This window comes from Thermobia domestica, chromosome 1 (assembly GCF_964235325.1).
Source record: "Thermobia domestica chromosome 1, izTheDome1.hap1.1, whole genome shotgun sequence".
Taxonomy (NCBI): Eukaryota; Metazoa; Arthropoda; class Insecta; order Zygentoma; family Lepismatidae; genus Thermobia; species Thermobia domestica.
Genome location: NC_137454.1, coordinates 92,655,260 through 92,778,688, shown reverse-complemented (window position 1 = coordinate 92,778,688; position 123,429 = coordinate 92,655,260). Strand labels below are relative to the sequence as shown.

Sequence of the window (123,429 nt, the reverse complement as noted above, 5' to 3'; positions counted from 1 at the left end):
TAGAAAAGCAAACTCTTATCTTGTTTGGATTTGCATGCGATGGTCTTCGAAAATTTGTTGCTTTTTGTCAGTTTTTCACTTACTGCACGTAGTACAAAATACACTTGCACAAAAACAAATACACGCATATGATACAACCTTAGTTGATATGTAATATTGAGTTTACACTTCACAGAAAATCTGTTTTCAGATCTAGGAGTCCCAGTACTTCTCTTTAGTGTTGTACACTTCGAAGCACTTTCCCACGTAAAGTTCAACTTTATATATCAGACAATAAACCAGGGATGCAAATAAGCAACAAAAGTTTACTCGCCCAAGAAAAAAGTTACTAGCTCACATCACATAATAAAAATAATTTACTTAACTTCCGTATGATATTAAATACTCGCCCGCACCGATGAACCACATGCCCCAGGCGGGTGGTTATTTGCATCCCTGCAATAAGCAATAATGTTTATTAAAAACTTCCTTTCACCGTGCGGATGCTACGCGCTTTGCATCTTCTTTGTCCTACTCTGTTAGAATTTGCAGATATTGGGGGGAAACTCTCTATGGGTAATGGCCCCTTGCTACCAACCTTCTACCGGGTGAAGGTCTCTGTACTTCAATGCCTGCTAAGTGCAGCAGTTTATCTGCTACATTCGCATAAAAAGTTCGAAGTGCGATATGTTTTCCTGCTTTCTTCCTGTACAGTATATGAGCATTGACATGTGTGATAAGTCAAACAGCATCTTCCACCACTTGACAGACATACTAATAGCTCTTGCATAGTTGATTAGTAAAAATCGCGTAAAGCTGGCTTCCGTACAAGGCATATGTGAATAATTAGTGTAAAAAGTTCCTTGTTTTCAATTGAAGTAACACGATTAAGATTTTTGTTTTAGTATTTTTTTTCTTTTTCTCAGTCTGCTGTTTTGCGTATTGATTCATTTCTTTTACTACTATTCCCGGCGGGAGCTCATGTAGTTTGGATTCCACGTTAATCAGTAGGTCCACGTCTCATATAGCCTCGCTGCTGAACAGGACGTTAAACTCAAAATCAACTAAACTTTTCTTTTTACTATAAAACTTCATCGGTAAAAACAGCTGAAACATTTTATATGCGGAATACTCTGTAAGCCCAGCATTTTGATCAATTCCCGGGACACGACTAAACAGGAGTTTTGCATTTACTTGAATTTTATCGCTCCAAGCTACATCAGAATCTGCCTTTGAATAGGAACGACGCGTTTTTTTCTCTCCCGGCGCAGCCTCAGGTTTACTTGAAACAGAGTTACTATCTTGTTCACTCCCGGATACGCCACTGAGCACAGAATAATCAATGTCATTACTATTAATTACTAACTCATAACCGTCTGAGTCGGAGTTATTCATCAGTTCTGCAATTTCATCATCGCTAAACATTTTGCCTCTTCTTTTTGTAATACCGCCGCTCGTAAAGGAAGATCCATATTTTCTTTTCAATCAAAAAGCACGAGATATACTCAGGAAAATATAAATGCCCATTCGTTCGTCTCATTGCAATGAACCCATATGATGTGAGTGCGTGTGTAAGTTTTTGACGCCTACGAACCGAAGGGAAGTGTTGAAGACGTAATCAGTGCGACGTGATTAGACGCAAATACAGTCCTCGTCACCTACCAATTGCTTTGTTTTCTTTCCTTGAAAGAAAAGGACCCATTCTGTGTTACTGTACATTCGGCAGGGAATTGATCGCAGAACTTGGGTGAACACGTGATTGCCAAGGCTACAATACATTTCTTTTTAACGTTTAACATGTTCGTAAGCTGGAAAGTGTGTATACTAATAGATCTTGAGGTAAAAATGGAGCCATTGTTAATAAGTATTCAGGAGGATAGCAGGAGCAGCGATGAGTCAACAAAGCCATGACGAAAGTGAATGAAGTAAATAGATTAAGAGACGAGTTTTTGAATGTGTTACTTCAACGTTTTATTTCGATTACATTGAGATGTGTACACTCATGTTCAAAATTATTGTCGCATATCTATAACTGTCTTCTTGTAAGAATATAATTTGATAATGATTTTGCAGGGTACTTTTAATACTGATACTACATGTAGAGTCGGGAAATGTATGTTTGTGGTAAATTACATAGGAAAAGAACTCTAAATACGAAAATTAGCACGAGTAAAACAAAATGTTGCTAAATGGACAAGAAAATTTTATTTTCGTTTTATTGTTCTTATTTACTGCTCTTTTGACATGAAATGTGCCACATACATGTCTTTGCCTATTATCCACATACTAACATTATAAGAAATACCAGGCGAAATCGTTATCAAATTATATTCCTACAATAACATATTTATAGACATGCGACAATAATTTTGGACATGAGTGTACATGCATTATTATTATTTTTATTATGTTGTGAAAGGTTATAATAAATACTTTTCCTAATACACTCTTATGAAGTAGGCTTCGCGCTATAAGATTCCTGAACGCGACAACACTGCACGACAGCGTTGCCGCACTTCCAATTACTGTATGCTGTTTGTTCATATAAGCGCGGGGAATTTAAAGATTAGGCTGCAACATAGCTCACCGCTTAACGCAGAGAATATGTTGAAGTAAACATTTTTTTTAAAAAAATAAATACTCTACCAACTAAACTCTTTTTTGTTAATAGTTCCAAATATTTGGAAAACTAGACTTTCAAATTTTCGAACAGTGTTTTGTACGTTTCTCTACCTACCATGGTAAAAGAAATCAGAGCGTCGTACATTTGTTTTAATTACACAAAAAGTATCAAGTGATGAAAATTGAACTTTTCAAAACTTACAGTTAATGGATGCATCTACATATTGTACACAGGAAATTATTTCACGTGATCTCTTTTCTGAGATATAGTCCTATAAACATTGATCTACCAAAAAATACGCACTTTTTCATTATTTTTTATTTTTTTCTCACTACATAGTACAAAGAAAATTTTTATGTTTTAAGTATTGAAAAGACAACATTCCAGCAATTCCAACGAGGTACGCTAATGCAATATAAGTTTTGACTGGACGTCACGGCAGCACCGCGAAGTCAGGGGCCTATCTTTATGAAATGGATAGTAGCCCTGGCGATGTTCGGAAGAAAGAACCAGCTATCATTCGAATCAACAGGCATTTGTGTGTTCCATAATAACGTCTAATATTTATCCAGTTTTCATGAAACTTGGTGGGTGTTTTCCTCAAACCTTAGGAAGTAAGTCTATTGTTCGGAATTGAAATCCGTCTAGAACACTAGATAAAATAACACTATGTTGCAATTTGAACGTAAGTTTTCCAGTACAACTTCCTTAAAATTTATTTGACTTTGACGTAATATGGTTTATAGTATCTTTAGGCTTCCCAATCACACCCATTGCCTGAGGGTGAAATGGACCAGGATGAGGATACATTCATCAGTTTCATCATATAAATTAACATTTTAAATTTTTAACTCATTTAAAATTCGTAAAATGTATTCGATTTTGATGCAATACCGAACACTTCCTTTGAGGCTTCCCAATCATCTTAACTGCTTGAAGTTGAAATTAGTGAATAAAGACGGGTTAAATTACCTCCCCTCTTCAATCTAAGAAAAAAGTGTCTTCCATGATAAATTCCGTAAAGATTATCCTTGTTTCAAACTTAGAACTTATTCCTGTTGTTAGGGGTTGAATTAGTCTCAGGTAAGAGTTAACTTACTCCATCTTTAAAAGCGACCCAGCTCACGCCAAGTGAGCTTTGTGGTGGACAAACACTGATGCGCGGGTTTTCTTCAGTTTCCTTCATTCCACCGTTTCATTCATTTCCCATTATCACCGTCTCCTTTAGTCTAGCCGCCATAATCGTGGGACATAAAACTTAAGGGACATAAATTTCATTCCATTTTCATTAAGCGTAGCGTATGCTTTCTTCGAAGTTTCCCAATGGAGCCTTTTATAAATTTCTATTTTTCTGAAAGATTGGGTGTATTATTTAAGTCATGTCCGCATTGTTCGAAGTTGAAATTAAATCCGAGGCAAGTGGGCATCTTGAATAATAATAATAATAATAATAATAATAATAATAGAAAGCTTACCGGCAGTTTTCCTGGAATTACATGATTTTCATTAAAGATTGCGCATTACCTATTCTTAGTCTGATGATTTGCAATGGGGACTATGGCAGTTGAAATCAGTCACGAAGAAATGGGTTCCGAACTTGAAAAATATGTACAAATACAACCTTTCGTAGAAATTACGTGTTGATATAAAATGTGGTGTATTTTCTGTGAAGAATTCCAATATGACCTATTACTTCAAGTTGAAATTAGTCACAAGGAAGTCGTTAGACGTTGACACTACCATCATTTGTTAGTGTAACAATCGGTGTAATTGCTTGATCGATTCGAGGAGCAATGCTAATAGTTCAAAGTTAATCTGCGGCGTTGCCATAGTGAAATTTTGATTCCCCATAGGGGCTGCAGGAGATCCCGGAGAGTATATCATTATATGTATACAATGTTAAAATGAACCCTAATGATAAAATGATATGCGAACTCTATTAGCGCAATACACACTAGGACAGCCTAAAGTTTTGTCTTAAGGTTATTGAGAGAAGTAACGGAAATAAAATTACATGATAATACATTGAACAGACAAGAGGGTTTGAAATTAAGCTAAATCTGAAGACAGGGTTCCCACGCAACTGGCAAAAAAAAAAAAATCCAGGGATATCACATAAAAATTCCACGGTATTTCTGACAAAATATACCTATTCTGAAGTTATAATATGCAGTTCAGCAGAATATCATTACTTTACTGTTAATCTTTAGACCAACACATCGCTATGGCAGATTAACTGAGTTTCAACATCATCTCCTTTTCACTTAGTTCCTTCACCACACTTTTCACTTCCTCTTCTTTTTGTTTTGCAGATCTTCTCATGTTGTTTGATTTTGCAATGAAAGTCAGACTGCCGCACTGTTCCGCTTTTTCGGCGTATTTGTCAGCAGATTTCTGTAGTTCATCTATGTCATCTTGTAACCGTTTCTTTTTGTTCTTCAGCTCTTGAACAGCATCAGCAACTTCTCTATACAGGAAAGCATCAACACTTTCTTTGCCTGAAATATGATCGAATTCCTTATATACACCGTTGTTTGGAAAAACAACAGCATCAAGAAAATCTCTGTACTCCTTCAGCATATCATCACAAGAAGACATTCCACCCTCAATTCTATTAAGTCTGTCAATGTCTTTAATAAGCTCGTCATCATTTTCTGACATCTCGGCTTATCTGTTCCCATTAATTTGGGATTCAGTCATTGTATGGCACGTGATAGTGGGTATTTGATAGGTGACTTTTCCAATATCTTTTTTGCAATGTAGACAAGAAAAGACCTGCATTGAATCTTGAATTCTAGCACACGTTTTTCACTGATGGCCTTGCTAGTCAGTAACTGATCAAGCTCATGCTGAGCTACAAATCCAACATCAATGTAATTGGATGAGTGTAATTTGCAGAATCTTGTATGTCTAATTTCAGTAGCTGTGGAATATTACCAATGCTTTCAACTTTGTTATTCAGAATAAATCTTCTTATTATATTTCGCACTAAATTATAAAGGTCATCACAGAGGAAAGGAATTATTGGCTTGTCCACCTGATACACTGTCAAGAAATTGTCGATGTCCTTTGTGACTTGATGTTGTCAGTGGATCCTGAAAGTAGAACTTGATGGTTTTAAAAGAAACTGAGTTCGGGGTATTTGACGTTTTACTGCATTCATCAATAAATAATTTTAACTCTTCCTGCATCTGTAGTACTCTCTCGGCAACGGGCAAATTTTCTACCCAACGGTGCCCACAGTGTTTCAGTGGGAACACATGTGAGCCAGTCATTTTCATGTAATCCTCTCTTCTAGCAGGGAAATCTTGAAAAAAACTGTGCAAACTACTGAAAACTTCCAACAAATGCCACCCTGTTTTGTTCATTCCTTCTTTTACAGAATTATGTACAATGTGGAACCCACAGCTTCCCACATTTAACAAATGCACTCCGGAAGTCTGTAGCAACTGTTCCTGCAACAAACGATGAAACTTCCAATTGACATTCCATGGATACCTGAAGAACTTTGTTTAGGTTCAGTCTTTCAACACAGTTCCGGAAATCTTCCAGCATCACTTCAGCAGTAGAATGTCCCATGAATGCTGAACCATAATACCGGGTTACCACCTATAAGTGAAAAAAGTAAGTTTAAGTGCATTTGTTGTACAGAAATTACACTATCTGACCAAAGCACTGTTTTTATTAAGTAAAAATAATAAAAACAGTGCTTTGGTCAGATAGTGTATTTCTATCGTATACAGAGGTTGTTTCCGATCTATGGTGACGAAATGAAACACCCTGTGCAGCACCACCAAGCTGGAAGAGAAGGAAATTACCAGTCGTGTGGCCACCTTGGACTGTGTGTGACAGATGTGGTAAGTGCATATCTGGACGAATGCCGCCGTAAATAAGTGCTTTTTGGGAGGTCTACATAACTGTCCTTTCCAACGTAAACACTGCGTGCCAGCCTCTTAGAGTGGAAACTTCGCTGAAGGGCAATTGCCAAGATGCAGGGCCACCAAATAGAGCACTCTCGATAATGGCGACATGGTTTCTCTTAAGATTAGTGTAGCTTCAAATCGTCACCATAGATTGGAAACAACCTCTGTATTTCGTAATCACTGATATGATAACTCACAATATCAAGTATTAATATAAATCTTACTCAAAACAGAGAAATGTGATTTTCGTCATATTGAATACTTCATTTCACTTCTTTTATTTTAAAATCTTGGCATGAGACTAGTAATCCGGAACTTTGACTAAAACAAAGTTCTGATATCCGTGCAACTAATCCCTCCAATCTCAATCAAAACCAATCTTCCCCAACTTCGGTACGACCTTAGTTATACCTCCATATGTTTCTGTTAGAGCTCAGAACATTAAGTATAAGTGTCATGAGTCTAAAGTGCCTCTGCAATTAGTTCCTTTGCTTAATTATGATCACAAATAACTAAGTCGCAATTAATAATATGGCATACTGTGTCTGTACCACTTCTTTAGCATCGTAACCAAATAACGGTGATTTCCACTATAACCAAAGCTGTATAAGTTGAGGAGATAATCTTAAGTATTACTTTTTAAAGTGTCAAAAATGGCGAATATTTCGCAGATGTGAGCCAAAAGTATGCCTAATCTAGATTAAGTAAAGCTAGTTTAGTTACTTTTAGAAATAGTCTACACATCATTACACTTAGAATGATGCGAATATTTAACAACAAATTGGTTCTTGTATTTAAAACTAACACTAAAATTTTCAGTAACATCTACTTACCTTGTTAATATCCCAAATGCGAACGTGGATATAAATCTGTTTCATAGCTGTCGTTGAGTTCAAAGTTTCATCAAAAAGCAGAACGTACCTTGGCTGCGCAGACACGTAATCTTGAAGGAGAATTTTGAAATATGGCGCCAAACCAAACACACTTAAATATGAACACTTAGTTTCACCACATGAAAACTTTTTGGCCACATCATTGGCGGGGAACATAGAGGTAAAAAAAAACTCGAAATGTTTTGACAAGAATTGTACGAGTAATGCGATGTCACGACTTTCATTGCCCAAAGTACTTAAGCTCGCAAACAATCGTTGCGTGTCACCTGAATGGTTGGTGATGCACTGGTGGATGGCAAATCGGCTTTACTAACTTCTTTCCGTTCATTACCTACAGTAGTTTTCGGCTGAAAAAAATTCTGCACTGTGCCGTTTCGGTTGTTTGTCAAAGCCAAATGTTTCTTTACCCCTTCATGACTTCGAATGGCAGCCTCACCCATGTTGCAAACACCGAACACTTTTGAGCAAAGCACACATTTTGCACTGTACCTGTCCAGACCCACAGTCAGCCACTCTTTATATTATTTTTTCTTCAGCCAAGTTTTACTGAACGTGGATTTGCCTTTGGCATTTTTTTTTTTTTGGGGGGGGGGGCTAATCGTTAAGTAAAATAACAAGAAAAGTATCGCTATTATTCAACCACATGAACAAAGCACAATCTATCAAACGAAGATCGCCAGTGAACTAACTGGACATTTCTCTTTCCTTCCTTCCTTCGTAATGGATATTGCTCTGAAGGCGGTAGCACGCCTTTGAGTAGTTTACACGAGCGGTTGAGGAACCGTAAACGCATAGTATACACAATGTTCAGTCTAATGCACTCTCGCTTTTATACAATGTCATTGCAGATTACGATGTAACGTTGCCTAGTTGTTACTTCGACTACACAAAAAGATCAAAAACATGATACGAGAAGCAAAATAGTAATGTTTTTAAATCAATACACTAAGCACAGGAATCTCTAATGAACACATCTCTCCACAGAGCGGAAATGTATTACACCGAACATGGTGTATACTGTGCGTTTCCGTTTACTCAGTCGCCTTAGAATGCGGCACTGAGAGGGAGATGTCCTAGGTCTCGCAATTATTTCTCAGGACTGCTTTCGTTCGCATTCTATTGCATGTAATTGCAACTAGTTAGGAAATTGAAAAAACTTCCACTTTTCCAGGATTTTTCCAGGACTGTAAAGAAATCCAAGGATATTCCAGGACATTCCAGGGTAATTTCAATTTCCAGGATTTTCCAGGGGCGTGGGAACCCTGTGAAGATGTTTATGTTAATAATACTATAATACTAATATTTTAAATTTGAATGAAACTATAAATTGTAACAATATTTGATAGTTTTATTTTAAAATGTAAAATGATGAAATATGTTACAACAATTTATAACAATTCCCTGAATTAACAGAACACTGATGATGAACGCAATCAGTGCGTTTGATACATAAGTTAAAATAAAACACGGATGAAATACCTAAAATGAAGCTGTTTAAGCAAATTGCAAGCCTGTCTTAAAAAAAAAAAAAAAAAATGCTTAACTCACGAATTGTCACATTTAGCTGTTTTACAAATACCCAAAATCTACTTTCCAATCCGAAAGATTAAATATACACTGGGTTCAAACCAATTAAACAAAAGCTTAATTAACACACGCTATTAAAATGTTTAGTTTCTTTCTGCTCACACCTGGAGTAAAAATGGTTAGAAACTTGCCCAACTGACAACACGGGTATGAAAAATGTTTTAAGCATTGAACAAAGTTAAATAGTGTTAATAGGGAAACAGAAAATGGAAGGAAAGAAGCTGCTTTTTAGTGTAAATTGAGCAGAGATGATGATATTACTGTATTTATTTATTTACTCTATTTATTTATTTATTTATTTATGACTTCTTTTACGTGGCGAAGTTAAGGCTCTGCAGCCTTCTCTGAGCACTTAACCACGTGCATACATTTAAAAAAAAAAAAACACCAATATATAGAAAATATTAACAATTACAAAATAAAATTATTGAACCACATAAAAAGAAGAATATAATAAGTAAAAAAAATAGTTAAACACTTCAAAAACAAAAACTGAAAATAATATACAATATAGGAAACAAAAATAACACGGAGAAACTTAAAATGCATAAATCATATAGCGGTACCAGAACTATGAATATATAAGCTGTATAAATTAACATAGGTTACCTATTCGTTGTGTGTTCATATGTGGGTTATTAATAATCTCGTAAAACAAAGATGACTCATGAGCTACCAGTATCCTTATCTTTACTTAAGAGAAGGGAATTTACAGATTTTTTAAATTTGGCAACTGTGGAAACGTTGTGTATTAATTGAGGTAAACTGTTCCAGAGGCGTGTAGTACTTACTGTGAAGGATTTTGAGCATGAATCAGAATTTTGACTGGGTATGGAGAGTAAGAAATTATCTTGTGATCTTGTGCTTCTAGTATGAAAGTCTGATAAATATAAAAATCTACGGGCAAGATACGATGGTTCTGACGTAGTAAGTATTTTGTACAATAGGGTAAGATTATGTAAATTTCTTCTTCCAACTAACGTCAGCCATGACAGTTTTTTATAAAAGGATGTGAGATGTTCCCTGTAAGTTATATTGAAAATAAATCTAACGCATGCATTTTGCACTCTTTGATTGATTTTCTGTTAGATCAGAATAGACTGAGTCGCAATAGTCAAGATGTGGAAACACCAGTACCTTGACAAGTTTGATCTTCAGAGATATTGGTAAGAAATTTCTTAGTCGATTTAACGTATGCAGGGCACCAAATGCTCTCTTACAAACTCCATTTATTTGATCTGACCAGGAGAGATTTTGATTTAGTATGACTCCTAAATTTTTGACAGTTGTGGAGAATGGAATAACAGTATTGGACAATTTTATATTCGGGAGCTGATAGATATCAATAGAAGAGAGATTTCTTGGAGAGCCAATTAAGATGCACTGCGATTTTGTTGCATTTAATTTTAACCCATGAGCCGTAGACCAGTCGCTGATTTTATTTATTTATTTTTTCAATCGCATTATTAATATCTTGTGGGGGAAAAGAAGCATATAACTGAAAATCATCAGCGTAAATATGGTATTTACAATAGGTGAGAATTTTAGGGAGATCATTAATGTAAAGGGCAAAGAGAAGGGGACCTAGTACGCTACCCTGCGGCACTCCACTGTTGATACAATGCCATGTCGATATGTGATCCTGATTGATCACTACTCTTTGTTTACGTTCGTGAAGGTAAGAATGAAACCATTTAACCACTGGTTCAGAAAAATTAAACAATAATGATAATTTCTGAAGTAATATATCAAAATCAATCGTTTGAAATGCTTTACTATAGTCAAGTAGAGTCAGAAGCGTTAGTTTTCTATTATCAATAGCCCATCTTATATCCTCAGTTACGTTTACTAGTGCAGTGCATGTGCTGTGATTACTTCGAAAACCAGATTGAAATGTATCCAATAAATTATTTGTTGTTAAGTATTCCCGAATTTGATCATTTACAATATATTCAAAAACTTTTGAAAGCACGGGAAGGACACTGATAGGACGATAGTCTGCGATATTGTCAGCGTTGTTCTTTTTTGGAAGTGGGCGGACCTTAGCGAGTTTCCATACTGTGGGAAAAGTACCTGTGGCAAGAGAGTAATTAAATATGTCAGTGATAGGATTAAGTACATGCGGTAGGATTTTCCTGATCATGCTTATTGAAATATCATCTGTACCAGTGGCTTGAGATTTAATTCTTTGGATCGCTTTAAATACATGTGCAGGCTGTACGTGAGAAAACGAGAACAGAGAGTTAATTTCAGAAGCTACAATATTATTCATTGTTTGCAGTTTCATGGAGGCTGGTATCATACGGCTTTGACAGAAAAAAAGTGTTCAATTCATCTGGCGTATAGTTAACTGCGTTCTTGGCTATGTTTCTCCCAACACCTAATACTTTTAGCCGTTTCCAAAGAACTGCTCCATTATTTTCAAATTCAAGTATTTCATAGGCAAAGCGCCGTTTTGCCTTCCTTACTTCTTGAGTGCAACGGTTTCTTAATATTCTATAGTTTTCAAATTTTGTATTGGCACTTATTGTGCTATCACTGGAAGGATCACTATTTTTCACATGTCTCCTGTATGCTCTATAAGCTTTATCTCTCCGCGCCATTAACGAACGTAATTCATCGGTTAACCATGGTGATGGAGGTCGCGAAACGCGTTTCTTAACTACAGGGGCGTGTCTATCATACAAATTTATTATTAAAGAATTTAGAGTATTTACCTGCTCGTCAACTGTAGGGAGGCAGTTTATTGAGTGCCACGGCAAGCAGGCAGCGTCGATGTTCAGGTCTACTTCATTCATGTATCTAAAGTCTCTGTATGATGTGAATTTAGTTTTATATTGCGGAACTCGAAGTTTGTAGGATATATATATAACATATCATGGTACGAGATGCCGGGTGTGTGGATTTGACCGTGGCTAATTACGTGTTCTTCCTTGGATACCAGTATCACATCTATCCATGATTCTGAGGTCCTTATGTGATGGGTTGGACCAAGAGGACAGATAGCAAGGTTAAGGCCCGAGATCGTATCCCGATATTGCAAGACTTCGTCTTTCGTTGTTAAAAGATCCCAATTTGTATCACCCATTATTATGGAATGCTGGTAATTGGGTAAGTGTTTTGCAATATCGTCAACAAAGTTTATGAAAGATGTACGGGGGGGACGATACACAACACTCAAAAGCAATGTCTGGTGACCTACAGTGACTTCGAGTATAATATATTCTGAACTACTGTTATATACACCAGCTGACTGAGACAGAAGTTTGACCTGGAAGTTATTTCGTAAGTATATTGCCACACCCCCGCCGCGTTTACCCTTTCTATTGTTTGTAAAGAGATGGAAACCTGATAAATGAACGAGGTTGTTTGAGAGGGAATCCTGTAGCCAAGACTCAGAAATAAGTACTGCATGCACATGTTTAAAAGAGGATACAATGCTTTCAGGTTTCTAGGTATTGATGTAGCCTACTGTAATTTTATTAGCATCTTCAACAGATTAGTATATACGTACTGCAGTTTAAATAAAATACAGGAAATTAAATAACTGCAAAAAAAAAAAAGTAATATATGTAATATAGGGTTGATCGAGTAGTCAAATACTTTATTTTCCATCTAGATTACAACGCTCATTTAGAATATTCTGCATAGTTCTACTGTAGCTTTATCTAGCGAAGAGTGTCTTATGTGTGAGGAGTTACCCTAAATCAGTGGTTTACAATGTGAAGGGCGAATCCCACTGCAGAGACTTAACAAGCAATTACGTCATATACACTTAAAAACACATGAGCTTTCAATACATCAAATGAAGGTAAGGGAAGAAGAAGAAAGAAAAAAAAAGGAATGGCCATGTGTGTGCTTTAACGGATACTTTGTCCTATCTGTTTGTGACTCTTGGTACTATTTGACTGTATATGCCATGCATGCGTAGATGTAGAAATATCCATGTAAAAAGGGGCAAAATTTGACTAACCCTATTCAATTTATACGTGGTTTTCAATATTAAAACAGTTTTCTCGAAAATGTAGTTTTGTGACGCTCTTTCTTTTTTCCCCCCCTTACCTTTCAAATCAGGTTCAGGCGCAAAAGACATGTGCAACAGTAAGCTAATACGAGATTCAGCACGTACAATAGTAAGCAAATAGGAAGACTCACAGTCAAAGTTTGTAGCGCTTCCAAGGGGATGCCAAATAAAAGTGGCAGGAAACCTGGGTTCTCAAAAAAACTACACAGCAACAAATATATATAGAACAATATTTTATTTCGTGTTAAATACATTGCGTATACACAGAAAACAAAAAGTTAGGAAGAGTATTTATTTTTTTTTTTCTTTTCGTTATGAAAACACATTTTTCAAATATGTGTTCTTAAAATTGTGACAAATTACGTTCTGTCAATAAACAATCAACTTGTCTGATTATCACATGGTGTTTTCTTGAGAAGTAAAAATATTGCACAAAGTATATGAGAAAACAATGCTAAATCTTAAAAAACACTTTCAATATTATTTAACAAAAATATAAACTTTCATCACAAAAGCACAAATAAAGTGTCCCACATTATTGTTCTGCTTTACTGGTATATAACTGTTTAGTATAATTGGTATAAAATATGCTTTCCTATATACAAACATTTCTCTTTCTATACATACATATATATCCAAAGAATAAATGAGTTGTTCGTTCTTGAAAACAGTGAATGTGATATCGAAACCTAATCGATGACGGAAGCAAAACACCTATTAATAAGAATTATTAGGCTTCCATTGCGCAGTCATTTTTCACATTTTAAGGGCGCATTGAAACAGACTGACACGCGGCTATTGAATAACAAACAGTTAGTAATAAACCAAGATCTCTAGTTTTATGCTACATCTATGCTTTCCTTACTGTAGTAGTTGCAAAATATTTAACTTTAGTGGCGCCGCACCCTCTCTCTCCGCAGATGGAAACCAAAATATACCTAATATGACTTACGTAATGATTCTCACTTAAATTGAAGGTAAATTATCTTTGATTTCTAAGCTATAGCCATCACCAGTAGTAGGAACAAATCTGACTAGAGGCTGATATATCCTATCCGTTTAGACACGTAGCAATGCACTTGATTGGTTGTTTGCATTCTTATACACGCTACATACTCAGCAGATACCATAAATTACGCCTAAAGCACCCCTAAGAAAAGTGGAAAGGGGGGAAAACAGAACTACTATAACATCACAAGTATTCTTCAAAAATATCATTGTCCTTTTCCATTCGATACATCTTTCTCCCACTTCGCCCATTTCTTCCTCCTACCGAAGATGAATGCAATGAAGCAGTCAAAAATAATATAGCTTTTACATAGGCTTCTGATTTACAGGGTCATTAAAATGCGTATACTTATTTTGGTCTACTAACTCTCAGCGCCTGTCATGAAAATGCAGATGAAAACCCGTTTATTCTACATTTGTAAGTCTACACATGTCGTTACCCAAAGTAAATTCTGAACCAAAAGATTCGCATGTTGCCAAATTCTGCTAATTATTATAAATATTATCGTAATCACACAAACAATCTGCAGATATAATCCATCACCTTGAATATATACCATATATATATATATATATATATATATATATATATATATATATATATATATATATATATATACTAATTTTCGATTTAAAAAATTTTACAACCATGTTATTTACATTATATTGTGTTAATTTATACACATTCACATTCCTAATTTTTAGTAATTTAGAGATGATACTTTGGATGTATGTGCTACAGTCAAAAATTCTACATTCACTCTTAAAACATTTTACGAATAAAACTTAACTAATCTAATATTTTGTCATGTATGCTGACAAATTTGACCCGCTGCTTTTTTTTTTTTTTTCCTAATTTGATACAAACTGCTTCTGAACTACAAGTTGGCACAATTCAAAATCTTTACAAATACCATTTTCATTCTGCAACAGAAAAATATCTAGAACTGTACTCTACAGTTTGTCTAAAATTAGTAATTCAGCTTATAATGCTCACGATTATATACAATAATGTATATACATAATTGCCACCCTTCATAACTTACCAAAGCATAAATTATTACTCGTTTATTTTGCAAGACTACTATCAAGTTTGTACAAGGATACCTACAGTTTTTACCATGGTAATAATAATAACGAGTATCTATATGCCGTTTTGGCACAAGTTTAACTGAATCTGAACACAATAATACGTGTTAAATATAATTGTGATTTGCACTAAATTATTCAGACAGCTCACACTTTACACTACATGTAATAAAATTAATGTAAACTTAGTATTATGTGTCCGAGAAACAAATCGAAAACCGTAGCTTCTTTAATTCCTCTTAATGAAGTCACAAATACCTTCTACTTATTTAAACCCAACTGCAAATGGTGTGTTGTATACATTTTCTTATATAGCTTGATCACTCATTATTGCTAAACTCGAATCAAGAAACGTCATTTGAAAACATATGCTAAGCTATTTTTATGTCACACAACTCGAATCAAGAAACGTCATTTGAAAACATAAATGCTAAGCTATTTTTATGTCACACATTTGCTAATCTTGCAAATTTCGAACTACCATTTATTAGCTAGTTCTATCGTACGTACACAATATTTTAAAATATTTTTTCTCAGTAATTTCTGAAATCGAAATCACGGAAATTCATGATAGCAAGGAAGAAACACACGTTATATATAGAGTTGCGATAATTCTAAATATCGGACTTGGATTCAGAAAACAGCGAACGATATATAGAAAATGAAAGATTAATTATTTAATATGCTGTCGAAGTATTTGATATATGATTATTTCACGGAAATGGGTTATCGATATGTAAATGTGAATATTGTTCATCTGTGCCTGAATTGATGAATTACATGTATAAGGACACTATAGAAACTGTGAGAAGTTACGTTGTTTATATATGTATGTTTCCGAATATTGTATAATTGTTGATTCCTCAGTTCTTTGTTCCTTCATACGAACAAAAATAAATTATAACTTACGAGCACTTAACAGAATACGAAACGAAAATGTGTGTGTAATTTACGAAGACGAACGTCACAATGGATCCAATCGCTGAACCTGCTTGTGTAATGGCTCCACACCAGAATAACGCTCGTCTTCCTTCCAAACGGAAAATAGACGCTATTGAGACTTTGGCATAGGAAAATATTCCAACGAACAGAATCCATGACAAAACCTATTTAAAAAATAAAAAAAAATATAATTTTACAATAAGTTTTAAGCTTACACAATACATAATTTTATATAAGTATAGTTGTTAGCATAGTATAGTAGCATTATTAACAATAGTTTTAATATGTAACGTACTACATTTGTTCTCTATAAGTAATATAAGTTTAATATAAGTAACGCTAACTACATTTGTTCTCTTAGCAAAACAGAAGTGTAGCTTGCAAGATGACACAAAATTAGTATAAAGTTTAAGCTATAGATGGTAGTTGGATTGATGTCACCTCGGTGGAAAAAAGTTCAACGTAAAACATAATATTAACAATAAAATGTATTAGTACTGCCTACTGAGAAAAGGGAACGAGGTGTAGTTACCGTTTTGTGAGTTAAACAAGCTCACAGAAGAAATGGTCTGGACCGCAGCAGCAGCGTCAGATGATGTCAGTTCTTTGAAAGAATTCGTTCATACCTTAATAAATCTTGTAGTTTTTCATCTGTAACTGCTGAAACACCAGTATTATCAGAAGCATAGAGAAGGCGATTTGGAATGACTCAAAGATCTATCTGCGAACACTGACACAAAAACTTAAGGTTTCGTACGGCACAGTATACGATATTGTGCATCTTTCGCGCAGTCAGTGTGCACTTGATAGCTAAGAACCTCACAGACTAACAAAAAGACCAAAGGGCGTGGTGACATTCTTGAACCATTTGTTGCGTTGCGCACACGAAAATGAGTCTTTGAAGAGTAGAGTGATGGATGATATATACCATATGTTTTTCTACTTTCCCGAAACAAACTGCAAATGATGATAATGATATGCAAATATCCCTACTTACAAGAAATTTAGCTAATGCTATTCAAAAGTTCTTACTGACTGCATTCTGGGATATGTGAGACATCCTTCTTTAGTTTCGTTCGCTTGGGACCACTGACTGCAACCACGCACTAACACTAATACAGTTGAGTTGTGCCCTTCGGGAGAGAAAAAAAATCCGCAAACATTCTTCAAACGGAACTGGTTCAGGACAACGCTCACTCACTACGATGAAATATCAAGCGTTTCGGTTCTTTCGCGTTAAAAAAATAAGTAGAGTATTGTTTTTTTTTTTTTTTTTTTTTTTTTTTTTTTTTTTTTAAAGTATGCATTACTTTTCGCATTTTAATGATACAACATTAAGTATGCATTTTAATGATACGACATATAATACAGAAGAAAATGAAGCTAATCCACAACTTCCCAAAACATTCAGTTCACACGAAATTTTACTAGAAGCCGACATATTTTTAGGTACCTGTACAGGTTTTAAAGCTTTTTTCATGTAAGATTTAATTATACGAGGGCTGGAAAGAAAAAAGTGGCAACACTGTCCCATCCCCGCACAGGGAATTTTGAGCGAGCTGCAGTTGGCGACTTGTAGCGGGTGGTGGCGCTAGTGTAGGCGCGGCAGTGATCGTAGTGAAGTGTGTTGAATGCAGGTTGGCAAAGCACATCGCTCTAAAGGTGATGTTTTCCAAGTTAGAACAACGTCCATGGATAAAGATCGAAGTGGCCCGTGGTAAAAACGCCACGGAATGTCACTCCGGAATACGTGAAGCATGCGGGAATGACGCATTGCCGTATCGGACTGTGCGATGTTGGGTAGCAGCGTTTCGTGCAGGACGTGGCAGTGTGCAACAGGAACCAGGTGGAGGAAGCCATGTGGTCGACAACCGAGTCATTGAATTGATGCAATCGTTGCTGCATGTGGACAGGAGATGGACTGCGAGGAAATTGGCGAACGAGATAGGAACATCCCATACTACAGTGTTGAATGTGTTGCACAATGTCCTTGGGTACCGAAAAATTGCATCCCGGTGGGTACCGCACCACCTTACAGACGTTCAGAAATGGCTGAGATATGCCCTCGCAGGTGATCATTTGGCACGGTACAGACGGGAAGGTCGCACGTTCCTGAACAGGATTATCGCACTTGACGAGACATGGGCGCGCTCGTATGAGCCAGAACTGAAGCGCCAATCAAATGAATGGCGCCACCCATCATCTCCCCGACCCAAGAAGCTGCGTCAGGAACCTGGGAATGGGAAGGTAATGCTCATAGTGGCATACGATGTACAGGGTGTCATTTCACGGCATGCAGTTCCTCCGAACCAGACCGTTAATGCAGTGTACTACCGCAGGTTTCTGGAAAAACATCTTCGTCCTGTACTCCGCAGGAAACGACCGAACTTCATCAGGGATCCACCCATTGTTTTGCATGACAATGCCCGTTGTCACAACGCAGGTGTTGTGAGGGACCTGTTTGCACGATGGGGGCGGGAGGTTCTAGAGCACCCACCCTATTCACCGGACATGAGTCCATGTGACTCATCTGTTCCCTTTGATGAAAGAACCACTGCGAGGGATGTGTTTCCGTAGCAGAGATGCCATACTTCGAGATATAGGGCGCTCTCTTGCAGACATCAACAAAGAGGGCACCGCTGTTGGTATCCTGCGATTTCCCCACATCTGGCAACGGGTGCAACATGCTGCAGGGGATTACATTGAAGGCCTGTAGAGGTTTCATGATTGTCCAATAAAGAGTTCGTGAATGATTTGTCTGTTGTCACTTTTTTCTTTCCAGCCCTCGTACTATCAGTATGGAGCTGTTAACTGCTTGTTCTTCGTGCCTTTGTATCCTGAAAATGAACACAAGTTTCCTAGAAATATCAGTACTATGATGCCATTTCTCGAAAATTGAAGTAATAAACTTATTTTTTTCGAGGTTTATTGTTTATTTCTAAAACAAAAATGAAGCAAAAGTTATACACGTCTTGCCTAAGTTTCTGTTCAGTCAGCAATAAAAGTGTTCTTACTCAGAATACTGTGCAGTCATTACCGAACATGGACAACCGCCCATACAATTTCTTTAATCAATTTCTCGCTTGCTAAAAAGATGCTCAATAACTGAACTACCAGTAATATAACTTCTCAGTGATTACTATTTTTTATATATATATAGTTAAATCTCTGGAAGGTTGCCCAAAACGATCTGCATTTCTAACAGCAGCCGATGAATGTATACTTGGGAGAACTGACCAATCCGAACATTAAGACTTCGATGTTTCCCGTCGTCTCCCGGGTACCAAGAAGCAAATTACTGTCATGCATTATTGTGATACTACAAAACACCAGTAGCTTATTTAATTCTTCATAATATTGAAAAGGCTAAAGTAATCCTAGTGGATTAATCTCAGGATCATTAGCGACGTGTTCAGAACAACAAACAGTCAAATGTATGTAATCGTATTTAATTTTCTTTCTATTCACATTGAAAGATAAATTTTATATTTTTGTTATGATATGCACATAATTAAAGTAACGGTTAATGAACTAACCAACCCTAGGATTATTCTTCGACGGTTAAGTTTTTTTCTGATGACATTTGATAAAAAATGAGAAAATTTCATTATGACGTAGTTCTTTATTGATATTATACGAAACTATTACGTAATTCCGAAATCTCGTGATTAAAAGCTTGTAGGTCCTAGCTTGGTTGGTTGATTTGGAATTTAGCATTTCATTCAAACCTAAGTTATATAACACGTAGACCTACAACTTAACATGGGATCCGAGCATGAGCTCCCATTGGGAATCGAACCAAGGGCTCCGACGCCAAAGGCAGGTACGATAACCGTATAGTCACAAGAGTTTTTATAGGGATTTCAGATCTGCAGAAAGTGAGATTGCGGGATCCTATTCCTTAGTGACGACTCTTAATATTTCAAAGCCAATAAAATAGGCAGACTACATTTTATTGAGATGCGAGCCACATAGAGATGCCTACATATGATTCTACTCTGAGTACTCAGTCGTTTTAAATGTATCCTCCTCATCATTTGACAGGCTTCTATACTTCAAGAGGGTAAAAAAGTTTACCGTTGGGTGTGAAGCTATAGATGGACCGCATTTAATATTATACACGTCTAAACTTGCACTGGGCTACTTGAAATCTTTCTACTTGCTCATGCACTTTCTTTTCACTCATGTAGTTTGCAACATATTGCAGACTTCTACCAAGTAGGAATAAATGAAGTCTTTACAGCTCGGACTTCGAACCCAATTTATTTTCTCTTTGTGTGTCGAAATACAGAAGTTTGACAAACAACAAAGAGAGTGCATTAAAACGACGGATCACTATGTAGGAAAACAGTACCCACCATACAGACATGTATGTATGGTTTGCATCTCAATAAAATGCAATTTGTCTTTCATAAATTCCTCTTATAATAACAAACTATAATTATACTCACAATCAAAGCTTCTCCTTCAGCTGTATTAACCAATGGTGGATTAGGACTTAAAACAGCTGTTGCCATCAAATAGAAAGAAATGCCAGTTCCTAATATTGTCATTAACGTAATAACAACAACAGAGGTACAAGGTATAAAGAAAGCAACAAAACAAGCCAAGGGGTTTGCCATATTCCCCAAAGTGATTGACAAATGATATGCAACATTTCCGTAAGGCAAACATGAGTACGATTGAACGCTGGGGAAAACTCCGTTACCCAACAGACAGATCCAAGCCTGCAGAAACAAGAAATGAATGTACAAACCCTGTGAAAGGGGTTGATAATATGCTCTTGTCTTGGCTTTTATTGTGTCTTCACTTGACTTTATTTCCTTGTATGGTTTTGTACTGTCTAAAGCTTGTACACTAGATTCAATGCCCTCGTTACTAGAGTCAGATTTTGATGAATCTAAGCTATTGCTACTATTAGAATTAATATTACTACTTGTAGATGCTGACAGATCTTGATCCAGCACATATTTTGTCAAAGGATGAACTGAAACATTAACTTTCTCCTTTTTAGCAACACGTAAATTGTTGAGAAGAAAAAACGCTATTAAACACAAAAGCATCATTGCAAATAGAAAAACGAAGAAAATATCTGATGAAAATAAAGGTGGCGGTGTATATAGTTCCATTGTAGAGCTATTGGGCGTTTCAGAGTTGCTTGTACGATTCCTACATTCTGGATTTCCTCCAACGCCTTGAATTAATGCAACAATACCGGGCAAAAATCCGCTTAACCCTTCCCCTATTAGAAATGACAGAAGATATATCTCCTTGAAAGATGCCATGAAAGGTAGAAACAAGACAGAACTTGTGCAATCAACTAAAGATAGAAAGAACACCAAACAGAACAAAGAAGTGCTTCGTTCTGTTCCAAAAATAAACGTTGTTTCCTTCCATAGTGAAGCTAATAGCAAAGATGCAATGCAGCCAATTGTCAGAACAAAATAAATAACGGGACTCTCCTTGATTCGGTTCGGGAATAAGCCATGAGCAACGCTGTACAGTATTGGTCCCACATTGGCAATCTGAATTAGAACTGAAAGATATGAAGGAAGACTCCAGCCTTCTGGTTGTGTCTCAACTAGCAATGGTAACTCGACCCACAAACCGTTAATTGAAATCCATGATCCAATTCCAAATAATATAGCTAGAACGTCAACAATCAAACGCCTTTCGGATAATCTACAACATGTCATCGTAGACTGCTTCTTGTTCGATTTTGGGAGCAGAGGAGACACTTCTTCCCTCGTATACCTGAAAAGAAATAATTACTATAATTATTGATCAATATTTTCATTAAGTATGTCAGTTTTGTATATTAATGCTTAAATGTTGTCTAAATTTTAAAACATTTTCAATTTTCATAGAGTAACGGTATTTTTCTTAATCATATATATATATATATATATATATATATATATATATATATATATATATATATATATATATATATATATATACAGGGTGGTAAGAAACTATTTGAACAAACTTCGGGAGCTGATTCCCAACTCAGACTAGCAAAAAAAATCTTCTGGAACTTTGGTCAATGAGGGAGTTTCGGCGATATAAGGTGCCGAAATCGTGGAAAAATGAACTTCAGAGGGCAGTAATTCAAAAACAGCGCAACGTAGAGAGTGCGGTATAGAACATGACACTCGAAATGATACCTGCTCGATTGAAAAATGTATGTTCCAAACCTCCGCAAGATGTGTGCGAGGTATTCCCCAAAGGAACTTATGGGTTCCCTATAACCTGGTAAGTAATTCGTATGTTCCTTTGGGGAATCCCTCGCACACATCCTGCGGAGGTTTGAAACATAATTTTTCAATCTAGCAGGTATGATTTCGAGTGTCATGTTCTATACCGCACTCTCTACGTTGCGTTGTTTTTGAATTACAGCCCTCTGAAGTTCATTTTCCGACGATTTCAGCATCTTATATCGCCGAAACTATCCCTCACTGACCAAAGTTTCATAGTTTTTTTTGCTAGTCTGAATCAGGAATCAGCTCCCGAAGTTTGTTCAAATAGTTTATACCAAGACGAGATAAATATATATACCGATCGATAAAGTCTCATGGAACAACAAAATGACATGACTGAGCGTAAATTCTTATGCGGCGTTACTTTAAAAAATTAGAAAAACTATTTTGTAAACTTAAAATTTTATGCTATACGATAATCATGCTATCTATTAAGATAGAACAAATATTGAAGTATGCTGTCATGAAATTTTTTATTCAACGAAGTTTTTCCCAATTCTTTATTTTCTTGGGAAATTTTAAGCTTTTTTGAACATTTCAACTTCAGTGAAGAAGTAACAGTTCATTCTTCTTTCTTTTTGCATTATAACACGGAAAACATTTCTGGAAGCAACAAAAAGTCAATCACTTGCTGGTAAAGTAAAAATGTTAAATCGCTGGACACAATGAGTTTTCTAGTTCGAACGAATTGTCTGTAAAGTTATCAGACAAAAATGTTTTAGTGAAAATTGAATAATGGTAGCAATAACTATTCTGAAAATGTAGTAGAACATTACTTTAAGTTTTGTTCATTTGGTGGAACAAAATTCTCATTTAGAATTTATACATAAACTTCAGTTAGTAATGTTTTTGGAGCTAAAGGCATTTTATGTTAGAGGTTACGCGGAACATTTTTGTTTATCTATCTATCTATATACAAAGCATTTATTGAGGCAGTTAGAATTCGAGCTACACCGACACAGATGTTATAACTAAATTTTCAATTCAAATATACTGAAACGATATAACAGTAAAGAAAGGATAAAACCTATAAATAATGTACTTTTACTGCTGTTAACTAACATCATACCTAAAGTGGCAGTTTATGACTAATTTTATAAACTGAACTCAATATTAGGTTCCAATACAATATCTGAAGCTCACAATAAAATGTTTTCCGAACGAAGAACGAGACGTAAACCAAATTCTATACCATGACAAAAACTGCTTTGTAAGGCTATCCGTTTCTTGGTTTGTGATACTGTTTTCTTGTCAGGCCAGTTTAGGCAACCAGTATCTGGATGTATACAGTACCTCCTGACCTACAGGCACTTTGTAAAGTGGTTAGGCAACCAACATGACCGTTCTGGTATGTTAGGTTACATAACTTACACTTGCTGAGCACCAATGAAATGCCAATTCGAAAGTCATTAAAGATAGCCAGCCCGGATTGGACATAAAACTAATCAGGGTCGTAATGGATGTTGTAAAGGCACTTTTTAGTTGTAAAATCCACTACAGGAAAACAGTGGTGGTAACTGAATAAGAAACTCACAAAAAGACAAAATTTCCGTTCCCCCCAAAAAAAAAGCATCTTTATTTTTGTATATCTAACTATAATATATTGAAGGCCGCGGTGGCTCAGTAGTTGAGCGCTCATTTCTGATGGGTGAGGTCCTAGTTCGGTCTCAGCTCGCGCCCACTGAGTTTTGTAGTTGATAAATATAATGTGCGTCTGTTTCCTCGAGAGCGATCTTCCCCCCCCCCTTCCGCAACCTTTTATAGTATTACGCAAATACGAAAATATATCAATTGAGAGGTCACATAAGCTGAACAAAATGACTTACTTGAGAGTAAATTCTCATGCTTAGCTATTTATGTACTGCATATTTAAAATAAATAAATAAATAATACAATTAAAAAAACCGATTGTATCTATTGCTGTTTTGTTTTCTTCTAATGGTAGCACATAAATTACTTGTCAAATTTATAGCCTGAAAACTTTAAAACTTAACGTTTTGACTAATGGCTCCTTGGCCTTTTAGCAGTGGAACCTGAATTTTTATATCCATTGTACTCAGTTTCGAAATGATCATAACAGTTTAGAAATATTGCACTATTTATTTGTAACCAAACAAAGTTTAAAAAGTTACAACAATACACATTATTTTCACCATATGTTTTCAGGTTGTTTACATATTTCCTGACACTTCATTTTAAATATACAATATGCTCGAAGTTGAGCACGAAATTGACGACAAAACCACTTGAGTAATTCTATTGCACATGTTATACTATTGAAATTCTCTATACATAGTTGAAGGTTCAATACAACGATGTAATCACACAGGAAAATTTGGACGCTAGACTGATGGAACATTCAAATTCCGATCGCCCATTGGCCAGGATGTTACACTGACCAAGTGATGTAACAGCGATACAAAAAATATGTGACTACGAAGTTGTGTTGTACTTCCAGGTACTTAAAGAGCATTTAAAAATATAAAATAGTGAGTATATTGTATGCACAAAAAACAGAAAAAATTCATATCGCTGGTGGCTCAATTGATTAAAGCAACTGCTAGCAATCGGAAGATGTTGAGGTCCACAGACCATGCGCTACAGCTCCAAGATTTATCTGTGTAATTACATGAAAACTACTATACTTCTCTGAGTTTATTCATGGGTACATAGTTTCTATCTTTGGCGTTGGAAACAAACTCGACTCTCGATGGGAGCCCATATGATTCGGACTTCACATTAGACTTTTTCCCTGGTGCAACAAAGAGATAGTTACATAATTAAATGTGTTGTAAATTCGATTTTAAGTCTTAATTCAAGATATTAAGTTTTAAAAGCAGTGCAAGATGTGCAATTCATATTTTCCAGCCCTATAAATGTCAAAACATACCACACAAAAGCATTTTATTGTTGTTGGTTGCTTTACAGGCCCATACGATTTATCAGTCGTCGCTCTCGAGGCAAGTCACATAGGTAAAAATTTTAATTAACTTGCTACATGCAAGGGAAGAAACAGCTTTTCAATAATTCCTATACACAAGAATTAGTACATTAGGGACCTTTCTTCCTTTAGCTTGCAGCGATAAAATCTTGTACTTTCTTTCATCGATTAAAGACCTGATATACGTACAATGGAGCTTACAATACTTTCAATATATGTAATACTCATTTACAGGAACTTACAGAAGAAAATTATTTTGATATGAGCAAGGTTTATGGAAAGTACTCGTAAAAAGTACTTAAGACTGAACTTGTCACAATAATTTCGGCTCTTTGTATTTTCCTAGTATAAAATAATACTTCGTAAACTAGTTTAGGTCTTCGAGACTCTTCATTCTTTCTCACATATCTAAGCCTATATCATTATAATTTATTTGAATCTACATTTTTCCAGAACAGGGAACGTATCAACAACACAGATTATTTCAGTAATAAGTAGTTTTTAAAGTACTAAATAATCTATATATAAATTTTTATTATTCCTTTGGTTTTCACATCTGTGACAAATTAGGGACGATACTATAAGTAGTTTTAATTCGGTCGTTACATACGAGAATCAGTGAAATGAAAACCTTATTATAAATTTAAATGTGATGCTACTGTTGTGAAAGCTGGCAATATTACTGCTAACAGTGTATTTTTTTTCTCCAGTGTTGTGACAGAAGAGTATACCGACACAAGTGCCGTCACAGCAGTTTTAAGATGGTCGCCCTATTATTAACATGCACCAATATGAAACACCGTTCTATCATAAGATTTTTGACGGGTAAAGGTGTGAAACTTAAGATTCATCGGAGAATGAAGATACAATATGGCTAGAGTTTGTCACAGCAACAAGTTAATGAGTGAAGTAGAAAATTCTTAAATGGCGTAACATCTGGTGAAGACGTTCCTTGCTCGGATGGAGTTGTGATGCCGGAGAAGATAGAAACTGTGATAAGGGACAATCGCTGAGAAACTGTGAATGAAGTAGCGACTGATTGGTATAAATCATAGTTTAGCCCGCGGCATTATCCATGATGTGTTCTGGTTTCGGAAAAAGTCCGTCAGATGGGTAATGGCAGATGACAGACGTGCTGAAACAGCGATATGTAGTATGAAGAGCTTTTGCGGCGCTTAGACGACGAGAAGATAGTAATCGTTTACTGGGAATGAGATGTGTGTGCACTATTACTACCGGAAGAAAACAAACAAAAAAAGAAAGGAAAAAAGTATGGAATGGCGGCGTTCATCATCACCCAAACCTGAAACGTTTCGAACACAATCAATACAGGGAAGTTAATCCTTACTCTTTCCTGAGACCAACATAACACTGAAGCACTACACACCTGAGGAACCCACAGTCAATAGTGCCTCGTATCAACGAGTGGCGCACGACTGATTGCACAGCCAACTAGAACACTTTTTCCAGAGTCACTAAGGAACTTTGAACGCGATAGGAAACTTATATTGAGCGGAGAGGGGAGGTATATAGAACAGCAATATTCGTTTCTATTCCTTCAATATTGTTTTCAAAAGATTTTAAAGGTCTTCACTTGGTTGACCCTGGTAGTAACATGTAAAATTTGTTGGGGGGAGGAGGTTATTATCGAGTAGATGAACTGTTCAAGATTGTCGGTGATCAAATTGAAGACCCAGAAATCGGATGCTGTCAACAAAAGAAGCACGTATGATCCAGATAAAGATCTCGATGATATGCGCAGTTGCATACGCGACCAAAGTCGACACAGTCTTGTCAATTGAGAAAGTGAAGCCAGTGGTCGTTGGCCAACATGAAAGCCTGCTCAGAGTAAATTGTAATTGTTATCAGAACATCGACATCACAAGAGCGACAATAAATTGTCAGGTAGGCTACATACAACATTCTATGAACGGGAGCGAGTGTTTCATAGCACCATTTATCACCAGAGCACGAGTCATACTTAACACACTGCCTTAAGGAACACAATTTTCCTGCAAGAAGTGGTCGGTGAGTGTGGAACCTAATCCGACTTGAAAGTAGAAACTGCTGTAGAAAGAAGCCCACGGAGAAAACAGAACCATGCGTCATAATACTATATTTAAAATTTAAGTTTTCAACATTGTAAGTACGAATTTGCCTTCTTGTGCTTGGAGTTTTAACGCTTTTCTTTCAACAATGATGTGTGTGTAGGTCTTTTCAGTTTAATACGAAACCCAGACCATATGTGCTTCTTTCAGCAATGAAATGAGTTTTTCGTATCAACTGCGAGAACTAATAAAATTAACTTACCATTTCTGATTGTAGTAGAAAAAAAGCGAATCTTAAACAATTAAGGCTGATTCTACAACAAAAAGATTAACCCATGTGTTTCTTCAGTGACGAGTGATTTATACTCTAAAACTTCTGATCTATATTTCGACTATACTTTGCAACACAATTTTGTTTCCGTTTGAAGATTTGTGTTAGACTGAATCAGAATCGATGAATGCCACTGAAGTGCTATATAAAAAATAAATAATCTACATCTTCAGAATTTAGGTCGAAACATTTCGAGGAAGAGAGTTCAAGATTTACACTTGAAATATAGATAAGAAATTTTAGAGTACAAGTTACTCATCATCGTAGCAACATATAGGTTAGTATTTTTTCTGTAGAATTTATAACGATCTATACGTTTAATTAGTAAATAAGACCGATATATTTTTAAATGGTGTACACATAACAAATACAAAATAGTTAAGTTTTGTTTATCTTATTACTAGAGCTAGGAGTTTTAGTGGACAAAAAGTAATGAAATTAATAGATGGAAAAGCGAAATAAACACAGTTTTTGGTTGAATGAAACTATCTTAATAATTATACTACATTGCAAACACAATTTTAATTTTACATAATTACTATTTTTCTGTTCACAGTATGTTCTTTATTAAAATTAAATTAATTCGTAACAGTTTCCATAACGTAACGTTATCTTCCTCAGACGTTAATTGGCACACGTATATTCATATTAATGTAGGTAACAGAGACATCATAATATAATAAAGAAGGAATTAGACAAGAATTTAAGAAGTGAGTGGAACAAGAAGGGAGAATACCGAAGATGAAAGGTTTTCCGAAGATACATAAAGAAAGCATTAAATTAAGACCAGTATTAGATTACAAAGGAAACTGCCTAGAACCATTAGAAGAAGAATTAAGAGAAATAGCGGAAAAGATAAGAATGGTCCAAGAGTGTCAGTGAAGAATACAGAAGAGGCGAAAAAGAAGCTAGAAAGATTGATGAGAGAAAAAACGATTATGTTTAGTATGGATGTTAAAGCAATGTTTACCAGTATTAAGACAGATTATGTGATAAAAGTAATACAAGTAAATGAGAGGAAAATTAGAGAATGGAAGAAAGAAACAATAAGTGAAAGCCTTAAAAATGCTGTGGGATAATAGCATTTGCACAATAGGTAATCAACTGGTAAAAATAAAAGAACGCTTAAGTATAGGTTCGAAATTAAGTCCAGTTCTACCTGAAACAGCAATGAATACGTGAGAACAGGTGATAAAAGAAAGAGAAAAAACTTAATATTGTATTGCAGATACGTGAATGACTGTTTAGAAATATGGAAAGGAACAAGAAGACAACTACAGAAGTTTGCAAAAACAAAAAAGCCCTGGGGATGAAAAGAAAGGAATAAGCCTGGAAACGGAAGTAGAAAAAACAATAGAATAAATTACTTGGACATGACAACAGAAAGAAAAGGAAAATTAAATACAAGATGGTATACCAAAGAATGTGCGACAGGAATTTATTGTCATAAAAGAAGTGACGTAGATAATAGCACAAAAAAACTTCACAAGAAGTATGAAGAGGAGAATAGAAGAAATAGATAGTGAAGAAGAGAAAAAGAAAGAAGACCTAGAAAAGTTTCAAATCTTCTAGAGAAAAATGGTTATAACATCAAGAACATAAAGAAAAGTAGAATCAAAGAGGATAGAAGGGCAGAGAAAAGAAACAAAGGAAGAGAAGAGAAAATGGCGGGGATAGAGAGCATTGAAGAAAAGACAGAGATACTAAAGAACTTATTAAGAAAAGGATGTGCGAACACATACAGAAAAGGAGAAGGTAGAAGTGATTAAGAAAATGAAGAATGAAAAGAACATAAAAGAAGATGAAGTATGAAGCGAAATGTAATATGATATATATATAGAAGAAACAGGAAAAAAAAAAGCTTAAAGAAAGAGTAAAAACAACATAAGGATGACAAAAAAAAAGACATTTTTTGATGTCTCTGTTACCTACATTAATATGAATATACATATGCCAATTAACGTCTGAGGAAGATAACGTTACGTTATAGAAACTGTTATGGATTACTTTTAATAAAGTACATACTCTGGTCAGAAAAATAGTAATTATTTAAAAGTAAAAACTCCAGAGCCAACATGGAAGGAGTTACAATGTTAATATCTTTGTTCTAAATTCTATACGACTAGATATTTGGTCATTTTAAAAATATGTCTTGATTGATCATCGAGAAAATGTGAATGAATATCACAATTTGACCTTTGATTTTTGACATTTCAAGGTATGGAAGAGTGAAATAGAAATAAACTGAATTTTAATATAGACACTGCAAACCCACTCAGGAATTGTAACTATCATTCTACGTACAGGTTTCAGTAATTCCTGAGTCTTTAAATTTCCAAGCTTTCAACTCTCCCCTGGAGTCTTGGTCATGGAGCTTAAAAACAGGAAGAAAAAGAACAGAAATATCAAGGAATGGACTTACCAAGGGGAAGAGCTGTGTGGGAAGGGGAAGAGCAGAGTTGTCAAGTGGGTCAGCGATCTGCAGATGTTCTTGAAGCAAACTAAGATATTTTGTTCGAGCTGAGATTTTATTCTAAAATTGACTCAAGCTCTTTTATTTTACCAAAGATAATTTTTGATTTTCTTTTGCTTTGGTCGTAAGTAGCAAAAGTTCATAGTTTTAGCGTGTATTTTTAAATTATTGCATTGGAATTTACATTGTCCACAATCTAAGACGTCAGGGAAACTTTTTCATTTCTACATGCCATGCCTTCCTTGTCAAATAAGTCAAATAAGTTAATACTGGCAGGGAACCAGAAATAACCGACCTACATCGGTCCAATATGCACGAATAACGGATGAAAACTCACAAGTTGGTGCTTATTTGGTGAGAATTTGATTGGGTGGAGATGGTTCTTTTTGGTGGACATCAATTTCGATCTTGAGCCTTTATCACATTAATTCTGATTTACTTAGTCAGTTTACGTTTACTCATGTTAGACAGATGCTTAAATGACAGATGCTTAGATGACAGAAAAGACTTAGACCTCAAACCTCTCCAGGACCTGAAAATCCTATCATATACCATCGAGATTTACTTCCAATCACTGAAATATTCATTACAGGCGATATTGAATAAGTTCTCACTTGCTAACTAGATGGAAAGTGGATGATTTTGGTACAATTCTCAAGGCTACCGGAAATGATGATGATATACAAAGTTATAAATACCGCACCCGCCAGATATTCAATACGCACATACTTACACACTTATCATTTTTTCACAAAGTCTGCGTGGTTTTCTATCCAGAAAATCAACTGCAACTAACCTTGCTGAGTACACTCACTCGTCAGTAACATAAATTAATAAAAATCACGTAGATATAATTTATAAAGGCTTGAATAAAGCGTTTGATGTCATAAATTAAGATATATTTCTTAGCAAGCTTATAATTTTTAATTCTTCACATACCTTACGTAAATTTCTATCGTCATATCTTCGCCAGCGCTACTGAAATGTCACAAGATCTCTGAATTTGTAGTTCATTCAGGTGTTCTGTACGATTCAAACCCTTGCAGTTTTTATTATATATTAATGATATATCTGGCTGTCATTTGCAGATAATTTAAAATTTTACCGTGTCATAAGTTCAGAGAATGACTACATCAGTTTGAAAAATGGCATTAATGCACTTTTTAATTGGTGCAAAATAAACTATTGTTAAATACTGAGAATTTTAATTTTATACAATTAAAAAAAAAAATGGAATTTAAATGTCTCATAAATAGGACACAACTGTAAAGAGTTGATCATATAACTGATTTTACCGTGTCAATATCAAATCTCTCCCTCCATCTCTCGTAAGCCGAACTGTAAATTAACCTTACAAAAATCTCGGGCTTGTAATGAGACTGGGAAGTGAGTTCAAGAACACTAATGTGCTTAAAATTCTGTGTAATGCATATACCAAACTAGAATATGCATCGACAATCTGGAACCCTACTGTACCAAATATGTACACCATCTGCAGTCAATTCAATCCAAATTGGTGCTTTATTTAAATACATGGATACAGGAATATATTATCGATACGAAAATTGTTTATTCCATTCCCTTAAGCAAGAAGAGTTGACTTTTTTAAAAAAAATAAACTTATATATACCTATAAGAAATCTTCAATCATGTCTCGACAGGAAAATGATCTTGCGGTTACAAACGTTCCACGAATTATCACAGTCTACGAATAACTTGAATTAGAAAATCGCTGAAGAACAAAGCAATGTTTATTATACAATAATAGCCGTGTGACAGTTTCGTCCATTAACTGAACATATTGGCTCCCTCAGACACTGTACGAATGTATCGGGTATATCGCTTATTAGAAGAATATGCACTTGTATAATGCTATCCAAATAAGAAGCTCTATAATACATATACACAGGGATTTAATGTAAACTCATGTCCAAAATGATTGTCGCATATCTATAACTGCCTTCTTGTAAGAATATAATTTGATAATGATTTTGCGGGGTAATTTTAATACTGATACTATGTGTATAATCGGGAAGTGTATATTTATGGTAAATTTCATAGGAAAAGAATTATAAATACGAAAATTAGAATGAGTAAAACTAAATGTTGCTAAATGGACAAGAAAGTTTTATTTTCGTTTTATTGTTCTTATTTAACTGCTCTTTTGACATGAAATTTGCCACATACATGTCTTTGCCTACTATATACATACCGTACTAACATTACAAGAAATACCGGGCGAATTCGATATCAAATTATACCCCTACAACAACATATTTATAGATATGCGACAATAATTTTGGACATGAGTGTACATAAACAGTAAGAGTATATAATTTAGTATATGGACGAAAGATTTACAAATTATAACTATGTATGTACTGTATCCTGCTGCACATTATCAATAGGTGTACACTTGTTGTGTTCAATTCACAATAAACTAAATTGAATAAAATAAAATAAAAATATATAGATATAAGCTATTCGCTGAGCAAAACAATATGTTTATTGTAAAAATTCTAAAAGTGTAACAATTTCGCCAACTATCCACATTGGCTTCATTAGATACTATCTCTATCAGACAATGTCTGAAGAAGCCAAAGTGGATAGTTGGCGAAACTACACGTTTATAATTTTTGCAATAAATGTATTGTTTTGCTCAGGGAGTAAATTAAATCAAATTCAAGTCTCAAAAAGCAAAGCTTGGACAATGGGAAACACTATAAATGTAAGATGTACTCAAATTAAGCTTTCCTAAAATGATTTCAATTCCTCCCCCCTCCTCCTTGTCTTAGTATTCTGATTACGGGTCTGATACAAATCACCACCAAACAAAATGAAATTCATACACTATTATTATTATTATTATTATTATTAAGACGCAGCAGCAGCTTGAGAGAGCTCCCTCATGACTACATGGTCAGTGTACGTGCCTTCGTTCCGGGAGACCCGGGTCGTTTCCCGATGGGAGTTCAAGTAGTTCGGATTCCACGTTAGGTTGTAGGTTCATGTCACATGTAGCCTCGGTGCTGAATAGGACGTTAAACTTCAAATTAACCAAATAACCTTCATCGACTAATTTATGCACTTTGTCACTTTTTATATTTAATACACTTTTTAATAAAACAACACACATAATATGTCTGTACTCTGGAAATATAGACATACTAGCAGCGTTCACCCCGCTTCGCTGCGGTCACCCCGGAACGCAATAAACTTTGTTACTTAGATAATTTTTACTTTTTCGCTTTCAAATTGCAGTAAATGTTAACATTATAGCGCCTGTCATTTATGTTAACCCGCCGAGTGACCCGCTTCGCTGCGGTCACCCCGGAACGCAATAAACTTTGTTACTTAGATAATTTTTACTTTTTCGCTTTCAAATTGCAGTAAATGTTAACATTAAAACGCCTGTCATTTATGTTAACCCGCCGAGTGACACGGTCATGCGGGTTGCATATAAATACGTTTATTTTTATACCTATGATGAACTAATAACAAAGGATTTGTACGTATGGACACTTGAATGGTCAATTATCTCAAGACACTGGTAATTAAAAATTAAAGTGATATGATAAAAACCATCTAGGGTCCAAATCCTAATAACCCCCCAAAAATAAAAGAAATTGGTTCAGCCGTATTAGCGTGATGAGGGAACAAAGGTTTTGTACGTTCTCTTTTATAATATAGATTATGGTATACTTATAAGATGGAGAGAATTATGTACAACGTATCTGACGACGAATATTTTATATTATACTTCGTTAACTTCATGACATCTACAGTATGTTTAATTATTATAGTTCTTATATGTTTCATTCGGGTCTTCTCATAGTACGACTAACAGAAAATGAATACACTCGAAACAAATTTTTAACATGATTTGCGTATATCTTACATGCTGATGTAATGGAGTTTGAGATTCAAAATCTTTCGCGCTGTAAGAGAAGATACTAACCACTCGGCTACTTGGAAAACCCAACTACGATTCTGGATTTAGACGTTAGCTCAGCACCACTTGGAAGTTACTTCTCGTAAGTCCGAAAAGGAAGTCATGAATCTGACAGAATAAAACTGAGTATGTATCTGTCAGTGTCAAATTGTTGTGTGTATCTGACCAACAAAAGCACTATGATATAAATTTCCATAAATGTATATATGGTATCTAATACTTGACTGCCAGGAAATCTTCTACTGTTCATTGTGTATTCCTATCTTATCTATATGAACTAACGATTCTCCTGTGCTGGATCAGGCAAAATTCTACAAAATGCTAACAAGATTTAGTCATATGGACATAGTTTTAAATGCAACAAATTATAATCTAGTTTATACTCGGTTTATATACATTATCATTAAACATTTGAAATGAACAATGACCACACCTACCAACAGCGATAAAACGAACAATGTATTAAATTTTATCTTCTCTTATCGTTGAAGATCAAAAAGGGAAAAAAAAAGTTCTTATCTAATACTAATTTTAGTACATTGTACCTATCCATAATTATCAAATTATTATACTTCTTACCCTGACAAACTAATATTTTCCTGTGACATTATCCGAGTTTACGAAGATCAAAAGTAAAATTGGCTTCTCCTTAAACTGATTATGTAGACGTACGAAGTTCATAGTTTTCGAAGTGCACACAAAAAGTGATAACGTGATAAGTAACTCGTAAAACAAGCAGGTTAAAAAAAAAAAAAAACTGAAGTACAGATAATTTTGTTCACCTGGTCTTAGAAATGGTGGGGGACAAAAGAACAACTTTAGATATTATTAAAAAGGGGAAGAGAAACTGGTTGGGACATTGGCTGAGAAAGAGCTATATTATGGGGGACGTGCTAGAGGGTACGGTGTCACGAAAGAGAGGAAGACGGAAAAGCAGACTACAATTAATGGACGATATCAAAAGGGAAAAAATCGTACGTGAAGACGAAGAGGTTATCGGAAGACCGTGGAGTATGGCAGCTTCTCAGTTGTGGCAAGTGATCTGCCAATAATGGCAGAACACTTATGGTGACGATGATGCTAGTATAAGTGGTTTGGGACTCAATCCAATTAAAAATAAAGAAATATCTCTATCAGCCTAAAAGGGAGAAATATGTAATTTTTAAACAAAGAACAAAGCAAACAAACACACACAAATTCTTGTCTTAACAGTCTTGGGAGAAGAATTCTCAAACATAGAAAGACAGAAGAAAGAAAAACAACAGCTCCCTTCCCTAGATACTTTAATCCGATTAGTTATACGAGACGAATGTTGGGATAGATGGAATAGCAGCTCTTTTCGTAAGTAGTCACGGAACGAAGCTAGAATAAAAACATACAAGTGCAAACCATAATAGACTTTCACTGTCAATAGCATTAAAGCAACCAACCTACTTTTAAATCTCTAAGATGAAGAAAGCGCTATAGTTCAGTAATAGACTGCTCATCTCTAACGTTAACAGATGGTTGGTTGTAGCTCGATCCGCGTTAGATATATGAAAGACAATATCAATCGGGATTTTTTTTTTTTCATTTTCCTCCACTATCTTGACCTTCTAGCTGGTTTACTGGCTAAAGCACGCGCCTTTAGTGCACGAGGTCCTGGGTTCGATTCCCGGTGGAAGAACGTAGTAGATTTCACTTAACGTAGGTCCATGTCTAATATAGCCTCGGTGTTGAACAGTGCGCTAAACTTCAACAAACAAGCCCACCTACTACCTCCTCTCCACCAGGCCCTTCGTCACCATTCACTTCCCTTTAATCATACATTTTCTTTAGTAAACTATATAATCCAAGGACGTTAAACTATGGTTTAATTTCAAAGACACAATCATATACAAAATTATCTCACAAAGCTGATTTCTTCTTACGAAGATGAATAAATCGCTTCACGACTTACGATTTTGTTCTATAGAATTGCTGAGTATTAACGAAAGAATTCTTCTATTGGTTATTTACACGATACATACATATACATACATACACACATATATATATAGGATAGGACACTTTATCTTGAATCGTCTTTGTTACTTTTGAACTAATATATAAAATTCAATGAAATTTTCTAACGTGCAAAAATCTACAGAAGACAATGTTTGACAGTCCGGTGTTTTCTTTTCTTTTTTGGGTCAAAAGATCCAATATATTTCAGGCAAAATTTTTCTTGCAGGCCTTATATCTGGAGAATTACATATAGTGTAGCCAAACACAGACTATCACTTAACTCAGTATGATGTGCTTATTCCGTAAAAAATACGAACTCGATTTAGGGACCGCTCACAAATTTTGTGGCCCCTGATTCAAAAAGTAATTTTTGGTAAAGATCACAACCTTTTGATGAATTTTTTTAATCATTCCTAAAATTCTTGTTTAAGAGGGAGAAGAAGTGAGCCACAGCGGCCGGAATATTGGTGTTCAATTTAACATGGGATCTCAAATCATTTTTTATGGAAATCATGGTTTCATTTCGTTGTTTCGCAAAAATGTCTCAATAGCTCACTCAATATGATGCATCTCATTTTAAAGGTGCACTTTGAACTCTGTGCGTGATATTTTCTTCTTATAAATACAGATAATTATAATCCAAATTCCCATAAGAAAATGATCAAAATTAGGGGGAAAAGTCTTCTCTTTTTTTACAGTAAGGAAAAGAGCTAAAAACTTCGGACTTTTTTGAGAATGGAGTACTATCTTTGTATTTGTGCGCTACTGTACTATTTTTTCGCTGTTTCCAAATACATCCATTACACAATCGATGAGAAATTATATCCTTCATCATTGAATCTACAGAAATCAGAAATCAGATTTTTTCGTGTTCACGTACTTGGCCGTCTAACTGCTAGATGGCACTGTAGTCATTCCTCATCCCACTTTTCTTCTCAGCGGGAGCCAGTCCTTTTGAAAACCTACTTTGAACTTCTTAACAGGGGCGGGAGGAAGGAAATCATTGTGAAGAACGGGAACTTCAAACACGAGGAATGGCAAAATTTATGACCTCTTTAGTTGATGGTTTCTGTTTCAGCAGTACAGTGTATTTGTAGATGGTTTCTATGAGAAGTAATTTAGGAAGTCAACTTTTCGACAAAGATTTGTGAAGGAGAAGCCGAACCAAAGTCTTCGTTTATGTATTCCAAGAAAGAAATGAAAACTTCCTGCAGGACTGAGAATATACATGCAAGAGAAAAGATAAAATACATTATTATAATCTTTAGGGTAGATTAATCCCCGAAATATTCTTTGTTTACCTGTCAAAAAAATCAAGAATAATATAGAGCTCTTTCGTCAGCTTCCATCGTACAATAAGAGACACACACATATTATATACATCAAGACCAGCCTTAGGTGGTGCGGGGCCCGATTGGGAATATTTTGTGGGCACCGGGTTTATAACTAATTTGCACCAAGGTATGTAGAGCCTATATATATATATATATATATATATATATATAGGGTCTAACTCAAATGTCAATACAGACAGTGAATGAATTTTTTAAAATATATGTACACTACCCCCGAAAAGTTTCCGTACAAAGTAGGTTTATGTACAGTTTACGTGTATTCGAGAAACAACAACAACATATCAATGGAATTTAATTTTATCTGGAACCCACAATACGTATTTGAGAGGAAAATACAGAAATTTAACAGAAATGGACCATTGTTTTGTCAAAAATTTAAATCTTTGATTAATCAAAGTAGCCTCCATGTGCTGTGATAACAGCTTTACAGACTTTGGGCATTCGCCGTATTAGTTTCTATAGAGTTTCAAGCTTGATTGCTATTCAGGCTTTCCGAAGACATTCAAATAAGTGTTTCTCGCTAGAGGGCGCATCTTTCGAACTGTCCTATCAAGCTCATCCCACAGTAACTCAATTGGATTACAATCCGGTGATTGTGGGAGCCACACCATATTCTTGAGATCTCCCTGTTGCTCTTTTGCTGACAAATACCCTCTACAAAGTCGGGATGTGTGTTTTGGGTCATTGTCTTGCTGCATGATGAACTCATGACCCATGAGGCTCTTCCCAGATGGCACTGCGTGTCTGATCAAAATCTGATGGTACTGTTCTTTCTGCATTGTACCCTGTATTTATAATAAATCCCCCATTTGATTGTTACAAAGCAACCCCACACCCTCACAGAACCACCCCCGTGCTTTACCGTTGGCAAAATACACGATGGAAGCAGTCTTTCGCCCTTGGAGCGACGCACGAAAACCCTGCGTCTATGACTGAAGAGTTCAAACTTTGATTCGTCAGTAAATAAGCACTTGTTCCACTGCTCTGGCCCCCACCTTGCAAATTTTCTTGCCCACAGCAATCTCTTCTTTTTGCTTTGAGGGCGCGAGAGCGGTTTCCTAGTTGCCACACGACCGTTTAGTCCCGCATTAACTAACCGCGTCCAGACAGTTTCATAGCTGATCGGCTATTCACGAGTTTCGTTCACTTCAGCTTGTATTTGGGGCACTGTTTTCAACCTGTCGCGTTTGCTTGTCACTATAATGTACTTGTCCTTGCACTAGTAGCTCTAGGCCTTCCAGATCTTGCTAGAGAGCGATTTTCCCCTGTTTCAGCAAATCGTTTTAAGGTATCATACACTGTAGTATGGGGTATTTTCACTTTTGCAGCTATTTCCCGTATTGTATAGCCTTCTTCACGTAAAGTAACTATTTTTGCTCTCGTTTCAATGCTTAATTCCCTTTTCGTACGGGGCATTATGCTGACTAATAGGGAACACTTTACACCTCGCTTCAACACACACACACAACAACTAGCGTGCAGTAGACAACTCCCAACAGTGAGATCTGAGAGAGAAGTAGGCAGAGCAGCTTAAGAGACACCTATGAGGCATTTATTGTGTGTTCGACCTTCGATTTGCAGTGTAATGGACGTTTTGTATCGCATGCGTACGTAATACACCACCAAAGCGGCGCGATATTTAAGTTTATTTTTCTTAATTCATCAACGACAGGCCAAGACCTTTTCTCCCGTCGGATTCTAAAATGTTTCACCTTTTATTTGTGAGCAAATTATAATGCATTCTTATGTTACATTTTGAAAATTTCTTTATTTCGTGTTTGTCCGGAAACTTTTCGGGGGTAGTGTATATATGTTTCACCCTTGTGCTTCGCAATGTTTTAAGAAGGTTCTGTACCAGTATTTCATAGTTTTCATCTCTTACAAGTAAACTTATCGATGTCGAAATTTAGTTTCTTGACCAACTTGGCAGAGAACTGTAGAATATCAAGAAACGAGCGTAAGCAAAATTTAAAGTGCTTCTGTCCATAAAGATGGCCGCAATGGCGAAAAACCTGACTGACCAGAACAAGCTATAACAATGCGTTTTAAATTTGAAAATTTCGTTTTATTTGTAAAACGGGTAAACGGATGAAAACCAAAACCACATTAACCGACACCGGGGGAAGTAGACATCTATTTGAGGGTATGCTTATCATGGCTGTCATCTTGTATCTCACTTAACTTCTATTTTCTTTTTAATAGGAAGGCGGTCACATGTAATATATCAAACTGGGCTAGACTTTTACGAGAAACACACTGGTGCAGTCTATGTTTCCATAAGTTTATATTTGTAAGACATACTGAAATACACATTGATATAAATTAGTTGGTTCAAAGATTCCTTAACAGCTGTATCTTTTTGAAAACAATTGAAGTCAGGGAAATCTAATGTACGCTAGTGAGAACATCGTAGGTAGCTACTTATGAAAGGTATAATCAGCTTGAAATCGTCATCGACTGTAGACAAAATGAAATGGTAATGAGAGGATTACAAACTTCAAGGAACTGATTGCAGATGAATGACATATTTTCCATTGGATTCTTCTAGTTAGAACACAAACCTTCATAAGCAGCCACCTATTCAGTATGCACGAGTATACATTCGCTTTTCCTGACTTCATTTTTCAAAAGAAAAAAAATCCACGGGATTTTTCGCAGGAGAGGGCAAAGTTTGTCTTATGCTTTTGAAATTTTAATATAAATATAATAAGAGAAAGGATATGCAAAGAGCTCGCACTGAGGCTGATTTATTTGATACCATCTCGGTAGTATCACATGACGTAATCAGTAAAAACGCCAGGAACTTTTACTTAGTGGGGTGTTCAGAATAAAAAGGGTGTGCACCCAGAATAATGATATACATTTTTACACAAACTCAAAGAAAACAATATTTTTGCGCCCAGGGATGCGTGTAAGGAAATTTAGGGGAGTGTTAAGGTGTGCAAGATACTCCCTAGACATAATATATATTTTTACAACAGAAGTTATAAACATAAACAAACTACTGCAGCATTAAATTCAGAAAATATCTGCTTATGCCCGGAAACTTAATATAAACTATTCATTTACTTGTTAGGGAGATGCAATACCTTCCCTTGTGGAGTCCATGGATATATCTGTATTGTAATATGCTGTTGTGGGTACTTGATAACCGAGAGTAGCAGAACAGATTCACTTGACTGGGGACCTCGCGAACATAATGGCATGTATTAGGAGCAAAATTTAGTCATAGGGACCACAACACACTTGTTTGCTTTGAGCCTAATATACTGTTAAAACGGTACTGGAGAGTAGATTAGACTGGACAGTAGAGTAGACGACTCTAGCGCGGGGCCCGATTGGGAGCAATCGGTCTAAGGCCGGCCTTGATATATATAGTGGCGAATCCAGGATATGATCAAGGGAGGAGATAAACCATAGTTTGCCTCTTTATCCAGAGTAAACAGAATTGAAGCCCATTTTATCCAGTGTATACCTGAGCGTCAAGGGGGGGGGGGGGCTATAGCCTCTATAGCCACTCTGGATCCGCGCCTGTATATGTATACTATTTACAGTGCCGGATTTACGTATAAGATAAACAAGCTATAGCTTAGGGCCCCGCTCTCTTGGGGGCTCCAAAATCTAAAGAAAAACTGGATATACATTTCTACAATATAAGAAAATTAAAATAATAAAATTAAATTTAAATATACGTAGCAACAGTGCTTCCTACTGTGTAGCCTACATTCATGGGGCTCCATGTAATTAATGGGGCTCTTTCTGCTAGTCTGCTTCCTAAAGAGTGTATGTTCATCTGGACACATAAAGGGCCCCATTACCTTAAACAGCTTGGGGCCCCACTAAACCTAAATCCGACTCTGACCATCTATTTATGCATGTTTGCTCTCTCTCTTTCGAAGCAGTGTTTCTTTGATATTGCTTCCAATTCTGGCGGGTTTTACCAAGGGGGAAGAGTCCTTACTCATTCCAGGCATTCAAACTAGGGACTGGACTACTCGCTTCCAACATTCCGTCCCCCATGTATCCCGGTCTGAATCAATTGTCTAAAGCCCATAAAACATTCAAATTCAAATGTAGATGTTGCTCATCAGTGTCGACACCTAAATGTTTCTCAATCAACGGTAGGGGTGTTTGGTACCCTCAATCTGTCTTCCTCTTATTAGCGGAGAACACTCTATATTCGGTAGTAATTCTTTAAAAAAAAAAGTGCTCTTTAATGTATGTAGTAACGCATAGGAAACTAAATTTTAATATACCCTAGTAGTATAGAAACGCATCATACGGTACGTTACCAAAATAAACACCCTATGCCAAGGATGGAAACATTAACAATAATAAAAAAGATAATAATAAACATTTTAAAGAAATTCTTTCATTAATCAAGTCGCACTTAAAAGTAAAAAACAATTTTGTTTATGCATGACTTAAAAAAAATGAGATGCACTCTAACATAGGCTTAAAGTTACTTTATAAATTCTTACAATGACGCGCCCCATTCTTTTTATTTAGTCTTGCATAAACAAAACTATTTTTAACTTTTTAGTGCAAATTGATTAACAAAAGAATGTCTTTAAAAGGTGTTTTATCACTTTTTTATTCGTTGGACACATTTTCAAAATCCTAAAGTGATATGCAACCAGGGAAACCAGGGCTGGTTAAAGACTATTATTTATTTTAGGATAAAGAAGTTGAAAATAAAAACATATTAAAATTTGCTTTTAAAATAAATAGTTATATTGCAAAGTATGAAAGTAACAATGGAATGTTGTATTGTCACCGGACTTACGTCGCTCTGTAACAGTTCTTACTTGTTAGTTCTATGACGTTAGGAAATAAATTCAATTTATACGAACACTTATTCAATGTTTCAAACAAACACATGTTACGTCATTGTACACTCATGTCCAAAATGATTGTCGCATATCTATAACTGTCTTCTTGTAAGAGTATAATGTAATAATGATATTGCTGGGTACTTTTAATACTGATACTATGTGTACAATTGGGAAAATTATATAAGGTAAATTTCATAGGAAAATATTTAGAAATACGAAAATTAGAATGAGTAAAACAAAATGTTGCTAAATGGACAGGAAAGTTTTATTTTCGTTTTATTGTTCTTATTTACTGCTCTTTTGACATGAAATTTGCCACATACATGTCTTTGCCCATTGTACACATACTAATATTATAAGAAATACCGGATGAATTCGTTATCAAATTATATTCCTACAACAACATAATTATAGATATGCGACAATAATTTTGAACATGAGTGTATCTTCCTGAAGAAGGTGACACATCTTTTAATTATATTGTTAATGAAGTGGTCTATTTCCCCAAATAAAAACCAACACCAAGCAGGACATATGCTCGCTCCTGTCCTTCTAAGCCAGTCCCCAAGGCTGGATGTAACATTGTGGCCCTTTCCTGTTGTGGTAGGAAAAATTCAGGATTGTCGGCCACTGGTATCGAATCTGAAAGTGAGAGGGTAAATCCTGTGGTTATATTTTGAAAAAAAAAAATAAATAAATAAATAAATAAATAAAAATAAGGAAATGGATTCCACAAAAAAAAAAAAAAGTCACATTGTCAATACATTTCAGATCTTTGCCTGGGTTTTCTGCCTTTCAATTCCAAGTTTTTTTTAATATTGGCATGGTTCTTCATTTTATATCAGACTCTTCCGCACTATTCTGTTATTTACCATAGGTAGAATCCTTTGAGAAAGAGACAGGCGACAAGTGCTTTAGTTCTCTATGGTATGTTTGTGATCGTTGTAGATATTTGAGTGGCCCTCTAGACACGGGGCTGAGGGCTGATATCATGTTGGTCCCTCTTTATTTTTTCTTCAGTAGCCGAAACAAGGAATTTCACTCTTCTGTCTCATTTGCAGCCGTAACCACCCCCCTCCTGTGCTGTCCAACTTTGACCACATGCAGGGGAAAAGAAGGGGTGCCATTTGCTTTGACGGCATTTCAGCAACAACCCCATCTGTTGCCAAAATGAGGAAACACTTTGTATTGCGAGGAGAAACTGAGGAAGGCTGATATCTTCGATTTGTCAAGGTCACTTGAGTCCCGCTGACTCTTAATAGCACTACGTTAACTTAGTACATATTTTAAATCCACATGTAAAACGAAAGCTTATAAGACCACATTTATTATTCATTATTACAACCTAAGGACGCTACAGTATGATATATATCCGTAAGCAATCAAATTTTGGAGGCTTCTACAACTGTAAGACACGGGTCTGTCAATGCATATCGAAAATACATTATTGTCGAATACTTTGACCATAATAATATGTATTTCTAACAAGTACCAACAAAGTTAAAAGGTATTGAAAATTTTACTTTCCTATAAAGATTTTATTTCTGTATATATATATATATATATATATAGATCGATCGATCTGGAGCTTCAGTAGCAAATAAACAGATTCAACTCCTACGATTATAAGTAAACTTTTCATTTCAACAGCACGTACTGGAAGGTATTCTATATGATTGTTGGTAGCTTTTCTAATAAATAAATAAATAAATTATATATATATATATATATATATATATATATATATATATATATATATATATATATATATATATATATATATATATATATATATATATATATATATATATATATAAATCAATACTGAATTTATGTATTTAACATTAGCATTCATCTTTTTCTACCTTAGTACCAATATCTTCCGAAATGTTGGAAACTGTATTTGTTTCAACAGGACAGTAAGTACTGTGAGAGATTACTTGTAAGTTAACCGATTGGTAACAGTGCTAATAAAACTCCAACTGACCAAAGCAGTATATATATCTTACGATTATATATTTGTTACATAGCCGAAACTGTAACACAAATATATAATTTTAAAATATATATATACTGCTTTGGTCAGTTGGAGTTTTATTTAGCAATCTTGAATTTTCCAAAGCTACAATGAATAATTTACAAGGAACAGTGCTGTTTTCATTTTAGCTACGACACCGGCTGTCTGCACTCGTTCGCTGGTCGGAATATAGTAGGGGAAAAAAAGCGACACAGCACGATTTGTCATTGCTACAACCTCATTTCTTTACGAACTAGGAAGTATATACAGCCATAGGGAAGAGAAGTGCATTAAGCCAAAGTTGTATGTACATCAATTAGAGTTCAAATTTACTGTATGCATGCATAAAAATAATGACTATAAATACATGTATTTCTGAAAAAGATACATTATTATTATTGCTTTCCAAGTAGATTTATGAGATTTCTTAGTTTAACACAGCTAGTCCATATAACACAATATGTTCACGGGATATCCCAATATGTCCCCGGACATTCATACTCATGGTAGAAACTTTAAGGCTAATGGTAATATCCACGGAATTTTCCTTGGATTTGAATTTGAGGTGACGTACAATATTTGGATTCCCAAAAGTCGTTGAGATTATTCCGGAAAAAGTGTAGATATATCCCACGGAAACCAAGCAGAAAGTTCTATTTCCAGGACATAAGCAGATATCTATTCCGTTGTCCAGTGACTGACATCCCTTACATATTCAAGGGATGTATCGGTATTACGTGCAAAGCTAACCTAAGCTACACATAACGAAGGTAATCTAAGCTATATTTACCAAAGTTATGCTAACTTAAATTATGCCTCCGGAAGCTCGCTTATATAAGCTACCCTCGACAATGATAAACTCAGCTAACCTAAGCTACATTTATCAAAGCATACGTCACAATTTTAACGTAAGCTTAATTTATGTACCCTAATTATTATTATTATTATTAGGGACTGCGTCCCCAAATCTTAGGTATTTGGAACTTCAGTAGAGAAGTGAAAGTTAGTATCGGTTATGTGGACGTTCTGAAGTCAACAATTTAACAATAGGAGGGCCGCCCTCACTCCCCTAGTTTTAGAGCGTTAGCGGTGGTGAAATGTAAATTACTCTTATTGGCGTTGGAAAAGTCATTGCTAAATCAGTTGCAATGCTTTATTGGGGACCTCAACCTAATGCAACGTTTGTAGAACAATGAGAACACTACATAATATATAGTAGTGACACGTATGTAGTTTCCACGTACAGCAAACTAGCGATTATCGGAGGTAATTGGGACCGAGCCAACTCGGATACGCAAAAACTCAGATAGCAGATCAGCTGTCATTAGGTACAGTAGTACGTACTGTAAAAAGCATTTTTTTAATACACAATTGTTTACTATAGTATACTAAACCTTGCATCAAAAAACATTTTTACATACATACAGTACCATGCAACTTTATTATTTATTTCTGGGACATCTTTTGGCTTCTGTTTGGTACTGTGATGTTGTAGCGATATACGATGACAGACAGCTGAGCTCGAAGATTTGGGACTTAGCGGTTCGGCCACATCCAGTACGTGCGCCATCTCTTATAACAACTTCTTTTTCTCGCTGTCTCGGTTAGCTTAGAGGTTCATTTAACCGGAATTCGGATAATTGAGAGGCTACTGTACTACTAGTTGGAACACTCGAAGACAGGAAGGAGAAAAAAAAAAAAAAAAACAGAAAACAGGTACGAAACTCGTAAAAACACTGGCTTCTTGCACCAGTTCAATCCATTCATTTTATTCTTATATATATATAGGGAATTGAGGAAAGAGTAGTAAGACATCTAGAGAAACTGAGTTGTAAAAGGTAAGGAAATGAGCAAAATTCGTCTGAATACTTAAACTTAGAAATGTGTTTAAATTTAAATTAGTGTCTAATTTCTCAAAGGAACCTCCACATTCGTCAGTTGATTATTTATTTAACTGCTGATTCAATTACGTCTCACAGTTTCCATCAGACGTGACTGAACCAACAGCATTTATGTAAACAAATAAACCTCTGACGAAAATGGGAATTCCCATTGAAAATTTTGGAATTATTAAATATTTAGACACATTCCTGAGTTTAACTTAATAGTTGTGATCGTAAGTCAGTTTAGTAGTGTTACAATAGGAAACAAATAACCTTCCACACCCGAAATTCCTAGTTTGATCCCAGCTAATGCCCAAAATGCCCAGCTAATGGGTTTTGTGGTAGACAAACACCTTATGCGTGGGTTCTCCCGTTTTCTCCTACTGTCATCGTTCCATTATATCAGGGATGCAAATAAGCAACAAAATATTACTAGCCCAAGAAAAAATCTACCGTACTAGCCCACATCCCACAATACAAATAATTTCCTTACTTTTGAAATAAATAATAGTGATATCAAAAACTCGCCCGCACCGATGAACCAATCGCCCGGGCGAGTGGTTATTTGCATCCCTGCATTATATTATCCATCTTATTATCGGTCTCTCATAGCTTCGACGCATAATCATAGGATGTTAAACTAGAAAATAACTATCCATGGTAAGACGAAGAACTGAGCTAAGAACCTTAGCACATGGAATCTTCGAAACTTGTTGCAATGACTGCCACTGAATGTAAGATAGCTATGACGATGATCAAATGTGGCCCAATGCTGATAAAGCTCGAAAGCTCTTGTCGATCCTAGTCTTTCGCACTTAATTTTCTTATTTTGCAACATTTCTTGCACAAAAAAAAAAAAAATAAATAAATAAATAAATAAAGTAATTGCCCAAGAAAACTATTTTTCTTTTTAACCGACGAAGTCTAAAATACAATCTAGTGTCGTTGCGCCCAGGCCGAACGTGGAGGACATCTCGCGCGAAGGAGGGGGGAGTCTATATGAGAAGGTGTGTAACCAACATTTGATATTTGCGTAAAGGATTATTTTCCTTTTTAACAAATTAACAGTGGCTTGTTCTAATGAATAGATAACACTCTTATATTGCTCGGTAACGAAGATGGTAGCTTGCCTACAAGTGCGAGAAACAAGTACTAACTTGTGCTAGCTGGTCACTACACGCTAGCTTTTCATTTCGGAAATTCGTGAGGCAGCACGAGGGTGTGTTCGTAAGAGCAATTACGCTGACGATAGTAAGTATGCGTGTGAAAAGAGATTTGTTTCTCTCATGGCTGAAAACTGCAATAATTTTCGTGTCTGCATACGAAAGCCAACTGACTTCTTTATTTAAACTTTAGCACGGATTATTGATGAAAACGAAATGATTTTTTTTAAAGTTTTACGTCCCACGATTATGCCGGTTAGGCTAAAGGAGACGGTGATGATGAGAAATGAATGAAATGTTGGAATGAAGAAAGTGGGAGGAAACGGGTGAAAACCCACGAGCACGGTGTTTGTCCACCACAAAGTCCACATGGCGCGAGCTGGGATCGAACCAGGGACCCCAAGCACAGGAGGTGAACACTACCACTGAGCCACCGCGCCCCCCACGGATTATTGATATACATATCAGTTATGAAGATACTATAAACATGAGGTAGGTAATCAAAATAAATGTATTATCTAAGGAAGTTTACGATAAAATCAATTTTGTTCCTCTTACAAGTTAGTTTAGCGTACCATCTCGTTATCTAAATGAAATGTGAAATCCAAACCGTATGAACTCCCAGTCGAGACCGAATCGGGGAGCACTAGAACTCTAGTTACCCTAGAACAGCCTTTTCAAGTTGATAGTCTGCGGACTCCAAGGTGTTCTTATGGGGCCTACCTCATAATTTATAAAGGATAAGTTGTAACTAACGCCATAAACCGCTCTACGTTGTATGTTTATAACATAAAGGTTGGTAATGTAAATGTTGTTAATATTACTGTCTACATCTCAGCTATTACTACTGCGCAGATGCCCTAATTTAAAGGTACGGGGTCCGTATCTTGCTTTAAAAATAAAAAGTGGCCCACAACACCGAAGTACCTAGGTAATTGTGAACCACTGTTCTAGCATGTTTAGTTACAAGTAAACATTTGGTTACACGATTATTTATTTTTCACTTTTTGTGACACATTCCTATGTAATTCCTTGCGATTATTCAATTACTGCATGTCTCAATTTCCTGAGAACACTGTATGAAAATCAAATTTGAAAAGCTTTGAATTTGATTCTGTGCTTCAAAAAATTTTGAGGATCACAACGCAACGCAAATACTGGAACAACTAATTTTAAATGCTACACCGATTATCGCAAACTAAATAGCAAACATTGCGGCAAAGCATCGCAAAATTTGTGATAATTCACACAGCAGTTATAACTTTTTAGCGTTGCTGTAAACAGAAGTTTCCTAAGACTCGTACCGTACTTAATGACTCTATGCCTGTTTAGATGGATGCAAACTTTTTTGCAACTGGAAAGGAGGAACTAGTATTTTGTATCTGTATGAAAAAGAGAGGGAGTAAAAGAATGTAAAAGAGTTGATAAAGCTTCTTCGAGCATGAAGTAAGGTAAACGCATCCGAATCCGACATGCCTGTGCTTAAATGCTGCGAAATAAGCGTACGAGGTCATCCCTGCAATCGTGCATAGAAGTGGCAACATTATGGGAGTGTCTTTTCTCGTGTCAAAAGCGCGGTTACAGTAAATAAGTCATACGCATGGAGAAATTAAGTACATTGTTGTGTGTGTGACGTATTCTTCAAGAAAAAGCACATAATCTTAAGGAAATCATAAGACGGCAAGTTATTTTCGTAACACTTTTATTAAAGTTAGGTTTGCTTCAAGCAAATAGTGGTACTTTAATGTTGTAAAGGAGATTCAATCAGTGCGTTTTGTTTTCTTCTGTAAGGATAAAGGTTGTGATGTAACATGAATGGGGGGTTGTCGAAAACACGAGCCTTTATTTGTAACGTGAATCGGATTTCAACAAGGTTGTCGAATTCATGCTCAGTAGTTCAAATATAATTTTAACTGAATATCTAAACGTATGTTCAAAGTCTTTCATAAAGCTATATGTTGCATCATTCTCCGATACCTGTAACCTCAGTTCGACATGGATTGTCGAAATCAACTTTCAGCATGTCGAATTGAGGACCATCGACGTAACTACTCAGTTTAGAAAATTTAAGTCGTGTTCCTTTGTCCGTCTGATAATTTCTCCATAATAATAAAACAATATTTGAAGCTGGGAAATGATTATTATTACTAATAATGCCTACTTAATGTTTTACATGGATATAATTGAAGGTGTCGAATTCAGGTACTGCAACTATCGAAACCAGAAGAAGTGTGTCGAATTCGGGTTCCATTGGCGAGTTTCTGTTTCATAAAAAAAATTTTACATTAACATTTGAGCCTTGAAATGACTTTTAGTATTAGTAGGAACTGTACAGTTCAAGGAAAAAAATGGGCCAACACCGACCAATATTATGGCCACAATAAGCGGGGTATGTTTAGTACAAGGGGTCCAGAAGCACGTAAAAAACACAAAATTACAGGAGAAATGAGTGATGCAAGTATTTAGACATAACATAACGTAACCAAATCTAACCTAAACTAACGTAAGCTAACCTGAACTAACATAAACTAACGTAATATTAGTAGAAATAAGCGAAATTCTATCATTTTTTTGGAAAATTATGCGGAACTCCTACACTAATATAACATAAACTAAACTAACCTAACGTAACTAAACTAGCCTAACCTAACTTAAACTAACCAACCCTACCCTAAGCTAACCGAATGTGAACAGAAATTACCAAAATTGTAACATTTTTTAGAGAAAAGAACTGGACCCCTTCTGCTAAACATAGGCCCAATAAGCGATTAATTAAAAAAAAAAAATGTCCTTAACCTGGCGAAATCCGGTGCGTTTACCTTAAGAACTAAAATATCATTTAGATTAGTTGTTGGTCACCTTTAGTCACCCATGTACTTTTCTTAATCCACAACTGTTTGAATATATCGTTCAATAACTTCTTTACCATCCACTTCGACAACCATTCTCATCATAATTAATAACGAGATTTTAAAAGGTAAAGCTAATTTTCTTAAGGGCATTTATTCCGATTAGCTCCGCGAGCTTTTCATATGACAAATTACTTATGAATAGGTTGTTAGATTAGATTAGGTTAGTTTTTCTTTTTTTCTTTACTTACTACATAGATTTGGCTTCGCGAGGCTTATAGAAACCTAACACGAGAGCAAATGTATGACAGTGAAACCATATTTCTTCGTTGAATTTAATATTTATTTTTGCATACTTCCTTAAAAAGAAACGCGTATGTTGACGACTTCCAGCGGTCACCGACAAAGTTTTTGAATGCGTTAAATAAGCTAGTTGGGAATTGCTAATATAGACAGTGTTAAAACATTTTCAAAGACTGTACTATTGAAGTTGAAACTTTCTCTGTGAGGAACTGTTACTAAAAGCCTTTTTCTTTTTAGTGTAACCTTGATAATTTTATGCTGACAAACTCGTCATCCTCCTAGCTTTTGCAAGACAGTGAAACTCAAGTAGCAAAATTATATTAATTTTGATGTTCTTGAAAATATATTTATTATTATTTGTAGAGTACACAGCTGACATACCTGTGTATCCATTTACACCCTACTACATGTAATTAATATGACATAACATGTTATGTCTTTAAAAGTAAAGTACTAATTGTATTTGGAGATGGATTTAACTAATTGAATTCTTACCTTATGAAGAAAAAACCTTTGTGCTGCATATAAAATGTTGCAATGAAATATGTAAATCTTCTACGTTCTGCATTATGAGATATATTGCCTTCTGCTTTCAGTTTCAGTGTTACCAGGCCTCCGAAATTTAATGTCGCATTTTGATGTAGAAAAATCCACCAACTTAAAGGAAGAGGGAACAAAACGAAATGTTGTTCTTTTCATATCGGTAATGTCCAGAAATATGTATAAATAAACCAAATATGGTCAACAGATGTTATGAAGATTGGGGGTCAGCAGATAGGCTATTTACCCTGTGCGTCTTTCCGTAACGATTTACGTCAACGGAACACAAAATTAATGTTTTAGTTTGTGATCTTTATACCATGTTTTGTGTTGCGCTGCGCTTCTTAAATTTTGCTAAGAGCGATATGTTGTTTTTCATAATATGAATCATGCTTGCCGACTACGTGGATGCTTCAGGGCTCCAGCACCCACATAAATATTATGGGGAACCCACAAGATTTTTAGTTTGATAGAAACAAAATAAATAAACATTTCTCACTTGTCGTTATCAAAAAATAATAAGCAATTAAAACGTTGACACGAAAGATAAAATTTCTAATCTCTAAAACATAATTGTATGCTTCAAATGTGTTTGTGCAAAGTCAACCAAGCAACTCATTTATGTTAGTCAATTTATAGTTTATATTCATAACAAAATCCTTGCCAGTTCTTTCTGCAATAGCATTAAAATTATTTGCTTTTATGAAGATATTTTCATTTTAATTTGTATGAATGTGATATTTTCTTTTAGTAACGTATTGATAATACCATTGCTTCTTGCAATCATTATGCATCATATAAGGTTGTTTAAAAGTATAAATTTAATGTTACGATTACATATATAGAGAATATTCACTACAGTAACTTAATCTTTGGTCCGAGTTTGAAGCCATTTCACTTACGTTTAAGTCAGCCGTGTTAAGACAGCTCCAACCTATCCTTATAATACCGGTATATTTTACTTATCACAGCACAACCCTTTATGACAGTGTTTAGGAAAGATTTTAGCTAAAAGGAAATCAATCAAAAAATATCCAGACTCTTCTAAAAAAGTATAACACGCCCCGTCATTAATATGCACCCACATAAATTTTGAAAAGTCGGCGCCGATGATATGAATGTGATTATATTGTACTTATGGCCAGATGTTTAATGGGGCGTTTACACTTAGTCGATTTGCGTTCGATTCAGTTGAATTGACGTCACTTTCAACTTAATCGACCGTGTAAACAGGAATTCAACTTAATCGCTTGTTGATCGAAGGCGACTAATCGACTGGCAACTGAATTGAAAGACGTTCTATTTTCGTGCGACTAAATCGACCAAGTGTAAACGCCCCATAGAGGACCTAGACTAACGCGAGAAATACTCAAGCCAGAACACGTGAACAGTGAATATCAAATATCGTGACCTGCGCTATGTTGCCAAATTTCTTATGGATAGCAAATCAGGTTTGCAAATTCTTTATTAAAATAATTAAAATTTTTGTTGGATCGTTTCTAATTCGTGTACAGGAATAAATATTCATTATTAATTTTATGTTTATTATTATTATTCATATTAATTGGACAGGTAGTGGTTTTGTAACTACATTACAGAGCCCTCCCCCCTCCTGGGTAATCTAAAATCAAGTTGTTAGCTCTCGCAAAAGGAACGCTGAAAACGTAAAGGGATAAATACCAGAATGATGTTCTTTGACCCACAACAGATGTTTCAAAAACTTCTTCATTTACTCAACGAATCGACTTTCAACTCAATTGTAAGAGATTCTACAGGTTGCCTGGAAAGTCGCATGAAATTGAATTTTATTTTAATGTCCATGATTATGTCCTTTTGGTTTAAAAGGGATAAATAATGAGAGTAAATGATTATGAAAGTGAATTAATACTCTCCTACTGAGAATAGAACCCGAGACCACATGTACCAAAGACACACGCTTTACACACAGACAAGCGGGAAGGGTTGGAAAGTCACAAAGCCCAGACTTTGAAGTGAAATATCTTTTGAACTTCAACTATGCAAGCAATGGAACTTCCGTTCATCCTTGACCCTGCCCTGTAGCTACGTATTTTTGAAATGAACCATACTGAAGGAGATTAATTTTTACTCATCATATAAAAAGAAAATTTGAAAAAGTGTGAATTTATTGTACAAAACATAAATATATGAAATAGGTATGGAATTGCTTCTAGACAAGTTTAAATACTAATGAGTACGCTCGGAAAGGAATGTATCGTTTAGAAAGAAGAACGACATATATCGCCAATTTTATACATCCTATGATCGTAATAATGACGTGTAGGGTAAAAAAAAAAAAAAAAAAAATAACAATATTATGATGTATTATGGAAACACTGTGAAAAACAGATGGTTTTAACGAATATATATTTGTACCAATTATGCTACGAATACAAATGGTGCAGAGAAACATGAAGCTCGAAAAGCATAAATGAAAAGTAATAACTTGTAAAAAATTCGACATGAATTCAAGCGTAAAAAAAAGAGAAAAAAGCATAAATCGTGACACACAGTTAAAAATTTCAATACATAGACTCAGGAGCCACTGGATTTGCGGGTAGAATTTAAATGTTAAACTAGCTGAACCTGCGATGTCAACACAGAGCATCATTCACATATGAGCATGACTCTCCTTGCCATTCCTCACAACATCTGTATATGTCCCTTTACAAACACAAGTGAAAGGTGTCTTGATAAAAATCGAGAAGTACCATAAAGGGGAGATTTTTTCGATTATTTTTTCAATATCTCGCAGCGTTTGCAAGATTGGAGCCTGTTCCCCGTTGGAGTTTCTAATTCGTGTATGATCAGTATTTTCTTTCTTCTTACATGCAGTATGTAATAAACAAATACATTACATACACAATTAATTATAATGTCAGTGATATATGGTGTTCATTGGGCAAAACATTCCAAACAATAACGATTCATCTTAGCCTGGAGAAATGATTATCCTTCGTTTTTCATTATCATTTGGCCATGAAACTAACGCCTGAGAGATATACAACCCCTGTATAAAATATTGTTGTGTTGGAATGTATAACTCATAGGATATTATGCTTTATTAATTTTTTTTTTTTTTAATTTCAACACCCAGTGTCTTCCCTAAAAAAATGTAATAAGGAAACAACGGCTATGTTTTTTAAATATTCAATTAGAACTGGACCACAAAATTTGGATTTGACCAGCGGAAACGGCACGTTTCTAGTACTTTTGGGTTTCGAGATCTAATTATCGAAAGGATTGCAGACAAACATATAAACCTAGGATTTTAATATATAGACTAGCTGAACCTGCGCTCTCTACACAGCGCATCATTCACATATAAGCATGAATCTTCCTGTCATTCCTCACATCTGAATATGTCCCTTTACACACACAAGTGAAAGACGTCTTGATAAAAATTGGCAAGAGATACCGTAAATTGGAATTTTTTTTCGATTACTTTTTCAATATCTCGCACCATTTGCAAGAGTTGGTCCTACTTCCAGTTGGAGTTTTTAATTCATGTACGATGAGTGTTTTCTTCCTTCTTGCATGCAGTATGTAATAAACAAATACATTACATACACAATTAATTATAATGTCAGTGATATATGGTGTTCATTGGGCAAAACACTCCAAACAATAACGAATCTTCTTACTGGTTAGACTGAAGAAATGGTTATCCTTCGTTTTTCATTGTCATGAAACAAATGTCTAAGAGATATGCAACCCCTGTATACAATTATGTGGTGTTGGAATGTATAACGCGTAGGATATGATGCTTTAGTTTTTTTTTTTTTTTTAATTTCAACAATTCCAGTGTATCCGTAAAAGTTTAATAAAGAAATAATGGCCATTCAATTAGAACTACGCTGAACTTGCAAGCGATCAGTGAAAACGTCATCTTTCTAGAGCAGCGTTTCCCAACCTTTTTCAACTTGCGGCACACTACGGGGCTAACTTGAATGCTCGCGGCACACTCATAGATATTATTACTATTATTTGCAAATATAAAATACCATAGTAATTTTTTTCTGTGATTACTGATCTCCTCACAAAGATGAAAGCTTGATCACTGGTTTTCCCCTATGCTAATTCATTATGCTTATTTTTTGTTCTAATTGTAAAATAGAAAACAATTGCAATGAAATATAGGACTCGGACTTTTAAAAATACGCTTTCTTTTTCGAAAACTGTATCCATCCTTTCACTAAGAACGAAGATCACTAAATAACGAACGAACAAACAAATGTCTTGTACTTTTAGCTTTGCTGTTTTAACCAAAACCGATGCATATTATTGCAATCACACAGCTTGCGATGCGTCGAAGGCAAAACACACCTGTTGAACAAAGTGTTGTTCTGTCATTCACGTGCAAATGAGTGTTCTACGAAAGTTCACTTGACGCGTACCGTACAGGTGCTTCAATTTCTAGGTGTTAGTATGGCTCTCAATTGAAGCGTAACATAGCAGCTAACCGTAAAAATGTATACGAGCCGAAATATTGTCTGCTACACAGTAATAGATGTAGAATAATATATTACAATTACAGTAATTTTTTCCATGGTAGAAATTCATAGTAATGTGAAATACAAAAATATACATTTTTTCCTGTCTTGCAATTTGCTTGCTATAAAATTAATAATTTTGTTTCGATTTCCTCGCGGCACACCAGCGGTCCATTCGCGGCACACCGGTTGGGAAACGCTGTTCTAGAGCCTGTAGTTTCCGAAATCTCATTGTCGAAAGGATTGGCCACAAACATATAAATGCCCACAAACGGACAGCACAATTCATTTGCATTGACTTTGGAGAAGACATTAAAATACAAAGCCTTTGAACAATAATTTTATAAAATAAACTTTATGAAAAAGATCTATTTAATAAATAATTTACTCAAAGTACACATACTTTAAAATATTTGTCTTTGTTAAACGTGAAATCACAAATACCCGTAAATCAAAGGTTTGAAATCATAAGTTAGAAGTTGGGGCTCAGGCGCTTTTATTAGCAAATGCTTTTGCCCATTATCTTCAAGATATCTTCACTCCACTCTCACCCGACACACCGAATCGTCTCCATCCTGCCGAGCATATAATCTTCATGCATCTGCCTTATAACCAAATCTCGCTCACTCTCTTCCATCCAATTGACCGCTCTGGGTACCCATTACAGTCGCCGAAATTTATAATACCATTGCTAGTAAACGCAATACCGCTCCTGGTATTGACACTATCACCTGTCGCCATATTAAAGAGGGTCTCTATATTCTGCTTTACTTACTCTCCCTGATTTTCACCTTTGTTCTCTGTACAGGATTTATTCCTACCGACTGGAAAACTTCTAAAACCTTAATGTTTCTGAAACCCGGTAAGCAAGCAACCAAGCATCACGACTTGCCCCTTGGTTGAATTTATTCAACATAAATTCACACCATTCCACCCTCCCCTCCTCTTTCCTTTCCGTGAGTAAATGGGGGACCCAACAAGAACACCTTTTCCTGAGACCCAAGTGTTCATGTATAATTGTCTGCGCTGCTGTTGTCCCAATGTTGAGAGTCGCTTCGATCTCCAGGAAAGATACATGGGGATCATCTTGCACCATTTGCCTCACAGCTTCGATGTTTTCGGGAGTCACTGCAGTGTTTGGCCGTCCGGAACGAAGTTCATCTTCAAGTGACGTACGTCCCCTTTTAAATTTCCGAAACGAATTTCCAACACTGGCTCGCGAAGGAGCAGATTCCCCAAAAGTATTCCCCAAAGTTTCAAGGCACTGCTCCGCGGTTAAGACCTTGTAATCGTAGAAAATCATAGCGTGAAAGTCACGTCTTGACAGCTCCATGGCTAACTAGACAATGGGTCACGCGCGCTTCCTTATCTCTCTTATCTCTGACCATGCTATCACAGACTCATTGTTGCCATTGATGGCTGAAAGTCACAAAATATCAGAGTGTCGAATGCAATAAACAAAATGTTGCTGTGATGTTAGATTATTGCGCTGCTAAAAACTTTCGGCATGGCCACCCGTATATATATAGTTTTATTTCTGGCGGTATGGAACGGTACGGCGTACCGACACCTTTTTAATGAGAACGGAATATTTACTCTTCTGTCCTTAGAAAGTGGTTCGTTGTTTTTCTTTTTCCTTTTTTTCTTTCTAGAGAAAGAGCTGTGAATCTTCGTTATGTCTTGAAGTCTAATTGTATTCAGGGTCTAGAAATATTTGAGCTCTTCTGTCTCTCGCTTGCTGGCACATACTCGAGCCTCCTTTTTTAAAATTCCATTTTCGCACGGTAATATAAACCATAAATGCTCAGAACCGCTTTTTTCTCTGAAAAGACTTACCTCCCAAAACGAAATAATCAAAAAAAAAAAAAAAAGTATGTCGCTGAAGTTCGACTAAACTGAAAGCCAGTACAAAGATGTTGTTGGGACTCCACCTCTGTACTCTTCGCTCAGGAGCCTTTGCTTAGTTTATGTTTTAATGTATCAATTAATTGTTTTTATTCATTATTGAAAAGAAAATTAAGTGAAAGCGTCCCATAGATTTTTTTCTAGCAAAGTTTATCCATTAATTTAATAGAGGTTTGTAGAACATTTTGGTAGCATGATTAGTATTCTGAAGAACATTATGTGAACAATATACTGTATGTGTCTTGTTATTCAAATTCAGTATTTGTGGAACTCTTGACACCTTTTTAAAACAAACAATGGAAACTTACTTTCTCTCCTTTACAATAAGAGAAAAAAGCAAGAAAAAAATCACTAAGAAATATTTGGGAATTGATTTTCATTACGTTTATTGTATTATAAAATTAAGATGTAAGAATCAGATATTTTTAAAGCATCTTTATATATATGTGTGTGTACATAAGAGTTTTTAGTTACAAGACTGAAGTGATTTGCTACTGGACATTATTATTATTATTATTATTATTATTATTATTATTATTATTATTATTATTATTATTATTATTATTATTATTATTATTATTATTATTATTATTATTATACCCTGAAATGTATGCAATTTTTTAACCATTATGAACCTGAGGTCCAGCGTACGGGCATCTTTATTTTTAGAAATAAAACACTGTATATATATATATATATATATATATATATATATATATATATATATATATATATATATATCTGTAGCGAAAATTTTCTGTAAGCGTGATCAAAATATTCTTTCCTAGGATCGATGGATACATCATAAGTACCTAAGTAGCCTATAGGAAATTTGCAAGCAGCATATAGAAATGTAGTTGGAAAGTCTTTTAGTAAAATACCTGTTGGTAAGAAGAAGACGAGAAAATAATATGAAACAAGACCATGGGGAATTTCAGTGAGCGAACTAATTCGTACTGCTTTGCCACAGAATGGATCCCTTTTGTTTCTACAAGGAGTGAGCACAGAAACCGATTTTTGAAAACTTCCAAAAAACGGTTTTTCAAAATCAGGTTAGGTTTGCTATCCAAAGCTGGTTCCGTGCATGTAGCGCCCGTAGACTTAGCGCCCAGTGTTTCTGGCTCACAGAAGGAATTTTATATTGATTTTATCTCACAATCAGGGATGTCCAGTTCATTTTACCATTCTTTCCACAGGTCGTTAATTCCTGTTATTTTCTTACATCCATGTTCCGTGTACTTAGCGTCCACTAAGTAAAACTGTTATGAAGAGGGAGAGAGAGAGAGCGAGAGAGAGACAGAGAGACCAGCCAATAGACTGGAATAGTGGTGACGTCATTTCCTCTCCGTTACCATGGTGATCGCCATTTTGTTTTCTATACAAATGTGAGTGTGTAAATGAGGTGTTGAGTAAACAATGGCTGTGAAATTATTTAGAATTTTTAAATACTTTGAGAACGAAGTAAAGTTGGTGGAAAAAGGCGAAAATGCTCCTGAATCAAATCACGTTTCTTCCGTAATGTATGATGGTGAATTTAAATATTTAAAAGGCAGAGTGGAGGCAGACATGAAGAACTGAAGTTGAGGTAAGTTTGTATCCATTATTTGTTAATATAAATGCCTCGATGTATTGCACAGAAGGGGAACAAACCTTATGTAAAGATCGTGTTGATTTGTCTGTATCATGTACTATTACAATTGTGTGTTCTGATCGAATCATATTTGCTCATTTATTTTGCCTTAGTAATTTTACGTTTACGATTAAGAATTTTATGTTGCCTACAGAATATCGAAAATCTTTAGTAAAGAATTCTAGGATAATGCTTGTTCCATTTCTGCTCAATTACATTAATGCTTACAATCAAATACGTAACATATCACCATTTATGCGTTATTTCTCAGCCTTCGCTCGTTTTTGTATAGAAAATAAAATGGCGATCACCATGGCAACGAAAAGGATGTGACGTCACACTATTTCAGTCTATAGCACTGATTATGACGCTTCAATGAATCATAACCTCCGGGGGAAAGGGTGAAACGCAGAAACGTAGTTATATATATATATATATATATATATATATATATATATATATATATATATATATATATATATATATATATATATATGTGTGTGTGTGTGTGTGTGTGTGTGTGTGGTGTGTGTGTGTGTGTGTGTGTGTGTGCATGCATGTATGTAACTGTGCTCCGTGGTATGCAATGCTCTACAATATTTAAATGTACTATAAACTAAGGTTACATATTTAGCTTTTAATGTGAAAGCTATGTAAAACAGACGTAATCTAGAATACCGCAATGAGGATAAGGCATACAAAAAACGGTGAACATATTCTCACGACTGAGAACCGGGACAAAATGTAAACTGTCGAAACACCGGGATAAGAGTCTTCATGGAGGTCACGGTGGTTCAGTGGTAGAAACACTCACATTTGGTTCATAGGATCCCTGGTTTTATCCCATCTTGCGTCAAATGGGCTTTGTGGTAGTCAGACGCTGCGTGCATGGATAAACTCGGAGTTCTCTCGTTTTCTCTCACTTTCTTCATTACACCATTTCATTCATTCTCACAATCACCGTCTCCTCTATCTTACTCCTATCTTCTTAATCGTGGGATGTAAAATCCAAAGATTTCATTTCATTTCAAGAGCTTCCAAACCGGGACTGTCCCGGTAAAAATCTGTCATATGGTAACTCTGACTATATAACAACATCGGGTTTGATACTAAAAAAGAAAAAAAGTCATATTATCATATGGTATTACACAGTTTCAGAAAAAAAAAATCTAACAAGCTATCCGCATTAAGTCTGATCCATATTTCACAGCTTTATGCGTAATATAAATCTATATAGTTAAGCAATTGATATCATACACTACAAGCACTGAAAAACAACGTAACGTTCTATAATAAAAAGAACGTTGCTTTACGAACCAATAAGTTAATCGCTCTACGAACCTTATTGTACACATTATACCCTAAAGTTACAGCCTTATGCAGTAATCAATTCCAATCAGATATTGAACGAGTATGGTGTTTCTTTGAGAATAATCCATCACTAAGTTGAACAAGCGCCTTTGAAGGCTAGTCGTCTTCCATTTTACCCTCTTCTTCGGTAATTCATATCGCTGCTCTTGTTCGATGCAGTTGAAACCATGGCCTCATCCTTTTGTAATGTCCATCCACAAGGAAGGATGGACAGGTTCAACCTTTTGGAATTTCAAATTCGAAGCTTCTATAAATTTACTCGTTCGTGTCTCTTTCTGTAATTTTGCTATATGAACGGGTATGTTGCGAGGAAACAAAAGAGGCTAGCAAAGAAATTGAATCGTAAGATCACCGTAAGATGAAAGTCGCATACTCCAGATACTACCTGATGCGTAATGTTGATCAAAATAAATTAGGAATTCTTCAGTTTCTTCTGGTACGATTTGCTGTAAGTAATCCATCACTTCTGACCCTTGTCAGAGAGAAGGAAAACAAATCCGTCCACTATTCCATAGAAATCGGACTTTCTCCTTCTCCCTGTAAAAATTCGCCAATCCCAAGTGCTGCAGTATGTACTTCGTGTTCGTGTGATTTGTCTGGAACGCTTTGGCTTACGACTTCCCTCACTAGCCACGTCTGGTTGTGACTTTAATTTACATATTCCTATACATGTTTGTTTTATCCCTCCTCGCTGGTCTAGTGGCAAGAACGCAAGCCTTTGGCGTATGAGGATCAAGATTCGATTCCTGGTGGGAGAGCATTGAATGACCAAAGTGGTTCGGATTCCACTATAATCAGTAAATTCAAGTCTTCTTTAGCCTACCTGGCAAAACCATGGGACATAAAACTAAATACAAACTTATTTATTATTTTTATTTATTATTATTATTATTATTATTATTATTATTATTATTATTATTATTATTATTATTATTATTATTTTATTATTTTTTATTTTTTTATTTTTGCAAAAGGGAGGTTTTATTATGAAGTAAAACACTACTCAGAAGTATAATATTGAAATTTGCAAGAAGAAAACTTATTTCTGCGTAACAAAATTTAAAAATGAATTAGTCACAGATAATTGTTTTACAATTCTCCATGTCTTTTTAGGTACTTTTCACTACACTAATTAGCACTTTGATAAGTCGTGATGAAATGTAAACATAGTTTCGTTGCAATTCTCCATGTCCAGTAGGCATTTTTGACGTACTGTTATTAGCGCTTTTGATATTTCGAGATCAAAGGTTTGAAGGGGTCTGTGTCCCACCCAATCATTTTTCCCAGGAAACTACGAAACACATATTCCATCATTTAACGTTTATAATATCTGTGCACAATTTCATTCACTCCGGCTAACTTCTTCTTGTCTTTCGGACCTCAAATTTCTCCAAATTTTGGGTGGAGGCTTTTACCCTTAAAACAGTTTTCCCCAGAAAAGAAAAAAACACGTATTCGTTTATTTCATGTGTAATATCTACCTGCCAAATTTTTATCAAAGTCGGAGTTTTACACTTCGAAAATGTTACATGTCAGTACAGTCATGTAGCTTGCATTTGCGGCAGAAAGTTCTTGTTTTGTGCTCCCTCTTTGCTGTAGAGAATTTCTTAGACTGTTCCTCTTCAGTATGCAGGGAAGCTTCCATTCTCCGTGATTTTTTCTCAACGTTGGCGAACTGCTAACCAGACGAAATGAAGAATTTACGGCATTTCAAACTTTTTTAATGTCTGTTTCTCGTTTGAAATTACGCTTTGATGACACAATACCATAAGTGTTGAGTCCACTTACATCAGTTATGTAAAATACTGTCATAGGCCATTTTGTTCATTGTTTTGTAATCTAACAGCGAGCCATATGATTGTTAGTCTGATCGTGTGATTTTGTTGTGTTGTAATATATGATAACTTTGAGTTTTTCCTCCGCTCTAGAAGTGACCACTTCAGGATAGTTTTGCATTGTGTTTTGCAATGGGTGATCTTACTGGATATATATTGTCAAAAGAGACAGCGCACCCAAAAAATGAGAAATTGTTCGTCTACAGTCATTATATGTAAGAATAAAATTATATTGCAGAGTGTGTGAAGAATCTGCAACTTTACAAATTAGGAACAGTTCATAATCAGGTATTCTAATAGCGCCGATGTTGTCATCAAAACATAAGGCAGCCCATGTAGGATCGCTTTTCTCCGGAGTTTTGCTTTTTGCATTAGCACGTGCTTTTGCATTAGCTATAGGTGCTACGCTTCAAACTTCTAACCAATCCTCTGGATAAGAAAACTACTCAACGTCTCATTTCAATATCGGTACCTGAACAAGAAACTTCAGTTGCATTTGTATATAAGTCTGCTAATATCTTATCGTCTGTCGGGAATCAATTTCTTCATTGTTTATTGATTTACCAAAAATATTTCTCCTCTACCATCAATAGTGACGTGTATTGTTAGTGATCTGTTTGTCTACCACGTGCAATGATCAAAACACACTAACAATAAACAAAACTTTACATACAATCAGTGGCAAAGCCAGGATTTCTATTCGGGGGGGGTCAGTGTCCTACTCCGGAAAACTTTTTTGTTAATGTGGAGACTGAAAGCACAAATTTAGATTTTATTCTAGCAACTTTTTAAAATTTTGGTTCTTGGGAGTTCATATCCCGGGAAACTCCCCCTGGGTACGCAACTGCATACAATGGAAAAATTAATACAGTTTGATAGACAAAAGCAACTATTATGCTTCTGACAATGGACTTATATAAGTGAATTAATAAAGAAAAGCTGCTACTAAAATAAGCAAAATTGCAAATAATTAAATCAATCAAACTAAATAATAACACATAAAGTTGCAATATGTTATATCTGACTTCATTGGGACAGTTAGAAGATTATCAGAACGTTCACTCCGCTACAAGCCACAATCTCAATCTATTCTGAATCTATCCTCATATTTCTTCATTAAGGCTCGAGTTTAATGGACCCACTCGGCACCCAATGCTATAAATTTTAAAAACTATCACTTAACTCACGGAAATGAAAAAAAAAATACTTAAATAACATAATACAAGAACAAAACCAGGGAAATGTCATAGAATTTCAATACTTACTAAGCCGTAGTAATTATTAAAGAAAGTATGCATACGAGTGCAATCGACCCACCTGGTAGTCCTAGGCAGTGGCGGCGGTTGGACGTTAAAAGTGGGGAGGCAAGACATGATCTGAATACAGTATTTGTATGTCAATGTTACTTTTCCTGGTTGCTTGTAACACTTTGTTAGACTAAAGGCTGTATAACTATTAGGAGGCTGTTATATAGACTAAAGGCTGTATAACTGTATAACTATCTTTTTCAGTTAAAATACCGTATATCTTGTTTCATATTTTGTTACGTAAATTGACAAGAGCAACACAAGATACTAACTCTTTGTACTCTTATACAACGAAGGTGTAAGAAGAGATCTGATTCCTTGCTCATGAAATCAAAAAATCATAAAATCATGCATCTTAAAATTCTGTCTGGAAAATTGTGTGATCAGATTAGGGACCTATTTAATAACAAATTTGCAAAACAAATAAATAGAAAGGATAATATTAATCAAATAATCATAGTAATGGATAATAAGGCTTGTTCTGCAAAAGTTATATTGAAACTGGAAATTAATGAACAACTTATATTTTTAATTCCACGCATGTTATTATATGTGTTATTACTCTTAGAAAGACAGTGAATACTACAAGCATATGCTACGACATTCAAAGAAATATTTTTGCAGCTTCCCGAAACATGTTCGTTGCCATTAGATACAGTTTTCATTTTCTTGGAATACATCAAAACTCAACAATACTTAGTCACTCCACATTCCAGTTATACAAAATAATCCTAAAACCTAGAATTATGTTGAATTTACTAAATTTAATTGTATAACAAACTGTATATGTACACCCCTAAACTCGTATATTACACTGCAAAATTATATATTCCTTACTGAACTCCTTCGTGGCTAAGCGGTTAACGTACGCACCTTTGACGTGGGAGACCTGGGTTCAATTCCCGGAGGGAGCTCACTTGGTTCGGACTCTACGTTAATCATTAAGTTCACGTCTCATATAGCTTCGCTGCTGAACAGGATGTTAAACTGAAAAAAAAATCAAATCAAAATATTCCTTACTATAAGAAAGAAGAAAAGAACTGTCAATTTTTCAAGAAAAGAACTGTTTTAGGAACTGTCAATTTTTGGGCAATTAAAGAATAACTTGTGAAGGACTTCTTTTCTTGCGAAATGATATCTCAATTAGATCCAGAGCGGCTTACAAACATATCGAGCCCTTGTAAGATGAAATGAAAGTACGCTCGAATTGTCTCGCTCCAACAGCTTAATTTTTGGGCCATTTTTAGTGGCATTTTTAAAACGCAATTTCTGTAGCTTTCTTAACTTCACGGAAATATAACCAATACGTACTCATGGAACGGCAAATATTGTATGGCACCATTTGTATTCTATGAACCAATAATACATATAAAACTTTATATTTCCAAATGAAACTATATACATTAATGGGTCATTTCAAAAAAAGGAGGGGCAACTGCCCCCCTTTGCCCCCCCCTAATCGCCGCCCGTGGTCCTAGGGTTAAAAGTGTATCCTTGTATGGATATTTAGATAGAGGAAATACTAGTTCTTGCCGAATTTCTTTAACTACTTACGATATGTTCCATTATTTTTAAACTAGGGTTTAAAATGTGATTGATTGCGTTTATGGTGGCTTATAACACTTGACACATGTTCATTAGAACGTTTTATTTTCATTTGATGATAAAGAATTACCCAGCAAATTTTGGCATTTGAATTTTTTGACACCCTGTATTTACGATAAGAAATGAAGTTATGCAATGTGCATAAATAATTGCTGTTTTCCATGCAGTAGTATTTGCATTAAGATGCGTGTAATTATTATTATTTAAAACTATATAAATTTTAAAATAACGCTGGCACATGAATTCACATCCATATATGAAAATCTCATAGGTGATATGTAATGCTCTTAAGTCGTAATTAAATTGTACGTAATTACAGATGTACATGAAAAGTCAGAGTGTTAGAGCTGACGGTGATGAACAGAAGAGGAAGAAAAGAACACATTTCTTTCAACTTGCCTAAGGGGTTTTAAAAGTGACATGACAATTATGCAGGAAGTTTTAAAACCCCTTAGGCAGGATCTTTCAAGTGAAAAATTTTTGTTCTTTAGTCGTCAAAAGAGAGGGGATGGGATAGATGATTTGAGTACGAAACTACATTTATACATATAAACTAGTTCTCTCTTTGGTCAACCCTAGCACACTGATAAGCATCAAATATTTTCTGGGCGCTAAGTACACGATATTATATGTGGGAGCTAAATCTACGGGCGCTAAGTGCACTCCACGCCAAAGCTGGTTTCGATTTTAAAACTAGGTTTGTTTAATATCAAAATCTTTCTGCGTCTTCGTTATCTTATCTAGAAATGAGCATTATTAGATAACATATACTGCCTTCCGCGAAAATCGCACCTGTTTCAATAAAAACCCAAAGCTCTTTTGGAGAAAAGAGACATCGGTTTCGGTGAAAACCGAACCCATTTTTGGAGAAAACGAAAATGTAGATTCTTCAGCTTTTATTTTTTTACAAATTGGTTTCCGGTTTTTATAAAACCCAGTTTTGACCATCTTTAGTTTCTACCAGGGTGGAAAAAATCATGATTTTTTTTAAAATCATTTTTGATGATTTTTTGGATTTAAATCGATTTTTTTAATTTAAATTAAATCGTTCTCTTCGTAAAATACAAGTCGCGAACTGAAGAAAACACATTAGAAATTAGTATTAAATGTTAATTATGCCATTTAAGTGAAAGTATTGGGGTTGAATTTTGAATTAATCCCCAATCGTTAACCTATATTAATCCCAAACAATGCTTTTTAACAATTTTAAATTATGGCTTTTTTTTTTTTTTTTTTTTGTAAATTATAGACTTTCAGTCAAGCATCATTCCTATTTATCCTAGGATCATGGTTCATACCTCCTCTTCAGAATAGAACACCCTTTAAAACGATAACATTCATATTTTCCCTATCATGTCCCTAAAACGGAAAATTTTGAGAGAAGTCGGGATTTTTTCTGATTTTTTTTTTCAAATTTTGATCCCCTCTGGACTCCCCTATGTTAACGCACAGATCTCAAAATCAACTGAGGAAAACTAAGGGTGTAGTAAATCTGTGTACAAAATTTCAAGCTTCTATCTTGAATAGTAAGGACGGGAAAAATATTTAACAATGAGCTAAGAACATCCCCACAATACCCCAGATGACCCGGATGTAATATAAAAATTTCCTCAGACATCCTTATTTATCCTGATTTGTACATTATTCTCTTCAGAATAAAACAAAGTTTCAAACGGTACCATTCAAATGTCTCCATCGTGTAGGCTATCTGGGGCTGGAAAAATCACGAAAAAGGGGATTTTCTGTTAAGAAATATCCCATTTTTTAATTTTTTACCCCTCTGTACCGCCTCTGTTTAAAGGCAAAGATCTGAAACAAATCTGAAAAATACTAAGGGGTGCAGTGAATGAGTGTCCAAAATTTCAAACTTCTAGACGCAAAAGCAAGCACGCGAAAAATAATATCCTCTGATTCCCGTATAAAACAGAATCTCAGGTAACAGTTTCCTGAGACATCCCTATTTATCCTAAGATATGGTTCGTACATCATTCTCTTCAGAATAGAACAGCCTTTCAGATGGTACCATTCATATGTCTCCATCTTAAGCGGGAAAATCGCGAAGAAAGCCATTTTTTGTTATATATATTTACATTTTTGCCCCCTGTTTTCACGCAGAGATCTGAAATCATCTGAAAAATACTAAAAGTGAACTGAACGAGTATGCAGAATTTGTCTTCTGATGCAAAATGTAGGCCCGCCAAAAAATATTTAAGATAGGCACAACGCAAAATATATTTTTTAAATTTATGACGTCATCACATCCTATGTCTTGACGCAGAGAGGCGTGAAAGCATATGTAACATGCTTTACAATGCCTTCTAGAAAACAAAGTAAAAAGCTTTATTTGTACTTTTTTAATCGAATAATCGAGATTTTAGCCTATCACCTAAAAATAGGTGATATAATTTAAAAGGTTAAGCGTTAAGGAAAAAGTACAGCAACGCTTATCAAAGTGACACTTTTTTTTCCACAAAAGTTACTGATATTTGGCAGGGGCATATTTTTAAGGAAATTGTAACTAGCTGGCGGTACGAAATACATAAATTTTGCCCAAAGTTATAAAATCAAAAAAAAATTTCGAAAGGGGATAGGACACTTCTAAATACGCCCTATTATCTGGGAACAAATATATAGACGCGTACACAAAAGAATCTTCGTCTTAAATGTCGATGGTGATTTCCCCGTTGGAATAGTTAATGATTTACAATATAAACCGTATGTTAAGAAAAGAAGAAAACAGGATTGTCCTGTTACCCGTTCAAAACGGGATTTTCCCTAATCATCCTCTGCATGACACTTGCTTTCGTACAATGCTGTACATACTGTACATTTGAGTCTCATTGTATTATGATTATCATCTTCCATAATCGAAATAAGAGAACAGAAACGGGACTTTACTTATTTTCACTTTAAATTATTTCGGAATTTGATTTAAATCAACGATCGTGATTTATATCAGTCTGATTTAAATCAATCCACCCTGGTTTCTACTGCGATGAATCCCCATATTTCTTAAGCCGTAGAAAGAATTAGTAGATTTGTTCTTCATGGAACTATAATCGAAAGTTTTATGTATTTTTTAACAGGAGTAATTTTTAAAAAATGCTTCAGGAGTTTTAGAGGAAGCTCGTATCATTGAAAGCAACACCTGCAAATGAATAGACACCTGGCTTCAGCAGTTAGTCAACAATCTACAACACAAAACGCTCAGTTGATGGTAATGTGTATTACATAAATCTCTTTCGTCAGTTGAGTGCGCAGAAGGGAATGTTGCAGTAAAAGCTATGAAAATTCGTCCTCACGTAAAACAATTTTAAAAAAGTACTTATCATATTACTCGTAGAGTCTGTAATTGAATACGACAGATTCTTTCGTGCATAAAATTATTTGATTGAAGTTTTGTAGAGTGGAAATTAGTGACAATGGGTGTCACTCTGAACGAGTTTGTACAGATTACAAATTATGCGTTTTACTTTGCGGGAATCATTATAGCACATACAATTCTTTATTCCAGTTTTTGTGTTGCATTGTGATCCGCAACATTTTGGGAAGACTAGTACAAAATACCCCATCTACCCACCCAATATTGCATAAAACAATTTTAGGTAATTATTAAAATGATAGGTTGTAGACGAACTAAAATATCAAATGTTATACACAGCATGCATCTAAGGGACGTGTAGTCATCTTCGTCGCAGTAAACTCGAGTTCGATTCCCGATGAAAGTTAACTTGTTCAGATTCCACGTTAAGCTCCTAAAGTACACTCATGTCCAAAATTATTGTCGCATGTCTGTAAATATGTTGTTGTAGGAATATAATTTGATAATGAATTCGCCCGATATTTCTTTTAATGTTAGTATGCGTATGATCGGCAAAGACATGGATGTGACAAATTTCATGCCAAAAGAGCAGTAAATAAGAACAATAAAACGAAAATAAAACCTTCTTGTCCATTTAACAACATTTTATTTTACTTATTCTAATTTTCGTATTTATAATTCTTTTCCTATGAAATTTACCACAAATATACATTTCCCGATTATACACATAGTATCAGTATTAAAATTACAATGCAAAATCATTGTTAAATTATATTCTTACAAGAAGACAGTTATAGATATGCGACAATCATTTTGGACATGAGTATACCTATTCTATCAACGTCTTATATAGTATATAGATGTAAAGAGACATTAAGCTCTATACTAACCAAAAAACCAAATGTTCCTCGGAATTCGTTCATTCTTATAGGAGCGAATCAATCCGTGGAACGCATTTTTTCTATTCTTGTTGTACGTAGTAGGAACTTCGTTTTGTTTAAAGGATTGTGACCGAAAAAGACATATGATATTTCTTATTGTATAAATAGAATTATACATTTATAATATTGTTAGATTGGAAATTGTTCTAGATACATATATGTCCGTTTTGGAGGATAAATAGTAAATATTTTGAAATTTAAAATGAAAGAAATTCCATCCCACCCGAATGAAGTAAATTTAAAACAATCTTATCCATGACTACCCGTCCTTTGAATGATCTTGTGAGTGATAGGCTATTACGTCAAGTAGAATCATTCGTATATTTTTTGGTTCTATTGCACTCTATTAGAACACAAACAACAATAAATACAATCTAAAAGGTCTAAAAAAGCAAACAAAATAAATAAAATATTTTCTAGTAGAATAGAAGCTCCCAGTTAATATATATTGGCAACGAACAACATGCTTTTTGATGCCATAAAAGTGTCTTTCTTCTATTTTCGCCCCCCCCCCCCCAATAAAAGGTATGGGAATTGAACTTCAAACATAGCATTTTGTTCAGGTTGATGTCATTTTTTATCAACTTTGAACGTTATTTTAATTAAAAAGAAATTAAATTTTAAAACTAAAGGATAAGTTGTAATCATACCATGTACTGTCGTCTTGCTAGTGTCATTATGAAGAGCTTAGTGAGGGTGTGGAGCTTATTATCAAAACGACTCTTGTCCACTTTTTTTGAAAATCGAGATATCAATATACACGGAATCATCGAATAATTATTTACACCTTTGCATTTTTATTTCTGGTCAAAACGTCCCAGAACGTAGAGAAAAATGGATTTGAAATATGCACTTTTATTCAAAACGTCTCTTGTCCACTGCAAAATGGCGGACACCTTACAGCAATAAAGTTTCGAAGCAAAACGTGCTATGTCCATTCCCACTTGAACACGATTCTTGCGGTTTTATTTCAAACTGTCTCTTGTCCATAAATTTTCCTCAGCAATTACTTGACACAAAAGGCATTAATTATTGCTTTCTAGAACATTTAATGGATATTTAAGTCCACAAACTAGTTGGTTGGTACCTTTGGGTCAACCGAGATAATTGACAAAAGATTTGTGCGATAACTTTATATTTTATGGTGATTATATTGTTGAGGTCATATCAGCCATATTGTTCCACTTATTTCTTAGTAAAATTGGTGCTTGAAGTTTGAAAGCACTTAGAAAAGTTATTTGTCAGACGTCTGTGGAGTATCGCAGTTCATTTAAGGAGAAAATAATTCCAGATTTTCATTATTTTGTATCAAATTATCTCTTGTCCGATAGATTTGCTTTCAAAACGTCCCTTGTCCATTTTTTAGTTTCAAAATGTCTCTTGTCCAAATTAAATACCATTATTATTCATTACTTGTGTCTTGAATAATGGATTTTGTTTATACAATAAGGCAATAATGGTTTAAATAATTTCTACACCAAATCTTACAATATTTAATAACCTTTTAAAATAATTATTAGTTTTTTTTTTCGATTTGCCAAAAATTTTTGTTGGATGGACAAGGGACGCTTTGATAATAAGCTCCACATATTTCAGTAACAGTTTTACCTCAATAAGTGACACCACTCGCCTCCAGTATAAATTTTTAGGTTTACAAACAAAGTTTACTCTAAACTACCTTCATAGCATTCCAGACTTTTAATAGTGCTCAAGCCTTCAAGGCCAAGAGTGGCCTTTAGACCCTTCATTTAAAATAATTGAATATATGTTTCATCTTTTTCTTTATATGTGTTCTACAGGGAAGAAAAGAGATGAGAAGAAAAAGGGTGAGGTTACTTCTCTAAGCTGTCCATATGAGACTTTCGAAGAGTTCTTGTAAATTCTATATAAAAAATGTAGAAAGAAGAACGCAAAATATTGTCCACAATAACACGCGGGGGCATTTGCTAGCAGAGCTATAATTTCCAATTCTAATACAGAAATAAGATCAGGCATGGAACCTGTTCTTCAGATGATGTATTCATATCAAAAAGAGATTTCCCAATATTATTATTATTATTATTATTATTATTATTATTATTATTATTATTATTATTATTATTATTATTATTATTATATAGAAACCAATATTGTACTAATTTTTTACTATTTCCGGTTTCAGTAGAAGAATACGAGTTTAAATGAAATTTAGTTTTCTTTAACATCCTGAATCCATATATAGTATTTAAACAGTTTATCACCTCATATTACTATTCTTGATGAGAGTCAAATTGGTACCGGACATATATTAGTAGATTCAAACTACTTTTGTTTGCAATAGAGGAATCAAGAAGGAGATGGGACACATTCTTGTAGTATTGAATGCATACCAAAAGAAAACTATAATACTTCCCGCTTTTAGCATTTTTCTTCACTGTACTGATCAGTATCGAAGCCGGAAATAGTTTCCTACCACTTCCGGTTTGAATAAAGACATATGGGTCGATATGACACTCTTCGGACGCTGAATTCATAGCAAAATGCCGTTTCTCGTCATCTTCTAATGTTTTTGCTTGATGGAGACCAACATTGAAACAGTTTTAATAGAAAGATAACCGTGGACATGAAATAGGATAGCTCTTCTTGGCTTACGCTAAATCAATTCCCTCCCCCCCCAAAAAAAAACGAAACTCTCTTTCGCTTTCTCTTTCTGTTTTTGCTCTGATACCTGTTAACAGACTGACGGGCAGACATACCATCCTACGATATTTCTCATGTTTATACTTTAGCACAGTTTCAAAGCCTAAAAGGACAGGAAACACTTTAAAACAAAATCACAATATAGAGAATATTGCGTCTACGTGATGAGAAATGATTATCATGAGTTTGTAAATTCAGCATTCTAAATTTACATTCTTGAGTCAGACAATTATCTCTTTTTTCATAAGGCGCCTGAGACAACATTTTATGGACTTCGATTAAGTTAATCCCAACAATAAAGATAATCATGTTTATAAAGATAATCATATTTCCCTTCTTCAAATAACACAAAAGAATAAAGTTAACACTGCGGCTGAATTGAATTCACCAGAAAGTTTTGTTCAAATCGACATTTTGTTCAAGATATAAACTTGTAATTATAGGGGGGGGGGGTAGTAAGACTGTTGTGATAGTTGGTCTTTTACAATTAATTACATAGGCTTACGTATTCAAAACTTTTTTCATTATGTTCATTGAAATAGTTTTGGTCTTTAATTTTATTTTTGATCAATTCTAGCCAAAAAAAAAAAAAAAAAAGAAAGAATCAAAAGAGTGGCCAGCATATACCGAACACAGAGCATTACGGTACAGAGTTCATAATGTACTCTTCTAGTTAAAAAGTATGGACGCATAAGCGAGTTAATAAGCCCCCATTATGCCCTCAATATTCTTCATAGTCTCTGAAGTTTAGAGTTCCAAACCTATTTTGTAAAAGAGGTATTTATTTTCTCTTTGAGAATTTTGAAAGAGCCTCCTCAATTTTATGTCGAGTCCCCTAGCATTTAGCATGAAAGAACTTTCTTTAGCTATCGCTTAGGGGTTCAAAATTAATCAGAGGCAAATGAGTGATTTAAACTAAAAATCATCTATAAATTTTCTTGGAATTATCAGATTTTCACGAAGCATATCATTGTACTTTCTTTGAGTCTTTCCAACAAGGGCGAAGTTTAAAATTGATATCGCTCAGTGGTAAGGTAATTATTTATCACCCACCCGTAAACAAACACATGGAATGCGATTTCAAGAAGACTTAATTATTTCTATCGGTTGGGGTTGAAATCGATTCGATTCAGGGTAAGATGATGAAGAACTCCACCCTACAAAAAGAAAAAATAAACGTTTCGATCGCATTGAGCGCACAATATCAATAACATTTTAGATTTTTAACCTATCTTTTGATGAATTTGTAATTTTTAAATGTAAAAGAAATCAATTTAAATACTATCTGGACCATAATGGTAGTAGTGGCAAGGGGTCCATAGTTCTATCCCAGGCCATGTGAGTTTGTGGTGGACAATGTTGCGTCTGTGAGTTTTCTTGTAACTCCTCTGTTTAATTCAACACAACATTTTTCTTCTTTTTCTAAGCCCTTTTCCTCAGCAGTGATGCCAACCCGTGGGAAAATCCCATTTTGTGGAATTTTTTGACATTCACTTTTCGAAAAGGGAATTTTCCTTATAATTAGCAGTATATAAGGTATATGGAATTTTTCAGATATGTATACTTCAGTGGTAGCAACAAAATTCTCTACGGATGGAAAGTAGACCAATAAGTCCACAATAATCTTGAAATCAGTGGTAACTGTCAAATGTTGTTACCGGAAATTTCATATAATGTTAGTGAAGAAGTCACTTATGATTTTTTAAAAAATGCTCCAAGAAACGAAAATCGTGCTGTGTTATTTTCTAAAAGAAAATGATTAAAGGAGAAAATGCTCCAAGAAACGAAAATCGTGCTGTGTTATTTTCTAAAAGAAAATGATTAAAGGAGAATATGCTCCAAGAAACGAAAATCGTGCTGTGTTATTTTCTAAAAGAAAATGATTAATGGAGAAAATGCTCCAAGAAACGAAAATCGTGCTGTGTTATTTTCTAAAAGAAAATGATTAAAGGAGAAAATGCTCCAAGAAACGAAAATCATGCTGTGTTATTTTCTAAAAGAAAATGATTAAAGGAGAATATGCTCCAAGAAACGAAAATCGTGCTGTGTTATTTTCTAAAAGAAAATAATTAAAAGAGAAAAGTAAAATATGAAATGAGAAACACCCACAAAATACCCGAAAAATAAAATTCTTAAGATATCGTCACGTCATTTAGAAGATGATGATTCAAAGCCGTAATACAAATACCAAATCATGACAACAAAATATATTTATTTCGTTATCATTTGATAAACATAGAAGATCGGATGATTCAAGTTTACGGATAATTCACTGATACAGTATTGAAGAAAATGATGTGAAATTCAAGACCACAATGGGAATTTCTGCCTCTTGAAATGGGTTTTTTGTAACGTTTCAGGTTGGTATCACTGTTTCCCAGTTAGCAGGGGTCTGGTTTTCGGATCGCTGTTTTTGTCTTGTGACAAGGTTATCTCGTGTCCTAAAGTTTCCTACAGAATTCTCATTCCACCATTTTTTAAAAATAATCATTCATTTTCATTAATCACCTGTCTCCTTTGGTTTACAGAACATAACCGTGAAATGTAAAACTGAAAGATTTCTTTTCAATTTTGGAACATGGTTCAGTGCTGTCAGGGGCGGATCCAGGGGGGGGCGATCGCCCGAAACTTTTTTTATTTTATATATAAATAAAACCCATCCCCGAGTTTGACGCTCTTAAAAGTAGCTCTAAGTACCAGTATTATAACCCACCGCCCCCCCCCAGAAGTCCATCCTGGATCCGCCCCTGAGTGCTGTCACTTAATATTAAAAAGAAAAAATATTTGTTCCAGAAAATGTATGTAACTTGTTAACGCATTAGATACTTTTTTCTCTTTAGCAAAAAGAAAAAAACTTCAAAATGGAGGACTGGTTCTCTTATCATTATCATTTTACTCCCTCTATGAAGATGCATTAGTTGGGGGAAAAATCTCTTACGTAAATAAGGAAAAAAAAATATGATTAAAATTTGTCGAGCATAGGCTGCATTCAAATTCAACTTTGACCTCAACATTGTACATTTGAATCTTGATAACCTCCAGATAAATAATAAATGTAAATTATGTTTCACTTATCTCTGACATGAGATGATGCGTTGAATGATACATTCACGGTCCATTTCGTTTACATGAACGAGAACATTTCGTAAGACTGTATAATTAAAAATGTAATGTCTCTGGATCATAACTGAACGTAATAACAAAAAGAACTTACACAAGAAATTAGCTTGTTTTGAAAATAAACTAATTCAAAGTCTATGCCGATATTTTGCAAAATAAATAAATTCTATATTTACACTCTACTGTAATATGGAGAAAATGAAATTAGATCAAGAAATCAATTCTAAGTCATGGTGCAGAAACAAAACAAAACTAAATATTTAGTTTAACACTCCACAGTAATGTCTAGAAGATGAATAATAATCATAGATAAATAAGAATGGAAGAAGATAAATAAAAATGGATGAAAGATATTGGAGGATAAGAGGAAGAAAGTTCACTGAGCAATCGTGACCATCAATTTAATTTGCTTTATTCGATAGAAGAAACGAGCTGCAGTCCTTACTGTATTTCGAACATGATCACATACTTAAGAATTTTCATCAGTCTTCTTTATTATACTTTAATAATTATTTTTCAAATAGACAAAATAAAGAAGTAATATTTTGGATCGTAAATTAGTAGCGCCTACTCACTCACTAGAGAAAAATTGGTATAGTTAAGTAATATAAAATGCTTGTATAAATGAGAGTCCTAAGTTATACAGTAGTCATGTTGAACTTATCTATCTATCTATCTATCTATCTATCTATCTATCTATCTATATATATATATATATATATATATATATATATATATATATATATATATATATATATATATATATATATATATATTTACATCAGCTAATGCTTCTGGCAACAAATACTATTCGAAGCTTTCTTGCACCCACTGGAAAACGTGAAGTATATTAATATTTATTTGCATATATTGTTATTGTAGACTGTTCCCATAATGCCCACCGACTTCGATTTTACAAAATTTGAGAAATAAATTTCACTTTTTATTTAGTGGTCAATTTGAAGGCATTTTGTTATACTACCATTAAGAAACCCATATACATCATATTACGAATCAATCATTATGGAACAATCTTATGTGTGACACGCAGCAGTGGTACCAATCTTTGAAAGTTTCATTTACAACTTTTTTCTTTTTTCTTTTTTAACTGATTTTGTGAGTAATGGTGCATTCAGTATAAAGGTACAACAATATATTCTCTTTCTCTCTCTCTGTCCCTGTGTGTGTGTGTGTGTGTGTGTGTGTGTGTGTGTGTGTGTGTGTGTGTGTGTGTGTGTGTGTGTGTGTGTGTGTGTGTGTGTGTGTGTGTGTGTGTGTGTGTGTTTGTTTGTTTGTTTCTAGTTTCCGGCGTAAGCGTGTGGATACTACCAGGTATACTTTCGTGTGTATAAATGCTAGTGTGTGTGTGTGTGTGGCGCGGGTATATGAACTATTAATTGGGATCGCGTAGTGGAACTTATCAATATTAGTACGTACATACAAACGGCTGTTACTTCACACGATAACTTTGGACGAATGCGAATTTTTAAATTCTGCTTTTTGCAATAAATAAGTAGAGTGATTCCTCTCGAGGGAGTTCCCCTAAATGGTAGCCCCTACCATGTCCAATTAAATCACAAATTGCCGCAATCGTTTGTACATTGTTTGTACAGAAATGTACAAGCCAAATTTTCGTTTGTACACTATTAGGGGCGCCGCCAGAACGAAAACAAATTGGGGCTGTTTAACTGGTACCCCCCCCACCAACATGTTCTATTCAATCACTAATTATCGCAATCGTTTGTACTTCGTTTGTACAGAAATGTGCACCCGAAATTTTCGTTTGTACATAATTAAGGGCGCCGCCAGAACAGAAAAAATGGGGGCTGTCTAAGTTGTAGCCCCCCCCCCCCAAAACCAATTCAATCACAAGTTGTCGCATTCGTTTGTGCATCGTTTGTACAGAAATGTGCAGGCGAAATGTTTGTTTGAACAAACTTAGGGGCGTCGCCAGAACGAAAAGAAAGTGGGGAGCTGTCTGAGTGGTAGCTCCCCCCACGATGTCCAATTGAATCACCAAGTATCGCAATCGTTTGTACATTGTTTGTACAGAAATGTGCAGGCCAAATTTTCGTTTGTACACTATTAGGGGCGACGCCAGAACGAAAACAAATTGGGGGCTGTCTAGCTGGTAGCCCCCCCCCACCATGTCCTATTCAATCACAAATTATAGCAATCGTTTGAACTTCGTTTGTACAGAAACGTGCAGGCGAAATTTTTGTTTGTACACAATTAGGGGCGCCGCCAGAACAGAAAAAAATGGGGGCTAAGTGGTAGCCCCCCCACCATGTCCAATTGAATCACAAATTGTCGCAATTGTTTGTACTTCGTTTGTACAGAAATGTGCAGGCGAAATGTATGTTCGCACGCAATTAGGGGCGCCGCCAGAACGAAAAAAATTGGGGGCTGCAATCGTTTGTACTTCGTTTGTACAGAAATGTGCACGCGAAATTTTCGTTTGTACATAATTAAAGGCGCCGCCAGAACAGAAAAAAATGGGGGCTGTCTAAGTGGTAGCCCCCCCACCATGTCCAATTCAATCACAAGTTGTCGCATTCGTTTGTGCATCGTTTGTACAGAAATGTGCAGGCGAAATGTTTGTTTGAACAAACTTAGGGGCGCCGCCAGAACGAAAACAAAGTGGGGGCTGTCTAAGTGGTAGCCCCTTCCCATCATGTCCAATTGAATCACAAATTGTCACAATCGTTTGTACTTCGTTTGTACAGAAATGTGCAGGCAAAATGTATGTTCGTACACAATTAGGGGCGCCGCTAGAACGAAAACAAAGTGGGGGACTGTCTAACTGGTAGCCCCCCACCAACTTGTTCTATTCTATCACAAATTATCGCAATCGTTTCTACTTCGTGTGTACAGAAATGTGCAGGCAAAAGTTTCGTTTGTACACAATTATGGGCGCCGACAGAACAGAAAAAAGGGGGCTGTCTAAGTGGTAGCCCCCCCCCACCATGTCCAATTCAATCGCAAATTATCGCAATCGTTTGTACTTCGTTTGTACAGAAACGGGCAGGCGAAATGTTTGTTTGTTCACAATTAGGGGCGCCGCCAGAACGAAAACTAAGTGGGGTGCTTTCTAAGTAATACCTCCCCACCATGTCCAATTGAATCACAAATTGTCGGAATCGTTTGTACTTCGTTTGTACAGAAACGAGCAGGCGAAATGTTTGTTTGTACACAATTAGGGGCGCCGCCAGAACGAAAACTAAGTGGGGCTGTCTAAGTGGTAGCCCCCGACCATGTCCAATTCAATCACAAATTGTCGCAATCGTTTGTACGTCGTTTTTACAGAAATGTTCAGGCAAAATTTTCGTTTGCACACAATTAGGGGCGCCGCCAGAACGAAAACAAACTGGGGGCTCTCTAACTGGTAGCTTCCCACCAACATGTCCAATTGAATCACAAATTTTCGTAATCGTTTGTACATCGTTTGTACAGAAATATGCATGCGTAATTTTCGTTTGTACACAATTAATGGCGCCGCCAGAACGAAAACAAAGTGGGGCTGTCTAAATGGTAGCCCCCACCATATCCAATTCAATCACAAATTATATCAATCGCTTGTACATCATTTGCACAGAAATGTGCAGGCGAAATTTTCGTTTGTACTCTATTAGGGGCGCCGCCAGAACGAAAACAATGTGAGGGTTTGTATAAATGGTAGAAGCATTAAAAAATGTGTCACATTTATGGAGTATTTTTCTAACAGGACTTTGTTCACACTATTGTGTGGTTTGGTTTGTTCACACTATCGTGTGATTCACTATATTGATCTTATCCTAACGATGATGGAATTAAATGTTTTTTTTTTGTTTTTTTATATTTATATTTATACTTACAATCATTATTGCTGAGTTAGTTTTTCACTCCTCGGCTCTTATTATTAAACTTATTCATTATTTCTTACGTGAACTGAATCCTTATGAGAAAAATGTATTTTTTTTCTTTCTATCTTGCGCAGAAACCGTTATTCTCATCTCGTACAGGAAATTGATAAGTGGAAGATATAACAAATCCACAAAGTAGACTGTTAAAGGGAAAATTATAACACAGTATTTTGTTTTATATGATCATCTTCATTAAACTCATTTTGCAGAAACTATAGAATGCATGGTGAAGTATTTTGGTGCATTCAGCATTCTGATTTACGAGTAGAGTTGCTAACTGGCCGGTATTTGCTGTAATTTTGATTAAGGCCGGTGACCGGTACAAACTTCTTATTAGACCCCTTCTGACCGGTATTTTGGAATCTGCAATCCAGAATATAACATTGAACATCGAAATTTTTCAACAGTGCCTTTACAAACACAAATTTCCGTTGTATTATACATTACCGATATTTTTTTAATGTATGGCAGTTTTTTTATTTATTTAACATAACAAATTTGATAACACTTATATTTTATTGTAAAAGAATTTTATTCATTTATTGAGAGTAGAAAATGACTTTTTAAAGCAATTTCCTTTGTTTGAAGTGAAGTTTATAGAATAAATTTCATTTTATGAATCAACTATTGTTACATAAAGATTAATATCCAGTATTATTCATCTGTTTCGATAATTTTAAACAAGTGGCAATTGCTGGTAAATATAATAACGATCAATACAGTCTTCAGTTTCTCATTTGTACAGAGAATTTTGAGGGTGTGCCGGTAATTTTGTTTTCCTGAGTTGGCAACCTATTTACGAGGTTTTGTTTCAACTCTGCTACGTAGTGGCTCCGTACTGACACTCCGCATGCAAATAAGTATGTAAGGCTACCATACGCCCCGGTTTCTTAAAATTTGTCCCGGTGTGCAGAAATTTTCCTTCTTGTCCTGTTTTTTTCTTTATTATTATTATTAATTACATATCAAAATTTCTGAAAAGATAATAAAATCGACTTATTCCTTTTGCTTTCAATTCCGACAATACTATAGGAACAATTTCATTCTAATCTTTATTATTATTGCAATCGCTGCTTCCCCGGATATAACATGCGATGTTTAAATCCTCCTAAGTAGCACTCTTATCACTAAAAGTAAGAATGTATACCCCGAGGTGGCAACAAATTCTTGTGACGTTGCAGACCAGCCCCGAAAACACATTTTTTTTCTGCTTCAGAAAAACAATTATGCAAATTGCTTTCTTTTAGTTCGCATTTTAGGTTAACAACAATAAATTAGCCTATTGAAATTTTGAAACAACTTCATAAATCTGGATATTTTTCTTTATAGACATGTAGAGCATGTAAAGGTGGTATGCGTAATAATATTGAAAATATAATTTTTGCCTAAATATTGTATGTTCACTGATTGCGTTTATATTGTATAACAGCTTCTAGCTTCTATAATAATTTTTAGCACTGTTGATTAAGTATGGACAGTGGCGTATTTACGATTTTGTTTCGGGAGGGGCTTTGCTAACTTCCGGGGGTGCTTTGCCTGAAAATACGAAAATTCTGCAAGATATTTCATATACTTTACTATAGTAAGTAAGATTTCGGTGGGGGGCTTGAGCCCGGAAGCCCTCCCCCTAAATACGCCACTGAGTATGGACTATATTAATACATTATTTTAAGTTGTATACCTAGTGCGATACTGTAGTAAAATTCGAAAGATAAAATTAATACAAAATGCAATATTTATTACTAATTTGTAAGATGTCCCGTTTTTTTCTGTTTTCAAAAAGTATGGTAGCCTTAAAGTATGCTAAACCATACAAAATAAATTGTACTGTAAATAGTACCCCTCTGATAGTGCTCTCAAACGGGTCGGGTTGTCGGGTCGGGTCAGTCGGGTTAGCTCGTGTCGGGTCACTCGGGTCGGGTCGTCACATTCTTCACTTATTTTCTATACGGAATACTATAAAGAGCTTTGTTGTGGAATTCAATTCGAAGTTGGTGAATGAATGATAAATGTGACTAATTGAAGGTGAAAGAGTAATAAAATTTTAATTTTACCCTATATTAACTAATTGGTATTGTAATTGTAATTAATATTACTACTGACTTTTTTCCTTTCTGCGTTTCTATGTCAAGTTAAATGTCACATTAAGTGAAATTGAAAGGAAATATCTAGTTAACGTCCCACGTTATGCACCAACGCTAAGAGAGACAGTGATGATGAGAAATAATTGAAGTGGTTGAATGAAGAAAGTGGGAGGAAATGGGAGAACACCGAGAAAACCCATGCACATGGGGTTTGTCCACCACAAAACTTACTTGGTACGAGCTGGAATCAATACCCATGGACCTTCGGATCAAACATGTGCCTTTGGGCAGGACACATTATTATTATTATTATTATTATTATTATTATTATTATTATTATTATTATTATTATTATTATTATTATTATTATTATTATAACTTTAAGAGTGCCCAAGAAAGTTCCGCCGCCTTTTCACCAACACCTTCGAACATTGGTATGCAACCTAAGACGTACCTGGAATATCAAAAATCGTCTCCATCAGCCTCGACGACCTTCTGAAAACGTTCTGGAAGGCCATGGATTCCATCGCAGTCGAACTTGGTGGGACGTGAAGTGAAGAAGATATCAAGTGCATATTGAACCTCTACTAGCTGTTTGAATTGGCGTTCTCTAAGGTGATTGTCCAAGGAATGGAACAGGTGGTAATCGGACGGTACAATGTCCGTGGAGTATGGCGGATCCAATAGTGTTTTCCATCCAAGGCGTAGAATGATGTACTGGGTCATTTTAGCCACGTGGGGCTTAGCGTTGCCTTGTAACAAGAGGACCCCTTTGCGATTCAGAACTGCTGGATCCAGACAGTACACAGTGACAGTACATAGTTGCATTGATGATCTGACCAGCTGGTAGCAGTTCCCGATGGACGATACCTCGAGCAGTCCACAAAATGCACAGGAGAACCTTATTCTGGCGTGGTGCTGGCTTGGGCTGTTTTTGAACCGGTTCATGGGATGCTAACCAACAATGACGGCGCCGTGGAGCTTCGTACAGGACCCACTTCCCATCACATGTCAACACCCTGTTCAGAAATTGCTCCTTCCTCAGACGAGACACCAAAGAAACACAGGTGTCTGCTCGCGTTGCTTTCTGGCTCCAAGTCAAATCATGTAGGACCTATCAACCCAACTTGCAGTGCTTCCCAAGTTGATGGTGGTGGTGCCGAATGGTTTCTCCACTTACACTGAAATGTAGTACCAGTTCCTCACATGTCTGTCTTCGCCTCAATTGCTGCCCGAAGATCTTTATTTTGAACATCTGTTTGTCTTCCGGCACGTGGTGCGTCTTCGAGTGTTTCGTCACCGTCCTTAAACCGTCATACCACTGCACTCTCCGCGTAGTCACGACACCCTCACCAAAGGCCTGTCATATCTTCCGCTCCGCGGAGCAGCAATTTGAACTCGTACAGCAAACAAGCCCTTATGACGCTCTGTGAAGGCCCCATGTTCACTCAGTCCTTACGCACGTTCACGGTGCATGTGAACAGCCACAACCAAGTAGTATGTTGGATATACTCACTAGTGTTGCTCACGAGACCTGGTTTGGGGCATTCTCGTTTCGAAAATGTGTCGTGAAGGTAGTCTCGTCTGGAAAAGTGCATATGTTTCTATTGAAAGAGCTCTGTCTCATCTCGTACCTTTTCATGAAAATTCTGTCTCGTCTCGTCTCGTCTCGTCCAACAACTGACCTTCACCTTATATCCATTCGCATTCAACTCACGGTGTGAGGGCCAATTGAACACAGACCTCCACAAAGAGACAGAACTTTCTTGGTCACCTTCAGATTATTATTATTATTATTGCTGGAGTAGTGATTTGACTTTCTCCGCAATAAAATACTTGCTAATTTTATATAACGTTGCAAATATCTTCTAGATAAATTAATCAAGAAAAAATAAAAGGTAATTCCCTACAGAATGATATTTCAGTGCAATTAGTTCCTTATGATTCTATCAGACAGCAACGCTGTTTTTAAATAGAAAAATCGGAATGTTAACGTGATGAAATTGTTGTTTGTTACACAGCAAAAAATATTAAAAGAAGTTCTATATACATTCCTTACTAGAAAATAATGTTGTCTTCAGAACTTTTATTCTTTTAGCCTTCAGAACTTGTCTTCAGAACTCAGTCAAATTTTATTTTGACTTTTGAACTTGATTGCCTAAATTTTAACCTTGGAAATTTGGATGTGGAGTAAAATAATGAAGGTTAGCAGGGTAGAGAGGAAAACGAATAAGGAAATGCTGAAAAAATGCAAGAGACGAGAGCAATATTAGACGATATAAGGAAGCGAAAAATGGACGGATCACAAGTTTTGATCTTGCTAAGGGATTGCATTCTGAGGGATGTAGTAAAGGGGGTGATATCAGGAGAGCGAGAGTGTGTAAGAAGGTTGGAATTGATAGATTGTAATAAGGAGGGTGGTACTTTATGTTGGGTTGCGAGGCAGATATTAGCGGGAAATCGCAAAAATGGAAGCTTCTTACCTAATTCACGGAAACTGGCCTGTTTATTAATGGGAGAACACTGAGGAGGAAGAGGAGGATAATTATACTACAAGTAAAAAAAGCCGAAACAATGATTTATGCACAAGAATTGGTCAGCATTTTTTTCTGGTGGCAGTTTTGTAAAGTTCTAGCTCTCTCAAACTGGTTAGATTGTAAGTTCAAGTCACTCGGGTCGGTTGTCGGGTTAAGTCACCTCGGGTTGGTTCACTCGGGTCACTTTGGGTCGGGCCAATCGGGTCAGCTCGGGTCGGGTTGTCGGGTCGGGTCAGTCAATTTGGGTCACGGGTGGGGTCGGGTCGGTCTTCAACACATATAATTTCCACGAAAATTACAATATACCACGGTTTATACCTCATTGGACTTCCAATAAAACGTTTTCAATGATGTGTACACCATGTCACCATTTTTGTATGAGGGAATGTCTAGAGGGATTTTGTGGGAATTTGATGGAGTGTAGATTCCTGTGTGTGTGGGGGGGGGTGATACCTTACAGGATACAAGATGTCGAGGAAGTGTGTAAATAAACCGGACAATTTCTGTTATGTATGTGGGGAGCTGATATTTAAATCACAACGTCGATGTTTTACTCCACTTGTGAGGAAGTGTTATCAGTTATATTTTGGTTGCTGTGTAGGAGACCAGGATAAGAACTGGGTTCCTCACTACATTTGTTGTACTTGCGTGAAACGTCTGACTGGGTGGGCAAATGGTGGACGAAACATGAATTTCGCAGTACCGATGATCTGGAGGGAACCAAAAGATCATTCTTCAGACTGCTACTTTTGTATGACACAGATAAAAGAAATAAGCAGTAAATCTAACCACACAGTACAGTACTCTAATTTGCATCAGCAATTAGGCCAGTTCCACACAGTGCAAAATTACCTGTACCGGTACCTCCTCCTCATCTTACGGTAAATGAGGATTACGTACTTGAGGCAACTATTGAAGTTCCAAATGAAGATGATGATCCTACTTATGTAGGAAGCACATCTACATTGGATTCCCATCTGATAACTCCGGGTGAACTAAATGACCTCATACTGGATTTAAAACTCTCCAATACACAGACAGAACTTCTTGATTCTAAACTTAAGGCTGGAATCTGCTCCATCGTGACACTAAAGTGTGTATTTTTCGAAACCTTCATACAGAGTTTCAAAACTACTATTCTCAAGAAAATGATTTAGTGTATTGTAATAATGTCTGTGCTGTGATGGATAGACTTGGACATGCACATATAAGTACAGAGTGGAGATTGCTTATTGACTCTTTGAAAACTAGTTTTAAGGCTGTCCTTTTGCACAATAGCAACAAATTTCCTTCAGTGCCTTTGGCTTATGCAACTAATATGAAGGAAACCTATGAAAACATCGAAATAGTGTTAGAAAAAATTCAGTATGAGAAATACAAGTGGACCGTTTGCTGTGATTTACAAGTCATTTCTTTGTTAATGGGTTTGCAGCTTGGTTATACGAAATATTGTTGTTTTCTCTGCGAATGGGACAGCAGGAACAAAGCGGAACATTACATCAAGAAGGAATGGCCAACGCATGTATTAACTCCTGGACAGAAGAATGCTTTTTATTCCTCACTGGTGAGCCCTGATTATATAATTCTACCTCCTCTTCACATAAAGTTGGGGCTCTTCAAAAACTTTGTTAGGACAATGGACAAAAGTAATGCAGGATCTTGTTACCTCAAGGAAAAAATTCCTCGGGTTAGTGACGCTAGGGATTTTTGTAGACCTCCAAATAAGATGTTTGATTCGTGACCAAAAATTTGAGAATCTCTTAACTCTGGTTGAGAAAGCAGCTTGGTGTCCATTTAAATGTTTTACAGAGATTTTTTTAGGAAACAAGAAAGCCCCAAATTACCGTGAAATTGTGAGTGATTTCCGGCAATCATTCAATGAAATGGGTTGCAACATGTCCCTTAAAGTTCACTTTCTAGACTCCCACCTGCATTTCTTTCCTGAAAAGCTTGGTGCTGTTAGTGATGAGTATGGGGAACATTTTCATCAGGACATTTCCTCCATGGAGAAGAGATAGCAGTGACAGTGTAGTTCAAAAATGCTAGCTGATTACTGTTGGACACTTAAGAGATGTTCCAGAAACCAAACACAGAAGAAAGTCGACAACTAAAACATATTAGTTGAGGTAAGTAAGTGTCCATTTATTAAGAAGATACCACTCACTTCTTTTGTATTATTTATTAAGTAGATATAAAATGGTGACACGGTGTATACATCATTGAAAATATGTTTTATTTCAAATCCAATAAGATATAAACCGTGCTTATATTGTAATTTTCGTGGAAGTTATATGTGATTTTATCTGCACTAATGAATATTGTAAAATGAACAGTACACATAGCATATTTTTTATATAAATATGTTTATTTCTCTAGATAGAATAATGCTATTCTTATGAAACTTAGAGGGCTTACTAAGTATAAATCAGGCTAACATACAATATAATTTGTGCGTTTATATACCTAAGGTACCCAAGCTACAAGTATGAAAATGGTTTTAAAAAAAGAAAAAAAGAAAAAGAACAGAAATTTGAGGGGAAATTTTCCGAAAACACCTCTGTCACGGGAAAACTGAGGGTGATGGAGAAAAACTGATTGCAGATTCGAATTCTACGTGAAAAGTTCTATTAGAATCAGACATTTTCTTCCGTGTGCCAGAGAAAAAGAATTTTTTTTCAATTAGTGCAATAGGAACCATTTTCAAACTCATCAACCGTTATCCAAACCGGTTAATGTTGATCGCAGATATTAAAAATACTCACATCCGTATATTATTTAATACAAACGAAAATTTTACCTGCACATTTCTGCACAAACGATGTATAAACGATCGCGACAATTTGTGGTTCAATCGAACACAACTGGTGGGGCTAGCACTTAGACAACTCCCCTTTTTTTTCGTTCTGTCCACGCATCTGATAGCTTAGAAAAAAATTTCGCCTGCGCATTACTGCTCAAACGATGTGCAAACAATTGAGATGATTTTCTTTTGAATGGGACGTAGGGGGTGCTACCAATTAGGTAGCCTATACTTTGTTATCGTTTTGGCGCGCCCGCAATTGTGTACAAACGAAAATTTCGCCTGCAAATTTCTGTACAAAACCGTAACAAACAAGTGCGACAGTTTGTGGTTGAATTCGACATGGTGGGAGGCCTATCAATTAGAGAGCCCATAGTTTGTTATCGTTTTGGCGGGGCCACATTTATGTGCAAACGAAAATTTCAGCTGCACATTTATGTACAAAGGCGTACAAACAAGTGCGACAGTTTGTGGTTGAATTGAACACGGTGGGAGGGCTAACATTTAGACAGCCCCCCACTTTGTTTTCGTTCTGGCGCCGCCCCTAATTGTGTACAAACGAAAATCTCGCCTGCACATTTCTTTATAACTATATTCAAACGATTGCGACAATTTGTGATTCAATTGCACATGGTGGGAGGGCTACCATTTAGACAGAACCCCCCCTTTGTTTTCGTTCTGAGGTCGCCCCTAATTGTGTACAAACGAAAATTTTGCCTGCATATTTCTGTACAAACGATGTACAAACGATTGCGACAATTTGTAATTGAATTGAACATGGTGATTGGGCTATCACTTAGAAAGCCCCCCACTTTGTTTTCGCCCTGGCGGCGCCCCTAATTATGTACAAACGAAAATTTTGCATGCACATTTCTGTACAAACGATGTAGAAACGATTGCGACAATTTGTGACTGAATTGGACATGGTGGGGGGCTATCACTTAAACAGCCCCCACTTTGTTTTCGTTCTGGCGGCGCCCTTAATTATGTACAAACAATAATTTAGCCTGCACATTTCTGTACAAACGATATAGAAACGATTGTGACAATTTGTGATTGAATTGGACATGGTGGGGGGCTACCACTTAGACAGCCCCCCTTTGTTTTCATTCTGAGCTCGCCCCTAATTGTATACAAACGAAAATTTTGCCTGCATATTTCTGTACAAACGATGTACAAACGATTGCGACAATTTGTGATTGAATTGAACATGGTGATTGGGCTATCACTTAGAAAGCCCCCCACTTTGTTTTCGCCCTGGCGGCGCCCCTAATAGTGTACAATCGAAAATGTGGCCTGCACATTTCTGTACAAACAATGTACAAACGATTGCGATACCTTGTGATTCAATTGGACATCGTGTGGGGAGCTACCACTCAGACAGCTCCCCACTTTCTTTTCGTTCTGGCGGCGCCCCTAAGTTTGTTCAAACAAACATTTCGCCTGCACATTTCTGTACAAACGATGCACAAACGAATGCGACAAATTGTTATTGAATTGGACATGGTGGGGGGCTACCACTTAGACAGCCCCCATTTTTTTCTGTTCTGGCGGCGCCCTTAATTATGTACAAACGAAAATTTCGCGTGCACATTTCTGTACAAACGAAGTACAAACTATTGCGACAATTTGTGATTAAATAGGACATGGTCGGGGGCTACCACTTAGACAGCCCCCAATTTTTTCGTTCTGGCGGCGCCCCTAATTGCGTGCGAACATACATTTCGCCTGCACATTTCTGTACAAACGAAGTACAAACTATTGCGACAATTTGTGATTGAATAGGACATGGTCGGGGGCTACCACTTAGACAGCCCCCATTTTTTCTGTTCTGGCGGCGCCCCTAATTGTGTACAAACGAAAATTTCGCCTGCACATTTCTGTACAAACGAAGTACACACGATTGCGACAATTTGTGATTCAACTGGACATGGTGGGAGGGGCTACCATTTGGACAGCCCCCACTTTGGTTTCGTTCTGACGGCGCCCCTGATTGTGTACAAACGAAAATTTCGCCTTCACATTTCTGTAGAAACGATGTACAAATGATTGCGACAATTTGTGCTTGAATAGGACTTGTTGGTGGGGGGCTACCATTTAGACAGCCCCCACTTTGTTTTCGTTCTGACGGCGCCCCTAATTGTGTACAAACGAAAATTTCGCCTTCACATTTCTGTAGAAACGATGTACAAATGATTGCGACAATTTGTGCTTGAATAGGGCATGTTGTTGGGGGGCTACCATTTAGACAGCCCCCACTTTGTTTTCGTTCTGACGGCGCCCTTAATTGTGTACAAACGAAAATTTCGCCTGCACATTTGTGTGCAAACGATTGAGACCATTTCCGATTGAGTCTGATAAGGGGGGGGGGGCTGTCTAAATGGACGTCTCCTTTTCACCTCTACTGTAATTAAATTCTTCCTCGAGAAAATCTGTAATCAACACTGTCAGTAGCTACGTCCTCGACTAATATACCTTAACAAGTACAGCTTTATTTTCGTATATTTTTCAACAGTTAACGAATTTAAAACTATCGCAAACAAGAATATGTAGTCAACTTCTTAAATACTTCGCTCGCCGAAACCCGTTCAGCGCGTGCAACAAGCAAAAACAACATGTTTGGCGTCTCACAAATGGAAAAGGGGGAAAAAAGAGAAGGAAAAGCAGCACGGCAGTGCCTTATCGCAGTCAGAGCTGACAACATAGTTTCGGTCGTCACTAACGCGAATAGACCTACTAGCGGTGTACAAGAGTTATACAGTTACAATATACGTCGTGCCACAGTAGCGCTACAGGCGGAATGTGCACGAACTACAAATGAATATGTTCCCTTACAAGCATCAGTCACTGTTGCACCCTCTTTACATTCTACACATCCTTTTTTCTCCCACTTTTTGACCTTGACAAGCAGAAGTACCAGGCTTTCCGAGTTCACAACCATAAACTGTTTGTGTACAGAGTACGTTTTCAGTTCTTCGAATGACTGTGCGCGCGAAGAACAAGGGTGATGATCGGGCTACCGTATACGGAAGTCAGTAACACCCGGTTGCAATAATAAATGTAAAATACAAATATAGAGCCTTGACAATGCCGTGAGGATGAATATATATATATATATATATATATATATATATATATGTCTTGAATGTTCTTAGTAACTGAGAATTAAATAATGCATCAAAATATATTATAGGATACAGGAATCATCAAAATTTACGGTGTTGCACATACCCTTATATTCACTTTCCTGAATCTCTGTGTATTTTTTATGTTCTTCTGTCAATAACATCGAAATGCATCGACCAGCTTCAAGGGCAAAGCATATTTTTTAGACCTATCTCTGGTAATGACTGTATCAGTACATACAAGTATGGATATTTACAAGTATAACACGCAGTATGTAAAGCACTCACCTCTGGTGTGCACAGTTCTAGACTAGCCATTTTCCAACAAGAAGATGAATGAGAACGGCTTTGTCATCGGAGGCAGGGCTGTGAGAAATAGATGGATCAAGTAGTCATGGATTCACTAGTTAGTGGTGCTTACGAGTCGAGAAACAAAACGAGAAGTATCTTTTTAAATTCGAGACGAGACGCTAATGTTCCACGAGTGTTATGGGCAGCATTAGTTCAACTCAGTCTTAGGTGTCAAAACCTGTTATAATGTTACATCATTTATAGTATAAAAACCATAAGTTAAATTGATAAAGTGATTGTACGAACGCAATGAAGAGCGTTAATGAATGCTTAAACATACACATGTCATTACACAACACATTCCAATAATAAATGTGGTTTAGATTTTGTTACATCACTCACTGATAGCTTCTAGATGAAATTGAGTAAAATAAAACCAGGGCAAAATTTTTGTTCATAAGTTTACAAAACAAGACGAAAAATTTTCGACATGAGGCGGGGTAAAAAACTTTTCAAGAAACGTACGAGACGAGAAAACGTTATTTCTAATCTTGTCTTGTCCGGTGGGCAGCACTACTAGTGACATATATGCAAAAAGGGCGTCAATGCTCTTGTTTGTCTGCCAGCAGCATTGCAGTTTACAACGCCAGATTTGATGTAGGCCTTATTGTTCAGGAAATTTCCAAATTTTAAACATATTATACTGGATGACTGACGTAAATTAAAGTTCCATTTTAACTCGAAACGCGTCAAATTACTTTAAGCATATTAAATTACAAGCAATTGATTGGTCGATTGGAGTTATTTATTACATATAGACTCTTGACTTATTTGTAGTTTAAGGGGTCTTAACTATCTGTACTAACGCTCTCACTTTTGGTGCGAGCGGTCGCGGGTTCGATTCCCAGTGGGAACACTTTTTTAGGCCAGCCATCCTGGGTGAGGTTTTTTCTGGATTTTCCTTATTCACACCAGGCCAATGCTAGGATGGTACCTAACATTAAAACATGTCCCAGGTCTCTTCCTTCCTTCTGTAATTCCTTGTATTGTGTAATTTCTTAGGGGTGTCATTCCTCATAGGGTTACGTGACGGGCTAAAAATGGTCATAGATGCCGGAAGTCCAGAAATATAATTTCTAATCCTAATCCTATCTGTGCTTTTATTGAGAATTGAAGCTAGATCTCTCGTACTAAAGACGGACAACTTAGCTTTTTAATTAGAAAAGAATTTATAAATCAAATAAATATCATGTGCATTATGTAACATTTTCACGTAGATAACGAAGAATATTTTCTTGGTTAAAGTCATATAATTTGTAGTAGAAAACATGTTCAGCGAAAAATAAATGATAGCTTAAACTGAGACGAGCATCATTTAACGCATATTTGTATCTCAACTAACATTTTGCGCAATTTATATTCCCAGTGCTGGAGTCTTGGAATAAAATGTTCAGATCTCAAGTTAAGATCTAGATTCTTACCTTAATCTTGATGCTTAAAAATTATGTTAAACCCCACAGTAACTAAATTCCTTTGTGGCCTTTTGTGGACCATAAAATCAACAGTACTCAGCATATTTTACCCCTTATCATTTCAGCTATTTCCCAGCTTCATCTTATCGTATAGGCTATGGCATAATAATTGAGTTTTACTTATCTCCTGAGTTCTTTAGCCTGATAAACTGAACATTTCATTTAATTCCACTTGTATCCTATATAATTGTATAACTGACATTAAATTATTAACAATAGACACTTACAGCAGAAATGATGACTGTTTCTCATTGTGACACTATGATTGTTCATAGCGCATAGCAACACAATACTTATAAAGATTGTTTTGTAACGGTGTTTGAGTCCTAGTTTGGGGGCGGAATTTGTAATGCTGGGGGAATCAAATTTATGACCAGATAAATTTGATTTTTAGTTTTAGTTTAAAAATTATGTTTGGGTTTGCCAAATACTATTTATGAATATGCAAATTGTTTTTGCATATTTACTTGCCGCCCTGGTAAGTTATAACATGCCTAATAAGTAGAAAGCTGAATGTACGTGCGTTGATTTATGAAAGCTTGATTTACACCGCACGAGGCTCGATTTTTATAATCCTATTTTCCCCATACGGTACTTCAGAGTGTTAGGAAAATAGGCGCGTAGTTAATTAGAACATATTTACAAAGAATATTTACTTGCTGCATGGCTGAAATAAAATTACTATTGTAGTTTTATTGGGAAACAGCTGTACTGGCCGTCACTTCGCTAAGCAATAAAATTGTTGCATAAATTAATTTAATCATTAGACTAAAAGAATTTATGTAAATGTAGAACGGAAAAATTTACTATAAATACTAATAACTGTATCTGTGAGGGTCAGCTCAGCTAGGTTCCCAATTATTTTGAAATAATATATGAAAATTTTTTAATTGGCCTAGAATAGGTTGGGAAATTTGAATTGTTTTTGAAATGACACTTTAACAAAATTTAAGTAACAGTGATAAATTTTTAATTATCCAAACTTGCAATAAAATTTAAATTGAACAACAATAAAAAAAATGAAATGATATGATCATTTTAAGTTGAAATAAATTGAGACAAATGTCACTAAAATAAAATAAAGATGAAATATGGAATACGTTGACTGAAGAATCTGAAGGATTCTTATTTTCTTTACGTTGTTTAAAAATAGGTCTTAGGCAATACTTTTAAATTACAAAGATTTGAATTTAGTGAGCGGTTTACCTTTTTTTGTAACTGCTTATTATATAAATTACAAACAATATTTTTTATTTTTCACTTTTTAAAGGTGAATATTCTAGATATTCCAAAAAAAAAATAAATGTACATGGCATTATTGTTTCATCTTTTTGATATAACCCTTTGCGTGATTTATTTAGTTCAGAAGACAATATTTTATTTATCAACCGCAGAAGGAGAAAGTAATAAAAAAAAGGTATGCTTGAGAAATAGATCATTGACGAAGGTGGGAAAATTAGATGATTTTGAATGCTAGCAAGATGACTATTATTTAGATTAATTAAAGGTGAAAAGATAGTGAAAGCTTTGATTTGAGCAGTGCACTGATTTGATTTTAACTGTTTACTTTAAATTGAAAATTTTTAACACATATGTATAGATCTAAGATAATAATAATATCCAATAATAAGAAAATACCTTGTACTATAAAAACAAACAATTATATATACTTGGACACATATACTAGATAGTTAAATGATATATACACAATGATTACTAGAACACATATATAGATATCTGAGTTTATACTTAACTTGGCCAATATTTCTTTTTAAATGTTGGTACTTTATATTTGTTTATTTTATTTTGCGCAATATTTTACTTTATAATTATGAAGATCTGTCTGTGCGGTGTTTGCGCAGACAGATATTTTTTTTATGTTTAGTTGCTTATATACGAGTTAATTTTGTTTTAATGATATTTTTTTCTATTTACATGCTTAGGGCAAGAATTATACTTTATGCCTTTTAATTTAGGTACACCCTGTCAATACAAATGAAAATACCTATATTTAGCAAACAGATTACATTTGTTTTTTAACTGACAATTGCGAGCTTTTTGGGTATGTATTTGGTAAATAAAAAAAATATTTTGATAGAAATACATGAAAACATAAAGATCATTTATTTAATTAATACTTGAATAGTAATGCTTTTTTGACACATTAATTTTATCATGTAATAACCTAACTTTTTATACTGTCACAAAATTTTTTACATCTAATATTTTTAAATGAACAAACAACGCTAACATTTAGAATATAAGGAGATAATTTTTAGAATTTAACACTAATTAGCTGTGTGAATATAAATGGTTAAAATGACAAAAGTTAATTACAAATAAATTTTAAAATATCGATTTCAGTTATAGTTTCTTTAAAAAAAAATAATAATAAAAGATAACTGTTTAGTCCGTCAAGGCCGGATTACCACGATTCAATTCTCGTTTTGATACATTAGTGAATTTGGCCAAGGTAAGAGGATGCGCTTGCCCACGGTAATGTGGCAACAAATTCCAAATTGAAAATTGAATAAAAAGGTTTTGTTCTACCTTCCAGTGGATTCCCATGTTGAAGCTTAGTTTTTGATAGTTTCTACCACTTTTATTCACCACGAAATGACCACTTACAACACTCAAGTTCCTGTGTTCATGTGACTGCAGCATCCCGTTCAACTCCCGAGATGTGTATGGTCACCCGCCGATCTCTGACGCTCTCCTCCTTAGGCCTTTGGCTCTCTCTGGATGTTTAGGACGTCATCATCGAACTGAAGCATCCAAATTTCTCTTTATATCTAGGCGTCTTGGCGTTTCTTCATAGGTTGTCTTGGTTAAAGTGATTATAGAAGTTTAATATTGGTGAATCCAACTGATACACTGATTAACAAATTATGTATCCGTAAACTGATTAACAAATAATGTATCCGTAAACTGATTAACAAATAATGTATCCGTATATATGTTGATCACAATTATCACAACTGGTTACACTCACAAATCAAACTTTAGTTGCACTCTGTTATAAGTTGATATAAATGCAAAATAGATTATAGTTGTAAGAACGTTTAGAATTTGATTTAACTGTATCAGTGTTTCTATGAGTGAACTCGTTGCGGCACTATTGGGTGTGTTAGCACTTCATTGTTTATAGTTGCTCAACACGATAAAAATAATTAATAAAGTGTGTGTGTGAGCTTTGTATACGTGTTGTTGGTGTTACTTTTTAAACTTAACTGCCCTTTCTTTTAGTATCTTGCAACCGTCTTTTTATTAAAAAAAGTAACGTATGTTCTCCCAATTCCAGTTTTAAAATTTTAAAATTTGCCAAAATAGGTTGTTGTTTGTACGTTGCCTTTTCTTTCTTCCTAAAATCTTAAAACGTGCTAATGGACTTCTAGCTTGCAATATTGTGCCGGTGTGGTTCCTTCGGTTTTATCATGCGCTTGCAAATATACCTCTTTTCTGCGATAGCTATTGTGAAGATCCTCTTTCTAGACAAACTGTCTAGCTTTACAATGGAACTTGAGTGTGTCTCCTGGCTGTGGGTGGTCGTGGTGAATAAAGACTTTTAAAGAGTTCCGTTGCTCAGGTGTCCCATTTACCGCTGAAAGGGTGGATACCGTTGGAAAGCAAATAAGAAAATACGCGTTTGAAGGAAAACAGAAATACAGATTCTTCATTTTAAAAGAAAAATGATGTTTCAAAATATGCACTAAAGAATATACTAATAAATGATTTACTAATTAATTGGGTCACAATAGCAACTGTCACAATTACCCCCCTCCTAAGATGGAGCAGATGATGCAACGCAGTTGAAGCAGATCTCCATCCTAAGAGAAAGTATGTAAGTGACATTGCGCATTGTGTTACAAATTCTAAGTACAAAAATAACATTACATAAAAATTCTAACCCTAAAAAAAATTCAGTTTACATGAAAATGAAATTACATGAAAATCCTATTCCTAATGACTTGGTGAAAATTCTTATTTTTTTATGCGAAGTTTCAGGTGTCGAGTTTTTGGTTAGTTTTAAGCTGCCAAACACAAGCTTATGAGTCATGCTTAATGAACATCTGATGATATTATCTTTAATCCTCTTGTGGAATTGTTTTTTCATTTTATTTGGGCGCTTATACTACTGCTTTTGCAAGAATGTTGGCTGCTTTAGGTGGCAAAACAATATTTCTTTTTATACATTTTTCAGCGTCTTGGACTACAGGAAAGAATGGTATTAGTATTTAGAGAATTTTCTGGAGGAAGATTTCCTCCTCAGGCGAGGGCAAAGCCATTGCTCGCACTTGAAGTTTTGTTATTCGGCTGCACCATAAAATGTCTTAATATTAGGAGCATTATCTCTTGAGGACAATGATTCATATTGCATGCAACAATATACTAAAACTTGTTAAATTTTTGGTGGCTGCTCGCAGCTCAGAGCTTATTAACCTTTAGCTTGGCGCGTTTATTACAGCTATAATTACCAAAGCGAAGGGGTGCGTTGAGTTTTTTGCTCCAAACGCAAAACTCCACTTCAGAGCTCGAATCGGGATTTTTTTTTACCGATGGCTCTTTATTAATACATATACATATATGTATATCGAGGCACATTTTTGTGCATTTCAAAAGTTGTGTCTCCTATACCGGTTTCAATAATGAGTATCGCACTTTTGGCGGATATTTTTTTCCATTTGTTTTTTGTATTTATATTGACTTTACTTCCCAACGTCCGACATTTGCCTTAAGAATACGCTGATTAATAAAATTTTCTTTAGCATCATGGTGTTTGTCCTTCATCTTTTACTAGGGTGAGTTATTAAGTGAGGTATGCTATACTAAAAATTTTTCGTTTTATTTTTTGCAGTAGTTTTTTATGCAATTGTTAGGTTCTTTTATCATCGCTTTAAATGCTGTATTTTTTTTAAGCACAATTTTCATGGCAATTAATATGAGTTGCTTCCATGCCGTCATTATTGACATTAAGCTGCTTCCTAGCATGCTTTTTCTGACCATAATCTCGAACCCTGGACCACTAGTCCGGTTCTAGTTTTCCGACTGCTGACCGGTTGGCTGGGTCGCACTGTCGGAACCATTCATATTATCATTATTCATATTTTGCCTGCCTCGTGTGCCACGGCGGTACGGTTTCGAATTTTCTCGCCGATTTCGAGAATCCACTTCCTGATTATTTACTTGGCTGACTTGTCTGGTCTGTGTCTCACCTCGTCTACCTCTGTTTCTTGGACTTCCCTGGAACCATCGCGACTGTTGGCCTCTCGAAGAAAGCTGTCCTTGTCTCCTCAAGCAAACATTATCCTCGTCACTACTTGCCGACTGTTGTCGTGTAGTGCGTTCACCCTGTTTTCTTCTGTAAGGATGATTTCTATGTTGTCTCTCTCGGTGGTTTGCAAAGTCCTGGTTTCTGGGGCGCTGTCCTTGTACTTGCTGCACTCTTTTTTGGCCCTGGGTGGCTCCTTCTCTCTGATTTCTTTGGGCGTTCCGGTCCCTCTGCTGCACTTTAATACGGTCCAGCTCTTCACTATCCCAAAGGATCATAGAGAGCTGTTCCGTGTCCTCTAGATGAACTCCTATCAGCTGCCTTTGTATTCTGATAGGTAACATGTTCTTGACGTTCGACAGGATTTCCGTTTCTGACATGTTGGGACTTAGTTCACGGAACGACTTCACCTGCTCCCAGAAGAATTTTCGGAGCGTTTTCTTGAAGTCTGCCCTATACCTGGTGTTCCTCAATTGAGTGAGTTTTTTCTGGACTATAGCCTTACTTTGGAAATTTCTTAGGAACGCGTTTCTGAAATTATCAAACGATCTGAATTGATTCAAGTGATTATCTACCCACATCTTGGCTGCGCCTCGCAGGATGCGCGGCAGAATGGGTAGAAGTTTTTCCTGTGCAATTCCATATAGTCGACAGTCATTTGACAGTCTATCTAGAAATGTGGACGGTAGACCCATGTCGCTGTCAGGGTCGAACGTAGGTAACTCTTTGATTTTAGGGGCTCGGAAGAAACTTTTCATATTGATATTTGAGTTAGCAGATCTGTTTGACGTTTGGTTTTCCTGACCTAAACCCTGCAAGGATGGGTTGGATGGAGGAGGCGTTGGCGTTCTGCGTGGAGGCTCGGTTGCTACTTGAGAAGTGGAAGGCACTGTTCTCTCTGCATCTGTCATTCTATGTTCTACTAACTGACTTAATCGTGTTGTCAGTGAAGTAGCCAACTGATCCACTTGATCTTGAATGGCCTCAGTTTTTTCCCGATCTTTTTGCTGACGTAATCGCAGTGCATTAATTAGGTTTGATTGTGAGGTCATTTGTTCCACAAGTTGTTTATGCGATTGCCGCACGGAGTCTTCAAAGTTTTTTATTTTGTTTAATTGAGCGGTTACTTGTTTTGTTATTTCCTCCTGTCCCTGTCGCATAGACTCCTCTAAGTTCTCCATTTGAGTCTGTAGTTTTAATTTGTCAGTCCTGGTCTGAGCTTCTAGGTTTGCACAGATCTGCTGTACATCTTGTAGTAACTGTTCTTGTTTTCTTTTAATTTGCTGCACTACACTTTCTTCCATTTCTCTAGTTTTCTTGGTCAATCCATCTTCTAGCTCTTGCAGCTTCTTTTCCAATATTTCATTTTGTTCTTTTTGTTGTTCTTTTAACAGTCTTCGTAATTCCTTCTGCTGCTCCTCACGTTTTTTCTTTCGCTGTTCTCGTTCTTCTTCTTCCTTTTTCTCCCGCTCTTCTTCCTTTTTCTGTTGCTCCTCACGTTCTTTCTTTCGCTGTTCTCGTTCTTCTTCTTCCTTTTTCTCCCGCTCTTCTTCCTTCTTCTGCCGCTCTTCTTCCTTTTTCTGTTGCTCCTCACGTTCTTTCTTTCGCTGTTTTCGTTCTTCTTCTTCCTTTTTCTCCCGCTCTTCTTCCTTTCTCTGCCGCTCTTCTTCCTTTTTCTGTTGCTCCTCACGTTCTTTCTTTCGCTGTTCTCGTTCTTCTTCTTCCTTTTTCTGTTGCCGCTTTACGTACATTCGGAACCATATTGGCGGTTCCGTGCTGCTGTCTACACTGTTGGTTGGCCTGACGCCCTCTTTGGACATATTCCCTGTATCCATTGCGTTCCTTCTTTGATCTCCGACCAGAGATACCGAATTTTCTTCTGTTGGCGATTTTCTTTGACTTCGTCGTTTTCTTATATCGCCACAAACAACGCATTTAAAACTTTGTTCAGTGACCTCTGAATCCTCTTCCCACAAATCACGCTGACATTCAGAACAATGCTGTTCTCCTAGCATCAGTTTTCTTCGTTCTTCTTTCGATGCGGAGCGCAGTTTCGGCATCTGAAACTTAAAAAGTCAGCTATTGTGATAGATTATATCCCTTTCAATTGGAAAAGAAATGAATATAAAGCATTCGATTCTAATTCTAACACAGTCTATTACGCTAACATGCATAAAATTATTTTGATCCACAAGACAACTTTGAAACTCAACTTACACACACTTATTTGTTTATTTATTTTTTCATTAAAAGTATAGTGCCTAGCTCGGAGTCACTCATTCAAACACTAATCCAATTCAATTTCGTTCCTTATGTTCACTATGTTAATACTAATAATAACAATTATAAACATGTATAGATATATGTATAACGCACTTATTTACATTATTTGGGAATTAAAATAAATATGCTTAATACCAATTCACATAAATCACTGAATATAATTATGAATTAAAATATTAATTTCCTATTGACTAAGATTGAATATCACTATGCTAAAACAAAGAAAAAAGAATACAATATACATATATGCGTGTACAAGAAAAATATATACTTACTTTATCTAATTTACCTTTTGGCTTTCCTGTTCTTACCTGTGATTTAATCGCCATCTATTTCTTCTCAATTTCATTTCACACAATAAACAAATGAACCATTGACATTTTCGTCTTCTTCTTCTTTTCTTTTTTTTAAGAAAAAGAAAACGTACAAAATTTTATTTCTCCTGGTAATGAATTGACAGAAACGTCAAAAGATTTTCTTTTTTTTTTAGTCATCATTTCTAACGATAGTTTCTGAATAGTGAGGCGCTTTAACTTGAGCTGTTTCGCTTTTTAAGATTTTTTTTTTAGGTGACATCGTCGCCGAATATGTTTGTCAATTATTTTGTCATATCCTCTCGGAATATTTACTCTATTCTACGCTTTGTAACTTCCTTTCTTGCTACACTACTATAGATGTAATCTTTCTGTCGTACACCCTGAAAAAGAAAGTAAATTGGAGAGGAGGAATAGAACGTGTTTCGTTCTATATTGGGTCCTATCCTTTTTTTTTGAAGAATACCGATTCCTAAAAATAATAACGGATATTGACTCGTGATTTTTATTAATTTATCAGTTAATTGTTCGGAACTAATTAACTACGCTTCGGGTCCCTGTTCGGGCGCCATTTGTTTGTAACGGTGTTTGAGTCCTAGTTTGGGGGCGGAATTTGTAATGCTGGGGGAATCAAATTTATGACCAGATAAATTTGATTTTTAGTTTTAGTTTTAAAAATTATGTTTGGGTTTGCCAAATACTATTTATGAATATGCAAATTGTTTTTGCATATTTACTTGCCGCCCTGGTAAGTTATAACATGCCTAATAAGTAGAAAGCTGAATGTACGTGCGTTGATTTATGAAAGCTTGATTTACACCGCACGAGGCTCGATTTTTATAATCCTATTTTCCCCATACGGTACTTCAGAGTGTTAGGAAAATAGGCGCGTAGTTAATTAGAACATATTTACAAAGAATATTTACTTGCTGCATGGCTGAAATAAAATTACTATTGTAGTTTTATTGGGAAACAGCTGTACTGGCCGTCACTTCGCTAAGCAATAAAATTGTTGCATAAATTAATTTAATCATTAGACTAAAAGAATTTATGTAAATGTAGAACGGAAAAATTTACTATAAATACTAATAACTGTATCTGTGAGGGTCAGCTCAGCTAGGTTCCCAATTATTTTGAAATAATATATGAAAATTTTTTAATTGGCCTAGAATAGGTTGGGAAATTTGAATTGTTTTTGAAATGACACTTTAACAAAATTTAAGTAACAGTGATAAATTTTTAATTATCCAAACATGCAATAAAATTTAAATTGAACAACAATAAAAAAAATGAAATGACATGATCATTTTAAGTTGAAATAAATTGAGACAAATGTCACTAAAATAAAATAAAGATGAAATATGGAATACGTTGACTGAAGAATCTGAAGGATTCTTATTTTCTTTACGTTGTTTAAAAATAGGTCTTAGGCAATACTTTTAAATTACAAAGATTTGAATTTAGTGAGCGGTTTACCTTTTTTTTGTAACTGCTTATTATATAAATTACAAACAATATTTTTTATTTTTCACTTTTTAAAGATGAATATTCTAGATATTCCCAAAAAAAAATTAAATGTACATGGCATTATTGTTTCATCTTTTTGATATAACCCTTTGCGTGATTTATTTAGTTCAGAAGACAATATTTTATTTATCAACCGCAGAAGGAGAAAGTAATAATAAAAAAGGTATGCTTGAGAAATAGATCATTGACGAAGGTGGGAAAATTAGATGATTTTGAATGCTAGCAAGATGACTATTATTTAGATTAATTAAAGGTGAAAAGATAGTGAAAGCTTTGATTTGAGCAGTGCACTGATTTGATTTTAACTGTTTACTTTAAATTGAAAATTTTTAACACATATGTATAGATCTAAGATAATAATAATATCCAATAATAAGAAAATACCTTGTACTATAAAAACAAACAATTATATATACTTGGACACATATACTAGATAGTTAAATGATATATACACAATGATTACTAGAACACATATATAGATATCTGAGTTTATACTTAACTTGGCCAATATTTCTTTTTAAATGTTGGTACTTTATATTTGTTTATTTAATTTTGCGCAATATTTTACTTTATAATTATGAAGATCTGTCTTTGCGGTGTTTGCGCAGACAGATATTTTTTTATGTTTAGTTGCTTATATACGAGTTAATTTTGTTTTAATGATATTTTTTTCTATTTACATGCTTAGGGCAAGAATTATACTTTATGCCTTTTAATTTAGGTACACCCTGTCAATACAAATGAAAATACCTATATTTAGCAAACAGATTACATTTGTTTTTTAACTGACAATTGCGAGCTTTTTGGGTATGTATTTGGTAAATAAAAAAAATATTTTGATAGAAATACATGAAAACATAAAGATCATTTATTTAATTAATACTTGAATAGTAATGCTTTTTTGACACATTAATTTTATCATGTAATAACCTAACTTTTTATACTGTCACAAAATTTTTTACATCTAATATTTTTAAATGAACAAACAACGCTAACATTTAGAATATAAGGAGATAATTTTTAGAATTTAACACTAATTAGCTGTGTGAATATAAATGGTTAAAATGACAAAAGTTAATTACAAATAAATTTTAAAATATCGATTTCAGTTATAGTTTCTTTAAAAAAATAATAATAAAAGATAACTGTTTAGTCCGTCAAGGCCGGATTACCACGATTCAATTCTCGTTTTGATACATTAGTGAATTTGGCCAAGGTAAGAGGATGCGCTTGCCCACGGTAATGTGGCAACAAATTCCAAATTGAAAATTGAATAAAAAGGTTTTGTTCTACCTTCCAGTGGATTCCCATGTTGAAGCTTAGTTTTTGATAGTTTCTACCACTTTTATTCACCACGAAATGACCACTTACAACACTCAAGTTCCTGTGTTCATGTGACTGCAGCATCCCGTTCAACTCCCGAGATGTGTATGGTCACCCGCCGATCTCTGACGCTCTCCTCCTTAGGCCTTTGGCTCTCTCTGGATGTTTAGGACGTCATCATCGAACTGAAGCATCCAAATTTCTCTTTATATCTAGGCGTCTTGGCGTTTCTTCATAGGTTGTCTTGGTTAAAGTGATTATAGAAGTTTAATATTGGTGAATCCAACTGATACACTGATTAACAAATTATGTATCCGTAAACTGATTAACAAATAATGTATCCGTAAACTGATTAACAAATAATGTATCCGTATATATGTTGATCACAATTATCACAACTGGTTACACTCACAAATCAAACTTTAGTTGCACTCTGTTATAAGTTGATATAAATGCAAAATAGATTATAGTTGTAAGAACGTTTAGAATTTGATTTAACTGTATCAGTGTTTCTATGAGTGAACTCGTTGCGGCACTATTGGGTGTGTTAGCACTTCATTGTTTATAGTTGCTCAACACGATAAAAATAATTAATAAAGTGTGTGTGTGAGCTTTGTATACGTGTTGTTGGTGTTACTTTTTAAACTTAACTGCCCTTTCTTTTAGTATCTTGCAACCGTCTTTTTATTAAAAAAAGTAACGTATGTTCTCCCAATTCCAGTTTTAAAATTTTAAAATTTGCCAAAATAGGTTGTTGTTTGTACGTTGCCTTTTCTTTCTTCCTAAAATCTTAAAACGTGCTAATGGACTTCTAGCTTGCAATATTGTGCCGGTGTGGTTCCTTCGGTTTTATCATGCGCTTGCGAATATACCTCTTTTCTGCGATAGCTATTGTGAAGATCCTCTTTCTAGACAAACTGTCTAGCTTTACAATGGAACTTGAGTGTGTCTCCTGGCTGTGGGTGGTCGTGGTGAATAAAGACTTTTAAAGAGTTCCGTTGCTCAGGTGTCCCATTTACCGCTGAAAGGGTGGATACCGTTGGAAAGCAAATAAGAAAATACGCGTTTGAAGGAAAACAGAAATACAGATTCTTCATTTTAAAAGAAAAATGATGTTTCAAAATATGCACTAAAGAATATACTAATAAATGATTTACTAATTAATTGGGTCACAATAGCAACTGTCACAGTTTGAATATCGCGTAAATACAGATACTCATCAATTTAATATAAATGCCTGAAAAAATTGCAAGTTATCTGATTAATACGGTATTGGATCACATTTCGCATTCAGAACACTTCTGATGAATTGTAGAAAGGAGTCGTGAATGGTAGCAAATGGGATGTTATAGTCAGGGGTAAAAGTGGATCTGAAAAGGTAAGGAGACGCATGAAGGCACACAGTCCCCCATGCCTATCTTTGCCTATTGTATTTTTTTTACAAAGTGGGGAACACCACATATATTTTCTGGAAGTGGAGGGAAGGCTCCCACCGCGTTTACCCACACTTTTACCCCTGGTTATAGGTCCAGGTGCAATGTATCACTCAGTTGCTTGAGAGAGGATGAAGACGTAAAACTGCGCTGGATGCGTGTCTCCAAAATGGATCACAGATGTTCAGTTATGCTCACGTCCGAGGATTGAGCGGGCCATGGGAGGTCTCAACTTCATCCCAATGTTCTTCAAACCATGCCGCAAGAACTCCAGCTATAAGAATGGAATATTATCATAATGAAATATGATGTTATTTCTCGGAGACATTTGAACCGGAGGATGCAGGTGGTCACCTAAAATGACGACATAATCACGGGCAGTGACGCGACTGAGCTGAGGACCCGCTGTAAACCACGATATTGCAGTCTACAGCTTCACAGAGCCGCTTCCATATTTTACGGTTGTGCAGAGACACTTCAGACCACACGGTTCTTAAGGTGTCCGTCACACATAAACACAGACCGGGGTATAAAATAAAGTGAATAATGCGTTTCTAGTTATCTGTGATCCATGTTGCGTGCTGCTTGATTTCCTCCGTCACTTCCAACGCAGTTGCGCATCAATCCGCTGAGTGACAATCCGCTTTCATGGTAGGCAGGACCTGTTACTAATGATTTTCTTTCGACCACTGTTCCTCATCGCTGATGAGGTTTTGCGTAAATTTGGTTGGCTGTCTTCACCTTGGACAGCTAGGGATGGTACCGAGTCCGAAACTGGTGTCGGTCTTGTCTCGGTCTCGTCTCGATAATTCGAAGCAACTATAACGAGGGAGATATCTTTGTATGTATTAAACACACACACCAAAAAAACAGTGTTGTCAATTCAATATGAAGTTATGCTTTTTCAAATGTCACTACGTTAGATTATTACATATTTCAAACCAGCATGTCAAACGAAAACTTAAAATACCATATTTGTTATTCAGTGTTTCAAACTAAGGATGTTACGCTATCAGAAACATCTAAAATTTGGAAGCCTCTATCACACGTACAACACAACGGAGAGGACAGGATAATACACATCGAAAGTACCGTAGCGTTCGATACCATGGTCATGGTATAATTTTATTGAATGAATAGGAATAAACTTATCAGGGCTTGAAAATTTGAATTTTTGAAGGGCTTTATTTCGAAAAAAAAAATGCTTAGATAAGTATCATATCTAGTTGCATGCATGGTTTGCAATGAACGTACAAATTATTTTGCCATTAACAGCACTTCAATATCCCAAACCGATCTGAAATATGATAAACATTCTTGAAGATTGCAACACTGCTTAAATCATGTAACTGCGAGAACTTGTAATTAAAACCAATAAAAGTTATTACTGCAATGCTATAAAAGAGAAGAAAAACAACAATCAGTTGAAATATTTTCCAGAAATACGCAATTTTCAGCAGTATTGCCAACTATGAATGTTTATCATATATCCGGAACGGTTTAAGATATCGAAGTGCTGTAAGCTGCAAAATAATTTGTTTGCTGATTGCAAACCAGACAAGTAATTAGATATGATACTTGTCTAAGCATGTTTTCGAAATAAAGCCTTTCCAAAAATTCAAATTTTCAAGTCCTTGTAACTTCGTAGCTATAGACTGAAATAGTAATGTCGTCAATTCCCTTCCGTTACCATGGTGATCGCCATGTTTTTTTTATACAAACGCGTGGAGCGAATGGTGTATTTTAAAGGCTACTACAAACAAGGACAACGGCTGTAAATTTATTTACAATTATAAAATATTTAAACGACTAATGAAGTTTAAAGGACACGGTATAGTTTTAGAATATGAAAATTCGTTTAGGAAACTACGAATAACATCTAGAAAATGCATAAAGAAACAGTAATATATAAGGAACTTATTTCTAAAAGCGCCATATCTCTAAGTGATAAGGAAGAAATCAAATAATTACTGTAAACGTCATTATGATGTAATCCTCCTTAAGAAACAATTATACACAATATAAACTCCCTAACGTGCAGATTGACAAACTGTCGGCACAAGAAAAACTAAAACTATACGATTTTTTAAAACAAAAAAATCTTTTAGAACAATGTTAATTCTATTGGAACATTTACTTTTCTTATTTCCACTCTTGATAATGGAAGTGCACAATATCAATACAACTCAATATTACAAAAGAAAGGGGAAAAAATCGAGCCTTTGGAAATTTTCAATCCGGACCATCAGTGGATACAGGTAAGATCTTTTCTTATACTCTACCAACTTTTTTTAAATTAAAGGATTTAGATACAGTACAATAAGAAAACATCCAATTATGAATGGTTCAGCATATATTCTAAACAACTGTTAAACATTAATCCTGTTCGCGTATGCAATGTTATGATACTTATATTAATGAATCAAAGATTTTCCAGAATTATTTAAGGTTAATATCTGATTATGAACAAGATGAGTAGCCTATATTTGTTTTCTCTTTTTTCCTATATCCCTGATTTTTAGTTTCATTGATTAGAAATGTTTATAAAGAAACAAATATTTCATTCGCTCTAATGTTTGCAATTCCGAAATATTTTATCACTGTTTTCGGTTCGCATTTAGGTACTTTAGGTATTCAGGCTACTTGTTGTTTAGAAAATAAAATGGCGATCACCATAGCAACGAAAAGGATGTGACGTCACACTATTTCAGTCTATTCATTCAAGACAAGTCATACCATGACCATGATATCCAACGCTAAGGTACTTTCAATGTGCATTGTCCTGACCATCTGCGTTCTGGTGTATGTGTGGTAGAGGCTTTCAAACTTTGGATGTTTGTGATAGTATAACATCCTTAATTTGCAACACTGAATAACAAATATGGTATTTTAAGTTTTGGTTGACATACTGATCTGAAATTTGTAATAATCTGACGTAATGCCATTTGCAAAAACATACCTTTATATTGGGTTGGCAACACTGTTTATTAGTGTTTCTGTTTAATACATGCAAAGAAGTCCCCCTTCTTATAGTTGATTCATGCAAAGTTTCGCTTCTCTCTCATTTTTCGTTTCTAATTTATAGCAGATGATGAAGATAAATTATCCACCCTGTACAGCCGCGGATCTAGGATTTGATCCAGGAGGGGCTAAACCATAGTTTGCCGATTTATCCAGTGTAAAGAATGTAGGATTGAAGCCCATTTTATCTCGTGTGTACCTAAGCGTCAAGGGGGGTTATAGCTCCTATTAGCCCCTATGTCCCTTCTCATGGATCCGCGCGTATATATATATATATATATATATATATATATATATACAGTATATACCATGTTGTGTGAAGTATTGAAGAGAAAATTCTTTTAGATACTCTGCAATACCACTAGATAAACAAAAAGGAGTGTTGCCAACGCAACATAAAGTTGTATCCACGTTTTCCCCGTATCAGCGTTTACAATTAAAATATGGCAGTAATTTATTAAAATTTTAGCGTAGCTACATGAAAAGATACATGACATGAGGAACCCGCAGGAGGTAGGTCCTGGGGGTCCAAACTCCCCTCTCTTGAAATCCTGACTTTTCTGTAAATTTTACCTAATTTTAGGGGCGATTTTACAAATTTTAATACAATTTGTCTTCATATTGAATTTGGACTACAACAAAAAGTTTTGGACCCCTCCTCCGAAATCAATTTTTGCTTACGTCTCTGCATGTTATCATTGAAATTATATGGTTAATCAGAGCAATACTACTACTACTACTACTACTACTACTACTACTACTACTACTACTACTACTACTACTACTACTACTAATAATAATAATAATAATAATAATAATTTTGAAACTTTTTAATACTTCCTATTATTAATAATAATATTAGTAATAATTTATCCTAATTATTAAGATAATGAACGTTATATTCTGTTTATAAAATGACAATCAAACCAGAATTTATTGGATAATAAATGAGAAATTGGAAAATTTCAATTTCGGTATGATAAAATACATTCGTGCTGCTATGTGCTGCGTTATCCGTTAGGAGATATTGAACAATTCTGATTCGAAGGAAGGAGATAAACTACTGTATAGTCCTGAAGTTAATTTAATAGAGTTTAATTGTATAGGCAGTACTGAAGCTATATGAGACGGTCTATTGCTGAAGTGAAATATGGGTTACTATTAGAGTTTTATCCGAAGTATGATATACCCACTGATTATTGAACCTGGAACACACGCATGGAAAGCATTAGCTCTAGTAAATTAGGTATGATGAGATACACCATACCATAATTCTAAGTCAAGAATTAAGGCAAAAAATAAGAAGCGGGAACGACAGACTGTACGATAATAATACTTTCACAATTTTAATTTCACACTATTTATTTCGAGACGAGATCGAGACTTGGCCCTCAAGACCGAGACCGAGATTGGGACAAGCATCTTTCGACCTAGACCGAGACGGCGATTTTTGACTCGAGACGAGATCGAGATCAATACCACTATTTATCAACCGAGACGAGGCCGAGACTGTACAAAGTCTCGTCTCGATACCATCCCTATTGGACACTGACGCTCTCTCATCACACTCTCAGTACATAACTGAGCGTCAACAATCTGCTCTCTATGGAAATCAACAATCTGCTCTCTATGGAGAGGTTGATTTTAAACTACTACCACTCTGCTCAATTCACGACATCTATCCGTTCTGCTGATCCTCATGTAGTACGGAGTTTGTCCTAACACATCAACAGGACGGCGCTAACCCAGATATCTGACGTGTTTCTAGCTCCAGATGTTGCCACTCAATTGACGTGAATTCATGTATTCTATTGTATTTTAGCGGAAAATAACAACTGTAATTTAATACATTACTGTATCACTGATTATCAATTTTATGAATGTCCCATGGATAAAAATCTAGTTAAAATTTAGCTTACACAATATGTCATAAAATATTTAAAATTAATTAGTGACTCTGACCGACATCTGTAAACAACGTGTTTTTTAAATATATATACTTTTTTTAAAAAAAATCTTAATAGTTATGATATTTAAAGTAGCCTATATACAGTAGAGGAGCGGTTAGCCACTAGACATAACTAATTACATTCATTTTTTTTTATTTATTTAGAAAAGGAAACTCTGCCTCGCTTACAACGGAAATTTTCTAAATTACTGGAACATGGGTCTCCTTATTTCTAATCAGGAGATACACCAAGTTTTCATCTTTCTAACTTGAAGGGCTCATGAGATACTGTAGTTTTTTAATAAATGTTTGAATAACTCTACTCAAAATAAGCCATTCGAAAAACATATTATTAAAAAAAAACCTAAGTTTGGCCAGGATTTACTCACGTACCAACAATCATTAAAATCAGTCTAGCGATGTAGCAGAAGTTATTAGTCAAACAGCTTTACACTTCACATATATACATCTGCAGTGTTGGCCATTAATAAACGAAACTCAATTGTAATTGATCCATCAATTGAAAGTAATTGCTGTGAAAATTAATTGCAATTGAATTAATTGTAAATTAAATTAAATTGCAATGGAATGACAGAACTTAGTTGCAATTACTTTTCGCAGCAATTACTTTTAATCGATTGATTAATTGCATTTGATTCTTATTGATCAATGACCAGCTGGAATTAACAATTAACCATTACTTATTTCAAATATTAATTGCAACTAACAATTATACTTACGGAGTAATTGTTAATTCAATTGAAATTTGCCCAACGCTGCTTATGGATAACTGTTCGGTAGTATAAAACGAAAGTAAATTGTAACACCTATCTATCATAAATGGAGTTTCGATTATTGTTTCTCTTTTCCTTTTTGGATCAAAAGATTCAATATATTTCAGAAATAAATTTTCTTGTAGGCCTTATATCTGGAGAACTACATATAGTGTAGCCAAACCAAAACTACAACTTAACTCAGTATGATGTGCTTATTCCGCAAAAAATATGAAATCTCCATTTAGGCTCCATTGAAAATTTTTGTGGTCCTCATCCGAAATATCCAATATATTTCATTCAATCGAGTATTTTCTTGTACGCCTTATATCTCGAGAACTACATATAGTGCAGCCAAACCAAAACTACCACTTAAATCACCACTTAAAACTACCACTTTTATGTCCTTATTCCGTAAAAAATGGGAAATTTCGATTTAGGGGACATTAAAAGTTTTTGTGGCTCCTGATCCAAAAAAATCCAATATATTTCATTCAATTACAAATCTTCTTGTACACCTTATATCTCGATAACTACATATACTGTAGCCAAAGCAAAACTATTACTTAACTCAGTATGGTGTGCTTATTCCGTAAAAAAAAAAAAAAAAAAAAAAATCTTGATTTAGGGGCCATTCAAAAATTTTGTGGCCCTTGATCCAAAAAATCCAATATATTTCATTCAATCAAGCATTTTCTTGTACTTCTTATATCTGGAGAACTACATATAGTGCAGCCAAATCAAAACTACTCCTTAACTAAGTATGATGTGCTTATTCCGTAAAAAATATGAAATCTCGATTTAGGGACCGTTCAAAAATTTTGTGGGCCCTGAACCAAAAAATTCAATGTTTTTCATTCAATTATAAATTTTCTTGTAGGCCTTAGATCTGGAACTACATATACTCTAGCCAAACCAAAACTCCAGTTAACTCAGTATGAAGAGCTTATTGCGTAAAAAATTAGAAATCTCAATTTAGTATCCATTCAAAATTTTTGTGGTCCCTGATCCAAAAATCCAATATATTTCATTCAATCAAACATTTTCTTGTACGCCTTTTATTTCGAGAACTATATATAGTGCAGCCAAACCAAAACTACCACTTAAATCAGTACTATGTCCTTATTCCGTAAAAAATGGGAAATTTCGATTTAGGGGCCATTCAAAAATTTTGTGGCCCCTGATCCAAAAAATCCAATATATTTCATTCAATCAAGCTTTTCTTGTACTTCTTATATCTGGAGAACTACATATAGTGCAGCCAAATACGGAAACTCGATTTATCTAGAGGCCGTTCAAAAATTTTGTGGCTCCTGACCCAAAATCTAATTATTGACCAAAATCGCAATCTTTTGATTCATTTTTTGATCATTCCTAAAATTCTTGTTAAAAAATTAAAATCTAAGTTGTATGTATTCGTACACTGTAGCTAATATACAGTATAATATTATGTCTTCTGCATAAATATGACTAAACGTTCGAAAATGCCATAGTAAGATACACGTCTGGGAGGATTTTCTCCCATAATGAAATTGTTTGGGTATTCTGACAACTAGATTTATTTTGAGTTTAACGTCCCACGAGCATGCTCCGAGGCTATGGAGACGGCAATGATAATGAACGAAATGGTGGATGAAAATGGAAGAACGCCGAGAAAACCAATACACACGGTGTTTGTCCACCAAAGTTTATTTGTAACTAGCTGGGATCAAACTAGGGATTCCACACACCAGCGGTGAGCACTCTATCACTGAGCCACCAAAACTTCCTAACAATTCAAGAAAAATGGCAGCCACAGCGGAAATGTGTAATAGTCGATCACAGTTCCGAAGACGATCACTTGGTAATACACAGGAAAGAGACAGCTATGATTTGGTCACTCAGCTCATAATATCAGTGGATGCGTATAACGGAAATTGACGTTTGTTATATAAAATATGTTTAAAAGTTGTGTAAAGCAGCAAGGAAAATGTCATTTAAAAGATATATAACGGTATTTACACTTGTTCAATTTTGTAAATTAATGCTTTTCTCAGATCTCCTCTATTTATACTTTATGAAATTTGATCACCCTTAGGGATGCGCACGAGACAAGATTTGTGGCTGTCTCATCTCGAAAAAATGCTGTAAAAGTGATGTCTCTACTCGAAAAATGTATATTTCTCTATTGGAAGAGCCGTGTCTCGACTCGAATTTTGTCAGGAAAATCCTGTCTCGACTCGTCTCGTGCGCATCCCTAGTCACCCTGCTCATAGTCTACAAGATTTCTATTTTATGTTGAAAATTACAAATGAATATTCATTTCTCAAGGAGAAATCACAAATAATCGTTTTAGTAATTATTTGAGCTATCTATACTACATATTTAAAAGTTAAAATTATGTAACAATTGGTACACAGGATAAAAGAAGTTGCACATAATTGGGAAAACCTATATATATTAAAAAATAATGGTCAATATTCAAAAACATGATCTCGAATTTCTAAATGCATAGTAACTCTGTAGTGCCCTGGTTCCAAGCATCCTTTGTAAGTTTAGTGCATTGTAATGTGATTAAATGCTTGAAGTTGTAAATATTTATGAGGCATAGTAGGTGAAGAATATACTTTAAATATTCCAAAAAAAAAAAATCTAAGTGATAAGATCTAATTATTTGATGGTCATTTAAATTACTCTCATTATCCAAACTATGTGTCGGAAAAGTATATTTTGTAAAACTTGTACAGAATGTCCTAAATAGGGGTACATTTCAGACTTATGGCATGTTCTTTGTAATTCTAGAAAACCTTTTCTACTTTTTAGAAAAAGAAGCTGAGTATCTAAGTCACATTTATGCATCCGGAAACCGTAAACTTGCCTCATTTCACGAAAGTTCTTAGACCAGAATTCGACATAAAACGTACAAGAATTTCTTATTTCAGAGTATTCTATAAAAACGAAAGTAAAACTTGAAGTTACTCTTCTTATACACAAAAAAAGTCTACCGCAATAAGATTTTTAAAAAAATTACATTCCTGCTTCTATCTTGAATTTCTGATCATGGTTAATAATAATAATAATAATAATAATAATAATAATAATAATAATAATAATAATAATAATAATAATAATAATAATTTACAGGTCATTCATTATTCCCGTGTATTTTAGAGCAAAGAGAGAAGGGGTACTCTGGGTTATCATTTCCTTTAATGTAAGTGCCCTATGCATCAACGGTACTGATACTGATACGATAAATAATACTGAATAATGGTTCAAAAGATAGGTTTACCTATTTCTTACATTTTGTCGTTATTGGCTACGGAGATGTTCAAGAACATAGTTTACATTTTTTTTAACATTTAAATCACGTGCTTCCGTGTATCTGATAGAAAAAGCGTTCTCTTAATGCACATAGCGCAGGGATCGTCGTCAGCTAGAGTAACAAGTTTTCAGTGTTGAACTAGCGTCGTGAGCCAGTTGAGAAACTGATGGGATTAAGATGTGTAACAAACCCTAGTCTAGGAACGGAGCTGATGTGCTCATCATGTATACGTATCAGTCATATAAATCTTATTATGCTGAAATTCCGGTGTATTTAGCTAAGTTAATGTAATAAATAGGTTTTAAAGATCTAGTAAAATGATTCATTGTAGTCACAAGAAAAAGTCAAGACTTCCGACAGCTTTGATAAAAGTATTGACAAGTGTAAATGTCACATTTCAACCAACCTTGAGTGTTGAAAACACACTCACTTCACCTCTAAAAGTCAATATTATTGATGAGACAGTTCTTTGACCTACTGACGCCACGCTAGACGCTTAGTAGGGTTTAATGGGTTGTACTGAACACGCAATAATGTATTATACAGCATGTTAAGCTCTAACTTACTTCCGCCTTCAATACTAGAATTCAATTTTGTAGCGTTAAGCATAAGATAATATTAAATTCGTACTCATCCGTTACAAGTTTTCCTATTCGTAGTCATATGGAAAACCTTCGATTAAAAATATCACACGAGCACGTTATTACATTGTTCTCAGATTTCAATTATATTCGTTAATTTGTTAATGTCGTATTATTTTTAAAAAGCAACTCGTTAAGGTATTGCTACGCTCACCTCAACTTCATTATTATTATTATTATTATTATTATTATTATTATTATTATTATTATTATTATTATTATTATTATTATTATTATTATTATTATTTGAAATGTTGCTACATATCTCAGAGGCTTGGCAGACCCGGGTTCGATTCCCGGCGCGAGCTCATGTGGTTCGGATTCCACGTTAATCAGTAGGTCCACGTCTCATATAGCCTCGCTGCTGAACGGGACGTTAAACTCAAAATCAACTCAACTCAACATATCTCAGAGACAATAAATAAGATGGAAACTTTTAAATGTGAGCCAGATAATACCGGTATTTGCAAAATCCTATTGAGTGAACTATGCATAATTGCTCTCCAGACTTTTCGTACATAGAAGAAATTTGAATGCCCTCAATTAGACCTATGACGTCATAAACCCACCACCCACATTTCTAGTTTATAAGTAGACGTCGGATTGTATGCAGTTAAAATTCATGAAATATGCAAGCAATTACGCTATTAAATGTGTTAAAATATTTATTAACAATGCAATAGCATTTTCAAACATGCAGCAAAGTTGTAACAAAGTTTGTATAGGTGTAATATAACATCGAAAGTGTACTTTCCCTTCTAGGAATTTCTCTTCAGAATTTATTTTTATAATTGTTATGGTTTATATACTCCTAACTTTTTAAAACACATAAATTATGAGATTAAAATAATTTCTAGTTTTAATACAATTTCTAGTTTTTCTTCATAGTTGTATTTAAAGTCCAGTTTATTTACACGAAGTAATACAAGCCTCACTTTTCTACACGTTTCCACTGCACCCAAAAAAAAAAAAAAAAAGTTTTTAAGGATTTCATTTTTTGATGTCAGTTTGTGACATTTGTAGCCAGAATATAACCTGTTGACATCAATAATGTTGCTGGACATTTATAGAGAGGAGCAAGTTTAGTATTTATATTTTATGGCAAGTGAACATTTAAAATTTAACCCTTGAAGATATTTTTCCATGGCTTCAATTGAGGGGGTTCGTGCAACAGTGGTCTAACTCACATTTTTTTAAAAAAAAAAATGGAGAAAAATCAAGTTAAAGTTAAACACATGTGTTTTTTGTACAATATATGTATGTACAATGTATGACACATTCAACAACTTGCGCTTTCTTTTGATATATTGTACAAAAACCCACATGTGTTTAACATTAACTTGTTTCTCTTTATTTTGCACTAACCCCCTCAATTGTTTTGTAGTCGGACTTTCTGGCGATAACATCTGTCAATTTATTTCCCACAGAGCCCCCAAATTTACCAGGAACTGACTAGAGCTCGTGCTGAACTTCTGCAACTAGAGCTAAACATTCATTGAGCAGCATTCCTCTCGTCTCTTGTTTCTGAATTGATGTCCACACGATATTACAGTGCCTTTTATCATTATCAGATTTCTCTTAACATCCTGGCAATTGTAAGCGTCTTTGCTCTGCTGATCGGTTGCTAATATTATTGGTCCTCCATAAACAAGGCATTCTTCCATCCTCCCATGTGAAAAACCGTTCTGTTGCATATACATGTAAATGCATTGAAAATACAAACTAAAACCGGATTTATTTCGTGCCATAAGCATACATTTGAAATAAAAACTAACATAATAGGTTGAATATGCTCTTAAGCACTAATATATGCTCTAACCTTTGAAATATAAATTTGAGTTTTGTATCATTGTTGTTAGAAAACATAGAGATGCATATAAGCAAACTATGCATTTCAGTTCTATGTCTACTTTTAAGAGAAGACCTGAAAATAACTTAGTTAACTTGTTTATTCAATAACATTTCACACGTTATACTCGTACTCAAGTAACCAAAAAGGTTAGCTCACTGTTCCTTTGTGGTTGAGTTGATTTATCGTGTCTAAAACAACTTTGGAACACAAGCATTTTATTGTAGTCGAAATCGATTATATCAACCAACGAATTCTCAGTTTTGATTCAGCTACAATGTTTATGGTTACTAATTTTCGTTGAATTCAACCAACTAATACTCACCGTATCGCCAACATTTATTTTTGGCAGTTAAGTTGCCAATTTGTTGTCAATTTTTGTTGCTTACTCGGTGAAAATTGGTTGGTTGAAAATTACTACGGCGAAACGGACATCACCGTATTAGCAACCCTTGAAGAATAGTGATTCTATCAACAATCAACCGTTCGCCAACACTCGTTTGGTTACTTGGGTATCGGGTTCACTTTCTAAACATTTGTTATTCTTTGTTGTCTTTAAGTTATCCACTAAAATTCAAGTAGTGAAGAGCCAGGGCGCACCTAAAGTGGTTTCCAAGTTTCACTCCCTCTCTTGAGCTTGAGCAACATATGCAAAAATAAAATTATTATTATTATTATTATTATTATTATTATTATTATTATTATTATTATTATTATTAATATTATTATTAAAGTTTCTATATTCATGCTTTCGATAAAGTGAAAGAGAAGTCACGATAAAACTACGCAGAGAAATGACCTGGTTAGGGCGAATTAAAAAAAAAAAAAAGTAGTAGTTAACATTCTTGCTTCGCAATCAGGAGATCTCAGGTTCAAATCCAGTAAGCCGGTTATCGTGACAGAAGTAATTTCATCATGCGAACGCCGGGATAATATCTATAAATATAGGTTCTGATCGACATTCCTTTCACCACTATTATTATTTGCCTTAGTGTTAGTTGACTGCGCAAGTTGTACCTGGATGTTGTTAATAAAATTAATATCTTCGCGAGAATTGCAAAAAATGAAATGAAATTTCTCATTTTACGTCCATTTTTTATGCTCTTTAAGCTAAAGGAGACATGTTATAAATGCAAGTAAATGAATTATGAAATAATTAATGAAACAATAATGTGGAAGGAAGCGAGAGTACCCCCAAGAAAACCTACGGAAGCCATTTTGTCCACCGCAAAATGTGAGGGGAAGTCAGGAAGTACGGTTCCTAATAAAGAGAAACATATACTTGTAGAGTGAAGGTTAGTGTTGCCCTCGAGATGAGAAGTAAGTATTCATCGTCATATCTCGTAAATTTTATAAAAGCATCGTCTCGATTCTCGAAAACTTTTTCAAGTCTCGTGTTATAAACGTATGTACAAAATTTTTGTCCTGATTGTTTTTTTTTCTTTCTTAATTTCACATAGAAATTATCAGAATCTTTCTACGTCATGACAGATCGAAAAAGAGTGTGATGTAAACCATACTTATTATTGTAGTTTATTACGTACTGACTTGCGTATATTTAAACGTTGATAAATGCTTTTTATTGTGCTCGTAGAATCATTTTAACTAGGAATGCAATGGATGTACCCGATTGCAATGAAATGAGCTGAGCGAGCTTAAACTACGTAATCATTCCTGGCCATTATGCAATAATAAATGCCATTTTTAATTGTTGACAAAAAAATCGCGTGAAAACTTTTTCCCCATGTTAAGTCTATGCAAACGTTTTTCGGTGATTATTCCTCGATGGTACATCGGATTTTTGATTTCGACCTATGTTGTCACTCAACACGACATACTCTATCAGCGTGCTAAGTTTTCTTGAGATCGGCCAAACGGTCTAGGAGGAAGCGTTTTTCGGTCATTATTCCTCGATGGTACATCGGATTTTTGATTTCGACCTATGTTGTCACTCAGCACGACATACTCTATCAGCGTGCTAAGTTTGGTTGAGATCGGCCAAACGGTCTAGGAGGAGTTCGCGGACAACCAAACGGCTAACCCGAGTATAAGAGCTTCGCTTCGCTCAGCTCAATAATTTTTCATTTTATACTATGAAACATGTAACACTAAAACATGTAGCGTTTGAGATCCAAGACTTGGGTGAACTAGTGTTATCCATGAGACTCTCAGTGAAACTTCTCGTCTCGCCTCTAAAATAAGACGAGAATTGTCATGTTTCTTGTCTCGCCTCCAGTTTAAAAACGCACCTCTCGGTTTGACTCTCGTATCGTTTTTTTGAGACGAAATGAGAAATTTCTCCTTTTGTGGACAACATCAATGAAAATACATTCTTCCACTATATTTAGATGTAGTCAGGTTCTCTGTTGAGGCACTTGTATAGGCGAAAAAACTCATATGTCAAAACCCTAGTGATAGAAGATTGGATCCTGACCACGAAACCGCGTTTAGATCACATGTTAAACGTCATCGTGTGATGAGATAGTTTGCCATGTAGATGTTCTTTCATTTTGGGGAAACGATAGAAATTGGACGGGGACAGATTCGGGCTGTAGGGTGGGTTCGAAAGAATTTCCCAGCCCTACCGTTGGAAAAGATTCATTGTTGCAAGAGCTGAATGCAGACTCGCATTGTCGTGGAGCAAGTGCACAGTCTTGCCTAAGAGTCTGAGACCTTTTGCGTTGAACAGATCTCTTCAATTTCTGAAGTGTTGCCTAATATCCCGCACCATTCACTGATTAAGGGCACAAAAATCCACCAGGAGCACTTCACGAATATCTCGAAAGATCGTTCCCATCAGTTTTTAAGTGATACCTTGAACTTTTTGATTTTTGTAGATCCTGGATGTTTCCATGCCATTGATTGTGTTTTTGACTCGGGCAGTGCTGGGATACTCAGATTTCGTCCCCAATAATAATTTGGCTCAGTAATGCCTTCTCATGATAATTAAACCGAAGAAGATATGAGAGGGATGCATACATGGGTCTATCAGTTATCGCAGAATTCAGCTGTTGTATACTTTTATGTATCCTAAACGTTCATAGACAACGTCCCACATAATGCCACGTGACAAATTAGCTATAGTGTATCTCCAACGTTACCAGTGATACTCGGAGATTAGCCAGTACAGCCTCTTCAATTGCAGGGAGGAGCTCTGCTGTCGTACAAAGAAGCTTACTACTTTGTTCATCTTGCACAGTCATATGATCACCACTGAATCTTCGACACATTTTCATACATGCTACACTGCAATCACATGAGCAGCATACACATATTTCAAGTTCTTATCAGTTTGAACCAGCACTGTTCTTCTTGCCACAAAAGCCAAATAACTTATTGCAATTCGTTTAATGTTCACACACAAAGAGAGCCAAGTAGCCATTTTAGGTACAGGACACATGAGGCAGTGAAACTTGATTGTTATGCAAAGTATCCAAGGTCTAAACTTGGGCTCGGCCAAGTAGCAAATTCCTACAGTTAATAGTATAAAATATGCATTAACCATTAGGAAAAATATTTTCTGACTTTCCTTAGTAATATGATCTGAAATTGAACCACAGACCTCTCGCACCAGAAATAAACACTCTACTACTGAGCTAACTTCAGTGAAAATACAAATTCATATCCTGGATAAAAATACAGCAAGTATTTGCCTGGGTATTTATCCTGTGCTGTTGGGAACCCGCACAGTCACGACGTAATGATGGTTACATTCAAGCAAGGCGTACTTAGAAGTCGCGAGAAACGTTTATACATTTTCACCTCCTAAATCCGCTCCCTCAACCCGAAAATTTAAAATAAATAAATAAATAAACGATTAGAACTGGTAAATATCTTTCTATGTACACAATTTGGTGGCTCTAAAAGTCATTTCTTTGAACACACAGATAGATAAACACACACACACATATATTAATTTGTTACAATACAAAAAAAGTCATGCTAAGTTTAGTAAGTGAAAAGATGGACAGTGACACAAACTGACCAAAACCGCCCATAATTTGTTTTCTTAAAAAAGTTGAATTCTGGGTGCAGTCCCAAAACCAGTTATCCTCATTACTATTATTGCGTGTCAGACATATGCGGACACAATATTTTAAAGTAGTCACTGCAGAATTTAGGTTATTAGGGAAATGTTATCCTCAAGTTTGAAACTGGTCGTAATGTTTCTTTTTTGTAATTAGATTACATCCTACATTATATTTATTGTGTTCAATGTCCAGGACCTCTCAATTGTAACAATAATATCGTTTAACATTGAAATAATAACCTTACTTAGTAGAAAATTGTTTCACTTTACACAATAATAAAATAAACTAAGGGGAAAAAAGCCATGTAGAAGTATACTTACTGTTGATAACTTTGTCCTAGCTCCTACGCTCTTCTAACGATTATAACAGGCTGCACGTGTCCCTCAAAGTATACAAACGACATATTTACTTCACTCGTCACGAAGCAAACTTATCAAACTATGGTAAATGACATGCATTTGCTACATGGGGGCAGCACGATTCAACATAATAGATAAGTAAAAAGGAAAATAAGTTAATTTAATTGATTTTTTAAAAATCTGATAACTCTTCATTGATTCAAAGAGTTAAATTCTCTCTTTAATTTTCTTTTAAACAGAACTCTGTTTCGAAGACATTTGCAGTTTTTTTAAATATTATTTATTTAAAAATCCGAATACTACTACAAATAGTATAAAAAGATCAGTATACGAAATGAAATATTCTCTAAACTCGCTTTTGTTTAATAAAATGATAGATTTATGATGAAAATAATAATAAAAAAAGTCTTTCCGTTTTAAGTCCCACGATTATGCCAGCTAGGCTAAAGGAGACGGTGATGATGAGGAATGAATGAAAATAGTGGAATGAAGAGACTGGGAGAAAACGGGTGAATCCAGAGAAAACCCACGCACACGGTGTTTGTCCACCACAAAGTTCACTTGGCGCTAGCTGGGATCAAACCAGGGATCCCATGCACCAGAGATGAACGCTCTGCCATTGAGCAACTTCGGCCATACGTTGAAAATAATATCACTTTTACTATGGACAATATAAAAGAATACAGAAAGTTCAAATTAAATGTAGATTTTAACATTGGTTACATAGGAGTTTGAAAGAAAATTATATTTACGAACGACTACCTACAGTTCGCATTTCATTAAGCTTTTTATCCTTGTTGAAAATGATTTTTTTTCTATTATCAATTCAAATATTTGACGATCGGGATGACTGGTTATGAAATATTGCAGTTTCACGTCCCATGGTTATACCTTATAAAGGAGATAACGATTATGAGAATGAATGAAATGGTGAAATAAACCAAGTGGGAGAACCCGAGTAAACCCACACACATTGTATTTGTCCATTTTAAATCTCACTTGGCGCGAGCTGGGATCGAACTAGGGACCTTACGCACCAGCGGTCAATCCATTATCACTAAGCCACTATGTCCCCTCGGAACGAGTCTTCATAGTGGCTGGACTTCGAGTCAATGGCGGGTCCAATATATGATCAAGGGAGGGGTTAAACCATAGTTTGCCGCTTTATCCAGTGTAAAGCAGGATGGAAGCTAATTTTATCCAGTGTATATCTGAGTGTCAAAGTGGGGGGGGGGGGCTATAGCCCGCCTAGATCAGCGCCTGCTTCGAGTCATATTGTAACTACAAGGAATTCTATTATTTTGGATCGAGTTGAAGTGCTCGTTCTTCACACGAAAAGAATAAGATGTAGTAAATATAGATAACACTGAAAATTTCATTAGTATAAAAGATACGCCCGTTTCCCCTTCAAGTTTTTGAGCACTTTTAATGAAAAGACTGTGTATTTTTTAAAAAAACAAATTTCGCACACCCAACTTAAGTGAATCCCCCCCATTAGAAACTTTGAGAATAAAGAAGGGTAAATTAGAATTAGCGCCGTAACCTAGATTTCTTTCTAGGTGGGCAAACATTAATATTTGGGCACCCTAGAAAAAGTTGTTTTAGTCCCTTCCGCAAAATTCGAAAATAGGCCTCTTCTTTCCATCTTTCTCTTACTCTTTGTAGCCTCCCCAGAGTCTGTGAGCCCTCCCACACGCTCCTGGGCCCGTTCCATACATGACAAATTAATTAAGGGGACAATATTCACAAATCTCAAAGCCATACGAATAACTATTATTTCTAGGGCCCCTAATAGTGACATTTTTTTTTACTCAAATTGGCCCACAACTAATTTTTGTTTTATTTACTTTTTGTGTGCTGTTTTGTTTATATAATGTAGTGAACCTGTTTGATGCTTCATTTATAATTTCATGTTCGTATCGTATATGAAGTAAGAAAATTTTGTCTTAAAGTGGGCCCCCCTCGAACGGCCGGGAGCTTTCCTTGGTGGCAGTTGCCCCCTGCCCCCACAAGTTACGGCCCTGATTAGAATACGATTTTATGTAAATCCCTACCTTCCTCTTAGAAACGTAATTTTCGAAAAAGCTGAAACATGTATTCTCTTGTTCTTAATTAAGTTTTCCCCTTTCAACGTAAACGAATCCTGACGTAAAGAAAGATTCGAATGGTCCTCCTTAAGAGAAGAATTTTCGTAAACCCTGAAACAACTAATCCTTTATTTCAAACTAAGAATCATATTCTGAATTTCATAACAACATGGATGGCGTTGTATAGTGCAGTAGTGTCAAGAACGCGCTCGCAAAAGGACAGAGTTATAAGGAATGCTAGTTGTGCGAAATGCTACAAAATGGTTAGAACCGGAATTATATGTGATAATTGTGATAGATGGTATCATTTAGATAAATTTTGTGAAGTTAGAGCGAATAATATTCCAAAAAATGACTGGCATTGTGAAGGATGCTTACAAACGACAAGGACGTCTACTCAAAGGTGTGAAAACAAAAGAAAATAGAACTGTGAATGTGATAATAGGGATTTGAGATTAAATTATATCTTTGAAAGAAGTTAATAATATTTTGAAAGGTGATATTGTGAAAATCAAGCAGGAGTATACTTTTATGGAAGAGAGGCAAGTTAGGCATAGTGTGAGTAACCGGAAAACGAATGTGGATATAAATACTAATGATAATATGGTAATAGAGACCGAGGGCAAAAAATAAAACTGCGTAGGTCTAGGCATATAGAAATTTCAAACAATGAGCCTTGCATTAGTCTTCTTACCTCGAATAGATATTCCGTACTAACCGAAATAGAAGATGTAGACGAAGAAAACTCAGTGCTGGTAGTGCAAGGCGACACAGTTATCAAATTAAAGTGCAAAGATAATAGGACAGATGTAAGAAATAATAAAATCAAGATCTATGCAGATAGTTATGGTCTTGGAATTTTTACAATATTAAGAGACATGCGCCATGATATGAAGTTTGATACGGAAGCATGGGTGAATTCAGGGGCGAAATTCGATAGAAGTAAGGAATAATTGTGCTAAGCTAACGGATAAAGACTTTGTTGTATTCATGGGAGGTGTGAATGATGTTACTAGTAACGAGACAGAAGCCGCTGCCGCTACACTACGGAAACTTTGCAAGACTAACGCACACGAACGTGATCGTTATGGGTATTCCACATAGACATGATCTTGTAGACTGGTCAATTGTTAATAAAGAAGTGGAAAAGGCAAACATTGTGTACAGTAAGATATGTAAACGTTTTAAGAATGTAACGGTGGTAAATATCAATAAGACTGACAGCAGCCTTCACACTAGACACGGTCTGCATTTTAATGTTTATGGTAAAAGGAAGTTGTGTGAATCCATAGGTAAAGTTATTGAAAACAGGTACTGAAATATGAATCATAAAATTATCACGCTGAGTAATGAACAGGGAAATGTGAATTGAAGGCCAAGCTGATTCAAGATGAAGTTTGGCCGGTTTCGTACAAGCTAAATATCACTAATATTAGGAAAAATGAAATGAAATCTTTGAGTTTTCATCGGTTAGGCTAAAGGAGACGGTGATGCTGAGTGATGAATGAAATGGTAGAATGAAGAAAGTGGGAGGAAACGGGAGAACCCCGAGAAAACCCACGCACACGGTGTTTGTCCACCACAACGTTCACTTGGCGGGGGCTGGGATCGAACTCGGGACCCCTAGCACCAGAGGTGAACGCTCTACCTCTGAGCCACCGCGGCCCCAACTACTAATATTAGGAATCATACCATGAAAAAATATACTAATTCAGAAAGGAAGTCTATTAATAATAATACTACGTCTGTGACTGACTTGAGTGAAT

The 123,429-nt window shown here is 35.3% G+C and overlaps 1 protein-coding gene across 3 annotated transcripts; it reads right to left on the bottom strand.

Moving 5' to 3' along the window:
• Positions 1-13,245: 13,245 nt before the first annotated feature.
• Positions 13,246-119,674, bottom strand: Rift (Riboflavin transporter). 3 transcript variants are annotated; one of them, XM_081760798.1, is made up of 3 exons: positions 119,538-119,674; positions 20,520-21,822; positions 13,246-16,232 (listed from the first exon to the last, which is right to left on the bottom strand). In XM_081760798.1, exons 2-3 carry the CDS (start codon positions 21,762-21,764, stop codon positions 16,032-16,034), a joined length of 1,446 nt encoding a protein of 481 aa, XP_081616924.1. In that variant the 5' UTR covers positions 21,765-21,822; positions 119,538-119,674; the 3' UTR covers positions 13,246-16,031. The 3 variants fall into 3 exon arrangements, with proteins under 3 accessions (XP_081616924.1, XP_081616918.1, XP_081616921.1); XM_081760792.1 differs by lacking the exon at positions 119,538-119,674 and adding an exon at positions 50,960-51,106; XM_081760795.1 differs by lacking the exon at positions 119,538-119,674 and adding an exon at positions 34,653-34,742.
• Positions 119,675-123,429: the final 3,755 nt, after the last annotated feature.

Coding starts and splice junctions, on each gene's coding strand:
- Rift (XM_081760792.1), bottom strand. CDS start 50,988: ATGCAGCACAAAGGTTTTTTCTTCATAAG. Junction 21,823..50,959: donor AAAGGTTTTTTCTTCATAAG/GTAAGAATTCAA, acceptor ATTTCTTTTCAG/GTATACGAGGGAAGAAGTGT. Junction 16,233..20,519: donor CTGAAGGAGAAGCTTTGATT/GTGAGTATAATT, acceptor TTTTTTAAATAG/GTTTTGTCATGGATTCTGTT.